Here is a 140,367-nt window from a genome sequence, read left to right as displayed (position 1 = left end):
GAGAGAAAATGAGTATTGCTATTTTAACCTAGGCATCACTACCAGTGGGCAAAGGTATCCTATGTGCAGGTTAATGTCACAGCATACACAGCACTCCTGGGCAAACCCGCAAGCCTGAGCTCATTCCAGTGGACAAAGAAACACACCACATGGTGGGACTTGCCTAAAATAACTCTCTTGGATTTTTTCCTCTTTTTTTTTAAGGTCAAGAGTTAAGATGTACAGGGTGGGCGCTATAGCCTCACTCTGCAAACATTCCGAGAGGGCCAAGTGTCAAAGGCTCACTCTTCCAAGTGGAGCCACAGGGAGGAGGTGGTCGTGCCCAGCGGGAGCTCTTCAGGAACATGCACTTGACTGTAACCTTTTTTCTCTGCCACATGCTCTGCAGCAATGCGCTGCTATACCACAGGCCCTAAAACAACAGCACCGATCACAATGGACTACAACCTCCACAGCAATGAAATAAATCTACTTTTTAAAGATAATTTGGCCAGCATGTATGTCTATGCATCATAGGCATGCCTGATGTCTGCAGAGGCCAGAAGAGGGCATCAGATTCCCTGGAACTGGAGTTATGGATGCTTGTGAGCCACCATGTGGGTGTCAGTAATCGAACCTGGGTCCTCTGCGAGAGGAAAAAGTACCTTGAATGGCTGAGTTCTCTCTCCAGTCCTCTTCTTCTAAAAAGAGCAAATCAAAACAAACCCCGACTTGTTTTTTATTTATATGTATGTGTGTGCATATGCCACATTGTGTGTTGAGTGCCTGTGGAGGCAAGAAGAGGGTGCTGAGTCCTCTGAAGCTGGAGTGACAGGTGGTTCTGAGTATTTGATATGGGTGCTGGGAGCCAAACTCAGATCTTCTAGAAGAACGTCTCTTCAGCCCCCAAACTTGCTTTCTTCATAAATTACTTCGTTTATGTAGTTATGGAAAACTGACTCCCAGTGGGAAGAAGGAGAGAGAAAATCTTAGAAGACAAAAAGAACCAAACACAACACACAGACACACAGTAAAGATCTAAGTGCTGCTTCTGGAAAGCTCGCACAGGACTGGATACTGGATATTAGTCTTTTGTTTTGAGACAGTCTCATGTAATAGCCCAAGCTGACATTAAACTCACTAAGTAGCTAAGGCTGGCCTTGAACTTCTGATCCTTCTGCCTCCACCTCTCATGTGCTGGAATTACAGGCATACACTTCCATTCTCAGAGCAGAATGGCTCAATTTCTGTCCAGACAAAGAACTGTTATGCAGTTGTGGTGTTAGTTTGAATAAGGACCCCGATAGGCTCATGTATTTGAACACTTGGTTTCCAGTCAGTAGAACTAGGAATAATTAGGAGGGGTGGACTTGTTGGAGGAGGTGTCTCACTGCGGGTAGGCCTTGAGGTTTCAAAAGACTCACTATTCCAGTGTCCCCCTCTCTCGGACTCCAACTTGTGGATAAGGATGTGAGCTCTTAGCTGTTCCTGCTGATATGTCATTGCTCTGCCATCACGGTCTCTCGCCCTCTTAAATGGTAAGCCCTAAAATAAACATTTCTTTTATAAGTTGCCATATTGATGATGTCTTACAACAGCAACCAGAAAAGAAACTGAGACAAAAGACATGTATCAATTTAGGACATGGTTCTTTATGGTTTTTTTTTTTTTTTTCGAGACAGGGTTTCTCTGTGGTTTTAGAGCCTGTCCTGGAACTAGCTCTTGTAGACCAGGCTGGTCTCGAACTCACGGAGATCCGCCTGCCTCTGTCTCCCGAGTGCTGGGATTAAAGGCGTGCGCCACCACCTCCCGGCTCGGTTCTTTATGTTTTTGAAGAAGTAGTTCTATAAACACACACAAGTAAGGCCAGTGTCACAACAGGTCAACTGAATCTACTGAGTTGAACCCATTGGTGGCTTGGTTATTCAGGTATATTTATGTATTTAAAAAAAAAAAAGTGTTTTTGTTTTTTACATTTGCAACTTTTGCTAACTGAAACATTGGAAGAGCTAAAAAAAAATTAAAAAAAGAGATTTAATTTCATTTGTTTGAGATAGGGTCTGTCTATATAGTCTTAGTTATCCTGAAATTCTTTATGCAGACCAGGCTGGCCTCAGAAAGCAGAGATCTGCCTGCCTCAGTCCCCTGAGTGCTAGAACTAAAGTGTGCACTACCATACCCAACTTACTGATTTATTTTATGTGCACGAGTATTTGCCTGAATATATGTATGCATGTATGGATACCATATGTGTGCCTGGTTCCTATACTCTGGAACTGAAGCTACAAATGGTTGGAAGCCTCCATGTGGGTGCTCGGAACCTAACCCAGGTCCTCTTTAAGAGCAGTTAAGTGTTTTCAACTGCTGAGCCATCTTTCTAGCCCCACTGGGAGAAATACGAAATAATGGGGGCACTTCACGGACTCACCCTGCAAAGGCACCCACTACCACATTCCCCTCTACAACAACAAATGACTCCATCATGAAAGATGCTGAGGCATGCTGGGAAATGAATATAAATTAGGGGTTTATTACAAAATGAAAAAAATGTTACGTTTCTCATTGTCAGTGATTCAAGAAAACAAAGCCACAAGCTCTTGGTGGAGCTGAGGCCAGGACACCTGTGTGCAGGCTGGTGGTCAAAAGCCTGGCTCATGAGCGGGCTGACAGACACTGATTAACGACCTCTAGTAGGTGGGTATTCTCCAGGGCGGCTGCCACTCGCTCCTTATCTGCAAGCTGTTTGTTCACTAGGTAGGAAAGAGGGGTGGAAAAAGAGGGTTAAAAAGCAACTCTAACCAGACTGCTAGCCTCAGTACAGATTCTACCTCTACCAATAAAGGTCCTGGATCACCTTCGCGGGACTCCAAGCCTTGATCAGGATATCCTTATCACCTGTGCCCACACCCTCTTGTCGGGATACATGCTTGTCCCCATACCTCCAGGGACTGCTCAGTCTGTCTCCAGTACTGCCTGAAGCCTGACACAATGTCCTTGGGGGAATATCAGAGGGAAGTTCATGGGAAGCAGGAGATTTAAGTCAGACCAGTTTGGTCTAGGCTGGATCTGGCAATTTTGTTCACTTAGACCCCTAGTCCTAAGTCCTAACCTTCCTTATAAACTGCTATAGCAAAGGGAAAGTCTCACACAGCTGGAGCTCTAGGGGGAAAGAAAAATCAACTTCCCCACCAGCCCACACTAACCTGCATGCTCCGAGGCGTGGGTCCCGGGTGTAATGTGCACATCCATCTGGGAGAAAGACAACCTGTGACTGAGACTTATGCGTTTGTCCTTATTCAAGGGGGGTGGTCCCTTCCCTGTGGACACCATGTCCCTACCTTCCTTCTTTTTTTTTTTTTAATATTTATTTACTTATTATGTATACAATATTCTGTCTGTGTGTATGTCTGCAGGCCAGAAGAGGGCACCAGACCTCATTCCAGATGGTTGTGAGCCACCATGTGGTTGCCGGGAATTGAACTCAGGACCTTTGGAAGAGCAGGCAATGCTCTTAACCACTGAGCCATCTCTCCAGCCCCCCCTACCTTCCTTCTAATCACTCCTCTTGATCCTGGCCCTTCTGCACCACCCAAGCCCACCTGCAGTCCATCCACTTCTACCCAAGGACCCCGCCAGCTGCTATTGACTTAAAGGTCTGCCAGTGCCTCCAGCAAGCCCATCTACGGCTTCCCTTTCTGCCACACTCCTCACTATTTTCTGGAGTATTTCTTGTCACATCAGCTTGGCGTTTCCTCGCAGTTCATCTCTGCGAGTTGGGATCCTTCCAGTCTCCACTCTGACGTCCCTTCTCCTCAGTAGCTGTTTCACCCTTAGGCTCGACTCCACTGACCTTGAAGCGCTGGGGAAGGGATCGCAGAAGCTTGACTTTGATAGACAGCCCAATAAGCGTCGCCATGCTGCAGTGTGGAATGGTGGGTGTGAAAGCCACGGCCACTGTGCTCTCGGGGTCGCTAACCTGGGTTGACAAGAGAGACTGGAAAGATCACACGACCGCCCCCTAGCACAGAGACCCTCTCTTTAGTTTATTGATTTGGCCAAGTCACCTAACTTTTATGGGCTTCAGTTTTAATCACAGCCATAAAGTGAAAAACAACCTCTTCGCTGTTTGTGGATGGAGAACGCCAGCCTTTAATGTATAATGGAACCTTTTAAAACTATTTGAACAAGCTCCCACACTCTGATGCTGCCGGTGACTCACCTGAATCCGAACTTGCTCTACTACGTTCAACTCCTCTAGTGTCAGCGGATGCTCGGGGTCATTAATGGACCGAATGAGATGTGCCAAGTGAAGGAAAAGGGACTTTAAGTTTTGGCCCAATCAGAACCTCCGCAGATATGCCTAACCGGGACACCCCTCCACCAGCGTGTGTTGCGCATCACTTCTTCCCGGTACCCCAAGCCCCCACCGTCCCGCCAGCGCCCAGCAGCGGCGGATATCGAAGATCTCGCGGGCATCGATGCTGTCGGGCACCTGTTCGTCTTCCTCGCCCGCCGTCACTGGCCGCTCCCCGGAGCGCTCATAGATGAGGGGGTTGGCGTTTTCGAGAAGCCCGCCGCGCCCACCGCCGCCAGAGCCGCCACCGCCGCCCACCATCCCGGAACTGCGGTTCCCACAACCCCCGGGTGGTGTGTACTTCCGCTCTACGGCGGGCGCACTTCCTGGGAATGAGGCGAGGGCGTGGTGTGACTACGGGGTCGCGCAAGGGACCTGCCACGCTCCTGGGACTCGACCGGTAGTTTGCAAAATATTGTCGTGCAGCCTACGCGGAGCCGGGGAATGCTGGTAGCTCTCTCCAGGGGATCAGAAGAGACTCCCGCGGCTCTTGGCCGTGCGATCCTGTTGGGAGCTGGAACGCAGAAGCCAATACCGTTTGACAAGGGCACTAAAAGCCCCTCGAGATTGAACCCAAACCACCCTCTTCAGGAGGTTAGGCCGAAAAGGCATTCGGATGCTCAAACTCGCTCTCCGGCTATCACGGAACCTTAGATCCACAAAAGTCACGCTGTTTTCCCCGAACAGGAATCGGCAGGCACTAATTACATGCTTTTAAAGTAGACGAGCGATTATGAACTTGAGAACGTCATATTTACGTATGAGTTGGGGAGGGCCGACATAACCTCTCAGGCTAGGAACTAAAATAGAAAAGATGATGTATACTTGAAGGTGGAGCCCGTAAACTATGAGTCCTGGAAGCAAAAAGGATTTTTTTTGGGATGAGCCCCTCCCCCCCGCCCCTCTCCACCGAGCTCTCACTGGGTGTGCACGTGCAATTCTCCTTACCCAGATCAAATTCCCTGAAGGTCCGCCCTATTCTCCATCTGGGGCCCGAGAATGTACTACTTACAGCTTCCTGCACTCTTCTTTCCAGGCAAAACCCCACAGTGGGAATGTGATTACAGGGGAAGTTAACACAAGGACTCAAGACTTAGGAAAAAGGTTCCTGATGTCTCAAAGGACCTCTTGGAGGATCTCCCCTGTTTGCTGGTCAGAGGCACACTGCAGCCTGTGACCTTAGCCTATTCAGGAACTCTCCTGCGGGCATAATGATCTTTCCAGGCACAACGTGTGCTCAGCCTACAGTGTCTGGGTCAAGCTTCTGGAGGCGGCCTTGATATTCTGTTGCTTGTCCGTGAGACACAGCATTGCCTAACGACAGTGCAGACACAGACCAAGACGCTGAAGTTAAAGTAATGTGGCAGACAGACTTTCTGCCTGTTTACATGTTGGGGTATGTGGGCCCTTGATTTCTCCTCTTCCCAGTGCAGGAGGAGACCTTTGCAGAGCACAGGGACTTGAATAAGAATTACACAATTGTGTAGAGTCAGAGGCTGAGCCTGAGGGTGAGGATGCACCCCAGAGAGGAGCTTGTGGAGGGTAGATGATTGGGGATAGTGTGTTATCATTCATAAACATAACACAGGTGATCTGAGGCCAGTCCCACGAGGGGTAGTGGTGGGCCACCCAAGGCCTTGGCAGGTCTCCTTGCGGGTGGGAGACCGTGACAGGTGAGAGACAGATAGATTTGCCATTCAGAGAGAGAGAGAGAGAGAGAGAGAGAGAGAGAGAGAGCGCTAGGGTATGGAGTTATTCCCACCCAATGAACTGCCAAAAACGTTCACAGATCCAGGTCTCTTGTGGCATTGGGAGGGTCAGATATTTCTGAGGACATCCAACACAGGATCCAGTCAAGCACAAGGAGCTCTGAGGAGTGTTGAACTTGGAGGTTAGACACCTCTGGGTGGGGGTGGGTGGGTGAGGGTTGGGACATTTTCATTCTCTGTGAGTGGCTGTGGAAGTGGTTGGAGCTGTTACTCACCGTGGGATAATGATGGTAATAACGGCTTCCTTCTGGCATTTGGTTCTGAATGTGCTCTCTGGCACTGACTGACTGATGAAAAGGGCTTCCAGCAAGGTTCCTTGTCCAGGAAGGTACAGAACCTCCTGGCCCCACACCCCATACCTGCACTAGGAGGCCCCTGTGTTCTGTTCCCCATGTGGAACACTTAGACCTGGGGAAAAACAATGCTTGACTTCCAGGGCAAAGGGGATGTGTCAGGCAGTAGCAGCCGAGCCTGGATGGCCCTGTCTCCAGGGTGTGTGTGTGTGTGTGTGTGTGTGTGTGTGTATGCGCAATTCTTTGTGTCTCTCACCACAGGGTATCCTAATGTGTACCCTGGTGACCCCTGCTAGGCCACTTGAATCTGACTTACCCTAAGGAGGCAGCACTTACTTTATCCCTTAGCCCCTCCCTACCAGACTTTCTCTTTTGCCCGCTGCCAACCAGGCTATTGAGGTCACCAGTGCCTTTGGTGGCAGAAACGTCAGCCTGACCCAATCCTGTTCCCTGCTTAGAAAAATCTGTAACTGCCGTGGTCAGAATCATTTACATCCACTAGAGGGCAGGTTTGAGTCCCATCCTCTCCCTTCCTTTCAGGCTTGGTTTCACAGGAACCATCAAACTGGTAGGGTCTTCGGTGAATATACAGGATTTACAAGAGTGAGCTCCTGTGTTTATTTTCCACAGTATGGTCACAAACTTTCTGGAGCTGGACTTTTCGCTCCAAGACAGCTCACTTCACCGCACAGCATGGCACAACTTTCTTATATCATCATAGAGGGTGAAGCATTATTGAGGAGTCTCTAAAGGACCACCTCAGCGAGTTGTCTCTTGCTGTGACAAGTGTCAGCCATAATTGGTGTTTCATAAGTTTCGTGGACAGAGATCCCATCTATACCGTGAAGATGTTTGACTGTGGGTTTCCGAAATGAGGATGGGGGTGTCAGAAAGCCCAGGCATGTCCATCAGAAGAGACTGCTGTCCCTTCCCCGTCTCCCTGAGCACCTATCCATGTATCGAGGGTCCTTATGCTTTTTAAAATTCCCTACACACCCATGGCTCTTATGACACCCCTATTACCCTTGGTCTCCCATGTCATTAATTTCCATTCTTACCTAATTTTCATCCGTAAGCTCTTTTATGTGTCCTCTAAGCAAAGAAAAACGAAACCCCTCCCTTCTACTGTGTCTTCCTATAAGGGTGCCAAATTGGGGTGTATGCCCGTCTTTTCCCAAGACATTTCATCTCTGTCACCACACAGCTAGATCTTCTTCCTATAGGCCTGAGATAGCCATAGCTTTTTGCCTCTGAGAAACTGCCTTTTTGGAATTCTGGTTTTCCCAGGTGCACCAAGTCTGTCTTTTTTCCGTAAACTGCATTGAAAACTGACCACAGAAGTGACGACTCTTGCATTGCTCACCTTGGGCACCAGAGGGCAGACAAAGACAAAGTTTCACAACTGCCGGCTGCTTCTGCCGGAGCCTGAGTCTATTGCTGGTTGCAAGCTTATTTCAGCAGATAGACAGTGTTAGTGGTGGACTTTGTAGATTTCAGCACTTGTCTTATTTTTGTAGGGCTTTTTTTTGATCAAATGATAAGAGTATGCGCTCAAATTCACTCATTTACTCCCACAGCTTAGGATAGTGGGATAAAATATGAGGCATGTAGCCACACCCACTTCGGGTTTGAGACTGTTTTCTGACTAACAACAAGTGTTTCTCTATGCTTCTTTTCATTAACCGTTGACGTGAGCCCTGTTTCCTGGCAACCAACTGACTGCTTCCTGGAGCTGATGTTTGGAAATAGAATACAATTCAGAACCTTCAGAGTCTTGTCTACCCTCTCACGGAGAAGAGTCGTGTGTGAAAGGTTCTGTCATTGAGCATTATGTCGCTGAGATTCAAATGACACTTTCCTTTGATTGTGAGTGAACGTCTTGCACCCACTCACCTGTTGGTGCACATCTGAGTGACTTCTGGTTTGGGCTATTTTAATCAAGCCGTCCTGCACGCCTTCAAACAAGACTTTGAGTTGGGCACAGTGGCACAGGACTTTAATCCAAGCGCTCACTCAGGAGGCAAAGGCAAGTGAATCTGTGAGTCGGAGCTAGCCTGGTCTACAATGTGAGCTCTCAGACAGCCAGAACTATGTAGAGAGCTCTTGTGTCAAAACAAAACAAAATACAAGCAAACAAACAGAACTCATGGCTTGGTGTGAAGACATTCACTTGTTTCTTCAGGCTAAAGTCCTGAAAGTAGAATTGTTGAGTCATAGAACAAATGTGTTTAACATTCAGAGAAAAGGTGAAATTGCCTTCTCAAATCACCATCTAATCACTGTACTTCCCCTCTATCTGTGTGTAGTTGTATCAGTTGCTCCAAGTCTTTGCCAACATTTTTGCTTATGGGTCTTAAGTTTGATTATATTAAATGGGTGTGAAGTGGTGTCTCATTTCAGCTGCTTCCTTGAGCTTTACTCCCTTCCCGCTACACGCACACACACACACACACACACACACACACACACACACACACACACTTACCACTCTTTCACAATTTCCTCATGTACAGACAAATCTAGTGAGACTCTCTGTCCCGCATTCTCTATGGTCTTGGCCTGAATGACAGTGCACTAACTGGCAGAGTGCATGGGACCCTCCTCCAGTTTGCTGCAGAAGCCCAGGATTTGGGAGATTACAATACCGTCCAGTTAACTAGAGGAACTGGTTCTCCGACTCTGAGCTTGGAGGACCTGGAGACCTTCAACCTCCACACCTCAGCTGTTCCTTCAATCAGGGAATTGAGGATACAAGATTTGCCCAGGCAGGAACTGGGATCACAGAATATGCATCTAATTGAGAGCAGGGGGATAGGACAAGTCCTGATTGTACTATACTAGGGAAATGACCAAAACCCAGCCACGGAACAAGTCTGCTGCCCCCCTTCCAGCATTTTCACCAGGTATCCGTGAGTGTGTCACCCCTTAGGACAGAACTGTGGCCTGTTAGCCTTCAAAAGGCACAGAGTTATTGGGACACACAAAAGTTCCTGGTGTCCCACATACCTCAGTTGATCTTAGTGGTCCCTGTGTTTCCTTCACCATACACCTACCCTGGTGCAGGCTTGCAGAGCAAAGGGCATGTGTGCTCTGGGCCTATCAGCAACTCTCAGGCTCTTATCAGAAATTGAACCAGAAAGACCCAGGCTGTGTGTGCAGCACTTACACTCCCCTAGTGTGGACACATTGACCTCCTCCTGGGTCTCTGCACTCTGATAGTGTAAACTTTCTTGTTCTCTTCCTGAGTCTCCCCAGTCAGATCCACTGAACTCACCTCACCTGTGACCCCTGCTGTGGGTCACCAGACTCTGGGAGGTCACCAGGGTTCTCCAAGCAGGAAGGTCTGCCTGACTCAATCATGGCTACTGTTTGGAGTATTCTTTGTCTGGATTCCTGGGCTCAGAGTCAGAGATAACTGTAAAAGGGTATAGAGAGCTGCGTGGAATCACACCTGATGGAGATGTATAATCAACTCCTATGGCTAAAGTCTGACCTATGCTATGATCACGCAATGATTATCAGCTGCCTGCATATGCGTGGGCCTATGGGCAGTGCCCACCTGGCAATCCGGGATTGGCAGCCCATGCCTACTTAGGGGCTGAGAGAGGTTTGCCCGTGGAAAGAGGTCAGAGAGAGGGAAAGAGAGAGAAGAGAGAGGAGAGAAAGACAAAGAGAAAGGAGAGAGGTCAGAGAGAGGGAAAGAGAGAGGTCAAAGAGAGAGGGAGAGAGAGGAAAAAAGGAGAGAGGAGAGAGGAAGGAAAGAGAGGGGAAGAGAGAGAGAAAGTGAATTAAGTCCTGGAATAAACTCCAGCAAGAAGAGCTCCGGTGGTCGCGTCATTCCTTGCGGGACGAGGGTGAACGCGACAAAAGGAATGGAGTGTGCCTGTCCTCTTCCATTCTGGCCTGTGTCATCCATGAGAACATTACATTGGCAGGGGCTTGCAGACGATGCCCAGGATTACTTAGAAGGGTGTATTAGCTGCATGTTTTGTGATACACCTTTAAACCCAGATCCTGAAAGCTGAGAGAGCAGGCCAGCGTGGACTACATATAATACTCTGTCTCAAAAACCAAAACAAAACAAAATGCAGAAAGAGAAGAAATATGTTCATGTAATTTTATTTACTGGATATGGCTTTTTAGCTTCCAGCCAGAAGGACATTTCAGTGTAGATTATGCAAGATTTTATGGCAAGGTTTTCTTTGAAGATAAAGCACTGTGGGTATAGGCAGGCTCTAATCAGGATCATTTCTGTAGGTTTTGTCTGTTGCAATAACTGTCAGTCATCACAGGCAGGAGCCCTCAGTGAGATGCATGGACAAAGATGCTGTCTGGAAGGCCATTGTGTACAGGCAGCAAGTCACAGGACAGGGTGAGCACTTTTCTGAGAAAGATGTTGGAAGTCACTCTTGGGTGGCTGTGAGTGGCTGCTGCCCTGGCCTCATCCACAAAGGTGGCACCAAAGATGCTGATTCCTGCGGGTCAGATGGGGAGGGCTGCAGCAGAAGATTTGCTTGGCCAATTTGGCAATCAGGTCTGCCAGACTCTGCAGTGTTGAAGTTGTGCTGTGGGAGGGGAGGGGCCAGAGAAGTGGAGCTGCAGAGGTGACACACAGCAGGAGGAGGGTCTCCCTGGACCCCTCCCTGCACTCCCAGGCAGAGAGGATCAGGACTGCTTAAGACTGCACAGCACCCAAAGCAGGACATTTTCTGAGGTAAAGAAGAGTCGACAAACCCAGGGTGTCCAAACACTTATCTTCACTCATGCTTAGAGTTTGTAGTTTGTTAGGTCCTTAGGGGAACGTTCCATTATCCCTCATTTCCTGGTCCCCAGCACAGCAGGCCAGCATTTTGCGTGCAGTCACAGTTGTGCGTCTCTCTCAGCTCTCATGCCAGTGCCGCACAGGCAATGCTGTGTGTGTGTGTGTGTGTGTGTGTGTGTGTTGTTTGAGTCTGCCTGAGATGCTATGAGGTTCATGTTCACAGACTCAGGACATCTGTGAATCTGTTTGACTGTGAGGTGTGTCCTGGAAGTGGGAAGGGAGCATCAGAAGGTCCAGAAATGTCCAGGAAATAACACCCTATTGCTGTCACCCTGAGTACCTGTCCATGTATGGAAGGCTATTTCTAACTTTTACAGATTCCCCAAGGACTCTTTGGTTCCTTGTGACTAATCATTCTCATCAGATCCTGTATTAATAATTTATATTCTGACTTTATTGTTGTCCCTAAACTTTTTTAGGCCCTGTATTAAAAACTTTCTCTTATAATATATTCCATTGTACTAAGGTGATAAATGGTGCTCAATCTGTCTCTGTGTTCACCTAAAACATTTTCTCTGTCATTAAAGGGCTCTATCCCCCATCTTCTAGATCCCTATGCTCACAAGACTCCTGCACATGACAAACCCAGGTCATCCTAGGACACTACCTTTTACATTGCCTTGAAGGCTAGCCATAGGACATCATCAAAATGATGATTTTGTAATGCCAATCTTCAACACCAGGAAGCAGAGTTGAAAACGAGCTTCAGTTGGATTCAGGAGCTGGGCAGAGAGAAAAGCTCTTCACTTGAGTGCACATGGGCTGATGCCTTGGTTAGCCACTAAGGCAGTGGTTCTCAACCTGTGGGTCATGACCACTTTAGGATTTGATTGAGCCTTTCACAGGGGTGGTATGTTAGGATTTCTGTACACTAGATTTTGTTTGGAGATACCCACAACATAAGAAACTGTATTAAAGGGTCATAACATTAAGGAGATTAAGGACCATTTCACTAGGGCTTGAAGGTGTTATTGAACTCATAGTCAACACATGCATACACAAACTCACCTCCCCCCCCCCCACATACCCCACACAGACACAGACAGGCAGACAGACAGAGAGAGAGAGAGAGAGAGAGAGAGAGAGACAGAGAGAGAGACAGAGAGAGAGACAGAGAGAGAGACTGATAAAAAGAGAGAGGGGAAGAGGATGAGGTCACACTCAGAGCACCTGCCCTCTCACTTCTCTCCATCTGAGACATCTTTAGTGTGTTCCTACCCACAGAAGCCCCGCGGCTTCTCCTGTCACAGCTTTCTGCTCCCCTGATCTTCTCTCCCACACCACATTGGGTTGGTGAGTAAAAGGGCCAGGGATCCTGGTGACTTCATATTCAAGGACAGGAATTCTGACATTCCAGGACTTCAGATGCCGTGCCATGTCTATCCAAGAGTCCCGGGAAGGAGCAGAACCTGCAGAAGTGTCATCGCCCTGCCTGCTGGCTATTGATTCCCTATTGACTTCTGCCTTATCCGTTCTCCTGCAATAAGAACTTTGCCCCACTCAACCATTTTCCACACCCACATCCTACAAGGTATAAATTTCTGCCTGGGCAAAGCCTACCTGTTCTGTTTCCTGTTGTTGTGAGACTGTCATCTTGTAGGAGCCCAGACTTCTGCCCGGGATTCAACCATGCTACTCGGTAGACTTCCTGGCTGGCTGTTTGCTGTGGCCTGTGGGCTCCTGCTTCTCCTCCTCCATGTGCATGGTGAGACTGTCTCAGTGAGCAGAGGGACCAGGGTCAGAGCTGCCCAGTTCTGCAGAGTCAGAGTCTGAGCTCGTGGGAGGGAAGGCACCAGGGAGGGAGGAGCTGTGGAGACAACAGATGAAAGTGTGGATTTGCGAGCCCTCTAATGCCCACACCAAAGCCCACACGATGGCACATGGAGGGTCAGAGATGTGTAAGGTTACCATGTACTGAGGAGCCAGCAGGGACAGAATGTGGCTGCGGCTGGAGCTCCTAGAGAACGTGCACGGTGACAAGACTTCCGTCATAATGCCAAGCGTCTCTGAACCTGTCACATTGTCAACTAGAGAAGTGACCTGTCAATTTTCTTTCCTTTTTTTCCCCAATTTTATTGATGTTTTTATTGAGCTCTACATTTTTTTTCTGCTCCTCTTCCTGCCTCTCCCCTCCTCTTCAACCCTCTCCCAAGGTCCCAATGCTCCCAATTTACTCAGGAGATCTTGTCTTTTTCTATTTTCCATGTAGATTAGATCTATGTAAGTCTTTCTTAGTGTCCTCATTGTTGTCTAGGTTCTCTGGGATTGTGATTTGTAGGCTGAATTTCTTTGCTGTATGTTTAAAAACCATTTATGAGAGAGTACATGTGATAATTGTCTTTTTTGGGTCTGGGTTACCTCACTCAAAATGATGTTCTCTAGCTCCATCCATTTGCCTGAAAAATTAAGCTGTCGTTATTTTTCCTGCTGTGTAGTACTCCATTGTGTAGGTACCACATTTTCCTTATCCATTCTTTGGTCAGAGGGCATTTAGGTTGTTTCCAGGTTCTGGCTATGACAAACAAAGCTGCTATGAACATAGTTGAGCACATGTCCTTGAGGCACGACTGAGCATCCTTTGGATATATACCCCAAAGTGGTATTGCTGAGTCTTGAGGAAGGTTGTTTCCTAATTTTCTGAAAAATCTCCATACTGACATCCAAAGGGGCTGTACCAGCTTGCATTCCCACCAGCAATGCAGGAGTGTTCCCTTTACCCCAAACTTCTCCAGCATAAGTGGTCATCAGTTTTGTTTTGTTTGTTTGCTTGTTTTTATATTGGCCATTCTTACAGGTGTAAGATGTAATCTCAGAGTTGTTTTGATTTGCATTTCTCTGATGACTAAGGACGTTGAGCATTTCCTTAAGTGTCTTTCAGCCATTTTAGATTTCTCTGTTGAGAGTTCTCTGTTTAGGTCTGTACTCCATTTTTTATTGGATTATTTGTTCTTTTTTTTAAAAAAAATATTTATTTATTTATTTATTTATTTATTATGTATACAATATTCTGTCTGTGTGTATGCCTGCAGGCCAGAAGAGAGCATCAGATCTCATTTCAGATGGTTGTGAGCCACCACATAGCTGCTGGGAATTGAACTCAGGACCTTTGGAAGAGCAGGCAATGCTCTTAACCGCTGAGCCATTTCTTTAGGCCCCGGATTATTTGTTCTTTTGATGTCAAATTTCTTGAGTTCTTTGTGTATTTTAGAGATCAGACCTCTGTCTGATGTGGGGTTAGTGAAGATCTTTTCTCATTCTGTAGGCTGCCGTTTTGTTTTGTTGACCATGTCCTTTACTTTACAGAAGCTTTTCAGTTTCAGGAGGTCCCATTTATTAATTGTTTTCCTCAGTGTCTGTGCTACTGGGGTTGTATTTAGGAAGTGGTTCCCTGTGCCAATGCCTTCAAGTGTACTTCCCACTTTCTCTTCTATAAGGTTCAATGTGGCTGGCTTTATGTTAAGGTCTTAGATCCATTTGGACTTGAGTTTTGTGCATGGTGATAGATATGGGTCTATTTTCATTCTTCTACATGTGGATATCCAATTATGCCAACAGTACTTGTTAAATATGCTTTCTTTCTTCCATTTGATATTTTTTGCTTCCTTGTCAAAAATCAGGTGTTTGAAGGTGTGTGGAATAATATCTGGGTCTTCGATTCGGTTCCATTGGTCCTCCTGTCTGTTTTTATGCCAATACCAGGCTATTTTCAGTAGTGTAGCTCTGTAGTAGAGTTTGAAGTCAGGGATTGTGATGTCTCCAGAAGTTCTTTTATCGTACAGTGTCCTGTCAATTTTCAAGATGGCCAGTGGACAAGGTTTCCAGCCCTAAGTAATACAAAAAGACTCATCTCTACATCCTGCAGCTGAACTGAGGGGACCCAGGTTACCTTCCCCATGTACCACGGAGACAATGAGGTAGGAATTCCCAAGTGTGGTAACGACTGATGGCTTCTCTTCCCCTACAGGACGGGACTCATCCAGCCCCATCAGGAACACACAAACAGGGCAGGTGAGAGGAAGCCTTGTCCCCGTGAAAGATGGCGAACTTGGTGTCTATGCATTCCGGGGAATTCCCTTTGCCAAGCCACCTGTAGGACAACTGCGCTTTGCTCCCCCGGAGCCCCCTGAGCCATGGAGTGGTGTGAGAGATGCAACCTCTGAGCCAGCCATGTAAGTTCTGGGGCCCAGGGACCCTCAGACATGAGCTCTAGCCACACTGCTTGAGCTCTATAGCAGTGTTCTTCTGTCCTGAGGGCATCTCCCATGCAGTTTTCAGAGGAATGTGCTAAGGATTAGAGAGGAACCGCTGTGCCAGGCTCCTGGGTCAGAGCTTGGCACCTGTAGGGACTTAGCTGCAGGTTCTTCAGTGAGGAGCAGAGACTAAGGCCATTCTTCACGGTCACTGTGACCACTCATTGTCCAGGTGCCATTGGCTAAGGACACATGCTTTCCACTGGAGACAATATGGAAGAAGGAGGTACCGTGAGTGTCTGGAGTGAGATGGAGAATGTCTTACTACCCTGTGGGATTGTCTTTTTCATCCTATGGATCCTCTGTGAGCAGATTCTCCACTACCCGAGTACTTGTTTTCTGTTGTGGTGATAGAGGACCCTGACAAAAGAAGTGAAGAGAAGAAAGATTTTAGCACAGGTCACAATTCCAGGAAATAATCAACCATAGGAGGAAACCACAGGGCAGAAATTTCAGGGAGCTGATGACATCAGATCCATAGTCAGGAGCGCAGCCTATGGGTCACATGCATGCCTGCTAATCCTTCACTTACTCTCTCCATTCTTACACAGTTCAGAGACCCCTTCTCAGGGAATGGTGCCTCCTACAACAGGCAGGCGTTTTTAGCTCAATGAATATAACCAAGATAATTTGCCACAGGCACGTCCCACAGGCAAATGATCTAGAACAGCGGTTCGATTTTTGTGGGTTGCTATCCCCCCAGGGGCTGAATATCAGGTATCCTGCATATTATATATTTACATTATAATTCATACCAGTAGCAAAATTACAGTTAAGGAACAGTGTTTTGGTTGAGGGTCACCACACCAGGAGGAACTGTATTAAAGTGTCACAGCGTTAGGAAAATCGAGAACCACTGGTCTAGACACTCCCTCATTTTGATTATTTTTCCAGGTAATTTCGCACTGTGTAAAGTCAACAATCAAAACTAGCCGCACACCAGGATTAGATAATATAGGAGTGATGAACACCAGTACAGGAAGATGCTCATCCTCATAGAGGAAGCCAGCAGTCTCTGGATACTAGCCTATTCAGGATATTACTACCCAACTGGAGGCCCACCTAAAAGTATTGCTTCATCTTCTTCTCTACAAAGCTGGTGGCCTTTACCTTGGCAAGAAGGGACTTTAAAGAGGGGTCAGATGTTATCACGGCATCATGGAAAGTAGTGTCTGGATGTGGCTGAGAGAAAATTCAGACTATAATTTAGGTTTGACCACCACCTATCTTGGGCTATCTGTCTTCCGTTTTCACCAGGTGTCTGCAGACAAATCCACAGGCCTCAAATGAGAGGAAGATGAGCGTGCCTCCCCTCTCTATGTCTGAGGACTGCCTGTATCTCAACATCTACACACCGGTCCATGCCCATGAAGGTTCTAACTTACCTGTGAGTGTCAGGATATCATCAGCTTGGGGAGAGGATGTTTCTTTCTCTGGAAGATTGGAAGGGCTAAAGTAATTCTGAGATCCCTGTAGTTTAGATCCTTATTAGTAGTCTTACCTTATCGGGGTGAAGGAGGTCATCCCAGACATGGGGAGCTGCTTAAGTCTGGGTGTGTGACTCAGAGCTCTGGGACTCTAGATGTAAGAGGTTCAAAGTCTTTGATTAAACCAGGAATTCTTCTATCAACTTGAACCTGGCAGAACTGCCCTGGAGGGTACTCGAGGTCTTCATTATTGTCAATACGAAAATTTATAGCTGCAGGTTATCTGTTGTGCCAATGAGATATGATGTCCCTTCTGATTAGTAATCAGAAAGAAACACACGTGGAGACATTCCTGTTTGTCCCACTTGATGAGAGAGATGTCATCATTTTAGTTCTCGAGGCATTAATTCATGCTGAAGTTTCCTTATGGTAAATTGGGGATAAAAACATGCTTGTAGGCCTAGAGTACCCCATCGGTGGATCATGTCCTAAAATCCTGAGTAGGAGATCTATGTGTATGTCAACTTGCTGGACCTACAAGAAGACAAAGAAGTTGATAATCCAGTAGGCAGTGCAATTGATCTTGGACTGGGTGTGGTCCTCCTGAGTTCTGTGTTGATGTCTCCAGGTAATGGTATGGATTCATGGTGGTGCACTGGTTGTAGGAATGGCTTCCATGAATGATGGATCCATACTGGCTGCTACTGAGAATATAGTAATGGTCTCGATCCAGTATCGCTTGGGTATCCTCGGCTTCTTCAGGTAAGACTGGGACTGGGCTGGACAGTGGGGTCTGAGTAGAGCATAGACAGACCTGTGATTCCTGTTCCTGCCACTTCACAGCACTGGAGACAAACACGCCACAGGCAACTGGGGCTACCTGGACCAAGTGGCTGCCCTACGCTGGGTCCAGCAGAATATTGCCTACTTCGGAGGCAACCCTGGCTTGGTCACCATTTTTGGCTCTTCAGCAGGAGGCACAAGTGTATCTTCACTTGTTGTGTCCCCCATGTCGAAAGGACTCTTCCACAGAGCCATTATGGAGAGTGGAGTGGCCCTGCTGCCTGACCTTATCTCTGACACACCCGAGGTGGTCTACACAGTGAGTGCCCTCATCAATACCCATCCTTACTTTGCTACCTCAGTCCTTGCCTCTGGGACTCCATTAACCTGCTAAGTGAGGAAAACAAGCATATTGGAAATGCCTTCTTCCCAGTAATTTCAATAATTTCTGAAAGGTATAAAATTTAGAATGCATCCCCTGTGCTGAGGGTGTTATACATGACAGCAAAGCTGTGCCCAGTGGCTTCCACCATTAACAAGATTCTTACACATGGTTTCCCAGTTTGCTTCTTATTGCTGTGATAAAGACCATGACTAAAAGCTACTTTCAAAGAAAAAAGGCTTATTTCAGCTTAGGGTTTATTTATAGATAAACTTGACAGGAAGTCAGAGTGAGGGCACGGGCAGGTCACTGGAGGCCAGGACTGAAGCAGAGGCCAAGGAGGAGCACTGCTTACTGCCTTGTTACCCATGGCTTCTTCAGTTTGCTTTCTTATACAGCCCAGGACTTCTGCCCATTGGTGTCACTTCCCTCCAGCATCAGTCACTTATGTAGCATCTTGAGGTGAGATAGGAAAATGCCCCGACTCACCTTTGAGCCAATCTGATAGAGGCATTTTCTCAGTTGAAGTTCCTTTTTCAAGATTCCCCAGGCTTGTGTCAAGGTGACAAAAAAAATCTAACCAGGACACATGGATTCAGGGAAGGGGCCAACTTGTAAAAATACTTGCTGTGCAAGTGTGAGTCCCCACATTCAAATCCCGAGAGTCCACCTCAGGCTAGAGGTGGTACTATGTGTCAGGAAACCCAGTGCTCCTATGCAGAGATGGAAAAGAGAAACAGATCGATCCCCGGAAGGCCATAGATCAGTTAATATAGTATAGACAAATGCGAATTAGAGGTAAGGTGACAGATGACACTGAGGGTGACCTCTGACCTTCTCACGTGAAATATGTCGCATCATACCCATTGTCACACATGAACACACATAAAAACAAACAACAATAAAGCAAATGTTCAGGCCCCTTTCCCAGCTATCACTTCTGGACAACTGAAAATGTGAACAGCTCCACCTAAGTCCTTTCATACACAGCAATGAGCAGGATGTGGTATTTAGGGGCAATGACATCTACTTGGAACCATGAAAACTCTTGGTTTGGAAGGATGAACCAACCAGTGCCTGTTCCATTTACAGATGGTGGCCAACCTATCTGGATGTGATGCCAAGGACTCAGAGACCATGGTGCACTGCCTACGAGAGAAGACTGAGGCAGAGATTCTGGCTATCAACCAGGTCTGGATAATTGTGTGGTTTGGAGGACTTAGACACCAGCATGTGGGATTGCCAGTCCTTACTAGTTGAACCAGTTAATTTGTCTCAGTGGTTAGCTGTCCTTTTAGTACTGTGTGCAGAAATAACAAGACAGGCTAATTTTAATGTCCAGTTTCTTCTGGAGTGAAAGTATCTTGAGATGAGATAGGAAATGGGGAAATCATGTGGGTATTCAGTGGGCATCAGAATATTTAGGTGGTTGATCTTCAGCACTGACTCTTAGTGCCCCTTAGGTCTTCATTATAATCCCTGGTGTGGTGGATGGGACGTTCTTACCTAGGCACCCTCGGGAGCTGTTGGCCTCTGTGGATTTTTGCCCTGTCCCCAGCATCATTGGTGTTGACAGTGATGATTTTGGCTGGTCAGTCCCCTTGGTAAGACCTGGTTCTAAGCCCCTGGGAGCCTAAACTCAAATGGTGGGTTATGGGAACTCAGAGATACTTTGCTCTAGAGACAAACCATCCTATACTTAAGACTCTCCTCTACTTCCCAGTACATGGGCCTTGATCATGTCATAAAGAACATAACCCGAGAGACCCTGCCAGCTGTTCTGAAGAGCAGAGCGGCACACATGGTGAGAGACCTTGGCTCCTGTCCCGATATAATTATTATTAGCATTATTTATTATTGTTAATGATTATTCTTAGAAAGATCACTAATAACAATTATTGTAATTATTTTGATACACTCTTCTCAGCTACCATGCCCAGAAATAAAGGCAATGCATATGTGTGTTTCTGTGTGGATTCAAGCGTTATATGCTTTCTGCATCCCCTGTCTCATCCCAGGCCACGTTCCTTACTAGGAGGTTGCTCCCTACCTATCCAAGTGCTTGCCCAGTAAGCATATCTCTTCCTGATTCCTCCTGGTGTAGATGCTGCCTCCTGAGTGTAGTGACCTGTTGATGGAAGAGTACATGGGGGACGTTGAGGACCCACAGACCCTGCAAGCACAGTTCACAGAGATGATGGAGGACTTCATGTTTGTGGTCCCTGCACTCCAAGTAGCACATTTTCAGCGTGAGTACATCTGTAACAAGACCAAGGGCAGGGGGAGGTCAGAGCTGTGTCCCAGGTGAGCACTGTAGTGTGGAGACCTGACACATGTCTGGATCACATCTCTGTTACCAGGCATCTTAAGCGACTTACTTCAGTAAATCCTTATGTCTAGTGCAAAAGAGAGACATTTTACCCATGTCTAGAGGAGGAAACACGTTAGTTACACTTGGGGGTCTTGTCCAAACCACTCATCTGTTTACAAAAATGTTTTCCCATCATTAATTATCCATCCTGGGGTCACCACTCAGCTGTGATTCTAGATAACTTTAGAGCAAAGTTTCCTATCACCAAGGATTAGGTGGGAAAGCTCCACTGAGAAAACTTTTAAGTCCACATGTGTCCTCACTCCCAGGATCCCATGCTCCTGTCTACTTCTATGAGTTCCAGCACCAGCCCAGCTTCAACAAGTATAAGCACATCCGGCCACCCCATGTGAGGGCTGACCATGGCGATCACGCTGCCTTTGTCTTTGGCTGTGCCCTCTGGGGAATGAAAGGTGAGTTTTTCTTGAGCTGAATGGTGTCCTTGGTGTGTTCCTGAGGGATTACTGAGCTCTCAGTCCAGTCGGGGAAACTGAGGCTCTGGGAGAGAATGGGGTCAAGCGATAACCATTTCTGAGGTACAACAAAACAAAACAAAACAAACCACTACCAGGATTAGAATATGAACCTTTCCTAGTCCAGCTTGTGCTGGAAGGAATGGGAGAACATTGGGGTCAGAGTGAACCAGAGTAGAGACTTGGATGGATGCTGGGTTCTGAGTGGTGAGGGAAGAGAGTATATACCAGGCCTAGGGTTCAGAGTTAAGCTGCGGTTGATATAGTAGAGCATGAGTTGGCACCTGCATGAGGTAGCTACAACTTGGACCCTCATCTCCTGTCTGCAGTTGACTTCACTGAGGAGGAGAAGCTGTTGAACAGGAGGATGATGAAGTACTGGGCAAACTTTGCAAGACATGGGTGAGAACATGCCCCTCCCTCAACCTCCTATACAAGACCATCCAGGGCTCCCAGGTGTGTGTACCTCATTAGCATACATGGGTCTTTATTCACACTCTAGTCTTCTCCATCCCAGGGCACACTTAGGCACACACCTTCTAGCTTTCACTTACTGCTCATCCCACAGAGTCCTGGTGGGTGAGTCACAGTATTGTGGTACTGTTCTTTAGATTTCTTCCTCTGAGAGGGAGACACAAAACTAGACAGCTTCCCTGGTTTCATATCAGACACTGGAGGGTGACCCTTATATTCTATATCAGCACACCAGTCCATCTGTCCCCTTAGGCCCTTGGCCTACCCATCTACTGCTCTGACCCCAATCAAGGCGTCAGGTCTTGGATCAGAGTGACCTCACCCTTCCCTGCTGGTATCATATCCACAGGAACCCCAACAGTGAGGGTCTCCCCTACTGGCCTGAGTTGATCCACGATGAGCAGTACCTGAAGCTGGACATCCAGCCTGCTGTGGGTCGAGCACTGAAGACCAGGAAGCTGCAGTTCTGGACAAAGACTCTGCCTCAGAAGATCCAGGAGCTAAAGGGGGCTCCGGGCAAGCATAAAGAGCTTTAGTGCCAGTTACATGAAAGGTGTGTGGTGTTGAGGATGGATGAGGTCATTCCGAGGTTACAAAGTCCATTTATTTATTTTTATTCATTCCAAACTCACATAAGCCTTTCTAACCTCAGCATTTCCCTTTCACTGTGTATGACAAACCCTCTGTGTGTTACTCCTTATCTTTATGGACACATTTTATTAGAATCGATAAATGGTCCCACAACCATATGGATGTGTGTTCCCCTCATCTTCTTTAACACTTCGCTCTTTTAGACTCTCTCCTTCCTTCCTTCCTCTCATCTTCTCTCTCCTCATCTCCAAGCCTCAGACCCTCTTCAAATGAAGCAGAAACCTCAGGCACTGTTGACGTTAGGAAATCCCTTGTCCCCTCTCAGCTAGTTCATGTTTTCTCGTACTTCTAATTTGCCAATAGCAAATCTGATTTCCCAAAGTTCATTAACTTCATAGGTGCAGAATGTTGCTCCCAAAAGTTAATAAACTACAAAGTGGGCTCTTAGTGTCTGTGACCTCAGATGTTTGGAGACTGAGAACGAAGGGTTGCATAAGCCCAGGGCAAGATAACAAGATCCACATCTCAGAAACAAAACAAAATACATAACCTCAGTAACTTACAACCAGTAACAAATGTACAGTTTATAGTTTTGGAAATCCAGGGTCAGATGCCCATAGATCTGCTGTGTGGTGAGAAACAGTCTCTGGCTAGAGGTTTTCAGGATTTTATCTTGTGCCCTCTGCTGGAAGAATGTGTAAACAATGGCTTTCCTAGGACAACATTAAGTCCCTGCTGACTTGAACTGGGGACAGGGAAGACTGTCCTCTTAGTGAGACTGACCGTGCAGGTTGTTTCCATTCTATTTGTAGAGCATTCATTGACGTTCCTACTACGAGCTTGCCCCCGCTTTTCAGTTCTGCACATACATAGTAAACTTCTAACAGGGAGCCAAAATCTCTTCTAGACTTTTACTAATTATCTTACTTTCAGTGGCTTGAGCGTGGGTTGTTTTTATGAGGCTTGGGAATTGATCTTAGGGACTGTACATGTTAGGAAGCGCTCCACCCCTGAAGTACAGCATTGGATTTTTCAATTTTATGTGTATGGTTAGGAAATCTGAGAAAATTCTCAAGGCACTCAACTTCCACCACATTAGATTAAGAACAGCCCCTTTTCCATCCAAGGCTTTCCTCAGGCCATGTGGTATCATTCCATACCCTTAGCCTGGATTCAACATAACCCTCACATTACATACCTTTAGCCTGGGTTCAACATAATTCTCACATTATTTTATCTTGTTATATCGGGGGCTTGTCTAGAATCTAATATAAACAGAATGTTTTGTGATTGTCTCTGTCACTTAACATAAGGTTTTTGGTTCCTTTCATTGTGGAATGCCACACTACACATTCTATCCACGTATCCAATCTATGTACAGCTGTACCACTTGCTTCTTTGTTCTTCTTTGTTGGGACAAGGTCTCTATGTAGTCCAGGTTGACCCTGAACTCATGATCTCACTGCTTTGGCTTCATGAGTGGCTGAATTGTAGGTGTGGTCCTCCAATTCCGGGTTTGGATTTTAATAAAGCTATATTCTTACACATGATTGCATGTGATCACATGTATTTTTTTGATTTACAACCTAGAGCATAATTGATAAGTAATGAGACACATGTGTTAAACAACTAAAGAAGTTGTAAGAGGTATGTCAGTGGTAGAGAGCTTGCCCTGTATGTACAAAGTTATGGGTGTGTTGCCCAGCAACATAGAAAGTATAATAAAGCCAGATCAGATGACATGGGCTTGTAATCTTAGGTACTTAGAGGACTGAGGCAGGTATCACAAGTTGAGCCCTACCTGAGATATGGAGCAAGGTCCAGGCAAGGAAGGGAAATTTAGTTATGGTCTGTCTCCACATAGGAAGTACAAAATATGTAAAAACTCTAATTTGAATTAGTGGGTTATTAAATAGAGGGGAGGGGAGGAGGAGGAAAAGAAGGAGGAGAAATAAAAAAGAGGGAGAAGAAAAGAACAGAAATAATGAAATTGGAAGGAGAATATGGTAGGGTCTGGGAGTCTTGGGAATGATGGGGGTAAGAATATTTATGACACATTGTACTCATATATGAAATTGAAAAAGAATAAAAAAGTCTCCTGGTACTGGGAAAACAGTTCAGAGATAGACCACTTGTCTGACGTGTGTAAGATCCTAGATACAATTCTCTGGGCTCTCTTTAGAAGCTTTGAGGTAATTGTCTACATGAGCTGATTGGATGTCAAATTTCCATGTCTGTAGTGCCTGCACTATGGGACAGTATGCAAACTGGGAACTAAGCTGGAGACTTAAAAACACACGCACGCACAGACAGAGACATGGGGTCATCCTTCATACAAGAATCCCAACTTTATTATACTCAGGAGAAGCTTATATAGGGATCCTTAACTGATAGTTATGCCCCAGCTCTTGGGATCTTTCAGCGGCAGGCCTCACCAGAACCCACTCCCCTGCCATCAGGGTCTCATGCTCAGAGCAGCTGCAGGCACAGGTAAACACTTTGTTTTGCTCAGTTCACTCTAGGGTCTGAGGCAGGTAGAGAAAGTCAAGGGGCCAGGGGTCTGCAGCCCCCAACCATGTCCTACCAATCACCAAGTTTCTCATATCTCCAAATGACCTATAACACTTCTAATGAGCCTCAACCCTGTCCTCATCAGTTCCAGCTGCTAGCTAACTCAGTCCTGAGATAGATTGTCTGTGGCTTGGTTCCTTGGAAGACTACAGCAGGCGGGTTTGGTGAGCTCAGGCACTAAAGGGCTACCCATTCTATATACATACACTGTATCTCAATAATATATATATGCTATATACATATATATATGCTATATACATGTGTAAACTTGCATATATTACAACATATATGGCTTATAAAGAGTAGAGACATGTTTATACATTGTTGTGCTTTATCAGATAATTATCAGACTGGAATGCTTTTGAGGAAAGTGTTTCTGCAAGACCTCTGGCCTCACTGGTTGTTTGTGCCACATTCTACTCTGCTGCTTATCCGGGTTCCTTATGGGTCCATCAGAAGGATTTGGTGTTTCTGATCATCACCTCTGAGCAACAGGCATGTGTTAACAATTTCTTACTTACTCAGGTCCACAGACAGCACACAACAGGATATGCTATGGTATTTAGTTGGGATTGGGAACTCTACTAACTGCCTTGAAGGATGAGACAGCTCCTGACTGGTCCCTTTACAGATGTTGGCCAACCTATCTGGATGTAAACCTGTGAATTCAGAGGCCTTAATGTACTGCCTATGAGACAAACATGAAGAGGAGATTCTGGCTATTAACAACATGGGAAGAATTATGTGGCTTAGAGGATGGGAGACAGGGAAGTATGGGACAACCAGTTCATACTATTCTAAACAAATTAGTCTACCATTACACCTTGGTGCCTTTTCAGTTCTGGGGGCAAAACAAACAGCAAGATAGGCTAGTCTAGGTGTAAGATCTAGTCTAGGGTGGTGGATAAGTAACCTGAGATAAATTTAGGATATTTGGGCAAAGGTATGTGTAATTCAGAAGGTAAAGGAATATCTATGGGATTGACTTTCAGCATTGACTGACCTTTAATAACCCTCAGGTCTTCAGGACCATCTCTAGTGTGATAGATGGAGAGTTCTTGCCCAGACACCCCTTAGAGTTGTTGGTCTTTGTGGATTTTCACCCTGTCCTCAGCATCTTTTGTGTCAATAGTGATGAGTATGGTTGTATCATTCCCATGATGAAGCACACTTCCAATCTCTGGGAAGACGGGGGCTCATATGCATGTGGTAGGAAATCACATTTGTAGAATCAGGTCCATCCCATCCTACACTTAAGATTGAGTTCCATAGTCCACTTCAACTCTAATCCCACCACGAAGTAAGTATACATAGAGACTATAAAGACTGTTCTGAAGCGTACAGCAGTACAGATGGGGAGGTTTTATGGGTCCTACCCCAATAAAGTGGTGGGTGGGGCAGCTTTCCCTCACTTAGGTCACTGCATGGGACACACGGGGTGTGAGTTCTCCTACTTTCACGCCCTCAGGGCAAAGAGTTACCTGTGCTCCACCAGCAGTGCCAGCCCAGGTGTGGTTCAGGGTGTGTCCTCCCTAGGGCTGTACCTGGTGAGGGACAGGGCCAGATCTCTCACTCCCAAGACCTCAGGGCCAGTTCTTCCACCGACCAAAGGTGGCAAGCAGCAGAGGAGGAGATAGGGCATCTCTCCCTTGCCAACTCGACTTCTGGCAGATGAGGGGTTGAGCAATCACGTCTTACACATGTATTATCAGGGCTGGCTGGATCATCTGTGCTCCCATCAACAGGATCAGCCCTACTGTGCTGCCCAGGTGAGGTTCAGGGATTGGACCACTTTTGTGAGAAGCAGGACTGGGCATGTTCATAGGCTCATCAGATTGAGTCTGTAATTAGGGATGGTGGCCAACATGTCTGGGTGTGTTTCTCAGTGGTCCACCTTCTGAAGTTTGCTTTTGTTTCCAGGGTTTTGGCAGACACTGAAGTCTACACTTGCTTAGGTATATCACATTTGTGAAAGATGCTTGGTTGTCATGGAACAAGATGAGGAAGATAAGAGGTCCAAGCATCTATACCACACACACACACACACACACACACACACACACACACACACACACACAGACAGACACACACACACACACTCAGCTATAGCAGGAAAAAAAAGCTGTGGCTGTTTTATCTTTCTTCTTTTTTTTTAAAGGAAGAAATACTTATGCTTTATTTCCTACAAGGATATACATTCAGAACATTCATTTAATAAATGAACCCAAACCTCTCTGTGTAGAAAAGAAAGATGTCTGGAAACAGAGGGAGGTAAATTACAGACTTTTGTTTCTTTGCAGTATATGTGTGTATCTCAAATATGTAGAGTAGAGTTTTGGCTAACTGGAAGAGGAAAAAGTACAAGCACCATAAACCTAGTAACAAAAATGTTATAAACTTTTATTTTATTTATTTATTAAAGATTTCTGCCTCCTCCCCTCCGGGATCTGGGCTGTGCTGCCAGCGTGACCTCTGGTTCTTTCAGGAGGCCGAGTATTGGATGGGTTTTGTAAGCAGACTGCTATTGCTTGCTTAGTGGTAGCATGGACCTGCTGTGTGCCTAGAGATGGGGCACTGTGCATGTCTCTCAGAGGAGGTGAGCAGCTCTGCCATGCTGGACTGTGCGGAGTGAACAGACAGTACTGTATATACATGATAATGGAGAAGCTTAAGTTTTAGACTGGGTGGGCTAGCAGTAACTTCCATATTTCCCCTAATAACGGTGCAGCTTAAGTTTTAAAAAGCGCTCGTGGACAGTAAAGAATTACAGATATGCAATAAAGACAAATCTAGATGAGTCATAGTGTTGGATAAATGTATGTAGTCTTGAAAGAGAAAAAAAAAGGAGTATAGAGAGCCATAAAATAAAGGCAATGCTATTTAAAAAAGGGTAAAGTCTTTAAAGAAACAGAGTACAGATAGTCATAGATTAAAAGAAGTAAAAAAAAAATAAGCTATGTAAAGATGGAATATACTCAGAGAGCTTGGAATATGTATATTATTGTGTTATCTTTGAATCTTTTGACTGTGAATAAGCTAAGTACAGAAAGACATTTCATTGTTTGGGTTGCTAAGCTAAACCAGATGTATATTATGAAGGTATTATGACTTCCAAATTTGGGTCTAAGGATATGTTACTTTGGAAAAGAGGTTCTTCTCTTATTTTCTCAGGGATGGGAACCTTTGGGATTGCTTCTAGACTGGTGTGATTTGATGGAACAAGATCCCCTGAAGGGTTGTCTTGAACACCCCTCAAAGAATGACTTCACCCAATAAACAGAAGAAGAAGTTTGGAGAAAAGCTATGCTCATATTCCCAAATATTGCTTGTAAATGTTTCTTTACATTTAAAGAGGGATATGCTATAGAGATTTGCATTGGCATGAATCTTGGTTTATTGATGCAAATATAAGGTCAATCTTGTTATATGTATATTTCTGCTCTTGATTAAGGTATTGTGATTGTGTCATTCATTTAAAAATGTAATATATAATTAAAATATAGATCAATAGATAATCATCTATAATAGTGAAGCTTCTAGTCATGTTAGTTAGGTTTTCTAGATATATAGAGATAGATTTCAATTAGATAACTATTCTTCAAATCTTTCAGAGACCTTCAGAATATGGCATTTAAATGTTTTAATAACTTAGAACTTTTCATGACAACGAGACACATCTACTCCTGGCAGTACCAATTACTTCAAGAGGAAGATAGGCATTGAAGAGGCTCCTGATGGAGTCGCTTAGCCATTTGGGCAAGAAACTGCTCTTGCCTGGACTACTTGACTAGATATGCAGGACCACAGAGAAATGACTGCTGAACTTGCCTAAAGGTGAGACGGTCCTTTTGGGTTCCTGCTTCATAAAAGTCTCCACTGACACTCTGCAGCATATAAAAAAAGTGACTGGCAAACTGCCAATATAGGTGGAACTGTCTTTGAAATTTCCTGCTTCATGGAAAAGTCTGCTGGATACTATGGGCCAGTAGGCTGAAGATGAATGCCCCAATGGTACAGAAGAACTTTGGGTGACTGTCCATGCAGTGAGATGTCTCTGTCAATTCTATTTTTAATCTTCATCTTCAACTTTGAAAGTTGCTTTCAATGCACTTTCTGTTAACTTAAGTAATATTATATCCTTCTGGAGTCTTCGATGGAGTTGAAGAATTTATAGTTATAGCTATAGTTTTCCTTAGTTATGGTAAGAGATAAAGTATATATAAATATTGTAATTATAATTCTTGCTTGATACCGGTTATATGTAATTTTACTATGTTGAAGTTAAAACTTTCTCTTTATTTAAACAGAAAAGGGGAGGTGATGTGGGAGTCCCTTCTGTGTGTTGTGATTACCATTAATGAATAAAAAAACTGTTCTGGCCTGTTGATAGGACAGAACTTAGGTAGGTGGGGAGGACTGGACTAAATGCTGGGAGAAAGAAGGGCAGAGTCAGAGATGCCATGGATCCACCACCAGAGACAGACGAGCTGAAACTTTGCTGGTAGGCCACGACCTCGTGGTGATATACATATGAATAGAAATGGGTTAAATTAATATGCAAGAGTTAACAAATAAGAAGCTAGAGCTAATGGGCCAAGCAATGATTTACATAATACAGTTTCTCTGTGATTATTTTGATTCTTGTGACCAGGACGAACAAGTGGGCCCTCTTTGAAACAATTAATAATGTGAAAATGACCATTGTACCAAAACAATCAACAGATTCAGTACAATTACAAAGAAAATTCCAAGATTTTTTTTTAACATATAAAGAAAAAAATCTTAAAATTTTCAAAAAACAAAGACTATGGATAGTCAAAGAATTCTTGAGCAAAAAGAACATGTTTGGAGGTATGACCACACTGTATTTTAAGTTGTATTACAGAATCATAGTAGTAAAAGCAGTATTGCACGGCACAAAACAGACACGTAGGTCAATGGAATATAATATGGGAGCCAGATATCTGTAGCCAGTTTATTTTTTAACAAAGATGCCTGTCACGGCCACCCCCGACCCGCAAGGATGACGCGACCACCAGAGTTCTTCTTACTGCAGTTTATTCCAGGACTTTATTCACTTTCTCTCTCTCTTTCCCTCTCTCTCCTTCCTCTCTCTTCCCTTTTTTCCTCTCTCCCCGGGCAAACCTCTCCCAGCCCTTAAGTAGGCATGGGCTGCCAATCCCGGATTGCCAGGTGGGCACTGCCCATAGGCCCACGCATATGCAGGCAGCTGATAATCATTGCGTGATCATAGCATAAGTCAGACTTTAGCCATAGGAGTTGATTATACATCTCCATCAGGTGTGATTCCACGCAGCTCGCTACAGATGCCAAAAATGTAACTGAAGGAAGAACAGCATCTTCTACAAGTCATACTAGACAAGTTGGGTATAACCCAACCAGTACTGTAGCCCTCATGCCACTACAAGACCGTACACAAGCTGGGAACTAAGCCTGGAGACTTAAAATCATATAGACAAACATAGAGACAGAGACAGACACAGAGAGACACAGGGACATGGGTCATCCTTGATACAAGAATACCAATGTCAAACTTTTTTGTGCTCAGGGGCAGCTTGTATAGTGATTCTTAGCCATGTCCAGCTCTCGGGATCTTTCAGCTTTAGGTCTCATCAGCCTGCCATCAAGGTCTTGTGCTCCGAACATGCAGGCAAAGAGAGTCAAAGTCCAGGGATCGATATCTACCAACAGTTGGATATTAACATTCAAAGTTAATGAAGTTAGTTTCCTGTGTCTTACCTTTGTTTGAAACTCAACTGCAAAGGAATCATAGACTTCAACATAAAACCTGTACTCTACAATGCCAGAGGAAAGGTACAGAGCACACATCTGCAAACAGGCACAGGTTGTGGATTTTCTGAATAGGACTCTAGTGTCCCAATAAATAAGACTAACAGTTAAATTAAAAAGCTTCTGTACATCTAAAAGATGCCTGTCAGTTGAGTACAGAGGCAGTTAACAGAATGGAAGAAAATCTTTGCCAGCTGTGTACCTGACAGAGTATACAAAGATCTCGTTCAAGAGCTGAAGTATCTAAACATCAAGAAAACAAACAATCTAATTAAGAAAGAGGTTATGGGGCTGAAGAGATGGCTCAGTGGTTGGTGGCTCACAACCATCTGTAATGAGATCTGGCACCCCCTTCTGGCCTGAAGGCATACATGTAAACAAAACACTATGCATAATAAATACATCTTAAAAAAAGAAACAGTATGCTTGAGCATCTATTGGGTATATGCCCAAGAGTGGTATTTCTGGGTCTTGAGGTAGGTTGATTCCCAGTTTTCTGAGAAACCGCCATACTGATTTACAGAGTGGTTGTACAAGTTTGCATTCCCACCAGCAATGGAGGAGTGTTCCTCTTGCTCCACATCCTCTTCAGCATAAGCTATCATTGGTATTTTTGATCTTACCCATTGTGATAGGTATAAGATGGTATGTCAGGATCATTTTAATTTGCATTCCCCAATGGCTAAGGATGTTGAATATTTTCTTTTTTTTTTTTTTTTTTTAATAATTTTTTTATTAAGAAAAGAAGAAAAAAAAACATAAACAAAAAACAAGTTTCCACCTCCTCCCAGCCTCCCATCTCCCTCCCCCTCCTCCCACCCTTCTACCCCTCCCCCCACTCCTCTCCCACTCCCTCTACAGTCCACAGAGCAGTCCAGGTTCCCTGCCCTGTGGCAAGTCCTAGGTCCTCCCCCCTCCGTCCATATCTAGGAAGGTGAACATCCAAACTGGCTAGGCTTCCACAAAGCCAGCACATTAAGTAGGATCAAAACCCCGTGCCATTGTCCTTGGCGTCTCATCAGCCCTCATTGTTCGCCATGTTCAGAGAGTCTGGCTTTATCCCATGCTTTTTCAGTCACAGTCCAGCTGGCCTTGGTGAGCTCCCAGTAGATCAGCTCCACTGTCTCAGTGGGTGGGTGCACGCCTCGTGGTCCCGACTTCTTTGCTCATGTTCTCCCTCCTACTGCTCCTCATTGGGACCTTGGGAGCTCAGTCCAGTGCTCCAGTGTGGGTCTCTGTCTCTGTCTCCATCCATCACCAGATGAAGGTTCTATGATGATATGCAAGATATTCGTCAGTATTGCTCTCGGATAGGGTCATTTCAGGTTCCCAATCCTCAGCTACCCAAGGAACTAACTGGGAACCTCATGTTGGGCACTTGGGAGCCCCTCTAGGGTCAAATCTCTTGCTCACCCTAAAGTGGTTCCCTTAACTAAGAATTGTGGTTCCGTGCTCCCCTATCCACCTTTCCTTTATCCCAATTCTCCTGATTCCCCAAGTCCCCCCTCCTTCCCTTCTACCTTTTCTCTCCCCATCTCCCCTTACCCCCATCCCACCCCACCCCCAAAATCCTAATTTTCTCCCCGGCAATTGGGTCTACTTCCCTTAGCCAAGAGGATAACTATATGTTTTTCCTTGGGTTCACCTTCTTACTTAGCTTCTTTAGGTTCACCTATTGTAGACTCCGTGGCCCTAATTTATGGCTAGAAACCAATTATGAGCGAGTACATCCCATGTTCATCTTTTTGGGTCTGGGACACCTCACTCAGGATAGTGTTTTCTATTTCCATCCATTTGCCTGCAAAATTCGAGAAGTCATTGTTTTTTACCGCAGCGTAGTACTCTAGCGTGTATATATTCCATACTTTCTTCATCCATTCTTCCATTGAAGGGCATCTAGGTTGTTTCCAGGTTCTGGCTATTACAAATAATACTGCTATGAACATAGTTGAACAAATGCTTTTGTCATATGATAGAGCATCTCTTGGGTATATTCCCAGGAGTGGTATTGCTGGGTCCAGGGGTAAGTTGATCCCGAATTTCCTGAGAAACCGAAACACTGACTTCCACAGTGGTTGCACAAGATGGCATTCCCACCAGCAATGGATGAGGGTACCCGTTCCTCCACAGCCTCTCCAGCAAAGGTTATCCTTGGTGTTTTTGACTTTAGCCATTCTGACAGGTGTAAGATGATATCTCAAAGTTGTTTTGATTTGCATTTCCCTGATTGCTAAGGAAGTTGAGCACGACTTTAAGTGTCTTTTGGCCATCTGAGATTCTTCTGTTGAGAATTCTTTGTTTAGATCTGTACCACTCTTGGGCATATATCAAAGCAGTTGAGTGCTTTAAGCAGTGCTTAATGATCCATCCTAGTAGGAAATTGGAAGACATTGGTGTTGAATGTGCTTTGTTGAACTGTGGATGTCTGGATCAAGAGGTTTCAGAGAAGAATAATCTTAATTCATAACCTAGAGTTTGTTTTCTTGACATTTTGGTGAAGAAAATGGTTGCTTTTTGCCCTTTTCCTAAGAGCCCTGAGGTTAAAGTGAAGAGGTTTAGGTTAATTCTGTTGTTAGAGAAAATCTCAAAAGAACCTGGAATAGACTCTGTTGTGAGGTTATTAGTGGCTACTCTAATAAAGATTTATAATGAAAAGGAGCAGTTTGAGTAAATAAAGATACAAAATGTACAGGTTGAAATAACAGGCACCAGGAAGTGGAATGAAGTTAAGTCCCGTGTACAAAGAGATAAATTAAGAAATTGAGTAAAGGGAGTGATGACCTCAGGGTAAGATCCTACCCAGCTAACTTTCAAACTTGTGAAAAGCAATTAAAGAAAAGCTTAGAGCTAAATGTCCTGACACACGTCTTTAATCTCAGCACTCAGAAAGCAATGGCTGGTGGATCTCTGAGTTTGAGGCCATCCTGTTCTACAGGGCAAGTTCAAGGACAGCCAACCTTAGTCAGTGAAGGAAAACAGAAAGGTGGTAAAGATATACTTAAGCAAGGGGGCCATGTTTCAGGCACAGTAAGCAGTACAACTTGTCAGCTTGGGTCCACGTGGTTCTAGAGTTATGGATAGGAGAGAGATGTTATGCAATTTGGCTCACTGACTAAAGAAAACTGTTGAGGACAGCACGTTTTAGGGATGTTCATGAAAGACCCAGAGAAGACATTGTGTGAAGCTCTGAAGTTGAAGGCTGGGTTGCTGTGGAGACCACAAGATTTTGAAGTTGATAGAGCCATGTGTCACCTCCTGAGGAAAGTTACTAACAGGGAGCAGAACCAGCCCAATAGAGAGAATTGTGTTGCAGTCAACAAAGCTGAAAGGAGTTGGAGATCTGAAGAGCATTTTGACATCAGACAAGAAGATAGAGAATTTGGAGTTGCCCAGCTAGTTTTTGGTCTTGCCTTGGTTCAGTATTTCCTTGCCATACTCTTTTGCAATATGTTTAGAAACAGTGATGTAATCTATTTTTTGCTTTTGCTTTTATAGGGAATTATAGTTAAGAGATTGCATAAATCTCAATAGAGACTTTGAACTTTGGACTTTTGAACATTTGTTGAGACCGTGATATTCTATGTGGACTTTTGAAGTTGGACTAAATGTATGTTTACATTATGATATGGTTCTAAGCCTTTGGGGGCCAGGAGGGAAATGTGGTATTTTGAAAGAAAATGCCCCCAAAGTGAGTGGCAAGACTGGAAGATGTATCTTTGTTGCAGTAGGTGTGACTTTGAGGTCGCATGTGCCAACCTACACCTAGTAGGTCAATCCACTTCTTGTTATTTTTAATGAAGATGTATCCAGCAACCTGACTGTCTACATACCATCATGCTCCCCACCATGATGACAATGGACTGAACCTCTGAACTGTAAGCAAGCCACTGAATTCAATGTTTTCTCTGTTAGAGTTGCCTTGGTCATGGTGTCTCTTCACAGCAATAGAAACCATAACTAAGATGCCATCCCACCCTAGTCAGGATGGCTATCATCAAGAATACAATTAGCAACAAATAGAGATGCAGGTGTGGGGGAAGAGGAATTCCCTACTCAGTATCATTAGGATTTCTAATTGGTACAGCAATTCTGGAGCTCAGACTGTATGCTCTTTAAAGGACTAAAATATAAGCGACTGTGTGATCTAGATATATCACTCTTGGGCTCTATATCCTTTATAAAGATTCCTGTGTATTCATGTCCAGAAAAAATAAGGAATTGAAGCAGCTCAGATGCCCATCAAATGACGAATGAATAAGGAAAATGTGACGCCTGTATACTGTGTTTCTTTTCCTCCTGACACAGAGTTTCTCTCTGTAGCCCTGGCTGTCTTAGAACTCACTGTGTAGACCAGGCTGGCCTGAAACTCAGAGATCCACCTTCCTCTGCCTCTCAAGTGCTGGGGTTAAAAGCATGCACCATCACCACCTGACCTTCATTGTGGAATTTTATTCAGCTGTAAAGATGACTGCAATTATGAAAGTTTCAGGGAGATGAATTGAATTATACTGAATGAGGTAACCTAGGCTCAGAAAGACAAATACCATATTACTATCTGTTAGGTTAACTCTATCTTTGACTCCTTAGTTCTATTGTTATCATGGAATGCATGTGGAAGACAGAAAACCAGGAGGGGGCATGGGGGGTGTCTTAAGGGAGGGATGACAGAGCAACAGAGGTAAAATAAAAGTAAAGAGGGGGATACTGTGGGTGGTAAGGTTAAAGCAGGGAGGGAGGAGGGAGGATTGAGGAGATAAGAGTTTGGGAAGGGAGGGGGTTAGCTGGAATAAGGGAAAATAAAGAAGTAGTATGGGAGCCACTGTCCTGTAACTTAAATAAAAACAGGAAAGAGGGCCTGAAGGGTGCTGCCCTTTGTGTCTAGAGGGTGACTCCCAGAAACAGTGAATTACAGCACATACTTCCTAGCCCCAAGTATGAGATTCCTTCCCAGAAACAGACCATAGAGGTCCTAGAAGGCCCCCCAAAATATAGTCCCCAGTGGGTTCCTCTTTTCTGTCCCCACCATAGCAGGGCTGTAAGGCCTAAGATCAGAGTGTTGGTTTGTAGCCATTACATTTTCCTAAGCGACTTCACTGTCAGATGGAATGAAGAATGTTCCTCCAGGTAATGACCAAGCCTGGGGGAAGAATCAGTTACAGGTTGGAATGGATAAAGGCAGAATGGGCAAGGGGGGAGCCTAGAGCCTGGAAGATGGCTTAGTTGGAATCAGAACTGTCCCCAGATTCAGACTACAGCTTTGGGATGGTGCGTGTAGAGCACGAGAGGGGAATAAACAGAGTGACTTGGACATAGACCCGCTTTTATTTCTGATTATTGTTGCTCTCCCTGAGCAAAAGGAAGTTCTGAGCAGGAAGGTGATTACACACTGGGTCAGCTATGCATGGCATGGGATTACAGACAGGATTCCCTTAAATTCCCCATGGCTTCCCTAGTCTGTGTTAGCCTCATATGCACACCCCCCCCCCATCTCTATAGTCACATGAAACCATATTCCCCAAGGCCAGATCACATTCGCACAGTGGTTATTTGGGGCTGTCAATCACTAGGCATTTTCCAGTGTTGATGGGTGGGATTCCCAAAGTGCAAATACCCACACTGGTTTTGGGTATGTGAGCCTGACACTGAGAGGACAAGAAGCAGTACAGCTAGTCCTGCCCCTCGCACAGATTGGAATACCAGCCCTGTTACCGGGTTCTAGCGGTTCCCTCTGGGGAAGAGGTGAAAAGGTGCAACATCAGCGGCATAGACACTGCATTCAGGTCCCTCATTGGTTAGGCATGATCAGGACCCCTGACAGTGCCTGTTGCTAGAGTTTCAGGCAGACTCCAGGTTGGCTCATCTCTGGCCTTGTATGCCTTATCTTCCTACACAGCCCTATTTGTCTCCAACTCCTTGGTCTTCTTCACCAATTATAGTGTCCTAAGGCAGGGAACTGGCCAGTGCTGTACGTTACTTGTACACAGTGAAGAGGTATTTCTGTGACTGGTGTAATAAAGAGCTGAATGGTCAGTAGCTAGGCAGGAGAAATAGGTGGGAATTCTGGGCAGAGAGAGGAAGAGACAATCAAGGCATGACATGGAGCAGCAGAACGGGTCGGATACTCAGAATGAAAGAGAGTTAAAAGTCATGTGGAAGAACAGAGATTACTCTGTGCCATTATTTGGGAGCTGTTGGCACAAAGAGAAATCATAACAGAGTCCCGGACACAGCAGTCTTCAGAGTGACCTCCATCATGGGGATGTGTACAAGGTTTTGGGTAATTTCACGCCAAGGAATTCCAAGAAAGGCCAGGCCCACGTCCAGCTTACCTGGGGCAATGTACTGAAGGTTGGAAGATGTTATTTGTAAAGGTGGCCCAAGAATAGATATGAGCTGGACAGAACAGAGGAGAAACAAATGGGTCAATAGCAGGCTAGGGAGGGTTTTCCAGTATCGTGACTATAAATGGGTTCAGCCTAATTTGCCCATGCTTTGAAGACACAAGGCCAACTGTATCTTTCATGTATCCGTGTATCCATTCCTCATCTATCTGTTTAGCAAGGTCTGGTGCCACAGATTGGAGGGGCCCATCTCCAGGAACACACCTTCTCCAACAAAGTCACACCTCTTAAACAGTCCATCAGTTGAGAACCAGACATTCAAATGTATGAGTCTATAGGGGCCATTTACATTCTAACCAGCACAGAACTTGGCTGAGAAAAGTCTGTAACAAGGAGAAGCACCATGAACATCAAGAAACATGAAGACCTTCAATAGAAGAATGGATGAAGAAAGTGTGGAATATCTACACATTAGAGTACTACTCAGCGGTAAAAAACAACGACTTCTCGAATTTTGCATGCAAATGGATGGAAATAGAAAACACTATCCTGAGTGAGGTATCCCAGACCCAAAAAGAGGAACATGGGATGTACTCACTCGTAATTGGTTTCTAGCCTCAAATAATGGTCATTGAGTCTATAATCTGTGATCCTAAAGAAGCTAAATAAGAAGGTGAACCCAAAGAAAAACATAAGTTGTTATCCTGGGTATGGGAAGTAGACAAGATTGCCAGGCAAAAAATTGGGAACTTGGGGGTGGGGTGGGACTGGGGTAAGGGAAGATGGGGAGAGAAAAGTGAGAAGGGTAGAATGGGGAAAACTTGGGGAAACGGGATGATTGGGAAAAAGGAAGTTTGGATAGAGGAGCAGGGAATCACATAACTTAATTAAGGGAGCCATCTTAGGGTTGGCAAGAGACTTGAACCTAGAGGGGCTCCCAGGTGCCCAGGGCGATGTCCCCAGTTAGCTCCTTGGGCAGCTGAGGATAGGGAACCTGAAATGACCCTATCCTATAGCCATACTGATGAATATCTTGCATATCACCATAGAACCTTCATGTGGCGATGAATGGAGATAGAGACAGAGACCCACATTGGAGCATAGGACTGAGCTCCCAAGGTCCCAATGAAGAGCAGAAGGAGGGAGAACATGAGCAAGGAAGTCAGGACCACGAGGAGTGCACCCACCCACTGAGACAGTGGGGCTGATCTATTGGGAGCTCACCAAGGCCAGCTGGACTGTGACTGAAAAAGCATGGGATAAAACCGGACTCTTTGAACATGGTGGACAATGAGGGCTGATGAGAAGCCAAAGACAATAGCACTGGATTTTGATCCTACTTCATGTTCTGGCTTTGTGGGAGCCTAGCCAGTATGGATGTTCACCTTCCTAGACCAGGATGGAGGGGGGAGGACCTTGGACTTTCCACAGGGCAGGGAACCCTGACTGCTCTTCGGACTGGAGAGGGAGGGGGAGAGGAGTGGGGGGAGGAGGAGAATAGTGGGAGGAGGGGGCGGGAAATGGGAGGCGGGGAGGAGGCAAAATTTTTTTTTTCTTTTTTTGTTTTTTGAGACAGGGTTTCTCTGTGGTTTTTGGAGCCTGTCCTGGAACTAGCTCTGTAGACCAGGCTGGTCTCGAACTCACAGAGATCCTCCTGCCTCTGCCTCCCGAGTGCTGGGATTAAAGGCATGCGCCACCACCGCCCGGCGAGGCAGAAATTTTTAATAAAAAAAAAGAAAAAAGAAAAAAAAAGGAACATGAAGAACTTCTCGATCCAATGACACATTAGTTCCTTTGGTCAAGGAATTGAGGGTAGGGAGAGTAACTGACAGTAACAGCTGGAACCATAGACTGGACAGCAGTTCGCTAGAGTCACTACAGCACAGCAACAGGGAATTTTGATTTTGCAGGAGGTTGTGCCATGCTAGCAACAAGAGGAAGTTTTGCAGTGCTAAGCCAGGGTCCATAGAGGCAAAGGTGGGAAAACCTCCCTGACTTGAGGTCAACCTGGTTTACAGAGCAAGTTCCAAGACAGCCAAGGCTATGCAGAGAAACTCTGCCTAGAAAATCAGAACAAAGGAAGGAAGGAAGAATGGGCAGAAGGAAGAAGGAAGGAAGGAAGGAAGGAAGGAAGGAAGGAAGGAATTCCTACCCCCACACCCTCCAGCTGAACCCAGACACCTCAGATTCCCTGCCCCATGCACCCTAGTGAAATGAGTGGAAACAGTGCGATAGATGTAACCCAGATGGTGTCTCTCTACCTGCAGGCCTGGACTAAGTGAGCCCCATCGTGAGCACACACACAGGGCATGAGAAGGGCGCCATGGTTGGTGTCCACACTTCCTGGGAATTCCCTTTGCCCAGCCACCTGTAGGTACATTGTGTTTTGCACCCGTGAGTCCCCTGAACTATGCCGTCGTGTCATACATGGGATTTCCTATCTTGCTGTCTTGTTAAGGGTTTCTATTGCTGTGAAGAGACACCATGACAAAGGCAACCATTGCAAAGACAAACATTTAATTGTGGTGGCTTGATTACCATCCAGAGGTTTTAGTCTATTATCATCATGGAGGCGAGCATGTTAGTTGGGAGTACGGACGTGTGGTGCCGAAGAACTATATGTCTTGATCCAAGGGCAACAGGAAGGAACTGTCTCACTGCGCACGGCTTGACAATACATGAGACTTCAAAGCTTGCCTTCACAATGAAGCACTTCCTCAAACAAGGTCACGCCTCCCATTAGTGCCACTCCCTTTGAAGCCCATTTTCTTTCAAACCATCTTACTGACCACGTAAGTTCTGGGGCCCAGAGGACTTCAGGTCCTGAGGTGAGAATGTGCTCTGAGCTCTGGACCAGAATGGGAGGCTTCCTTCATCCCATCCAAACAAAAGTTTTCCATCTGTGACGGGTAGTCTGCCATGCATTTTCAGATACACGCATACGTAAGATTTCTAAGAGAACAACTTCGCCAGGCTTCTGGGTCAGAGGTCAGTGCCTGCAGGGAGTCTAAAGATCTTTTGTTGTGGTGCGTGTCACCACAGGGTGGGAGAGGGAGGAACGCACAGACTTGTCTAAGCAGAAGACATCCTTGACCCTGGCACCATGACTGATGGTTTCTCAATGTATACAATCATCTTCCTGTTTTCCACAAATCCTGCTGAACAATAGTGTCTCTTCTCCATGTTCCACGTGACTGGCTTTCATTTAATTTCAATTCTTAGATCTATCTTTGTTAGTGTTGTACTTAAACTTCTCACGCCCACCCAAAGTGTCTTTATTTTATCATTTGCAGTGATGCCAAATTGTTCTCAATGTGCCTTTTGTTTCTCTGTTATTTCAGGAGGTGCGTCCTGTGTTCTTTAGACCCTGGGACTTGCACAACCCTCTCCCTCTGACCAGCTGGTCGTCTTTGTTCACCACCTTTCCCAGGGCAAAGACTCCTTGCGTCATTCACTGAACTGAGTACCAGCCATAAAGCACCATGACTTTGCGTGAAAGTCAAGACTCCTGTGTTGTCTGTCCTGGGCACCAGGACACAGATGAGGGTAGTGCTATGGAGTGGCTCCATTGCTGAGCACTTGGATATCACCCCCTCTCAAGAACCCCTCCACGCCCTCATCCACTTCTTTCTTTCGCTGGACTTTCCACCTGCATGTGGCTTAGAATACTGTACCTCTTCCTGCCATGTCCTGTAAGAGGAACCACTGGAGACTAGCTGCCATCTGGGATAACGTTCTTGTGATCCCCTCCTGTCATTGCAGAGTCTCAGCCCAATTTCTGCTCTCAGCAGAGGCAGCCTGCGTCACTTCCATGTTCAGACTCTTCTTTGGTGGGGAGAGGTCTTGCTTCTTGACTCACTACATAGGCCAGGCTGCAGTCACCCTTACCATCTTCCTACATAAGCAGAGGATGACCCAACGCAACCAGACTGTAGATCTGTGAGTCCCAGTGCAGGTGAGGATGTGAAGCAACTGTCGCTGCACACAAGGTTACAGGGGTGAGAAATGACGCGGTCATTTTGGAAGACAGATTGACTTAGTTTTTCTCAGTTAAACATTCTTAGGTTTGTCACAAACTCCACAGTTCCAGGTTTATAATTTCATTCAGAGGAAGCAGAAGCCTGTGGACACACAAAGCTATGCTTGAAGTTAGCCATAAGAGTTTCATTTAAAATTTCAGTGTGCACACCTTTCGTTCCAGCAACCAGGGCCGATTCAGGAATGTTAGAGTCTTAGGCAAGTGTGACTATATTTTGAGACATGGTGTAAAAATAAAGAGATACAGAAACCTACCCGCTTGGCCTTTGAGCTCAACTTGATCTATTTTTGTGAGAAGCAAGATTGTTAACACTCATAGGACTCTGATCTCTGATCTGCTAGTAGATGTGGGATATGAAATTTTTCTTAACACCTAATTGGATGAAGTCAGTTTAGATATATATATATATATATCAATTGGGTGGTGATTTGGAAGGAGTTGGTCTAGGTAAAGGAGTAAACATGATTTGAATACATTGTATCTGTGTTTGAAATTATTAAAGATTAAAATATATAAACATTCTGGATACATAGTTTAGGGACTTGTCCCGCATGGATACGATCCTGGATTCAATATCCTGTCTCCACTTCAGATGTTTGGGGAAACTGACTCACCAGAGGTGATGGGATGTCAAATTCCCATGTCCATCTGCTAACAAGCTCTAAGTATTCTCATCTACATAGGAAACTTATAAAACATGTGGCTTGGCACAGCCCTGGCGTCTTAGAAAGTTTATGTGTTCATAACAAAAATCCCATCATAAGCAGCAAGCTCAAGTCTATGACAGACACACAAGTGATCTGGGTACTTGGAAGACCAAGGCAGGTAGATTTTATGAGCTGGTAACATATACACACACTTCAACTCAATTGCATATATGCATAGACTGATACATGTGACATGCATACATGAATTTGTATATATCATAACCTATGTGACTTATAACCAATAGGAATTTGCTCCCAAGTTTGGAGACCATGAATTCCAAAGTTAAGGTACCATCTGGTGTGTTATATGTTGAGGATTAGCTTTCTCACCAAAGATTGTTCTTTTTGGTCACACTGGGCTGATAGGACAAATAATGATGCCCGTGACCTGAGCGCCTAGCGGCCCAGCTCTCAATATTCTCACTGTAGAGTGCAGGTTTGAGGTGACCTGATAATAGATGTCACAGCGGCAAAGGACAAGGTCAGATAGAGACAGGAAAAGGCTTGAAGGGACACCTGGTAATTCAAGCAGGCTTTACCAATAGTAGGAGATTTGCTGAGTCACAGCACAGGTGTGTTTAACTTTTGCAGAAAAGGTCAACCTGTCTTTCAACATGACTACACCACTTTGCATCCCCTCCAGTCATACATGTCTGACCATGTCAGTGGGTCCATGTTTTGCCAATACTGGTATGTATGTGCATATGCAGTAGTTTCTCCATGAAGAGGATTCTGTAGACTTTAGTCCCTCTTCCCCTTCTTGTCTGTAAATCCAGATCTACCCCTTGCAGCACACACACAGAATTTGAGAGTCTTCCTTATTCTACATGCTTATGACGTTCTCCACCATCATCCGTGAAGGGCCTTTGAATGATGCTGCACTGGGTGACAGAGCACAGGGGAACCTTCCCCCAAGCCATGCTACACAGCAGCCCAGGAATAAGAGGAGTCCAGGTAGAGGACCACCAGGTTGTCCAGATAACACAAAGAAGTTACTTCCATGTCTTTGAGCTTAGAAGAAATGGAGGAGGGTGGGTGGACTCTTCAGCTCCCATAGCCCAGATGTTCTCCAGAAAGGGGGAGAGAGAGAGAGAGAGAGAGAGAGAGAGAGAGAGAGAGAGAGAGAGAGAATATCTGCCTAGACAGGGCCTGAAAGCACAGAGAGTGTGGAGGGAAACACTAAATCTATAGCATTTGTGAATGGGATGATTTTTATGTTCCAAATTGCAAACGCCAGGGGGCAGAAGAGAGACAAGATTGTCTCAGCCTTGGCTGCTTTGAGCACAAGAAGACTGCTTGCTGCCTGGTGCTCTCACTGGGGACTGGAGGCGTTTGTGAGCTCCTGCTGAACATGTGCATCTGTGGAGTCTCCATTTCTGCTGACATACACAGGACACCTCACCAAATGGCCTTTAGAATTTCAGTAGCTGTGTCATTTTTGAAAACATCTGACATCAAATGGTCTCTATGTAACCACAATTGTCCACTTACCAGCATAGATGAATAAATTTTTCATAAAAGTATGAGCTATGCAATTACTTTCAGGGAAATATGAGTCTCCTTCTTTCACTGGAAGAAGTCCCCCTGAGCTCCTCTCAGCCAATCACTGCCTAGTCTCTGCTCCAGGGCAAACACTTTCTAATGCTACCATTTGGAAACTGCAAATGATTTAGAAACATCAGAATCCTAGTTATCCTGTCTCCGAAAAGGATTCCTAGGTCACTGGTCCCATTACTAAGTAAAATGCCGTTAGGATTCAAGTGTGCTACGACCAAGTACAGGGCTGAGCTCAGGGAGTTTTGCTGAAGAAAGAGAGGAGGGATTATAGTACCCAGGGGATCCTGACAGGGATGGGGCACAGAGACAGCTGAGCTGAGCTCATAGGAGCTCAAGGACTCTGGACCAACAGTTAGGGAACCTCCAGGAGACTGACATGTGCCCTCTGCATGTGTGTGACAGTTGTGTAGCTTTGTAAAGTTCCTAGCAGTGAGATCAGGATCCATCCTTGGCACTTAACTGGCTTTTGGGAACCTGCTCCTTGTGCTGGATTACCTTGCCCAGCCTTGACACAAGGGGAGGAGCTCAGTCCTGTCTTAACTTGATGTGCCATGCTTTGTATAAGTCCACAGGAGGCCTGCCCCTTTCTGAGCAGAGATGGAGGAGGAGTGGATAGGTAAGGGGGTAGATGCGAAGTGGGTGGGGGTGGGGCAAAAGGAGAGGAGGGAGAGGAAACTGCAGTCAGTATGTAAAATAAATGGGAAAAATTATTTAAATAAAATAAAATATAAAAAGAGAAAGAAGGAAATTGAAAAGGGAAAAACAGATTCAAGTGTGCTGCATTTAGGTAACGTGTCTCTCCATATGTGCAAACATCTCCTTTTACCTAATCCCTATTGATAAACACCTGAGTAACCTGATTTTGACTACTTTGAAACAAGCTCTTGTGAACTTTGGAAGTATGAGCTTTTGTGATTGGTGTTTTCAGTTTCTTGAAATAAAGACCTTGTGTGTGTACCTACTCACAGAAGCCCTCTGTCTCTCCTGCCGCATCTTGAGTGTGTACCTACTCACAGAAGCTCTCTGGATCTGATGGAGGAGGGTCATCTGTCTATGTGTTACTTTCATTGGTTAATAAAGAAAACTGCTTTGGCCCTTTGATAGGACAGAAAATTAGGTAGGTGGAGTAAACAGAACAGAATGCTGGGAGGAAGAAGACAGTGAGGTCAGTCGCCATAGCTCTCCTCTCCGAGATAGATGTAGGTTAAGATCCTTCCTGGTAAGCCACCACCTCGTGGTGCTACACACATTAATAGAAATGGGTTAATCAAGATGTGAGAGTTAGCCAGTACAAGGCTGGAAACTAATGGGCCAAGAGGTGTTTAAAAGAATACAGTTTCCGTGTAATTATTTTGGGTAAAGCTAGCCAGGTGGCAGGAAGCGGCCCGCCGCTCCTATTTCTACATGGCTTCTCCTGTTACAGCTTTCTGTTAATGTGTGAGGACAGGGCTCCCAGAATAGCTTCAGAATCCACGCTGTGCCTTTCTAGGAGATCAGAGAGAAAATGGAAACAGCAGAGGTGACTTTGCCCTGCCTCCTGGACATTGGCTCCTGTCACTCTGACTAATCAGTTCTCCAACAATGAGAACTTTGCCCCACCACACCAAGGTCCCAGCCCACATCCTTTTGATTTAATTCATAGCTAGGGAAGACCAACAGATTCTGCTTCCTGTTTGTGAAACGTGATCGTCCTACATAGCAGCAACGACTCAGGCCTGAGAGCTGATCATGTCACTGAACCAACTTCATAGCTGGCTGAATGCTGCGGTCTTTGGGCTCCTGCTTCTCCTCCTCCATGTGCAGGGTGAGGCTCACTAAGCTGGCAATGGGAATGACTAGAATCAGAGCTGCCGAATTCTGCAGAATCAGAGGCTGAGCTCGTGGGAGGGAAAGCCAGGGAATGAGGGTGTGAGTGGGGTGATGAAAAGAAGAGACTAAAGTATGGAAAACACGTGTCTCACAATTCTCTGGCCAAAGCACACAGATTTTGTGGGCGCTTAGCACACAGAGGGTCAGAGGTGTTTAAGATCACTCTATAGTAAGGAGACAGTTCAGTGTCAGGAGCTCTGGAAAGATCTAGACAATTCAAGGAAGAGCAAGATGAAGAAAATTTCCCTCCTCAAAGTATGGCTCTTACTGAAGCCACTGCTGAACTTCATATAAGAATGACAATAATCATAATTTCATGTGGTCAAAGAGCTCAGAGTGTGTGAACTCTTTGGCAGAGAAATGCTCTGACGCCCTGCAAAGGGCAATAGGAAAGTTCCTGGCTCTGAGGGATAGGGAAGTTCCCACACTCACACCCCACAGCTGAACTAGGAGGTCCCTTCTTTTGTGCCCTGGTAACAGTGAGATGGGAACTCCTACAATCTGCTGGCAGCTGATTGCATGAAACTAACCCAGATGTCATCTCTCCACCCAGGTCAGGACTCCTCAGAGGCCAGTCCCATCAGAAACACACACACAGGCCAGGTCCGAGGCAGCCTTATCCATGTGACTGATACCAAAGTTGGTGTCCACAGCTTCCTGGGAATTCCCTTTGCCAAGCCACCTGTAGGACCATTGCGTTTTGCACCCCCTGAAGCCCCTGAATTGTGGAGTGGTGTGAGAGATGGAACCTCACATCCAGCCATGTAAGTTCTGTACCCAGAGGACGTCTGGCCCTGGGGTGAACAGTTGCTCTGAGCTCTGAGTCATGCTGAAGTCTTTCCTCCATCTCAGTCCACAGCAGTTTTCTCTCACTGTGGGGAGTCCACCATGCAGTTTTCTGATGCATGTGCTAAGGTTGAGTAGAACAACTGTATCAGCTCCTTGGCACCATTAAGAGTTAGATGCAGGTACTGTAGAGAGGAACAAAAATGAAACTGATCACAACTTCAAATTAAGCCCAGTGTTCTCTGCCACAATGGGAGGAATCTCTAGGCATGAGTTGTGTGACCTATTAAGCAGAGAGCACCCTTGAATCCAATAGAATACACTTCAGGTTCTGAGGTGTGCAGCATGATGGATGCTGGCTAACCCCACCACCACAGTCACTATGAGAACATATTGGGCCGAACATCATTGACCAAGGAACTATATGTAACTAATTCACTCTGAAAACAGCATAGGAAAAAGATGTTCCCCGAGAGTCTGTACTTGGGATGAAGGATGCCTTTCTAATTCAGAAGTCACACATACATATGACTTCCCAACCACCCTGTGCATAGCTGAAAGTCCAGAAGAAAAGGGAGAAGAGATATTTGTCAGCATTTATACACTGTGCTTTTTTAGTTGTTCCAGAATGTTGGTGAAGGCTGCTCTTTTGTTCCCGGCCATCCAGACTCCAAACAACCACACAGAAATTGTATTGATTAAAACATTACTTGGTCAATCACTTAAATGTATTGCTAAGTAGTGCTTATATCTTAAATTAACCCATTTCTATTAATCTGTGCATCACTAAGAGGTTGTGGCCTACCAGCAAGGTTCTAGTCTCCTCTGGCAGCTACATGGCATCTCTGTTACTCCATCTTCTTTCTCCCAGCATTCAGTTTAGTTTTCCTACCCAGCTCTATTCTACCCTGTTGGAGGCCCAAAGTAACTTCTTTATTAACCAGTGGGATACAGAGGGGAATCCCACGTCACCAGAAAACACTGCTTTCTGAACTTACATAACAAATCACATAGAACAGGAACTGGTGAATATGCACTCCCCACACCCATCATTTCATTTTATAAATATAATTTTATTGGAATTCTAAAAAAAGAAAGAAGTTCCCTGAGAGTCTGTACATGGGTGAAGGATTTCTCACTGCCCTTTAGGAACAATGGACTTGACACTCTAATACCTGTGGAGCGCAACACTCCAATATTGCATCTAAGTCTGTTTTCTGTTGCTGCAATAAAGTGCCAACAAAGCAACTTAGTGGAAAAAGCTACTATGGGGAGAAAGCTACTATTAAAGGCTCTGCAGTATAATCCATCATCTTGGGAAGTTACGCTGAAAGAAAATTACAGGAGCTGGTCACATTACACCCACAACCAGGAACAGAGAGGAGAAAGCGCTTGCATGCCTTATATTGCCAAGGTCTAGGTCACTTTTCTATTCAAATACACTTCAGTGAATGTCACCACACACAGCCAATCATTTCCATAGAGACACCGAGATGTCTCTATATACCAGACTCAGAAATAAAACAACATACGGACCCAACCAAACTGGAGGACTCCACTCCAGCTTTCATGGAGCCTGTGGCCATTACCTTGGTGGAAGGGACTTCAGAGGGGGAATATGTGTTAACAGAACATCATGAGGAGTAGCAGCTAAAGGTGGCCAGGAAAAGATTCAGAACCACATTTGGTTTTGAACACCATGTATCCCTTGGAATATTTGTCTTCTATTTCCACCAGGTGTCTACAAAACCTTGAAACCATGAATCCAGAGGGCCTGACGGATATGGACGTGACCATGCCTCCCATTTCTATGTCTGAGGACTGCCTGTATCTCAACATCTACACACCGGCACATGCCCATGAAGGCTCTAACCTGCCTGTGGGTGTCAGGACATGGTCAGCTTGGGGACCAGGCATGCTTTTCAAGATGACTAGAAGGGACAGAAGCAACCTGATCTCCATTGCAGTGTGGGCTCTGCTGAAATGCCTTCCCTAATTTAGGTCAAAGAAGGGTTTTTCAGCTACACTAAGCAGCTGAAACCTGGGTATGAGATATGTATCACTAGAGCGCTGCATTATTAAAAACTCTAGCTCTTTGGTAAAACAAGGATGTATTCTATAACCTGAGTTCTGTAGAACCACTTAGGTTCTAAAGTCTCAACATTGAGGTTACCTATATCTACTTTTGGGTTATCTGTTTTACCAATGAGAGTTGATGATTCCATTTTTAAACTGGGGAGATATCCATGGAGACACGCCTCTTTGTTCTACTACGAAGAGTCTGAATAATGATAACGTTACTGTATACATAGAGCCATTAATTAAAATGCAAATACTTGCTGGGCATAGGGATGAGAATTACACAGATGGGGCTATTAGAGGACCCTGACTGTGACCAAGCCCTGAAGCCCCGAGGGTTGTATGTATTTGTATAGCTGCACAGAAACCCAGCAGTTGATACTCTAGTAAGTAGTCCTGCAGAGGTTGGACTGAGTAGGGGTCTCCTGACATCTCTCTTTGCTCTTCCAGGTGATGGTGTGGATCCATGGTGGTGCTCTGGTTGCAGGAATGGCTTCTGGAACTGATGGCTCCATACTGGCAGCCACTGAGGATGTGGTGGTGGTCACTATCCAGTACCGTCTGGGTGTCCTGGGCTTCTTCAGGTGAGCCTAGGGCTGGTTGGGGCAATGATATCTGATAAGAACCCAGACAGCTCTTTGATCCATGTCCCTTCCTCTTCTCAGCACTGGAGACCAGCACGCCAGAGGCAACTGGGGCTACCTGGACCAAGTGGCTGCTCTACGCTGGGTCCAACAAAATGTTGCCCACTTTGGAGGCAACCCTGGCCAGGTCACCATTTTTGGCGAGTCAGCAGGAGGCACAAGTGTGTCTTCACTTGTTGTGTCCCCCATGTCCCAAGGACTCTTCCAGAGAGCCATCATGCAGAGTGGAGTGGCCCTGCTGCCTGACCTTATCTCTGACACCCATGAAAAGGTCTACACTGTGAGTGCCCTCAACCATCATAGTCCTACTCTGACCCTTCAGCCTTCATCTTCTGGTGCTCTGGTCTTCTGTTGAGAGGGGAGAATAATGATCATGAAAAATATTTCTTTCCAGCAAATTTTGAGAAACTCTGGGGTTAGCGTCTATTCATCTCTATTTTATATGGGTCGAGAATGCTCTCTGACCATCTAACTTCTCCTAGTAGTAATTTCCATCATTGACAGAAATAAATATGTATATGCTTTGGGAGATAGCTCAGTGCATTTTTTGAAAAAAGTGTTTGGAGTGTAAAATCCCCAGAAACCTCAGAAGGCTGAAGAGAGTAGCATGTATCTGTCATTCCAATGTTCCTGTGATGAGGTGGGCGGCAAAGACAAGGGAATCCCTGGATGTTCACAGGGCAGTTCAGCTAGTGTAGGAGCAGAAACCAAGAGGACACCCTGTCTCAAATAAGGGGGCATCTGTGAAGAAAGGAGACCTGGTCCTCTAATACTCACATATAAACACTGGCAGACTTACTCCTTCTCTCACATCTGATATACAGAAGGACGGCTGGGGTTAGCAAAACTACCCTAAGGGAAAAGGTGTGGAGGTTGAGAGGAGACTGCCTGATGTCTGTAACCTTTGAGGAAAAGGACAAAGGGAATAATTTATATTTATAACCATCGACACCAAACATACACTATAGTGTGATATTTAGGATAATATCATCCAGTTGGGATTGTAAAAATCCTTCTCCTTACTTGTTCCCCTTCACAGACAGTGGCCAGCCTATCTGGATGTGAGACTACAAACTCAGAGGCCATGGTGCACTGTCTGAGAGGCAAGAGCGAGGCAGAGATTCTGGTCATTAACAAGGTAAGTAGAATTGTGTGCCTTGGAACATCTAGTCAGACTTTGTGTTCTTTAGTTCTGTGTACAATATGAACACCAAGATAGGCTAATCTAAGTGTAGATTCTCTTCCAGAGTGAGCTGAGAACCCCGAGGATAGTAGGAAATGTGAAAACAGTGGAGATAACTCAGTGAGCATCAACATACATATTTCATTGACTTCAGCATTGACTTTTAATGCCCCTCAGGTCTTCAAGATGATCCCTGCTGTGGTAGATGGGGTATTCCTACCCAAGCATCCCCAAGAGTTGTTGGCTTCTGTGGATTTTCGTCCTGTCCCCAGCATCATTGGTGTCACCAATGATGAATATGGTTGGATCATCCCCATGGTGAGTCTCAGTTCTAATCCTTTGGGAGATTGGAGACTCATATGTTAAGCAGTGAGAACTAAATACACATTGAATCCAAGTTCATCAGATTCCACTGGGTCTTCTATCTTCCAGATCATGGGCTCTGCTCAGGCAATAAAGGAAATAACCAAAGGGAACCTGGAGGCTTTTATGAAGAATACAACAGTACAAATGGTGAGATACCTCTGGTCCTATCCAAATAGAGAGGTCCCTCATATCTTCTCTCAGACAGCATCCCTATTAACAAAAGTAAGCATATATGTGTGATTCTGTGTGGGGTGACCTCAGAGCATGAACCTTTTTTACCTATGCCCTATCTCCACCCAGGCCCCATTCTCTCCATACCAAAGCTGCTGCCCACCTAACCGAGAACATGCCTAACCTCTGATCTCCTTGGTGTAGATGTTGCCTCCTGAGTGTAGCGACCTGCTAATGGAAGAGTACATGGGGGACACTGAGGATCCCCAAACCCTCCAATTACAGTTTACAGAGATGATGGAGGACTTCATGTTTGTGGTCCCTGCACTCCAAGTAGCACAGTTTCAACGTGAGTACATCTGTAACAAGGCTTAAGGGAACAACTCAAAGATTTAGACCATGGGTGAGCACTGTTGAGTAGTGTGCTATGCAGGTCTCATATTGAGTGAAAAAGAGCGACATCCAGGTGCAGATGAGAAAATGGGTTGCTGATAATCTATTAACTTGACATAGCTATCCAGTTGGAAAGGCCATGAGAACTGTTCTGCCCTGAGCTTTTCCACAGCTAGAGCTCCAGCCTGGAACTTTCTCTCCCTTTAACATTTATGATTCTAGGTAACTTTATGTCAAGGTACCTTGTCAGCAAATATGTATCAGAAGAAATCCAGTAAATGGGCTTAGTAAAGTCTCAGTTGTCCTTACTTCCAGGTTCCCATGCCCCTGTCTACTTCTATGAATTCCAACACCAACCCAGCTTCTTAAAGAGTTTCAGACCACCTTCTGTGAAAGCTGACCATGGTGATGAGATTACTTTTGTCTTTGGATACTTCTTCTTTGACATGAAATGTGAGTCTTCCTTATTCTCCTTGGACTGACTGAGTTCCCAGATGACACCCTAGGGACTCCTGAGCTCTCTGTCCATTTGATGAAAACTAGATTCTGACAGAGAATAAATTCAAATATGTACCATATCATAGACTAAAAAAATTATACCAGGATTAGAATCTGAACCTGTCCCAGTCTAGCCTGTGACGGAGATGACAGCACATTGGGGCAGGAATTCCTTTAAAGGATTGCATGGATGTTGAATATTGTATAGTGAAGAAGGGAGATAATAAAACAAATAGGTTAAGGTCTGACAACAGCTGGGATTGTGAGGGTGAAGCACAAATTGATGTTGTGTGAGGTGTCATGGACTTCAACATTTATTTTTCTCATGACTTTAGTCAACCTCACTGAGGAGGAAGAGCTACTGAACAGGAGGATGATGAAGTACTGGGCCAACTTTGCAAGAAATGGGTGAGAACATGCCTTTCTCTCAACCCTCCCTATATGGGTTATAGGGATATGTGGGTGTCTATATAGGTCTTTCTTTTGGGTGGTGGTCTCTTTAGCATTCCTGAATATGACATGATAGATTCTTCTCTATTGCATAGCACATTTATATAGATACTTTGTAGGTTTCAGTTCCTGGTCATCTCGCAGTGACCTGGTTCCTGAGTCACCATGCTATGGTACTGTTCTTTATATCTTGCCTCTTAGATGTAGATATAAAACATGTCAAGGAGTCTTCCTCCACGTGGAGCAGATCTTTATCAGGACAACTGTCCCATCAGCCCCATTAACCACTGGCCTAATTATACCATAGCCATGACCCAAATCAGGGAATCAGATTTGAATCAGAGTGACCTCACTCTTCCATGTTGGCTGTCATATCCATAGAAACCCCAACAGTGAGGATCTACCCTACTGGCCTGTGTTGGACCATGAAGAGCAGTACCTGCAGCTGAACATCCAGCCTGCTGTGGGCCAAGCCCTGAAGGCCAGAAGGCTGCAGTTCTGGAGCCAGACTCTGCCTCAGAAGATCCAGGAACTAAAGAAATCTCAGAACATGCACAAAGAGCTATAGTGCCCTGTGTGAGGAATGGTGTGTAGCATTGGCTGCCAATGGGGTCACCTTGAGGTTCCCAAAATATACTGACTAACTTGGGTTGATCCTAACACTCACATAACCTCTGCACTTGTCTGTTCTTCTACATTTATCAAGAGTTTTCTGCATGTGACTCTATCTTGCTGGGTCATCTTTTGTTAGATTCACTCAATAAATGCTCCTATAACAATGTGGATTTTGTGAGCCACCCAAGGCAGGCTCATCTCCTTTCAGACTCCTCTGGTACTAGACCCCTTCTATCCTTCCTTCTTAAATTTTTCTCTTCACTTTCATCTTCTCTAAAACTAAAATGCTCTTTAAAATAAAACAGAAGTTTGAAAAACCATGATGTGGGTTCTTCAAAGACCCCATATCATATTGGTGAGGTCTGTCAAAATCACATGCCCTATCTCATTAGGTTCGTTTTGGAGACCATGAAGTTCAACATTAGGATACGAATCTGTTTGCTGTGTTGTGATGACTAGCTCTCTGACCCAAAGTTGATGAGTAAATGGGATATTTAATAGTTCTCAGGACCCAGACCTCTACTAGGCCTCGGTCTTAATAACATCTCATCAGAACCTAAATATCAATATAGAAATATGACTCTATGATTATTTCTTTTTTTAAAATTTGTTTTTAATGAGCTATATATTTTTCTCTCTGCTCACCTCCTTTCCTCTTCGCTCCACTTCTACCCTATTCCATGGTACCCATGCTCCCAATTTACTCAGGAGATCTTATCTTTTTCTACTTTCCAGGTAGATTAGATCTATGTATATCTCTCTTAGGGTCCTCATTGTTGTCTAGGTTCTCTGGGATTGTGAATTATAGGCTGGTTTTTTACTTTGCTTTATGTCTAAAAGCCACTATGAGTGAATACATATTATATTTGTCTTTCTGGGTCTGGGTTATGTCACTCAGGATGATGTTTTCTAGACACAATCATTTTCCCGCAAATTTCAAGATATCTTTATTTCTTTCTGCTGTGTAGTACTCCATTGTATAAATGTATCACATTTTCCTTATCCATCCTTTGGTCCAGGGGCATTTAGGTTGTTTCCAGGTTCTAGCTATGACAAACAATGCTGCTATGAACATAGTTGAGCACATGTCCTTGTGGTACAATTGAGCATCCTTTGGATATATACCAAAAGTGGTATTACTATGCCTTAAGAAAATTGTTTTCTAATTTCCTGAGAAATCACCACACTGACATCCCAAGGGGCTGTACCAGCTTGCACTCCCACCAGTAATGAAGGAGTGTTCCCTTTACCCCACAACCTCTCCATCATATGCTATAGAGATGGATACTTTACATTGGTATGGATCTTGGTTTATTGATACAAATTTAAGGTCAATCCTGTTATATGTATATTTCTGCTCTTGATTAAGGTATTGTGTTTGTGCAGTTCATTTAAAAATGTAATGTATAATTAAGAAATATAAGTTAATAGATAATCATCTATAATAGTCAACCTTGTAGTCATGTTAGATAGATTTTCTAAATATACAGAGTTGTATTTCATATAGACAAATATTCTTCAAATCTTTCAAAGACCTTCAGAATGTGGCATTTAAATGTTTTAAGAAATTAGGACTTTTCATGACAGTGAGACACATCTGCTCCTGGCAGCACCAATTTGTAGTAATAAGGGCGGTGGGGCTGCGTCCCCAGCACCCCGGCTGCCTGGCTAGCTTATGCCCGAAATAACAGCACACAAACTGTATTCATTTAATCATTGCTTGGCCCATTTCTATCTAGCCTCTTCTAGGCTAATTCTCACATATTAATTTAGCCCATTTCTAATCATCTGTGTAGCGCCCCTAGGTGCGCTTACCGGGAAGATTCTAGTCTATGTCTATCCTGGGTCGGAGCTTCATCGTGTGCGTCTGCCTGGGAGCTGGAAGCATGGCGTCCCTCTGAGGCGTCTGCTCCCGAGAGGAGAGCTGTGGAGTCTGAGCTCACTTCCTCTTCCTCCCAGTGTTCTGTTCTGTTTACTCCTCCCACCTATCTTCTAACCAATGAGGGCCAAGCAGTTTCTTTTTATTTAACCTATGACCTTCCTCCATCACCAATCTACTCCAAGAGGATGATGGGCATTGAAGAGGCTCCTTATGGAGTTGGTTAGCCATTTGGGCAAGAAACTGCTTTTGCCTGGACTGCTTGACTAGATATGCAGGACCCACAGAGAAATGACTGCTGAACTTGCCTAAAGGTGAGACGGTCTTTTGGGGTTCCTGCTTCATGAAAGAGTCTGCTAGACATTCTGCTTCTTCTTCTCATTCAGGGGAGACTCTTAAGTGGATCCTTACTTAAACTGGCAAGTTCTGCAGAGTTAGAGGCTGAGACTACAGAGAGGGAGTAACTCTCAGATGCATCAGAAAAATTTGTAGGAAATGTGTCTCCAAATTCCCTTACCAGGGCCTGTGAAATGACTCAGCAGAAAAAGGTGCCTGTATCTAAGCCGGGCCAGAGTTCAACCACGGAGCCCACATTGTGGAAGGAGAGAACTGACTCCCAATGCCCCTCCCAATGCCACAGAGTAGCCTTCTCCCTCATAAGCATCACTGATACTGGAGGAGGTCATACATACTGAGGAGCCAGCTCAGTAGTAGGGGATCTAAGCTGTGCTGGATCTGCAGGTCAGTGGATAAAGCAGCAGGTGGGTCTTTTCCCTCAGTTCTTTTGTAGCTGCTCCTGGACGTCTGGGTAATAATACTATATATTTATGCTGTCATATATCTGTGAGTGTGTCACCCCATAGGACAGAACAGTGGCCTGAAAACCTTTGAAAGGAACAGAGTTAGTTGACATAGAGACATTCCTGGGGCCCCACGGGCCTCAGTGTACCTTAGTGGTCCCTGGGTTTTCTTCACTGTGCACCTTCCTTGGTGCAAGGGCAGGTTGGATTCCAGAGCAAAGGGCGTGTGTGCTCTGGGCCTATCAGCAAATTTCAGGATCTTATCAGAACTTAAGCCAGAATGGATTGTTCCCCAGGGTGTGTGTGTGCAGCCCACACACTCTCCTAGTGCGGACCAATTGACCTCCTCCTGGGCCTCTGCACTCTGATAGTGTACACTTGATTGATCTGTTCCTGAGCTTCCCCAGTCAGAGCCACTGAACTCACCTCACCTGTGACCCCTGCTGTGGGTCACCAGGCTCTGGGAGGTCACCAGAGTTCTCCAGGCAGGAAGGTATGCCTGACTCACTCATGGCTGCTGTTTGGAGTATTCTTTCTCTAGATTCCTGGGCTCAGAGTCAGAGATAACTGTAAAAGGGATGGAGTGTGCCTGTCCTCTTCTCTCTCATCCTGGCCTGTGCCATCCATGGGAACATTAAAAGAGCAGGGTCTTATAGACGATGCCCAGGATTACTTAGAAGGGATGTATTAGCTGCATGTTTTGTGACACACCTTTAACACAGAAACTGGGATAGCAGACCTGTCTGGACTACATACAATGCTCTGTCTCAAAAACCAGAAGAAATCCAAAGAGCAGTAAGAAAAGGAATTTGTTCACCTAATTTGATTTTCACCAATGACTCCTCGTCTGGGTATGGCTTTCCAGCTTCCAGGGAGAAGGACATTTGAGTTGATTACACAGGGTTTCATGGAGATTTTCTTTAAAGATAAAGCACTGTGGGTGTGGGCAGGCTCTAATCAGGACCGTTTCCATAGGTTTTGTCTGTTGCAATAACTGTCAGTCATCACAGGCAGGAGCCTTCAGTGAGAATCATGGACAAAGATGCTGTCTGGAAGGCCATTGTGTGCAGGCAGCAAGTCACAGGACAGGGTGAGCACTTGACTGAGAAAGATGTTGGAAGTCACTCTTGGGTGGCTGTGAGTGGCTGCTGCCCTGGCCTCATCCACAAAGGTGGCACCAAAGATGCTGATTCCTGCGGGTCAGATGGGGAGGGCTGCAGGAGAAGATTTGCTTGGCCAATTTGGCAATCAGGTCTGCCAGACTCTGCAGTGTTGAATGTGATGCTGTGGGAGGGGAGGGGCCAGGGAGGTGGAGCTGCAGAGGTGACACACAGCAGGAGGAGGGTCTCCCTGGACCCCTCCCTGCACTCCCAGGCAGAGAGGATCAGGACTGCTTAAGACTGCACAGCACCCAAAGCAGGACATTTTCTGAGGTAAAGAAGAGTCGACAAACCCATGGTGTCCAAACACTTATCTTCACCCAATGTCCAGACCGAGAGCCTGGGGTCATTTAGGTCCTTAGATGACTTCTGTCATGCCCTCGTTTTCCTCATTTTCAGATCCACACCAGAGCAGGCTGGAATTTTGTGTGTAGTTCACAGTTGTGTTACTCTCTCATGTCAGAGCCGGCACAGACAATGCTGTGTCAGTGTGTGTGTGTGTGTGTGTGTGTGTGTGTGTGTGATTGTGTATTCTTCGGATCAGCCAAAGTTTCTCCTCACCTCCTCTACAGAGCCTGGAGATGCTATGAGGTTCATGTTCACAGACTCAGGACATCTGTGAATATGACCTTGAGGTGTGTCCTGGAAGTTGGATGGGAGCATCAGAGGCCTGGAAATGTCCGGGAGAAGAGCATCCTATCACTGTCTTCCTGAGTACCACCAGTCCATGTATGGAAGGCTATTTCTAACTTTCTCTTATCCCCAAGAACTGTTTGGTTCCTTGTGACCAATCATTCTCATCAGATCCCGTATTATCAATTTATATTCTGACTTCACATTGTTGTCCCTAAAATTTTTAGGCCCTGTATTAAAAACTTCTCTTATAATATATTCCATTGTACAAAGGTGACAAATGGTGCTCAGTCTGTCTCTGTGTTCACCTAAAGCATTTTCTCTGTGATTAAAGGGCTCTATCCCCCTTCTTCTAGATCCCAATGCTCACAAGACTCCTGCACATGACAAACCCAGGCCATTCTAGGATCTTCTCAGGTTTCATTCATTGTCTTGTAAGCCAACCATAGGATATCACCAAAATGATGACTTCTGAAATGCCAATCTTAAACACCAGGAAGCAGAGAGTTGAAGATGAGCTTCAGCTGGGCTCAGGAGCTGGGCAGGGAGAAAGGTCCTTCCTTTGAATGCAGGAGGGACGATGCCTGAGAAAGCCACTAGGGCAGTGGTTCTCAACCTGGGGGTCGCATATCAGATATCCCTCATATTAAATACTTACATTGTAATTCATAATAATAGCAAAGTTACAGCTGCAAAGTAACACCAAAAATAATTTTATGTTTGGGGATCCCAAACATAAGAACTGTATTAAAGGGTCGTAGCATTTGGGATGTTGAAGACCATTGCACTAGGGACTAAAATTTTATTGAACTTCTGCTGGACATGCACACACACACACACACACATACACACACACACACACACACACACACACACAGAGAGAGAGAGAGAGAGGCAGAAGAGCCAGAATTTCATTGTCTTTCAAAGAAACTGCCATGACCTAACAGGAAGTAAACAGGAAGTGATCCTAAGATCACCATATGGGTAAGGGACCCTGAGGGTGGACTCACTGCTCTATGAGTATTGACAACATAGAGGTGTCATGAGGATGAGGTCACACTTAGAGCTCCTGCCCTCTCACTTCTCTCCATCTGTGGCATCTTGAATGTGTTCCTACCCACAGAAGCCCCGTGGCTTCTCCTGTTACAGCTTTCTGCTCCCTATTTTTTTGCTCATATACCTACATTGGGTTGGTGAGGAAAAGGGCCAGGGATCATGTTCAAGGACAGGGATCCTGGCATTCCAGAAGGATTTCAGATGCTATGTCATGCCTATCCAAGAGGTCATGGAAGGAGCAGAAACTGCACGGTTGCTTTTGTCCTGCCTGCTGGCTATTGGTTCTCTGTTGACTTCTGCCTTATCAGTTGGGCCGCAATAAGAACTTTGCCCCACTCAACCAAATTTCCACACCCACGTCCTGAAAGGTATAAACTCCTGCCTGGGCAAAGCCTACCTGTTCTGTTTCCTGTTGTTGTGAGACTGTCATCTTGTAGCAGCACAGAGTTAGCTCTGGGATTCAACCATGCCACTCGGTAGACTTCCTGGATGGCTGTTTGCTGTGGCCTGTGGGCTCCTGCTTCTCCTCCTCCACGTGCACGGTGAGCAGAGGGACCAGGGTCAGAGCTGCCCAGTTCTGCAGAGTCAGAGTCTGCGCTTGTGGGAGGGAAATACCAGGGAGGGAGGAGCTGGTGAAGACGACAGATCAAAGTGTGGATTTGTGCACCCTCTAATGCCCACACCAAAGCCCACAGGATGGGCCATGTGGCACAGGAGGGTCAGAGATGTGTAAAGTTACCATGTACTTAGGAGCCAGCAGGGACGGAAGAGCAGGAGGGACGTGTCCCTCCTCCGTGTATGGTTGTAGATAGAGCTCCTAGTGATTGTGTGGGTAATGATAATAATTCCTTCATAATGCCAAGTGGCTCTGAACCTGTCACCTTCTTGACTAGAGAAGTGCTCTATCAATTTTCAAGAGGGCCAATGGACAAGGTTTCTGGCCCTAGGTAATTCAGAAAGCCTCATCTCCACATGCCACAGCTGAACTGAGAGGACCCACATTACCTTCCCCGTGTACCACGGAGACAATGAGGTAGGAATTCCCAAGTGTGGTTGCAACTGATGGCTTCTCTTCCCCTACAGGCCAGGACTCAGCCAGCCCCATCAGGAACACACACACAGGGCAGGTGAGAGGAAGCCTCGTCCATGTGAAAGACGGTGAACTTGGTGTCTATACCTTCCTGGGGATTCCCTTTGCCAAGCCACCTGTGGGACCACTGCGCTTTGCTCCCCCTGAACCCCCTGAACCATGGAGTGGTGTGAGAGATGCAACCTCTGAGCCAGCCATGTAAGTTTTGGGGCCCAGGGGACTTCAGGCCTGAGATCTAGGCCACACTGCTGTGCTTCCTCCGTCTCAGCTCTATAGCAGTGTTCTGTCTGTCCTGAGGGCATCTCCCATGCAGTTTTTCAATGAATGTGCTAAGGATTAGAGAGGAACAACGGTGCCAGGCTCTTAAGTCAGAGCTTGGCACCTGTAGGGACTTAGCTGCAGGTTCTGCAGTGAAGAGCAGAGACTAAGGCCATTCTTCACGGTCAATGTGACCATCCACTGTCCAGGTGCCATTGGCTAAAGAACAGGTATACATGTTTTCCACTGGAGAATATGTCCATTCATCCCTATAGATACTATGTGGTCACAGCTCCAATACCCAAGTATCTTAGTTTGTTTTCTGATGCTGTGCTAGAGGACCCTGACATAAACAATGCAGTGAGGAAATATTTTACAATGGGTCACAAGTCCAGGTTATAATCAACCATAAGTGGGCAACCACAGGTGCAGAAGTTTAAGGCCGCTGTTCATATCATGCTCATAATCTGGAATAGAACCTAAATGTCACATGCATGCCTGCTAATGCTTCTCTTACTCTCTCCATTCTTACGCAGTTCAGAAAATCTTCCTAGGGAATGGTCCCTCCTATAATAGGCAAGTGTTGACAGGGTAACAACTGGGAGGGCCACGGGAGAAAGGAAGTATTCTCTTTAGTGTTCAGCTCTGAAGTAAGAACAGTAGGGATAATATGGCCCCGCCTACTTCATGGGATTATAAGGACTGGGTGAGCACTAGACGCCAAGGTCTGAACAAAAAGTAGATAAACTATGTATTGACATAAAACAATCCGTGTGTGACTCAGTTGCTCCCTAGATATTTTGAGGGACAGCCGACTCACTGCTATGTTCAGGCCTCACTAGGACTGATGGTTACACTAGTAACACAGTAAGCAGAGGGCTCTCCAGCTGCTGGCATGGCCTGGGTGACCTAATATGTCACAGCCACTGTGATACTTGGCTATGTATGTCAACTTGGGTCCACCATAGCACTGACAGCTGGGAAAGTATTAGAACAGACATTATTAAAAAGGTATTTTAAAACTCTGCTTAATATTTAAATCAATAAAATTTGAGTAAATAGGTAGCGTGGCTGGGTGGGCCTTGCCCAATTTGTTAGAAGCCTCAATAGAAGAAAAACTAAATTTCCCCCAAGAAGGATGGAATTCTGCCTCCGTACTTAACCTACGTCATCAGCTCTTCCCCGGGCCTCCATCCTGGTCCACCCCATAGACTTTCTAGCCCCAGCAATGTGTGAGCCAGTTAAAATAAACCCTTTCTAAATCTCTCTCTCTCTCTCTCTCTCTCTCTCTCTCTCTCTCTCACACACACACACACACACACACACACACACACACGGTTCCCAACTTTCAGGGAAGCCATACTTCAAATTTTGAATTTTCTTGTCTTGAGCCATTGAGCCAGCAGTATGAAGCACAGTGCTGACCCGCGGTGCCCACTAGGGACAGACTGATGCAGCGTTCAGAGTACCTTTCAGGCTGGTGAGGTTCAGCTATGTTGGTCAGCAAGTTGTCTGTATTACATATATTTGTAAATTAAGGTTCCTTTTTTCAGTCCGAATCTCTTCATTTTTTTATTTATTAGATTGTTACCCTGTCCCCACTTCCAGAACCTGTTCAAGCATAATTATCTCTCCCCGGACGGGTGACACATTTCCCCCAGCCTGATGCAAAACTCTCTGTGTATTATCAGGTCAGAGAAACAATAGCATGATAAGCACTGGGTGTGCTTGATTGGAGGATCCCCGTGAACGCTGACCTTTGAGTCTCTGTCAGTTACATGGGTTTTTGTGAGTGTATCTTGGCGAACCAAATTCACCCATTAAAATATTATCTTTTAAGAAAAAACAGACTCCACACTTCAAGAAGTAAACATGCGCATGAACTTTCGGAATATGGCTCTGTTTATAAAAGATTTCCTGTGAACGGGCACAGCAGGGAGACAGTAAGAATTTGTCCTCCCATTCACTGTGTGCTGGGGCTGCTCTGTTTTATTTTACTTTTAAAACTTTATTTTTTATTTAATATGTGCCTACGTGTCTGTATGTGTTCCATGGGTGTACAGGTACCCAAAGAGGCCAGAAGAGAAAATCAGCTCCCCAAGAGCTGTAGCTATAAAAGGTTGTGAGGCACCCCGTGGGGGTGCAAACTGAATGTAGGTCCTCTGCAAGAACAGCACACATTGTTAACCATCAAACCAGCCCTCTTTCTGTTTCCCCTCAAATGCTTTTACATAATTGTTTATACGAGATAAATGCACAGATATAAAACCCAAGAAAAAATAGGCAAGTGTTCCGGTCTCAATGAACATAATTAAGACAATTTTCTACATGTATGCCCAGAGGCCCGCAAGATCTAGAGCAGCGGTTCTCAACTTGGGAGTTGCTATTCCCACAGGTGTTGAACATCAGATATCGTGCATATCATATATTTGCATTACAATTCATAACAGTAGCAAAATTGCGGTAAAGAAGTAGCAACAAAGTCATTATTTGGTTGGGGAATCTCCACAACATGTGGGACTGTATTATAGTGTTAAAGCATTAGGAAAATTGAGAACCGCTGGTCTAAACATTCTCTCATTAATATCCTTTCCCAGTATATTCCACCTTGTGTCAGTCAGCAATCAAACTAACCACCACACCAGGATTAAATAGTACAAGAAGACAATTGTTTTCATAGAGGATGGCAACAGTCTCCATATACTAGCCTGATTCAGGATATTACTTTTCAACCAGACGCCTGCCCTAAAAGTATTGCTCCCTTTTCATATCTATAGAGCTGGTGGCCTTTACCTTGGCAGGAAAGGACTTTAGAGAGGGGTCATACATTATCAGGGCCATCATGGAAAGTAGTATCTGAAGATGACTGAGAGAAAATTCAGACTATGATTTAGGTTTGACCACCACGGATCTTGGGCTATCTGTCTTCCATTTTCATCAGGTGTCTGCAGATTGATACCACGAGTTCACAGTTTACAAAGGAGAGGAAGATGATCGTACCTCCCTCGTCTATGTCTGAGGACTGCCTGTATCTCAACATCTACACACCGACTCATGCCAATGAAGATTCTAACTTACCTGTGAGTGCCAGGCTGTGGGCAGCTGGGGAAGAAGATGTTTCTTTCTCTGGAAAATTGGAAGGGACAAAGTAATTCTGAGATCCTCTGTAGTTTAGATCCTGCTTAGTAGTTTTACCTTATTGGGGTGAAGAAGGTCATCCCAGACATGGGGAGCTGCTTAAACCTGGGTGTGTGACTCAGAGTTCTGGGATTCTAGAGATAAGAGGCTCTAGGTCTTTAATTAAACCAGGAATTCTTCTACCAACTTGAACCTGGCAGACCCACTCTGGAGGGTACCTGGGGGCTGCAATTTAACACATTTAAATATGTGTTGTGCCAATGGGATCTGATGTCTCTTCTGATTTGCTATCAGGAAAGACACATGTGGAGACACTCCTGTTTGCTCCACTTTGATGGGTCTGAGAGTGATAATGACATTACTTGTGATGTAGAACCATTAATCTATGCTGAGATTTCCTGGTGGGGATATGGGAAGGAAATATGTTTCGAGGCCTAGAGTACTCAATCAGTGGGTCATGTCCTGAAATCCTGTAAAGATTGGTATGCATGTCAGCCTGCACAGAGGCAAAGCAGTTGATAATCCAGTAGGCACTACAGTTGACCTTGGGCTGGGTGTGGGCCTCCTGGCATCTCTGTTGATTTCTCCAGGTGATGGTATGGATTCATGGTGGTGCACTGGTTGAAGGAATGGCTTCCATGAATGATGGATCCATACTGGCTGCTACTGAGGATGTAGTAATTGTCTCGATCCAGTATCGCTTGGGTATCCTCGGCTTCTTCAGGTAAGACTGGAACTGGGCTGGACAATGGGGTCTGAGTAGAGCATAGACAGACCTGTGATTCCTGTTCCTGCCACTTCACAGCACTGGAGACAAACATGCCACAGGCAACTGGGGTTACCTGGACCAAGTGACTGCCCTGCGTTGGGTCCAGCAGAATATCGCCTACTTTGGAGGCAACCCTGGCCAGGTCACCATTTTTGGTGTTTCAGCAGGAGGCACAAGTGTGTCTTCACTTGTTGTGTCCCCCATGTCCAAAGGACTCTTCCACAGAGCCATCATGGAGAGTGGAGTGGCCCTGCTGCCTGACCTTATCTCTGACACATCTGAGGTGGTCCACACAGTGAGTGTCCTCATCAATTCTAGCCCATACTTTGCTTCTTCAGTTCTTGGCTTTGGTACTCTGGCATTCTGTTAAGTGGGAAAAGCTAGGATTATGGGAAATAGTTTCTTTCCAGTATTTTCTGAGAGGCATAAAGTTTATAATATTCCCCTCTGCTTTATGTGTGCTGAGTGTGATATATGACAAGGAAAGCTGTACCCACTGTCTTCAACCATTGGCAAAACACCTACGCATTGTTTTTCCTAGTTTTCTTCTTATTGTTGTGATAAAGACCATGGCCAAAGGCTGTTTGGGGAGAAAAGGGTTTATTTCAACTAATGGTTTATAATCCAACTTGAAGAGAAGTCGGAGTGGGCATACGGGCAGGGACCTGGAACCACAATGGAGTTTAGGAGGAAACTGCTTATTGCCTTGTTACCCATGGCTTCCTCAGTTTGCTTTCCTTTTTTATTCTTTTTATTGTGCTATACATTTTTCTCTGTTCTCCTCCCTTCATCCCTTTTTCTTTTCTACCCTCTCCTGTGACCCCCATACTCTCAATTTACTCAGGAGAACTTGTCCTTTTCTCTTTCCTATGTAGACCCATGTATATCTCTCTTAGGGTCCTCTTTGCTGTCTAGGTTCTCTGGGGTTGTGCACTGTAGGCTGTTTTTTTTTTTTTTTGCTTTATGTCTAAAAGCCACTTATGAGTGAGTATATATGACATTTGTCTTTCTTTATCTGGTTTACCTCACTCAATATGTTTTTTTCTAGATCCATCCTTTGCCTGCAAATTTCAAGACGTCATTATTTTTTTTTACCGCGGAATAGTACTGCATTGCGAAAATATACCACATTTTCCTTATCCATTCTTTGATTGCAGGGCATTTAGGTTGTTTCCAGGTGTTAGCTATGACACTCAATGCTGCTTTGAACGTAGTTGATTGGTATGATTGAGCATCCTTTGGATGTATACACAAAAGTGGTATTGCTGGGTCTTGAGGTAGATTGTTTCCTAATTTTTTGAGAAATCACCATACTCATTTTCAAAGTGGCTGTACAAGTTTGCACTTCCACCAGCAATGCATGGGTGTTCCTCTTACCTCACATTCTCTCCAGCATAAGTTATCATCAGTGTTTTTGATCTTGGACATTCTGACAGGTGTAAGATGGAATCTCAGAGTTGTTCAGAGTTGCATTTTTCTCATGGCTCTCATGATGTTGAGCATTTTCTTAAGTGTCTTTCAGGCATTTGATATTTGTTTGTTGAGAGTTCTCTGTTTAGGTCTGCACCCCATTTTTAGCAAATTATTTGTTCTTTTGATTTCAAGTTTCTTGAGTTCTTTGAATATTTTGGAGATCAGTCCTCTGTCTGATGTGGGGCTGGTGAAGACTTTCCACATTCTGTAGACTGCAGTTGTGTCTTGTTGATTGCAGATGAATGCAAATAGATCCACATCTATCGCCATGCACGAAACTCAAGTCCAAATGGATCAAAGATCTCAACATAAAACCAACCACACTGAACCTCATAGAAGAGAAAGTGGGAAATACACTTTAATGCATTGGCACTCGAGACCTTTTCCTAAATATAAGCCCAGTAGCACAGACACTAAGAGCAACAATTAATAAATGGGACCTGAAACTGAGAAGCTTCTGTAAAGCTAATGATAGTTTGCTTTCTTATATAGTCCTGGACATTTGTCCATAGGTGTCACTGCCCATAGTGATGTGGGCCCTCCTGCACCAGTCATTTAATAGCAAATTTCCCAGACACGATTAGGAGCCAACCTGAGGGAGGCATTTTCTCAGTTGAAGTTCCCTTTTCAAGATTACCCTGGCTCATGTAAAGTTGACAAATTAATACCTAAGCAGGACACAAGGATTGAGGGAGAGGGTCAGCTGGTAAAAATATTCACTGTGCAAGAGTGAGTCCCCAAGTGCAAACATCCAGAGCCCACATAAGGCTAGAGGAAGTAGTATGAGTCAGTAAACCCAGTGTTTCTACGGAGGGATAGGACACAGAGACAGAAGAATCCCTGGAAGGGCGTAGCCCAGCTAAACTGGTGTAGACAAAAGGAAACATGGGGAAGGATGACAAGTGACACTCGAGGGTGTTCTCTGACATTCATAGGCAAAATATGACACGTCATACCTATTGCCACATATGAACACCACACACAAAACAAAACTACAACAAAATGAATATGCAGACAGAATGCCCTTTCCAAGTTGACATCTCTGAGAAACAGAAAATGTGAACAATTTCACTTAAGTCCTTTCATACACAACACACAGTAGGATGTGGTAATCAGGGGTAAACGACATCTACTTGGATTTAAGGAAACTCTACCTCATGCTAGGATGAATGAGCCAACTACTGCCTGTTCCGTTTACAGACGGTGGCCAACCTATCTGGATGTGAGGCCAAGGACTCAGAGGCCCTGGTGCACTGTCTCCGAGACAAGAGTAAAGCAGAGATTCTGGCTATTAACCAGGTTGGGAGAATTGTGTGGCTTGGAGGTGCTAGTCACGAGGCTATGGGATTGCCAGTTCTTACTACTTAAACCAGATAATTTATTTGTCTCCATGGTTAGCTGTCCTTTTAGTACTGTGGGTAGAAATATCAAAATAGAAAAGGACAAGATCTTCTGAGTAAATTGGGAACATGGGGATTTTGGGAGAGGGTTGAGGGGAGGGGAGAGATAGGGAGGGGAGCAGAGAAAAATGTAGAACTCAATAAAAATTGATAAAAAAGAAATATCAAGATAGGGTAATTTTGATGTCCAGTTTCTTCTGGAGTGAGCATATCATCCTGAAATGAGATAGGAAAGGGGGAATTGGTGGGTATTCAGTGGGCATCAGAATATTTAGGTGATTGATCTTCAGCACTGACTCTTAATGCCCCTTAGGTCTTCACTATGATCCCTGGTGTGGTGGATGGGACGTTCCTACCTAGGCACCCTCGGGAGCTGCTGGCCTCTGTGGATTTTCGCCCTGTCCCCAGCATCATTGGTGTTGACAGTGACGAGTGTGGTTGGGGGATCCCCTTGGTGAGACCTTGTTATAAGTCCCTGGGAGCCTAAAATCAAATGGTGGGTTATGGGAACTCAGAGATACTTTGATCTAAAGACAACCCATCCTATACTTAAGACTCTCCTCTACTTCCCAGTACATGGGCCTTGATCATGTCATAAAGAACATAACCCGAGAGACCCTGCCAGCTGTTCTGAAGAGCAGAGCGGCACACATGGTGAGAGACCTGTCCCGATAAAATTATTAGTATCTATTAATATTACTCTAAGAAAAATTATTAATAATAATTACTATAATTATTCTGATATACTCTTCTCAGATACCATACCCAGAAATGAAGGCAATTTTTGTGTGTGTTTCTGTGTGGACTCACCCAAAGCTTGTACCTTTCGTCCTATCCCCTGTCTCTCCCATGGCAACGTTCATTATTAGGAGGTTGCTGCCTATCTAATCCAAGAGCTTTCCCTACATCATCCTTCCTGATTTCTCCTGGTGTAGATGCTGCCTCCTGAATGTAGTGACCTGTTGATGGAAGAGTACATGGGGGACGTTGAGGACCCACAGACTCTTCAAGCACAGTTCAGAGAGATGATGGAGGACTTCATGTTTGTGGTCCCTGCACTCCAAGTAGCACATTTTCAGCGTGAGTACATCTGTAACAAGGTTGAGGGAGGAAACTCAGAGCTGTGGGTCCCAGGTGAACACTGTAGTGTCCGGGTATGGCGCATGTTGATCATGTCTCTGATACCAGGCACCTGAAGACACTTATCTCAGTAAATCCTTATGGCTAGAGTAAACGAGTGATGTTTTATCCATGTCTAGAGGGGGAAACATGTCAGTTACACTCAGTATCTTATAAAAACTCCCCATCTGGAAGAGTCAGGGTTACTGCTTAACAAAAGGTTTCCCATAACCGATGCCCCAGTCTGAGGCTCACCACTCAACTGTCATTCCAGATAACTTTAGAGCAAGGTTTCTTGTCACCGAAGTTCGGTGAGAAAACCCCATGTGAGAAACCATTATGCCAACATGTGCCCTCACTCCCAGGGTCCCACGCTCCTGTCTACTTCTATGAGTTCCAGCACCAGCCCAGCTTCATCAAACATGCCAGGCCATCCCACGTGAGGGCTGACCATGGTGATCACGCTGCCTTTGTCTTTGGCTCTGACTTCTGGGGCTTGAAACGTGAGTCTTCCTTGTTTTCCTTGAGCTGAATGGAGCCCTTGATTGTTTCCTGTGGAATTACTGAGCTCTTAGGACAGTTGAGGAAACTGAGGCTCTGGGAGAGAATGTAGTCGAGTGAGAACCATTTCTGAACTAAGGGAGAAGAAAAGAAAACTTTAGCAGGGTTAGAACATGAACCTTTCCTAGTCCAGCTTGTGTTAGCAGGAATGAGCACAAACTGGGGTAGGAGTGAACCTGAGTAGAGACTTGGATGGGTGGTGGGTTCTGAGTGCCGAGTAAAGAGAGCATACACCAGGTCTAGAATTCAGACCCAGGCTACAGTTGAAGCCTAAGATGCAGGGCTAGGCTGTGGTTGCTATAGTAGAAAATTGGCACCTACATAAGGCAGCTAGGACTTTTACCCTTTTCTTCCTTTGTCTGCAGTTGACCTCACTGAGGAGGAGAAGCTGCTGAACAGGAGGATGATGAAGTACTGGGCAAACTTTGCAAGACATGGGTGAGAACACACCCCTCCCTCAACCTCCTTATGGTTGGGTCTCCATCCAGGGTACCAATGTAGGTGTACCTCATTAGCATGCATGGGTCTTTAATTACACTCCAGTCTTCTCCATCCCAGGGCACACTTAGGTAGACACCTTCTCGCTTTCAGTTACTGCTAATTCCACAGAGACTGGGTGGGTGAGTCACAGTGTTTTGGTACTGTTCTTTAGATTTTTCCCTCTGAGAGAGACACACAAAACTAGACAGCTTCCCTTGTTTCATATCAGACACTGGTGGGTGACACTTGTGTTCTACATCTGTACACCAGTCCTCCTGCACCCTCTGGCCCTTGGCCTACTCATCCACTGCTCTGGCCCAAATCAAGGGATCATGTCTTGGATGAGAGTGACCTCACCCTTCCCTGCTGGTATCATATCCACAGGAACCCCAACAGTGAGGGTCTCCCCTACTGGCCTGAGTTGATCCACGATGAGCAGTACCTGAAGCTGGACATCTATCCTGCTGTGGGTCGAGCCCTGAAGGCCAGGAAGCTGCAGTTCTGGACAAAGACTCTGCCCCAGAAGATCCAGAAGCTAAAGGGGGCTCGGGACAAGCATGAAGAGCTTTAGTGCCAGTTACAGGAAAGGTGTGTGGTGTTGGGGATGGATGAGGTCATCCCGAGGTTACAAAGTCCATTTATTTATTTTTATTCATTCCAAACTCACATAAGCCTTTCTAACCTCAGCATTTCCCTTTCACTGTGTATGACAAACCCTCTGTATGCTACTCCTTATCCTTCTGGACACATTTTATTAGACTCAATAAATGGTCCCACAACCATATGAATGGATCTTCTTTAACACTTCGCTCTTTTAGACTCTCTCCTTCCTCTCATCTTTTCTCCTCATCTTCTCTCTCCTCATCTCCAAGCCTCAGACCCTCTTCAAATGAAGCAGAAACCTCAGGCACTGTTGACTTCAGGAAATCCCTTGTCCCCTCTCAGCTAGTTCATGTTTTCTCATACTTCTAATTTGCCAGTAGCAAATCTTATTTCACAAAATTCATTAACTTCATAAGTGCAGAATGTTGTTCCCCAAAGTTAATAAACTACAAAGTGGGCTCCTAACATCTGTGACCTCAGATGTTTGGAGACTGAGAACGAAGGGTTGCATAAGCCCAGGGCAAGATAACAAGATCCACATCTCAGAAACAAAACAAAATACATAACCTCAGTAACTTACAACCAGTAGCAAATGTACAAGACCCAGAGGGTTACAGTGTAGAATTCTACAAGATTTTCTAAGAAGAATTTATACCAATGCTCTTCAAATTGTTTCATGCAATAGAAACTGACAGAACATTACCAAATTCTTTTTACAAGACTACAATTACCCTGATACCCAAACCACACAAAGACAATACTATGAAAGAGAAATACAGACCAATCTCACTCATTAATATTGATGCAAAAATACTCAGTAAAATACTGGCAAACTGAATCCAAGAACACATCAGAAAAATCATCCACCATGACCAAGTAGGCTTCATCCCAGAGGTGCAGGGATGGTAAAACATACAAAAATTTGTCAGTGTATTCTACCATATAAACAAACTGAAAAAGAAACCACATGATCATCTCATTAGCTGCTGAAAAGTCTTTGACTAAATACAACATCCCTTCATGATAAAAGTCACAGAGAGAGCAGGGATACAAGGAACATGCCTAAACACAATAGAGGTAATATACAGCAAGCCAACATCAACCTAAATGGAGAGAAACACAAAGTGATCCCAATGAAATCAGGAACAAGTCAAGCTTGTCCATTCTCTCCATATCTATTCAATATAGTTTTTGAGGTCCTAGCTAGAGCAATAAGACAACAAAAAGAGATCAATGGATACAAATCAGAAAATAAGAAGTGAAACTCTCTCTATTTGCTGATAATATATAGTTTATATAAGTGACCCCAAAAATTCTGCCAAGGAACTTCTACAACTTATAAACATCTTTCAGTAATGTAGTAGGAAACAAGATCAACTAAAAAACAATTAGTAGCCCTCCTTTATACAGATGATAAGTGGGCTGAAAACAAAATCAGAGAAACATCACCCTTTACAACAGCCACAAATAACATAAGATATCTTTGAGTAGCTCTAGCCAAACAAGTGGAAGACCTACATGACAAAAACTTTAAATCTTTGAATAAAGAAATTGAAGAAGACACCAGAAAATGGTGGGTAGAAATAGCATAGTAAAAATCACAATCTTACCAAAAGTGATTTTCAGATTCAATGCAATTCCCATCAAAATGCCAGTAAAATTCTTCACAGACCTCAAAAGAACAATGCTCAACTTCATATGGAAAAACTAAAAACCCAGGATAGCCAAAACAATCCTATACAATAAAGAAACTTCTGGAGACATTATAATCCCTGACTTCTAACTCTACTACAGAGATACAGTACTGAAAAAAGCCTGTTATTGGAATAAAAACAGACAGGACGACAAATAGATCTGAATCAAAGACCCAGATATCAGTCCACACACCTAAGTACACCTGATTTTTGACAAAGAAGCAAAAAATATAAAATGGAAAAAAGAAAGCATATTCAAGAAATGGTGCTGACATAAATGGATATCAACATGTAGAAGAATGAAAATAGATCCATATGTATTGCCATTTACAAAACTCAAGTCCAAATGGATCAAAGACCTCAACATAAAATTAACCACACAAACCCTCATAGAAGAGAAAGTGGGAAGTATACTTGAATGCATTGGTACAGGAGATCATTTCCTAAATATAACCCCAGTAGCAGAGATACTGATAGAAACAACTAATAAATGGGACCTCCTGAAATGGAGAAGCTTCTGCAAAGCAAAGGACATGGTCATCAAGACAAAATAGCAGCCTACAGAATGGGAAAACATCTTCAACAACTCCATGTTGGACAGAAGGCTGACCTCCAAAATGTACAAAGAAATCAGGAAACTGGTTATCAATAGGACAAATAATCCAATAAAAATGGCATACAGTCTTAAACAGAGAACTCTCAACACGTGAATCTAAAATGGCTGAAAGACACTTAAGGAAATGCTCAACATACTAGGCCAAAAGAGAAATGCAAATCAAAACATCTCTGAGATTTCATCTTACACCTGTCAGAATTTCCAGGATTAAAAACACTGATGACAGCTTATGCTGGAGAGGACATGGGATAAAGAGAACACTCTTCCATTGCTGGTGGGAGTGCAAACTGGTACAGCCACTTTCGAAATCAATATGGCAATTTCTCAGAAAATTGGGAAACAACCTACCCCAAGACCCAGTTGTTGTAGGAATTCCTTTATCTAGTAGCCTTTAAGATGCCAGACCACTTGGGCATGGCCTCTTATACTATAAATGATGATGTAATGAGCATGCTTGCTCTCTCTTCCAGTTGCTGGATTTGGTTCCTGTACTGTGATCATACAAAGGACTGTGATCTGTTAGTCTACCCCTAATAAGTAACACTATTAGGGGCTAGTGCGGGATTTCTTTTTAGAGTCTATCTTCATCTGGTTCCCCCATGGATTCCCAACTCCTACAGGGTAGACTGACCTAAAATGTCCATGACACAGAAGGTCTTCCACCTCTCTCCTTCTGGCTTAATTTCACCATACTAAGCATTTTTTTTTTTGCAAAAACCCTGCCACAGTGGAGCTAAGTGCATGGTGACTTTGAAATTTCCCAAGCTCATGCACACCCCCCCCCACATTGCTTTCTCTGCCACATGGTGACTAGTGAGGTGATGGTGCAGCTTCTGGTTTATGTTCCCTGCTCACGAGTTCTGGGCTCCGTGATCTAATTGATTTAATTGCTATTAAGCAAAGCATATTTTTCAGCATTTTACCAGGCACCAATGTTCAGAACCAAAGCAACATGGGACTGATTGTGCCACCACCAATCAAGTCTTGTTGCTACAGTTGATGACCAATAAAAATTATTACATCTTCAATAATTTACCAAAATCTCATGACAAAGGTAACCATTTGATTAATAAATAAAACAATAAACTTGAAAGTTATATAATGCAGACTATATTACCATCCAGCAATCTAATAACCTTTTTGTTTATTCTATGGATAGTATTCTTCAAGGCTTGTATGGTTTTTCTGATGCACCCTTTTATTGGATATTGGGACTTAGTTTTCTTTTTCATATTATACCTTTAAAAAATGATTTGATAACAGAGTAAAGAATCAGGCACTTTTAGAAATGATAGTCTTTACAGACTGATAATGAACAGCTAGCCAACAGAATTAATACCATGGAAAATGAAAAGTTAGCTGAAAAATTAATACTATTGGAAAGGATAACATTAATTTGACAGACAAAATTCAATCCATGTGAAAGGGTACTAAGAAATTATCTGAAAGAATTAATACTATTGAATTTGACAATCAAAATCTGCTAAAAATTTATGATAGGTTAGCAGTTAGAGTATCTCTCCAGGAAGGCAATCTACATGCTTTCCAATGATGAGGATGAGATGTTTTCTTTAAAGAAAAACTTTGTACCTTGGAATAGCATGTGAAGAATGAGGACCAGAGGCTGGGTACATCAATGAAATCACTAGGAATATACAGGGTAAGAGATTCAGGCATTACAAAAGACAGTAGTAAAAAGATTTGAAATGATTGAAGAAATTATCAGAGCTGAGGATCAGGGCAAGAAGATACAAGGACAGGATTTAACATCGCCAGTACCTGTCAGAGTCAGAGATGACTTACCCAGGGTTTTAGCTTCCTAGCCTGTACAACTCTGAAAAAGTATCAAGTTCTAAATGCCCAAAAGGATCCAAAGATTATAGATGGATACCTATAGGTATGAGTGATCTAACAGAAAGTAAGCAAGCAGTAGTATCTTATGGCTTGCATTCATCATTTGTTAGACAAGGGCTTCTAGCAATACGACTACCCCACATGATAAGCTTCAGTTAGTTTCAAAAGTACTGGAAGATAGGCCACAACTACTGTGGAAATGCTATTGGTGGGAAAAAGTAAAAAGTTTATAACAGAGAAATGCAACAGGACTTGAGGCTACCCAAATTCATGGCAAGGGCACTTATGCTGACCCATAGGATCAGGTCTTTATAATGAACAAATCTTGCTCATATGGCACAAAGAAGCCTTAAATGCTTGGGGCAGGATTCAAGAATTAGGAAAATAAATTGAATCATATACCAGGGTTAAACAGAGCAAGAGAGAATCCTTTAGTTACTTTTAACAAAGATTAACTAAGGCTATACAAATAGGAGTAACAGACCCAGAAGCTAGATGAGTACTTATTGAATCTCTGGCTTTTGAAAATGCCAACTTAGAATGCAAAAAGATACTTGGGCCTTTAAAGTTTAGATCAGCACCAATGGATAAATAGATCCTGCATAATTTTACATTGAGAAATTTGACTATAATACTGAGGCTTGGGTAGGAAAAGCAATTTCCAAAGGTATAAGGAGATGTCAAAATGCCAAATGTTTTAATTGTGGTAGAATAAGACATCTGAGAAGGAATTGTAGATAAGGAATTAATAGAAATAATATCCCCCTGGAAATGGCAAAAATAAAAGTTATCAGTATTCTGGATTATGTAGGAGGTGTTATAAAGGCTGACATTGGACCAATAAATACAGATCAACAAAAGACAGGAAAGGCAACCCAGTAACATCAGGAATCTCCTTGGGGGGCCTCTCATAAGCCTCCAAGTCAAAAGTGGTCTAGTCATTCCCAGTCATTGTGGAGGACAAGTCTCACCAGGAAAATTAAAAAAAAAATTCATTGCCTGCTGTAAAAAACCATACTGTTCTGGATGATGGAATAAACATGGAGGATGAATCAAAAATTCCAATAAGAAATAGGAAGCATATATTTTGGAAGACTTCTATAAATCTTCAAAGACCAAAGCTAAGAGTGTATAGGAGTAACATTGTAATGGAGGGAATACTAGATATGGGTGCAGACATGAGCACCATTACTCCAGAATCTTGACATCCGAATTGGCATATTCAAGAGGCAGATGTTCAATTTCTAGGAATTGGAACCCTATCTCAAGTGAAACAAAGCATGAGATGGGTTGAATGCATAGGGCCAGGAGGACAGAGAAAAAGGCTGAGGGCAAATGTGGCTAATATCATAGTGAATTTATGGGGTTGTGACCTGCTGCAGCAATGGAATACCCAAATCAATATTCCTGTGGTCCCAGAAACTCATGTTTTTGGAAAGGATATTATAAGGTACTATGCACAAAGGTTACTAGCCATTCAGGCTGTACAAGTACACAAAGCAACTAGCAAACCTTCAGAGGTACTAACGGCCCTGCCAATATGGGTTAGACAATAGTCTCTAACTGAAGAAAAGCTGCAGGACTTAGAATAGCAGGTACAGGAACAACTAGGTGTTCACCATATTGGAGAATCAACCAGCCCCCAGAATGTTCCTATATTTGTTGTTAAAAAGAAATCTGGAAAATGGAGAATGGTGACAGATCTAAGAGCTATTAACAATGTTATTCAACCTATGGACCCTCTACAATCTGGAATTCCTCTTCCTTCTCTGTTACCAAAAAGATGGCCTCTCATAGTTATTGATCTCAAAGATTGTTTCTTCATTATAACTTTACAAGAAAAAGACAGAAAAATTTACCTTCACAGTGCCTTCTTATAATAATTCTCAGCCTATTGGGAGATACCAGTGGATAATCCTCCCACAGGGAATGCTCACTATCCCCACCCTGTACCAATAGTTTGTAAGTCAGCCACTGGAAATAATACATAAGCTGTTTTCTAAATCTATAATTCACCATTACATGGATGTCATTTTTCTATCTGATTCAAATGCAGATAGTTTAGAAAGAATGTTTGAAGGAGTAAAGAAAGTTTTGTCTAGATGGGAATTACAAATTGCTCCTTAAAAACCACAAAGAGGAGATTCTGTCAATTACCTAGGTTACAAAATAAGTTTATGGAAAATTAGAACACAAAAGGTACAAATTAGGAGAGACTGACTGCAAACTCTTAATGAATTTCAAGGATTGTTAGGAGACATTTCCAGTCTATGACTGGTTGTTGGGATAACACCTGATCTAATAATTCATTTAAACAGAACCTTAGATGATGAAAAAATTTAAAAAATTCTCAGGGAATTAACAGCTGAAGCTGAAAAGGAATTGACTATCATTAGAGAGAAATTACAGGAGGCACATGTAGATAGGGTGAATCCAAATCCTAATTGCATTCCAGTCATATTGCCTTCCAGAATTTTCCCTACAAGAATTTTAATGCAGAGGGAAGATATTATCTTGAAGGGATCTTTTTACCATACAAACCAAGTAAAAAATTAAAATTTTATGTGGAAAATGTCTCTGAATTAATTATAAAAGGAAAATTCAGACTTTGTCAATTAGCAGGAATAGACCAGCAGAGATTATAGTGACTTTTACTACTAATGAAATTTAAAAAATGATGGGAAGATAATGAAGCATGGTGAGGAGCTTGGTCTAATTTTTTTTAGGAGAGATTAACAGCAATTATCCCAAAAGTGATACAATTAACCTTATAAAGAAAACTTCATGTATCCTTCCCAGCATTCTTCGTGACACACCAATACCTGGAATCCATACATTCTATACTGATTCACATAAATTAGAAAAGGCAAGATACAATTCAGAAGATTTAAGTAAGGTGGAACAGAGCCTTTAAAATTCTGTTTAAAAGCAGAGCTATATGCTGTTTTCATGATACTAAGGGATTTTAAAGGACCTCTCAATATAGTTACTGATTTGCAATTTGCAGAAAGAGTTATCTTGCATATTGAAACCACCAAATTTATATCAGATAATACAGAATTGAGGATATTATTCATACTCTTTCAAGATACATTCAGGAATAGGCTTTGTTCCTTATACATAACATATATACGATCCCATACTTGTCTGCCAGGTCTTGTAGCACAAGGTAATGCAGAAATTTAGTGATTATTTATTGTAAATATGCTCAGAATTTCTCAAAAAACATCATGTCAATAGCGAAGGTTTATAGAAAGAGTTTCCTATTACATAGCAACAAGCTAAGGAGATTATAAAGAGATATCCTACTTCCTCTTTCTATAATCAAACACCACTACCTGCAGGGAGTAATCCAAAAGGTACTCAAAGGAATGAAATCTGGTTGATGGATGTGTTCTACTTTGCACATTTTGGGAAATTAAAATATGCACATCACACCACTGACACTGATTCAGATTTTCAATGAGCAACTGCTTTGAGATCAGAAAAGGTTGATTCAGTAATCACACATTTATTAGAGGTTATGGCCATCATGTGTATATCTGGACAATAAAGACAGACAATGGTCAAGAATATGTGTCTGTGAAACAGTTTTTTGCTTATTATAATATACAGCATACTACAGGTATACCAAATATTCCTACAGATTAGGCAGTTATAGAAAGTTTAAATCAAACTATAAAGGATATGTTAAACAAGCAGAAAGGGATGGAAAATACCCCCAGAAATGATTGCATAATGCTTTATTAATCTTGAATTTTCTTAGCACTAATGAGAAAGGAACAGCAGCAGAGAGAAAATAAGCAGTTGCCCATAGTTAGGGTAAGCAGATAGAATGTGTCGTGTGCACAGTTGGATGGAGTTCCACAATAAAAGGAAACAAAAACATTATGTAAAGTGACATAGCCAGTCACACAACTTTCTACTTCTATTTCATTGGTGACAAGCCCCAATATAGCAAGATAAAGCAATGTCTTGGTTACAGTGGTCAAAGGTAGTGAATGATAGCAAGGCACCCAAGGAAAGCTTTTGATGGGGGCATTAGGGCTGTTCTGAATATGATGTGGTGGCACTTGCAAGCCTTGAGACTATTTTCAGACTAACTAAGAGACATCTAAGAGACTGATTGCATTTACACAGTCCACAGTGGTCTGATGCTATAGTCCATGGATAGAGCACTTACCTAATGTGCACAAGCCCTAAAATTAAGTCCTAACCCCATGAAAAAATCTACACTCAAGCCACTAAAATGAGATAAATATCAAAAGTCTAGAACAGATTCTGGCTCCCTGTTGGAAGTTTATTGTGTGTGTGCAGAACTGAAAAGCAGAAACAACGTTGTAATAAGAACTTTAATAAATTCTCTACACAAAGAATGGAAACAACCTGCATGGTCAGTCTCACAGGAAAATCTTCCCTGTCCCCAGTTCAAGTCAACAGAGACTTAACATTGTCCTTGGAATGTCATTGTTTACAAATTCTACCAGCAGAGGACAGAAGATATAATCATGGAGACCTCTAGCCAGAGACCTGTATCTCACCACCCAGCAAATTTGTGGAGGTCTGAGCCCTGGATTTCTCAGTCTACAAAAGGTTTATTTGTTACCATTTGTAAATTACTGAGATTTGTTGTCTGAGGTTTCTGTCCTGCCCAGTTCCCACAATTGTTAAATCCCAAAGAAATCACACAGAGTTCTACATTAGTTATAAACTGATTGGTCCATTAGCTCAGGCTTCTTATTAACTCTTATAATTTATATTAGCCCATTATTCTTGTCTATGTTAGCCATGTGGCTCAGTACCTTATTCAGTAGGGCAGTCACATCTTACTTTTTCTGTGGCTGGGTCAGGACTGCAGACTAGGCTTTCCTCTTCCCAGAATTCTTCTGTTCTCATTGACCCACCTATACTTTCTGCCTGGCTACTGGTCAATCAGTGTTTATTTAAAATATAGTTGACAGAATATAGACAATTGTCCCACACCAGAGATTATAATTTTTTTGCTTTGTTTCTGAGATGTGAGTCTTGTTATCTTGGCATGGGCTCATATAATTCTCCATTCTCAGTGTGCAGACATCTGAGGTCACAGACGCTAAGAGCTGAATTTATAGTTTATGATTTTTTAGGAACAGCACTACACACTAATGAAGTTGATGGATTTTGGGAAATCAGATTTTCTATTGGCAACTTAGAAGTATGAGAAAACATGAACTAGCTGAGAGAGGACAAGGGATTTCCTGAAGTCAACAGTGCCTGAAGCTTCTGTTTTATTTGAAGAGGGTCTGAGTCTTGGAGATGAGGAGAATGAAAATGAGGGGAAGATGATGGGAAGGAGGGAGCCTAAAAGAGTGAAGTGTTAAAGAAGATGAGGGGAACACACATCCATATGGTTGTGAGATCATTTATTGAGTCTAATAAAATGTGTCCAGAAGTATGAGTACCATACAGAGGGTTTGTCATACTCAATGAAAGAGCAAATACTGAGGTTAAAAATGCTTGTGTGAGTGTCGGAACAAATAAAGAAAAATAAACACGCTTTTTAATCTCAGGATGTCCATATCTTCCCTCAACTCCACCCATCTTTTCTGTAACTGGCACTAAAGCTCTACATGGTTGGCCTGAGCCCCCTTTAGCTCCTGGATCTTCTGAGGCAGAGTCTTTGTCCAGAACTGCAGCTTCCTGGCCTTCAGGGCTTGACCCACAGCAGGATAGATGTCCAGCTTCAGGTACTGCTCATTGTGGATCAACTCAGGCCAGTAGGGGAGACCCTCACTGTTGGGGTTCCTGTGGGTATGTCACCGATAGGGAAGGGTGAGGTCTCTCTCATTCAAGGTGTGATCATCCCTTGATTTGGGTCAGAGCAGTGGGTCAGAGCCAAGGGCCAGAGGGTGCAGGAGGACTGGTGTACAGATGTAGAACACAAAGGACACTCACTAGCGTCTCATCCATATAAACCAAGGGAAGCTATCTAGTTTTGTATCTTTCTCTGAGAGGGAAAATCTAAAGAACAGTACTACAATACTGTGACTCACACAGCAGGTCTCTGTGGGATGAGAAGAAACTAAATCTGGACAGTATCTGCCTTAGTGTGCCCCAAGCTGGAGAAGAATATGGCGTAATTAAGATCCTACATATGCTAATGAGACACATCTACATAGGAGCCCTGGATGGAGACCCAACCACAAAGAGGTTGAGGGAGGGGTGTGTTCTCACCCATGTCTTGCAAAGTTTGCCCAGTACTTCATCATCCTCCTGTTCAGCAGCTTCTCCTCCTCAGTGAGGTCAACTGCAGACAAAGGAAGAAAAGGGTAAAAGTCCTAGCTGCCTTATGTAGGTGCCAATTTTCTACTATAGCAACCACAGCCTAGCCCTGCATCTTAGGCTTCAACTGTAGCCTGGGTCTGAATTCTAGACCTGGTGTATGCTCTCTTTACTCGGCACTCAGAACCCAGCACCCACCCAAGTCTCTACTCAGGTTCACTTCTACCCCAGTTTGTGCTCATTCCTGCTAACACAAGCTGGACTAGGAAAGGTTCATGTTCTAACCCTGCTAAAGTTTTCTTTTCTTCTCCCTTAGTTCAGAAATGGTTCTCACTCGACTACATTCTCTCCCAGAGCCTCAGTTTCCTCAACTGTCCTAAGAGCTCAGTAATTCCACAGGAAACAATCAAGGGCTCCATTCAGCTCAAGGAAAACAAGGAAGACTCACGTTTCAAGCCCCAGAAGTCAGAGCCAAAGACAAAGGCAGCGTGATCACCATGGTCAGCCCTCACGTGGGATGGCCTGGCATGTTTGATGAAGCTGGGCTGATGATTGAATTCATAGAAGTAGACAGGAGCATGGGAACCTGGGAGTGAGGACATATGCTGACATAATGATTTCACACATGAAGCTTTTCTACCCAACCTTTGGTGACAAGAAACCTTGCTCTAAAGTTATCTGGAATCACAGTTGAGTGTCAAACTCCAGGCTAGGGCATTGGCTATGGGAAACTTGTTAAACAGTAATGCTGGCACTCCCAGATGAGCAGTTTTGACAAGACACCAAGAGTAACAATCATGTTTTTCCCCATCTAGTCCCAAATAAGGCATCACTCTTTTAAACTAGACATAAGGAATTACTGAGGTAAGTGTCCTCAGGTGCCTGGTATCAGATAGCTGATGAAGATGTGGGTCAGTCCTGTACACAAGGGATGTCATCTGGTGCTCACAGCTCTGACCTCCCCCTGCCCTTGGTCTTGTTACAGATGTACTCACGCTGAAAATTTGCTACTTGGAGTGCAGGGATCACAAACATGAAGTCCTCCATCAATTCTCTGAACTGTGCTTGCAGGGTCTGGGGGTCCTCAACATCCCCCATGTATTCTTTCATCAGAAGGTTACTAAATTCAGGAGGCAGCATCTACATCAGAAGGTATTAGGGAGGGTAATGTAGGACAGGCTCTTGGATAGATAGACAGAAGCCTCTGACTAAGGAATGTGGCCAGGGATGAAACAGGGTATGGGGGAAAGATATGAGCCTTGGGGTTGAATCCACACAGAAACACACACATACAGTAACTTTTATTTGTGGCATCAGAGAAAAATTTATGGGAACCCTCTTTATCAGGACAAGAGCCAAGGTCTCTTACCATGTGTGCTGCTCTGCTCTTCAGAACAGCTGGCAGGGTCTTTCTGGTTATGTTCTTTATGACATGATCAAGGCCCATGAACTGGGAAGTAGAGGAGAGTCTTAAGTATAGGATGGGTTGTCTCTAGAGAGTTCCCACCACCCTCCACTTGAGTTTAGGTCCCCAGGGGCTTAGAACCAGGTCTCACCAAGGGTATTCCCCAGCCACACTCATCACTGTCAACACCAATGATGCTGGGGATAGGGTGAAAATCCCCAGAGGCCAACAGCTCTCGAGGGTGCCTAGGTAGGAACGTTCCATCCACCACACCAGGGATCATAGTGAAGACCTATGGGGCATTAAGGGTCAGTGCTGAAGATCAATCACATAAATTTTCTGATGCCCACTGAATACCCACATGATTTCCCCCATTTCCTGTCTCATCCAAGAATGCTATGCTCACTCCAGAAGAAAGTGAACCTCAAAATTAGCCTATTTGTTTTTTTCTGCTCACAGTATTTAGTTAACAAGAGACAAGTTAACTGGTCCAACTAGTAAGGACTAGCCATCCCACATGCTGGTGACCAGATCCTCCAAGTCACACAATTCTTCCAACCTGGTTGATAGTCAAAATCTCTTCTACAGTCTTCTCTCGTAGGCAGTGCACCAGAGCCTCTGAGTCCTTGGCCTCACATCCTGAAAGGTTGGTTACTGTCTGTAAACGAAAAAGACACAGGTTGGTTCATCTCTACCAGCAGGGAGCAGAGTTTCCTTGATTCCAAGTAATTATCTTTGCCCCTAAATACCACATCCTGCTGTTTGCTGTGTATGAAAGGACTTAAGTGGAATTGTTCACATTATTTTTTTTGCTCAGAGTTGACAGTTGGGAAAAGGGATCATTCTACTCGTGTATTTGTTTTCTTGCTGTTGTTTCGTGTGTGTGTGTGTGTGTGTGTGTGTGTGTGTGTGTGTGTGTGTGTGTGTTGTTCATGTGTGACAATAGGTATGGTGTATCGCATTTTGCTAGTGAAGTTCAGAGAACACCCTCAGGTGTCACTTGTCACCTTACCTCCTGTGTGCATTTGTCTATAAGAGCTTAGCTGAACTATGACCTTCCAGGGACTCTACTCTCTCGACTTCCCTTCTCTGCATAGGAGCACTGGGTTTACCAACACCACCTCTAGTCTTCTGTGGGCTCCGGGGATTTGAACTCGGGGCCTCATATTTGCACAGCAAGCCTGGTTAGATTTTTTTCTTTGCCAACTTGACACAAGCCAGGGTAGTCTTGAAAGAGAACATCAACGGAGAAAAGACCTCTATCAGATTGGCCCATAGGCAAGTCCAGGCATTTCCTGATAATTGACTGATGGAGGAGGCTCCATCATATTGTGGTCAGTGCCACCCACGGACAGGTGTCCTGAGCTACTTAAGAACTGAGGAAGCCATGGGTAACAAGTCAGTAAATAGGGCTCCTCTCTGGCTTCTGCTTCAGTTCTAGGCTCTAACAACCTGCTTGAATGTCTACTCTGACTTCCCTTCAAGATGGACTATAAACTGTAAGCTGAAGTTAACCTTTTCCTCCTCAAGTATCTATTATTGGTCATGGTCTTTCTCACAGTAATAAGAAACAAGCATATCTGTTTTTGCCACTGGTGGAAGCCACTGTGCACAGTTTTTATGTCACATAACATGCCCATCACGCATAAAGCAGAGGGGAGGTGGAGTCTAAGTTTTACACCTTTCAGAAATTAATGGGAAGAAATTATTTCTCATAATCCTTGCTTATCCCACTTAAGAGATTAACAGAATACTACAGGCAAGGACTGAGGTAGCAAAGTAAGGACTGGTATTGATGAGGACACTCACTGTGTGGACCAACTCAGATGTGTCAGAGATAAGGTCAGGCAGCAGGGCCACTCCACTCTGCATGATGGCTCTGTGGAAGAGTCCTTTGGACATAGGGGACACAACAAGTGAAGACACACTTGTTCCTCCTGCTGAAGCACCAAAAATGGTGACCTGGCCAGGGTTGCCTCCAAAGTAGGCGATATTCTGCTGGACCCAGCGTAGGGCAGCCACTTGGTCCAGGTAGCCCCAGTTGCCTGTAGCGTGTTTGTCTCCAGTGCTGAGAAGTGACAGGAACAGGAATTACAGGTCTGTCTATGCTCTACTCAGGCTCTATTGTCCAGCCCAGTCCCAGGCTTACCTGAAGAAGCCAAGGACACCCAAGCGATATTGGATAGCAACAATTACTATATCCTCAGTAGCAGCCAGTATGGATCCATCATTCATGGAAGCCATTCCTACAACCAGTCCACCACCATGAATCCATACCATCACCTGGAGAAATCAACAGAGATGCCAGGAGGCCCACACCCAGCCCAAGCTCCACTGGACTGCCTACTAGATGATCATCTGCTTTGCCTCTGTGCAAATCAATACACACAGATCTCCTCAGAATTTCAGGACATGGTCTACAAATGAGGTACTCTAGGACTATAAACATATTTCCATTTCCACTTCCTCATCAGGAAATCTCAGCCTAGATTAATGGTTCTACATCACAAGTCATGACATCATCACTCTCAGACTCATCAAAGTGGAGCAAACAGGAGTGTCTCCATGTGCGTCTTTCCTGATTGCTAATCAGAAGAGACATCAGATCCCATTGGCACAACAGATAACCTGCAGCTAGGAATTTTGATGATGTCAATATGCAGCCCTTGAGCACCCTCCTGAGTGGGTCTACCAGGTTCAAATTGATAGAAGATTTTCTGGTTTAATCAAAGACATAGAGCCTCTTAACTCTCAGAGCTCCATAGCTCTGAGTCCCACACACAGGTTTAAGCAGCTCAATATGGCTGGGATCACCTTCTTGACCCCATTAAGGAAAGACTACTAATCAGGGTCTAAACTACAGAAGATCTCAGAATTACTTTTTCCTTTCCAATATTCCAGAGAAAGAAACATCTTCTCTCCCAGCTAACACTCACAGGCAGGTTAGATCCTTCATGGGCATGCGCTGGTGTGTAGATGTTGAGATACAGGCAGTCCTCAGACATAGACATAGGAGGCACGATCAGATTCATCTTCTCTGCAATGTCTGATTTCATTACATCAATCTGTGGACACCTGGAGAACATGGAAGCCCGTTAGTCCAAGATACGTGATAATCAATCCTAAATCTTAGTCTGAATTTTCTCTCAGCCACCTTCAGCTACTGCTTTCCATGATTTCCTCCTGCTAACATCTGACCCTTCTCTGAAGACCCTTCCTACCAAGGTAAAGGCCACCAGCTCTGAGGAAATGGGGATGGAGCAGTACTTTTAGGGAGGCCTCTGGTTGGGTAGTAGCGCCCTGAGGGCTAGAATATGGGGAATATGGGGACTACTGCCATCTTCTATGAGATGGTCGCCTTCCTGTACTGACTTTCATCCTTTCTGTGCTATTTAAATCCCGGCGTGGGGGTTGGTTTTGACTGTTGACTGACACAATGTGGAATCACCTGGGAAAAGAATCAAAATGAGGGATGGTCTAGATCAGCCTTATGTTGTAGTGACGGTCAACCCTAACTGTTCCTTCATAACTATAATTTTGCTACTGTTACTAATAGTAATGCAAATATCGGCTATGCAAGATATCTGTTATGTGACCCCTCGAGGGTTATGACCCAGGTTGAGCACTATTGACCTAGATCTTGTGAGCTTGCCTGTAGCCCATTATCTTGATAATCATGGAGAGAAATTCCTGCCTGTTGTATGAAGCACCATTCCCTGGAAGGGGCTTCTGAACTGTGTAAGAATGGACAGAGTGAGTAGCGCATTAGCAGGCAGGCATGTGTCTGTAGTGATATGTAAGCGAACCTTTATGATTCGCTTTAAGTGACACGTATAGTAAAGCCTCTGTGTCTGGCATTGAGAGAAACGAGTCAGCAAATCCCTTTGCTGTGTTTGGGTTAGTCAGCAGAGGCTGAGAAATTGTTTGGAGACTGTTTAAACCTTGAAGAAATGATGTTTCTCTGGATAGTCTGCACTTGGTTCTACTTGACAGTTTGCAGCTGCACTGACCTTCATCCTAAGACACTGGCAGACCTGGAGTTCTTGCTTTTGATTATGACTTGCTATAATCAAAAGGGACTGAGATTTGTGTGCACTGTCTGGTCTCATGGGCAGCAAGTGCAAGATGACTCAAAGTTTGCCAGCTCCAATTAACCTTACACACACACACACACACACACACACACACACACACACACACACAGTAACTGGAGTGAGCTAGCTGAGGACCAGCCAGTTCCTCCAGTGTCTTGGTGAGCTTCCTCTCTGCCGCAGCACCTGTGAGCCAACATCAAACAAGATGTACCCCCTTAGGCCCTGTTCCTGTTTAGGGATGGAATCACCTCCCTTAAACTTCAGTCTCTGTAATTTTCCTGGAATTGTGACCCATAGTAAAATCTCTCTTCACTACATTGCTTTTGTCAGGGTCCTCTATCACAGCAAAAGAAAACAAGCAAATGTACTCGGGTATTGGGGAATCCGTGCTCACATAGCATCCATAGGATGAAAAAGAAAATCCCACAGGGTAGTGAGACATTCTTCATCTCACTCCAGACTCTCACAGTACCTCCTTCTTCCACATTGTCTCCAGTGGAAAGCAGGTGCACCTGTTCCTTAGACAATAACACCTGGACGGTGGATGGTCACAGTGACCGTGAAGAATGGCTTTAGTCTCTGCTCTTCATTGCAGAACCTGCAGCTAAGTCCCTATAGGCATCAAGCTCTGACCCAGGATCCTGGCACAGTTGTTCCTCTCGAATCCTTAGCACATTCCTCTGAAAACTGCATGGGAGATGCCCTCAGGACAGACAGAACACTGCTATAGAGCTGAGACGGAGGAAGCACAGGAGTGTGGCCTAGAGCTCAGGCCTGAAGTCCCCTGGACCCCAAAACTTACATGGCTGGATGGGAGGTCCCATCTCTCACACCACTCCATGGCTCAGGGGGCTCCGGGGGTGCAAAACGCAGTGGTCCCACAGGTGGCTTGGCAAAGGGAATCCCCAGGAAGGTATAGACACCAAGTTCACCGTCTTTCACATGGACGAGGCTTCCTCTCACCTGCCCTGTGTGTGTGTTCCTGATGGGGCTGGCTGAGTCCTGGCCTGTGGCTGGAGAGAAGTCATCAGTTGTCACCACACTCGGGAATTCCTACCTTGTTGTCACAGAGTTACACGGGGAAGGTAACTTGGGTCCTCTCAGTTTGCCTGTGGGACGTGGAGATGAGTACCTGGGACTGGAAACCTTGCCCACTGACCCTCTTGAAGACTGACAGGGTACTTCTGTAGTCAACAAAATGACAGGTTCAGAGCCACTTGAAATTAGGAAGGAATTGTTGTCACTATCCAAGGTCAGTTGGAGCTCTAGCCACAACCACGTACAGAGGAGGGACATGTCCCTCCTGTTCTTCTGTCCCTTCTGGCTCCTTAAGTACAAGGTAACCTTAGACATCCCCGACACTCCTGTGCTACGCACAGCCCATCCTGTGGGCTTTAGAGTGGGCATTAGAGGGCTCACAAATCCACACTTTCATCTGTCACCTCCACAGCTCCTCCGTCCCTGGTATTTCCCTCCCACAAGCTCAGCCTCCGACTCTGCAGAACTGGGCAGCTCTGGCCCTGGTCCCTCTGCTCACCATGCACGTGGAGAAGGAGAAGCAGGAGCCCACAGGCCACAGCAAACAGCCAGCCAGGAATTCTACCGAGTGGCATATTGAATGCCAGGGCTAACTCTGTGCTACTACAAGATGACAGTCTCATTACAGCAGGAAGCAGAGAAGGTAGGACTTGCCCAGGCAGGAAATTTATACCTTTCTTGGGGCAGGTGCAAAGTTCTTATTGCAGCACAGCTGATAGGGTAGAAACCACTGGAAGCCAATAGCCAGCAGGCAGGGCAAAGTCACTCTGCAGTTTCTCCTCCTTCTCTGGACTCAGAGAGACAGAGCATAGCATCTGAAGTCCTTCTGGAATCAGGATCCCTGACATGAACTTGGAGTCACTATGATCTCTGGCCCTTTAACCCAATGTGGTATGGGAGTGAAGATCAGGGAGCAGAAAGTTAATAGAAGCCACAGGGCTTCTATGAGAAGGAACACACTCAAGATGTCGCATGTGGAGAGAAGTGAAAGGGCAGGAACTCTAAGTGTGACCTCATCCTCATGACACCTCTGTGCTGCCAAGACTCATAGAGTAGTGACAGCACCCTCAGGGTCCCTTGTCCCTTAGGGTGGTCTTAGGATATGAAGGTCCCCTTCATGTTAGGTCATGCTGGTTTCTTTGAAAGACACTGAAATTCTTGCTCCTCTCTCTCTCTCTCTCTCTCTCTCTCTCTCTCTCTCTCTCTCTCTCTGTGTGTGTGTGTGTGTGTGTGTGTGTGTGTGTGTGTAGCAACACTTCAATAACACTGTCAGGCCATAATGCAGTGATTCTAACCTTTCTGATGCTGTGACCCTTTAATACAGTTCCGTGTGCTGTGGTGAGCCCCAAAACATAAAATTATTAGTTACTACTTCATAACTGTAATTTTTCTGTTATGAACCATAATGTAAATATCTGATATGCGACCCCAAAAGTTGTCCTGACACACAGGTTGAGTAGCACTGCTCTACTGGAAATCCCAGGCCTTACGCCTCCCACACTCAAATGAAGGGCCCTTCTCTTTGCCCAGCTTCTGAGCCCAGTTGAAGCTTATCCTCAACTCTCTCTCTGCCTTCTGGTGTTGAAGATTGGCTTTACAAATTCATCATTTTGGTGATGTCCTATGGCTGGCCTTCAAGGCAATGTAAAAGGTAGTATCCTAGGATGGCCTGGGTTTGTCATATGCAGGGGCCTTGTGAGCATCAGGATCTAGACAATGGGGGATAGAGCCCTTTAATGATAGAGAAAATGCTTTAGGTGAACACAGAGACAGATTGAGCACCATTTGTCATCTTTGTACAATGGAATATATTATAAGAGAAAGTTTTATTACAGGGCCTAAAAAGCTTAGGGACAACAATAAAGTTACAATATAAATCAATAATGTGGGAGATGAAGTAGAATAATTGTGTCACGATGAATCAAAGAGTTCTTGGGATCCATAAAAATTAGAAATAGCCTTCCTTATATGGACAGGGAGATGGAAATAAGATGCTCTTCTCCTGGACATTTCTGGACCTTCTGATGCTCCCATTCCACTTCCAGGACACACCTGGCAGTCAAACAGATTCACAGGTGTCCTGAGCATGAAACTTGAATCTCATAGCATCTCCAGGTCCTGGGGGATGGGGGAAAAACTTCAACATCCTCCATCACACACACACACACACACACACACACACACACACACACACACACACAATGACACAATATCATCTGTGCCAGCACTGACATGAGAGCTGCTGGGAGAAGCACAGCCGCGACTGCACACAAAGTCCTGGCCTGCTGTGCTGGGGACCAGGAAATGAGGGCATGACAGACAGTCACCTAAGGACCTAAAAGACCCGCAGGCTCTCAGTCTGGACATTGGGTGAAGATAAGTGTTTGGACACCATGGGTTTGTTGATCCTTATTTACCTCAGAAAATGTCTTGCTTTGGATGCTGTGCAGACCTGATCCTCTCTGCCTGGGAGTGCAGGGAGGGGTCCAGGGAGACCCTCCTCCTGCTGTGTGTCACCTCTACAGCTCCACCTCCCTGGCCCCTCCCCTCCCACAGCACCACATTCAACACTGCAGAGTCTGGCAGACCTGATTGCCAAATTGGCCAAGCAAATCTTCTGCTGCAGCCCTCCCCATCTGACCCGCAGGAATCAGCATCTTTGGTGCCACCTTTGTGGATGAGGCCAGGGCAGCAGCCACTCACAGCCACCCAAGAGTGACTTCCAACATCTTTCTCAGTCAAGTGTCACCCTGTCCTGTGACTTGCTGCCTGCACACAATGGCCTTCCAGACAGCATCTTTGTCCATGCATCTCACTGAGGGCTCCTGCCTGTGATGACTGACAGTTATTGCAACAGATAAAACCTACAGAAATGGTCCTGATTAGAGCCTGCCTACACCCACAATGCTTTATCTTCAAAGAAAACCTTGCCATGAAACAAGGTGTAATGGAGTGAAAATGTCCTTGTAATTGGAAGCTAAAAAGCCATACGCCAGACCAGGAGTCACTGTTGAAAATGAAATTAAAGTGAACAAATTTCTTCTTTTGTGATTTTTGTTTTTGTTTTGATTTTTGAGACAGAGCATTGTATGTAGTCCAGACTGGCCTGCTCTCTCAGCTTCTTTGTTTCTAGGTGTGTCACCTATAAAATTTACATCTAACACATCCCTTCTTAGTAACCCTGAGCATCATCTGTAAGCCTCCATCACTTTGATGTTCTCATGGATTTCACAGGCCAGGATGGAACAGAAGAGGACAGGCACACTCCATCCCTTTTACAGTTATCTCTGACTCTGAGCCCAGGAATCTAGAGAAAGAATACTCCAAACAGCAGCTATGAGTGAGTCAGGCAGACCTTCCTGCTTGGAGAACCCTGGAGACCTCCCAGAGCCTGATGGCCCACAGCAGGGGTCACAGGTGAAGTGAATTCAGTGGCTCTGACTGGGGAGACTTAGGAAGAGATCAAGGAAGTTTACACTATCTGAGTGCAGAGGCCCAGGAGGAGGTCAATGGGGTCCACACTAGGAGTGTGTAAATACTGCACACACACTGGGCATGAAGCCCTTTCTGGTTCAACTTCTGATAAGAGCCTGAGAGTTGCTGATAGGCCCAGAGCACACACGCCCTTTGCTCTGCAAGCCTGCACCAGGGTAGGTGTATGGTGAAGGAAACCCAGGGACCACTAAGGTCCACTGAGGCCTGTGGTACTCCAGGAACTTCTATATGCCTAACAAGTGTACCTTTTAAAGGGTGCCAAACCACTGTCCTCTCCTAGGGGTAACACACTCACAGATATCTGCAGCATGAATTTATTATATTATTATTATTCCAAAAGTCCAGGAGCAGCTGCAGCTACAAAGCACTGAGGAAAAGATCCCTCTGCTCCTTTATCCACTGACCTGCAGGTCCAGCACAACCCAGACCCCATACTTCTGGGCTGACTCCTCAGTATGGATGATCTCCTCCTGAACCAGTGTTGCTTCGCTTCGGAGAAGGCTACTCTGTGGGCTTTGGGAGGGGTATTTGGAATTAGTCTCTAATTTCGCAATGTGGTTTCTGGGGTTGAACTCTGGCCCAGCTTAGATACAGACACCTTTCCCTGCTGAGTCATTTCCCAGGCCCTGGTAAGGGAATTTAGAGTCACATTTCCTACAGTTTGTTCTGGCATGTCTATGAGTTACTCCCTCTCTGTAGTCTCAGTCTCTGACTGTGTAGAACTTTCCAGTTCAATCTAAGGTTCCCTATGTCCCCTTAAGATTCTCCCCTGGGAATTCTGCAGCAAAGGGGGATTAAGAATTGTAGCATCCAGAGGAGTCAAGGACATCATAAGAAAAACCACAGAATCATCTAACCTGGGTTCACAGGGGCCCACAGAGACTAAACCAACAACCAGCGAGCTGGCACAGGGCTGACCTAGGCCCTCTGCATATATGTGACAATTGTGTAGCTTGGTCTTCTCATGTAACTCCTAACAGTGGGAGCAGGGGCTGTCTCTGACTCTTTTGCAAATTTTGGGAGCCCACAACTCATACAGTCACCTTGCTCAGCCTTAGTACATGGGGAGATGCTTAGTCTTACTGAAGCTTATTATGCCCTGTCTTGTTGATATCTGTGGGTGGACTGCCCTTTTCTGAATGGAAACACGGAGGAGGAGGAGATTGTGTAGGGAAGAGGGGAGATGTGGGGGAGGGATTGGGAGGAGAGAAGCGGCAGGAAACTGATGTCAGAATGTAAATTAATTCATTAATTAAAAATTCTTGAAAGTAGTAGGAATAATAATAAAATAAATTTAAAAAGAACCTTGCCCTACGTGAGAAGATGGAGAAGTAGGAGGTCCTAGACCACAACATTTAACCTGTAAGGAAGTCAGTCCGGTGGCATGATGAACTCCCAGGCCTGAGTTTGTGCTACCTGTGTGGGGTGCACAGTGTGTCACTGACAGGAAACAGAATATGGGAACCTGTCTCAGACAGGAATTTGGATCCAAGTAGAGTAGGAGGAAAGTTTGCTGGGACAGGGAAAGGTCTGAACTGAACTGACAAAGTAGAGGTGACAAGAGTCAGTGGCAGCAGATAGGGCCAAGCCAGGTCCACCATTCCTGCTTCACTGTTAGCCTCTGTGGAAGATACAGCAAGGCTCCCAAGGTCCTTCTAGGACACCAGCACCCCTCTCTTTAACCTGGAGTCACCGCATTCACAGTCCTTCCAGCAACAAGGCCTGGGGCAGGTGTTGGGGTGGAGGGGAGGCTGCAGAGAGCTGTAACTGGAAATATCAGGAGGGCGTCTCTAGTAGACAATGCTGAGGACGTCACATGCGGAGGATGGGGTGCAGCTCTGAGAAAGGGGACATGGATCAAAGAGAACTGCATGAGCATGCCCGCCACCCCTGCTGTAATATGAGCGGTGGGGCTGTGTCCCCAGCACCCCGGCTGCCTGCTTGCTTATACCCCGAAATAACAACACACTAATTGTATTCATTTAAACACTGCTTGACCCATTAACTCTAGCCCTTACAGGCTAATTCTCATATCCTGATCAACCCATCTCTAATAATATGTGTAGCGTCAGTCTTACTGGGAAAGATTCTAGCCTACGTCCATCCTGGGCCTGAGCTTCATGTGTCTGCCTCAGAGAGCAGAGCTATCGCGTCTGCCCGGGAGAGGGGAGCATGGCGTCTCTGAGCTCACTTCCTCTCCCTCCCAGCATTCTGTTCTGTTTACTCCACCCACCTATGTTCTAACCAATAAAATGGGCCAAGGCAGTTTCTTTATTTTTTAACCAATGACCTTCCTCCATCACACCCCGAAAACTGCTCCCTGCTTCCAGGACCTACAGTTAATCTGTGTTATTAATTGCTGTAACAAATCACACCCCCATAAATTCATTGCTATGTTAACCACATATGGTTTAATTTTTCTATTTGTCCTTCTGGCCATATAAGTTGTACATTTACCTCCTGAGGGGCCAATCTAGATGCCAAGATTTTGGTGAAGTTATTGTCACATCAGCAGCTGTGTCCATCAAGCTCTCAATTTTAATGCCATTTCTATGCATTTTTTGCTTTGATATCTGATCATTTATAGCAGTTCACCCAAATACTTGTTTTCTAATCTCTATTGAACTTTTTGTTGTATCTATAGAAGATTTTTCTGTCTTTGGTCACATCTAGAGCAGTGTGATTTTTAACAGCTGTTATTAAGTCTTTTAATTGCTCTCTGGACAAGTTTCTCTAATGCTGAGAAGAAATGATTGAGCCAAATTTGATGCTGAGGCCTGCAGGGGCCCCTAAGGGCATTTCCTGATGGCCAAGGGTTACCTTGTCTGTAACTTGCTGATCTGCGTTCGTTAGTCCAATCCCAGTCTTTGCCACACCTTTTGCATACTTCAGAAGGATGGGACATTCTGTTTGGATTATCTCTAGAAAAATCATTGTTTCTAAGAACATTTTTGCCAACAAATCCCTTTCATATGTCTTTGTTTACCACAATTGAAACATCAGACATTTTGATTTTTCTTCAAATTTCTAGAAATTACTTCTTTTGCCAAAGCAGCACCAAAAGTATTAGATTCAATATTAGCCATATTTCCAATCCGTTCACCTATGAGTGCTGCTCTTGCATTTCAAGACATAATTACCCTTTTCCATTCTGAATAAGCATTTTCAACAGTGAAAGACTCGATTAATGCTTGGCTAACTTATGGATCTGATATTCTTCTATTTGCAGCTGAAGTTAATCAGTGAAGGCTTTTTTGGGACTTGTATAATTTTAGTAAATGACTCAGACCTCTTTATTGATTCCTCAACCCTGTCCTAATAATTCAAAACTGCTATATTATAATGAATCAAATGTGATCACCAAATGTAAACCTTCTGTCCAAATTAGCATACTGGCATTCACCAAAAAGATAATCTTGGGAAATTTCCATACCTCTACTCCTACCTGTTGTTCTATGACCTTATCTTCCTCTTTACCGCTGTTGTCTATTGTAGCTGAGGACTAGCTTCCAATACTGCTTTAGTTAAATCTTTCCAATCTTGTGGAATAATTAATTCTGTTCCAAATTGCCCATGAATTTAATATCTAATTCACATAGAGTGAATGCATCACATATGAAATGACTGCTTCTTATCCAGATCTCCAGGATTACAATCACCTTCTGCATAGCCTTAGGGATGATGCCCATCACCTGGTGGTTGTTCTATACAGTAACTGGATAAACTAAAGTGCAGAGGGCCATGGAACTGTGCAGCAGTGACAACTAATATTTAACAAGTTGACCCACTAGATGTAGTTGGAGAGTCTTACTTGGCAAACTCAACACACCAGGTGTTATTGGGGACCCCTTCTTGGCAAAGCTGGGAGGATATTGATTGTGAACAGCTGGTTGTTTTCTGTCTGTAGCTTTCTGAGATACCACTGCTATGCCTCCCTAATAAGAACAGCTGTGGCATTCTTTCCATGGCCCTTTCGTGGTGTGTTTTACACTTATTGGGCACACATATAGCCGTAGATGATCTAGAGGATGATTCGGTTTAAGTTATATAATATTGATGAATAGAAATAATAATTCTCAGCCACAAAGACAGTTTCAAAGCAGGCTGGTTGCCCCTAGAGACTATAAATGGTTGCCTCTAGAGACAAACACACACAGTCATTTTCCCAGGTGTTACTATGTTGATTTAAAGCTAAAACTTGAAACAACTTTAGTCTGCACATAGTCCCAGTCTCAGTCTCAAGGCCCAGCTAATTAATTGTTATTGTTAAGTCTTGATATCCAATCATTTTCATTTAAAAATATTTTATTAGTGTTTATTTCTATCTACTTTTGTTATTCTTTAGGTTTCCCTTGGAGAGGGGATGCTACAAGCCTGAGGAGCAGATATGTAGAAACTAGGGAATGAGTGAGATTGGGATGCATGGTTTGGGGTCCCAAAGAACCAATTAAAAACAAAAGAAAAAGAAAAAATAAGAAAAAGGAAAATGGAGAAATGCTTATGTGAGAGTTGGAACAAATAAAAATTAATAAATAGGTCATGTACCATCCAGATGACCCCATATGCTCTCAATCCCACATCTTTCCTGACACAGGGCACTAAAGCTCTGTGTGCTTCCCCTGAGCCCCCTTTAGCTCCTGGATCTTCTGTGGCAGAGTCTTTGTTCAGAACTGCAGCTTTCTGGCCTTCAGGGCTCGGCCCACAGCAGGCTGGATATCCAGCTGCACATACTGCTCATCATAACCCAACTCAGGCTAGTAGGGGAGACCCTCACTGTTGGGGTTCCTGTGGAGATGACACCAGCAAGGGAGGGTGAGGTCACTACGATCCAAAGCCTGGTTCCCCAATTTGTGTCAGGGTAGTGGATGAGCAGTCTGAGGATCTGAGGTGACACATGGACTAGTGGTGTACTGATATAGAATATAAGGGTCACCCACCAGTGTCTGGTCCATTTGAAGCCAGGGAAGTTGTCTAGTTTTGTGTTCCTTCTCAAATGGAAAATCTAGAGAACAGTACCAGAATACTGTAACTCACCCACCAGGCCTCTGTGAGATGAGTAGTGACTGAAAACTAGAAGGTGTCTGCCTAAGTGTGCCCTGGGTTGGAGAGGACTATGACAGAAATAATGACCCATGCATTTTGATGAGGTACATCCACCTGGATGGACACACAGCCATAAGGACGTTGAGCAAGGGACACGTTCTCACCCATGTCTTGCAAAGTTGGTCCAGTACTTCATCATCCTCCTGTTCAGCAACTTCTCCTCCTCAGTGAAGTCAACTGCAGAGAGAAGGAAACAAGGATCCAAGTTCTATCTACCTCATGCAGGTGCTAACTCAGGCTCTACTATGTCCGTCACAGCCTGACACTGAACCCTAAGCCTGGTGTATACTCTTTTCCCTCAGCACTCAGAACTCAGCATCCTTCCAAGCCTCTGCTTGAATTCTCTCAGGTTCACTCCTTCACTCCTACCCCAGTGTGCTCTCATTCCTTCTAGCACAAGCTAGACTAGGAAAGGCTCATATTCTAATCTTGGTATAGGTTGTTGTTTTCAGCTCAGAAAAAGGTGAACACTCGATCCCATTCTCTCCCAGAGCCTCAGTTTCCCCAGTTTAGCAATCCCTCCAAAAGTTGTCAGGGGCTCCATTCAGTTCAAGGAAAACAAGGAAGATTTACCTTTCAAGCCCCAGAAGTAGGAGCCAAAGATAAAGGCAACATGATCACCATGGTCAGCCCTCACGTGGGATGGCCTGACGTCCTTATGCTTGATGTAGCTGGGCTGATGCTGGAACTCATAGAAGTAGACAGGAGCATGGGGACCTGGGAGTGAGGACACATGCTGACATAATGATTTCTCACACCGAGCTTTTCTGCCTAAACTTTGGTGACAAGAAACCTTGTTCTAAATTTATCTGGAATCACAGTTGAGCTGTGATTTCTATGCTGAAGCTTTGGCTATGGGATACATTTTGCTCAACAGTGACCCCAGAATTCTTAGATGAGTAGTTTTGACAAGACACCAAGTGTAACTGACATGTTTTTGTTCCTCTCTGGACCTGGATAAAGAGTCACTCCTTTAATTAGGCATAAGGATTTACTGAGGTAAGCGTCTTCAAGTGCCTGGTATCAGAGACTTGGTGAAGACATGAGCCAGGTCTGGGAACTACATAGCCTACATGGGACTCACAGTTCTAGAGCTCCCTGTGTCTTGGTCTTGTTACAGATGTACTCACGCTGAAAATGTGCTACTTGGAGTTCAGGGATCACAAACATGACATCTTCCATCAACTCTCTGAATTGTGCTTGCAGAGTCTGGGGGTCCTCCACATCCCCCATGTACTCTTCCATTAGCAGGTCACTCCATTCAGGAGACAGCATCTACACCAGGAGGAATCAGAAAGAGTATTGAAGGGCAGGCCCTTGGATAGATAGGCTGTAGCCTCTTAGTAAGGAATGTGGCCTGGTTTGAGACAGGAAGTATGGAGAAAGATACAAAGCTTTGGGTGAGTAACATAGAAACATACATAGACATTAGCCTTTATTTCTGGGTGTGGCATCTGAGAAGAATATATAGGACCCCCCTTAATCTAGACAGGAGTCAAAGTCTCTCACCATCTGTGTTGCTGTGCTCTTCAGAACAGCTGCTAGGTTCTCTTTGGTTATGTTCTTTATGACATGATCAAGGCCCTTCATCTGAAAGGCAGAGGAGAGTCTTAAGAATAGGATGGGTTGGACTGAGATTAGAGTATTTCTGAATTACCAACACCCTCCACTTGAGTTTAGGTCCCCAGGGGCTTAGAACCAGGTCTCACCAAGGGTATTCCCCAGCCACACTCATCACTGTCAACACCAATGATGCTGGGGATAGGGTGAAAATCCCCAGAGGCCAACAGCTCTCGAGGGTGCCTAGGTAGGAACGTTCCATCCACCACACCAGGGATCAACCTGAAGACCTATGGGGCATTAAGGGTCAGTGCTGAAGATCAATCACATAAATATTCTGATGCCCACTAAATAGTCACATTATTTCCCCATTTCGTGTCTCAACTCAGGATGCTATGCTCACTCCAGAAGAAACTAGACATCAAAATTAGCCTGTTTGTTATTTCTACACACAGTACTCAAAGGACAGCTAACCATGGAGACAAGTTAACTGGTTCCAGTAGTAACAACTGGCTATCCCACATGCTGGTGACCCAGTCCTCCAAGCCACACAACTCTCTCAACCTGGTTGATAGCCAGAATCTCTGCTTCAGTCTTCTCTCGTAGGCAATGCACCATGGCCTCTGAGTCCTTGGCCTCACATCCTGATAAGTTGGCTACCGTCTGTTAAGAAAAAAATTTAGTGGTTGGTTCATCCGTCCCAGCATTGAGCAGAGTTTCTTGATTTCAAGTATCTGTCATTGCCCTTAAATACCACATCCTCCTGTTTATTGTGTATGAAAGGACTTAAGTAGAATTATTCACTTTTTTTTGCTCAAAGGTTATAAACAGGGATTATTCTACCATATTTATTTTCTAATTGTTGTATTGTTTGTTTTTGTGTGTGGTATTCATGTGTGATAATAGGTATGGAATGCCATGTTTTGCCTATGAAGGTCAGAGGTCACACTTGGATATCACTTGTCACCTTACCTCCTGTTTGCATTTTCCAGTTTAGCTGGACAATGACCTTCCACGGATTCTACTGTCTCTTTTTCCCATCTCTGCATAGGAGCACTGGGTTACCTGTCACATAGTACCACCTCTAGCTTTCTGTGGGCTCCGAGAATTTGAACCTAGGGACTCACACTTGCATAGCAAGCATTTTTACCAGCTGGCCCTTCCTTACCTTCCTTACATGTGTCTTGGATAATTCTTTTTGTCAAGTTGACACGAGTCAGGATCATCTCAAAAGAGGAACTTCAACTGAGAAAAATGCCTCTATCAGATGGGTCCCAAGGCAAGTTCAGGCACTTTTTAGATAAGTGACTGATGGAGGAGGGCCCATCACTTGGTGGGGAGCACTCCCCATGGGCAGGAGTCTTGGGTTGTGTAAGAAAGCAAACCGAGGAAGTCATGGGTAACAAGGCAGTAAGCAGTGTTCCTCCCTGGTCTGTGTTTCAGTTCTGGCTTCCATTGACCTGCCTGAGTGTCTACTCTGATGTCCCTTCAAGATGGACGGACTATAAACTGGAATATGAAATTAATCTTTTCCTTTGCAAGTAGCTTTTGGTCATGGTATTCATCACAGCAATAGGAAGCAATGTAGGAAACCATGAATATGTGGTTTTGCCAATGATGGAAGCCACTGGGCACAGCTTTTCTATCATATGTCATACTCAGCACACACGAAGCAGAGGGTATGGATTGTAAATTTTATGTCTCTCAGAAATTATTGGAAAGAAGCTATTTCCCATAATCCCTCTTTCCCCACTTAACAGAATATTAGAGAAGAGAGGCAAGGGCTGAAGCAGCAAAGAAAGGACTGAGATTGTAGAGGGCACTCACTGTGTAGACCTCCTCGGGTGTGTCAGAGATAAGGTCAGGCAGCAGGGCCACTCCACTCTGCATGATAGCTCTGTGGAAGAGTCCTTTGGACACTGGGGACACCACATGTGAAGATACACTTGTTCCTCCTGCTGAAGCACCAAAAATAGTGACCTGGCCAGGGTTGCCTCCAAAGTAGGCGATATTCTGCTGGACCCAGCGTAGGGCAGCCACTTGGTCCAGGTAACCCTAGTTGCCTGTGGCGTGTCTGTCTCCAGTGCTGTGAAGTGGCAGGGACAGAAATTACAGGTCTGTCCATGCTCTACTCAGACCCCATTGTCCAGCCCAGTCCCAGGCTTACCTGAAGAAGCTGAGGACACCCAAGCGATACTGGATCGAGACCATTACTATATTCTCAGTAGCTGTTAGTTTGGATCCATCGTTCATGGAAGCCATTCCTACAACCAGTCCACCACCATGAATCCATACCATCACCTAGAGAAATCAACATGGATGCCAGGAGGCCCACACCCAACCCAAGCTCCACTGGACTGCCTACTAGATGATCATCTGGTTTGCCTCTGTGCAGATCAATTTACATATTGATCTCCTCAGGATTCCTGGACATGGTCCACTGATGGAACACTCCAGGCCTATAAACATATTTGTATTCCTACTTCCCCATCAGGAAATCTCAGCATAGATTAACGACCCTATATCTAATGCAATGTCATCATCATTCTCAGATCCATCAAAGTGGAGCAAACAGGAGTGTCTCCATGTGCGTCTTTCCTGATTGCTAATTAGAAGAGGCATCAGTCCCATTGGGGCAACAGATAACCTGCAGCTGAAAATTTTGGTGATGTCAATATGCAGCCCTTGGGCACCCTCCTGAGTGGGTCTTCCAGGTTCAAGTTGGTAGAAGAATTCCTGGTTCAATCAAAGACCTAGAGTCACTTACCTCTAGAGCCCCAGAGCTCTGAGTCACACACCCAGGTTTAAGCAGCTCAACATGGATGGGATGACCTCCTTCTTGATCCCAATAAATTAAGATTACTAACCAGGATCTAAACTATAGGGGAGCTCAGAATTACTTTTTCCCTTCCAATCTTCCAGAGAAAGAAACATCTTCTCTCCCAGCTGACACAGTCTGACACTCACAGGTAAGTTAGATCCTTCACGGGCATGCGCTGGTGTGTAGATGTTGAGATACAGGCAGTCCTCAGACATAGATGTAGGAGGCACGATCAGATTCATCTCCTTCGCACCCATCAAACTCATTATATCAGTCTGTGGACACCTGGAGAACATGGAAGCCCGTTAGTCCCAGACATGGGATGATCAAACCTAAATCTTAGTCTGAATTGTCTCTCAGCCACCTTTAGCTACTGCTTTCCATGATTTCCTGCTAACATCTGGCCCCTCTCTGAAGTCCCTTCCTACCAAGGTAAAGGCCACCAGCCCTGTGGAAATAGGAATGGAGCAGTACTTTTAGGGAGGCCTCTGGTTGGGTAGTAGCGCCATGAGGGCTAGAGCATGGGGAATATGGGGACTGCTGCCATGCTCTATGAGATGGTCGCCTTCCTGTACTGACAATCATTCTTTCAGTGCTATTTAAATCCTCATGTGGAGGTTGGTTTTGACTGTTGACTGACACAATATGGAATTAGCTGGGAAATGAATCATAAAGAGGGATGGTCTAGATCAGTGGTTTTCAACCTTCCTAATGACACACTAGTAGAATTTCTCATGGTGTAGTGACCCCCAACCATGAAATTATATTGTTGATAGTTCACAAGTGTAATTTCGCTACTGTTATGAATAATAATGATATACAAGGTATCTAATGTGGGCTCTGGGGCTTTGGATCCACAGGTTGAAAACCACTAGTCTACAGCCTGTTTGCCTTTAGGCAGGCCTGTGGCAAATTATCTTGATTACCTTCATTGAGATAGGAATACCTGCCTATTGTAGGAGGCACCGTTCCCTGGGAAAGGGTCTCTGAACTGCCATTTCTCACAACGCTCCATAGCTAAGGGGCCTCAGGGGGAGTAAATCGCAGTGACCTACAGGTGGCTTAGTAATGGGAATTCCCAGGAAGGTGTGGACACCAACTTCACTGTCTTTCACATGGACAAAGCTTTCTCTCACCCGCCCCGTGTGTTTGTGTTCCTGATGAGGCTGGCTGAGTCCTGACCTGTAGGTGGAGAGATGCCACATGGGGAAGATAATCTGGGTGCTCTCAGTTCAGCTTTGGGATGTGGAGATGAGGCCTTCTCAGTTACCTGGGGCTGGAAACCTTGTGCACTGACCCTCTTGAAAACTGACAGGACACTTTTCTAGTCAACAAGGTGATAGGCTGAGAGCCACAACAACAGGAAACAGAACACATCGGCCTTGCTCAGGCCGGATTGTGTGCCTTCAGGGGTGTAGGCATGGAAATTTGGTTGGGTGGGGCAAATCTCTTATTGCAGGAGATATGAGGGGAGCCAATAACCAATAAGCTGGGCACACCATTGCTGCAGGTTCTGCTCCTCCCCTGCCTTCTTGGAAGGCACAACAGGGCTCCCAAGGTCTTCAAGGACACCAGCACCCCTCCCTTTAACCTGGAGCCACCGCATTCACAGTCCTTCCAGCAACAAGGCCTGGGGCAGGTGTTGGGGTGGAGGGGAGGCTGCAGAGAGCTGTAACTGGAAATATCAGGAGGGCGTCTCTAGTAGACGATGCTGAGGACGTCACAGGCGGAGGATGGGGTGCAGCTCTGAGAAAGGGGACTTGGATCAAAGAGAACTGCATGAGCATGCCTGCCACCCCAAAAACTGCTCCCTGCTTCCAGGACTTACAGTTTCCTGAGTCCACATTTAGGGTCCTTCATCCCTTGCAGTCATGATTATAAGTCTAACATCACCCTCCCTGCTCCATAGCTGTTTCATTGAAACACACTGCCAACCTGGCACCTCTGAAGGACCTACCCCCTACCCACTCCACCTCCATACTGCATTACCCTCATGGCCAGCTCTACAGTGATCAAGTTCATGGTTCTCACCTTCTCAGCAAATGTTTGATGTGGACATTGCGGTTGTGATATCTGAGACTAGCTAGGCTTTCAGAGCTTACAATACACGTCTATGAGCAGGAGTTTCAGAATCACCAAGTGTCCTGACAGGTTACGTCCAAGAGCACAGGATCAGGAGCAGCTTCCCATCAGTCCAGCTGGTTTTCTGGAGCGTGTGGTGAGGAGATCAGTGTCAGTCTGGAGAGCAATCAGAGGAGTGTTCGTGCCTCCATGTCTCCAGTCTCTAATAGCCTTGGGCACCCACAGCCTGACACTGCAGAACTTCCTCCTTACTCCTCGCATGGCCTAACCATGGCTTCTCTGCCTCCTCCAATCAGCAAGGTTGCTGTCATTTCACTGTAGTCCCTTCATCTGTGGCCCCAGGCCTTGGTGGTAGAAGTTCTCTTTACTCACATTTTTCTGACCCAGGACCTGGGCGGGCTGTGGGACTGAAAGATGCTGCAATCTCTTGGTGAAGGCACCAACTCCTCCATTTTCTATGTATCCTGGTGCTTCTTTCAAAGCTGGACTCTGGCACCATGTCTAACTGAAATGTCACCCACCACTTACAGAACAACATTCATTGATTATTTTCCAAGAAATTCCTTATCTCCTCAATCCTCCCTCCTCCCTCCCTGCTTTAACCTTACCACCCACAGTATTCCCTTCTTTACTTTTATTTTACCTCTGTTGCTCTATCACCCCTTCCTTAAGACACCTCCATACCCCCTCCTGGTTTTCTGTCTTCCAGATGTCTTCCATGATAACAATAGAACTAGGAGACAAAGATAGAACTGACATATCAGAGAGTAATATATTGTTTGTCTTTCTGAGCCTGGGTTATCTCATTCAGTAAAATTCTTTCCCAGGTCAATCCATCTCCCTGAAACTTTCATAATTGCAATCATCTTTACAGCTGAATAAAATTCCACTGGTCAGGTCAGGTGATGGTAATGCATGCCTTTAATCCCAGCCCTTGGGAGGTAGAGGCGGGTAGATTTCTGAGTTTGAGACTAGCCTGGTCTACACAGTTAGTTCCAAGACAGCCAGGACTACACAGAGAAACCCTGTGTTATCAGGAAAAAACACAGTATACAGGGATCACATTTTTATTATCCATTCATCAGCTGATGGACATCTGAGCTGCTTCAGTTCCTTAGCTTTTCTGGACATGAATACACAAGAATCTTTATAGAGGACAAAGGGCCCAAGAATGGCACGTCTAGATCACACAGTAGTTTATAATTTAGACCTTTGAAAACTATCCAGATCAAACTCCAGAATTGCTGTACCACTTTGCAATCCTGCCGATACTGAATAGAGAGTCCTCTTGCCCCACATTTGCGTCTGTATTTGTTGCTAATTGCATTCTTTTTTTTTAAATTTTAGTTTATGTGTTACATTTGTCTGTGTGAGGATGTCAGATCCCCTGGAACTGGGATTATAGACAGTTGTTAGCTGCCATGTGGGTGCTGGGAATTGAACCCAGGTCCTCTGGAAGAACAGCCAGTGCTCTTTTTTTTTTTAATTAAGTCAATGCTTTTTATTATCTGTTACATGTTTTATAGAAAGAGGTGTGGAAAACAGGCCAGGGTTGTAAAAAAAAGTTACTTTCTACACATTGTTCTATTTACACGCAGATGAGGGGAAATCCCACTTCAGGCGCAGCAGCTGCACTTGTCTGAAGCTTCTTTACCGATGCAGCCCTGAGAGCACTTCGCGCAGCCCACGGGGCAACAGGAGCAGCAGCTTTTCTTGCAGGTGGTGCATTTGCACTGTTTGCATTTGCAAGACCCGGCGCAGGAGCAGGATCCATCTGTGGCACAGGAGCAGTTGGGGTCCATGATGAGTAGAGGCGGCGGCTGAAAACCGTGAGAGAACGAAGTTGGAGAGCTAGGAGGAGGCGTGATGTAACCACCAATCCCTCTCTCCAGCCCCGCTAATTGTATTCTTGATGATACCCATCCTGACCAGGGTGAGATGGCATCTTAGTTATGTTCTATTGCTGTGAAGAGACACCATGACCAAGGCAACTCTTACAAAGAAAACATTGAACTCTGTGGATTGTACAGTTTGGAAGTTCAGTCCATTATCACCATAGGGGAGAGTATGACACCCAGCTAGCTCACTCCAGTTACTTATTCAAACACATACAAGGTTAATTGGGGCTGGGAAAGGTTACAACTACCAAAGTCGTCTTGCTATTGCTGCCCATGAGAGCAGACAACTCACACACACCTTTTGATTATAGAAAGCCACAATTAAAAACAAGAACTCCAGGCCGGCCAGGGGTATCTTAGGACGAAAGTCAGTACAGCTGCAAGCTCTCATGAGGCACCAAATGCACACTCTCCAGAGAAACAACATATCTTCAAGGTTTAAACAGTCTCAAAACGATTTCTCAGCCTCCACTGACTAATCCAAACATAGCAAAGACTTTGCCGAAACATTTCTCTCAAGGCCAGACACAAAGGCTTTACTGTAAATTTCACTTAAAGGTAGTCATAAAGGCTTTACGACAGATCACTATATTTTCAAAAAGGCTGTACCCCTCTGTTCCCTCGGAAAACGAAGGCTTAGCATCTTGATGAGCTTCTCTTGCTACTGCAGCACCTATAGTTCAACATCAAACAATATCTGGTGTCCAATGTCATGGAACAGAAGGGAAAGAAGTTCAGACTCACTAGGGCTGGAGGTGGAAAAAGTGGCTCTTACAAGAATGTAAGTGTTTCTCCGGGATTTTGGCAGAGATGGTGGGAAATTTACCAGCCAGTCTGGGTGATTTCCCATCTTAGGAGCAGAAGCATGTGCAGTTAATTCATTCTTTATTTGAAAGGAGGCAGAGTGAAAGTGAACGAAAGATAGACGGTTGAGCTCTTTGCATTAAATTTTAAAGCATTGCCTATAATTTAAATTAACTTCAAATATTCAATTAGCGTTGCTGGTTTAGAAACAAGTAATAAGGGCTGTTAGATAGCCCACCAGAGAGGAGAGGAAATGCCCACAAAAGTTTGGTCTTTATGCAATATAATTTCAAATGTCCTAGAACCATTACAGAGTGAACAGTCAGAAAGATATGGATTTAATTGCAGCAGGATAATCTGCCAACAAATGAGGAGGTTACCTCAGAAGAAACTGGAAATGAGACAAGTGAGGAGGACGGAGAGGATTTCCTCCCCCTTCTTCAGTTGAGATAGACTCACATAAACCTTGAGTTTACTGAACAGCTTCAAATATTACATATTCAAGTAAAAGACAAAAGCTCTTGAGATGAAAATGCTACTTCCCAAAACAAGAGGAATGGCATAAAAATAAAAAAGTTACTTCCTGAGGAAGGGTATGAGAGACAATTTTTTTTTAAAAAAAGTGTTTAGACAAGAATTAAACCCAGTAGAATCCTTCTCATTAAAAAGAGATGTGTTTAATCATAGATCTTTGCTGCTATCTTGTAATGGCATAGAGGAATTATTGCCTGGGTCTAAAAAAAATCACCTCCTCAGGTGTTTCCAATAACAATACATCAAATGCCAATAGATAGTCAGCATCCTCGAGGTTATGTTCAGATTGGTTGGAAACCTGCAGATACAAGAGATCTCAGAAGATTAAAGGAATCAGTGGTGGCTTATTGAATGGATTCTCCTTTATGAGACAGATAATAAACAACTGGGCTACACAGAATAAAATTATACCACAAGACTGGAAGGACTTAATGACTGCTATATATGAAGCTGGTCCTCAATTGCAATGGTTTATGTGGTGGAGAGAGGAATCAGTGACCAGGGAACAATGTAATCATGCTATAGGAATATAACAGGGGATCCCTTGTTAGATGAGCATCAGTTTGCTGACTGGCATAGGCAGGTACAACTTGATGCTACTATAGCACAATGGCATTTAGTGGTTTGAAATAAAACAGCCCCCGAAGGGAGTGGCACTATTGGGTGGTATGGCCTTGTTTGAGAAGGGGGTAGCCTTGTTTCAGGAAGTATGTTTCTGAATGGCAATGTATATCATGTGCCATTATATGTTGATGTTTCTGAATGGTAATGTATATCATGTGCCATTATATGTTGGAACTATGTGATCTTCTTTGTGACTTTGATTTTACAGGTGATTACAGTTAAGAGATTGCATGAATCTCAGAAGAGATTTAGAACTTTGGGCTTTAAAACATTGTTGGGATTGTGACAGACTTTTGAAGTTGGACTGAATGCATTTTTTTTTTTGCATTATAATATGGCTATAAGACTTTTGGGGACCAGGGAATAGAGTGATGGCTTGAAGAAAAAAAAAAACTTCAAAGGGTTCGGCTCTATTCGGAGGTGTGGCCATGTTGGAGAAAGTATGCCCTTGTTGGAGGAAGTGTGTCACTGTGGAGGCAGGCTTTTAGGTCTCAAATATGCTGAAGGCACGCTAAGTGTCCTAGTCCACTTCTTGTTGCCTTCTGATCAATCTGTAGCCAGCACCATGTCTGCCTGCACGCCGCCATGCTACCCACCAAGATAATGATGGACTAGACCTCTGAAAGAGTGTAATTGTAGTTTGACTCCACAACCAAACGCTTTCCTTTGTAAGGGTTGCCGTGGTCATTCTGTCTTTTTGCAGTTAACTAAGAAAGATGGTCAGGGCTCTGATTTATTTTATTTTATTTTTATTAAATTTATTTATTTATTAAGGATTTCTGCCTCCTCCCCACAACCGCCTCCCATTTCCCTCCCCCCCCCATCAAGTCCCCCTCCCTCATCAGCTCGAAGAGCAATCAGGGTTCCCTGACCTGTGGGAAGCCCAAGGACTGCCCACCTCCATCCAGGTCTAGTAAGGTGAGTGTCCAAACTGCCTAGGCTCCCCCAAAGCCAATACGTGCAGTAGGATCAGAAACATGGATGTACTCACATATTTGTAGGAACATGGGATGTACTCACTCATATTTGGTTTCTAGCCGTAAATAAAGGACATTGAACTTATAAAAGGGCTCTGATTTTTTAAATTCTACAGAATGTCCAAACTGTTTCTCCTGAAAGGAGTCAAAAGTTTGCAGAAAACAGAGACTAGGCAATGATTAACATAAAGGACCATGAACTAATTTTTTCCAATGAAAGAATTATTCTCATACTTGACATATATGTTGTTTCTTATCTCATATTCTTCTGCTAGTTTACTAAGATATGTAGGTAAAAGATAAATTTGATTGCATAGAAATTATTTGACAATAAAACTTTCCAATGTTAAGAGAGTTACTTAGTATCTAAAAATCACTCAGTGAATTGTTCTGCACATCAGCAGAAATCATTCCTCACAGAGCTGTGTCTACAGCAGGAGCTCGGTGATGCCTTCAGGCTCCTGTGGCACAGCTCATCTGTATTCAGAGGAAGGGCTCTTCTCTCTTCCCAGCTGTCCAGGCTAGAGTATTCTCATTTCTCTCCTGCCCCCTCGTGTTCAGAGAGAGCACTGCAAGAATCATCACTGATGATGTTCAATTAGCTTAAAACTGCAAAGAGAGGACTAGGCACTAGTTTTCCACGTCAGAGAGTAGTTACACACCCCTTTAATCTCAGGACACTAGGCAGAAAGACTGTGTTGGGTTTCAGGCTATGTTGGTTGTGATGTGAATTTTATTACAGTCTGTCCATCACAGTGAGACCCCTTCTCAAAGTAAATTAATCATTAAATACATAAACAAGTAAACACATGATAGAAAGAAAGATAGATAGATAGATAGATAGATAGATAGATAGATAATGTAAAGCATTCCTCTCTGCCCCATAATTGGTACCATACTCACTTAGGGGTTCAGGAGGAGGGAGCACAGGATGGGTCGATGGAACTTTAATTCTAGCCCCACAGTAGCTTTTGAGATGTAAACCAGTACATACATGACGCTGTCCTTCCTGGAAATACTCTTCATACCTGGGCAAATGCTTCTTGCAGAGCAGGGATCAGAAATGTGGAATCTGTCATCATCTCTTGGAATTGTAGTTAAAGGGACAGCGGGTTTTCAGTGCCTCTTGTGGCCTCCTTTATCAGCAAGTCACCAAACTCAGATGATTTTGAAGACCTGAGGGCCATTCAAGATGAGGGGATAAAATCAGGTCCCAGACCTAACTTTTGGATATTTTAATCTACAAAAAGGTAATTTTCCCAAATACTTATTAATTCTTATTGTGATGCTCACACCCATCTCAAAAGATGTCAAACAGTGTAGCTCATTTTGGTTTCTAATTTGCTTTGATGACTCTGAGGTCTAAAGGTCATAGAGATGAGGGAATTTGTTCAGAGTAGTAAGGCCTTTGTACTCCATACTCATTGGTCACTTTTCCACACAAAACCACTATTCAATAAAATGCAGAATCTCCTCTTCACTCTTGCCTCCCAGGTAGTAACCAGAGCATCCGTGTCTGTCTGCTTACATGCAGACATGTTGGACAGCAAATGTACAAGAGTTAGGCAGGGAGGGACAGGCTCATTCTTCCAGTAAGGGAGAAGAAAGTTTTCATCATGCCCAACTGAGTGTGTATGCCCTGAAAATTGCACAGTGGCCAGTCTGAAACTGTTCCCACTTCCCATCCTGAAAAGCGACAGCCAGAGGAGCTATCCCACCTCTTCATATGATTGTAAAGACAATGGGGACCATTAGGTACAATTGTGTTCACCAAAGAGAACACTGGACCCGTGTGAGGCAGAGGCATATGGATTGTGTCCCCTGAGACCGTCAGTAGTTCATTAAAAGACTCTAAAGGGTATCCTGGACCAAAACAGAATTAGAACCCTCCAGCCTCACACCACCCAGCTGAAATGAGAGGACAGGATCCATCAACGTGTCTGACCTTGGGCAAAGGTACAAGGTGGATTCAAGGGCAAGGAGCACGTGGTCTAGGCCTGCCTCCTAGGCTTCAGGCCTTTACAGAAGCTGAGCCAAGAGAGTACTGGGGCAGGGTGTGTGTGCAAACCTTGATGCCTCTTATCTCCAGACGTTCTCCTGTGAACTCTGAGAAATTCCTGCCACTCCTACCAGTTGGACCACTCTAAGGAAGCCACACTAAGGCTCACTCTGGGGTGCCTGGGTAATTCTCTGACCTAAGTGGTGAGTCATATGATACCAATGATGTCATGACAGTGTTAATAGTTTCATTGCTATGCTAGGGTCCTCAGCAGCAGCAGCCACAGTCTAACCGCAGATACACATAGAGAAGGGAAATGTCCCATCTGTCCCTCTGCTCCTGACCATCTGCCTGGTCATCTGGCCTCTAGGCCTAGAACTCATCAGAGCCCCTCATATGTTGTTCCTTAGTGTTCAGTGTCCTGTCCTCGGGTGTCACTGCCCCTGTGTGTGCTATAGGGCCACCCTGTTTGCTTTAGCAGAGGCATTGTCCCTCACTGCTGTCTGTCATTCTCCATCAGCTCCTCCCTCCCTGATCCACTGCCTCCTGCCTCTCAGTCTCTGACTCTGCAGATATCGGCAGCTCTGACCCTGTTTCCATCTTCCCAGTTCAGACTCTCACACCAAACACGGGAGGAGGAGCAGAAGCCCACAGGCCACAGTTTACAGGAAGTTGATCCAGTGGCATGATCAGCTTCTGGGCCTGAGTTTGTGCTTCTATGGGATGCACTGTGTTTCCCAACAGGAAGCAGCTGTGGGCCTCACCCAGGTGAGGAGAGCCCAGTGCTTATCAGGCTGGCAAAGACACCTATCTGTTTTGCCTTTTTTATTGCACCCCCTCTGGAAGACACACATGGACTCTGAAGTCATTCTGGATTATCAGTAACCCTTACCCCAAACCTCACCCCAAATCAGGGTGACTTCCTTGTCACAGACCCAGCCCGGGGGACGGGTGGGAAGCAGGACGCAGAAGGCTGCACTTGAGAATCCAAATCTCTAAGCAGGTGTGTGCAGAGGATCCCACAGATGGAGAAACCACAGAGGGAGAAGGACAAGGACATTTAAAATTCATACCTAGGGACTTAGGCCAGCAAATGCTACCCAACTGCCTATGGGCTGACTGCACATCTCCCACAGGATTTTGTATGTTGGCTTTTACTTTTCATTTGCTTCATTTTCATTTGATTCTTGGAATTTTACTTTTCCTATTTGATTTCTTCCATGACAATTCATCATTCAAAGGCGCATTGGCCATGAGACTTTGTGCGCTCTATAGCATGTTTTGCTGTGGGTAGGGAGTTTTATTCCATTGTAATAAAATTTGAGAAATTATTTCCATGTTTCTACGTTTGTCAAAACATGTTTTGTATCCAAACACAAAACCTATTTTATAGAAAGTCCCATGGGCTTCTGGGGGAAAAGGTGTATTCTGAAGTGTTTGGGTAGAATTTTATGTAGGTAGCTGTTAAGTTCATTTGCTTGATATCATTTTCATCGTATTTTTAATGTATTTTTGTGTGTTTTCCTTAAATGCCTAGCTCTTATCCATCCCTCTTCCATTCTGTACCCATACTATTGGCAAACTCGCACTGAGATCAAACTAGAGACACTTCTATCCACCTGACAAACATTTTCAGGCCCTGTTGTTTCCCACACTGGGACTCTCTGGGCTCCCAGAGCCTGTGATAAAATGAGATACTGGCCCATGAACAGGGGATTCAGAATCCCAGGGATCCTGCCAGGATACAAAGAGAGCACAGGGTAAAGATTCTGCAACAGCTCAGTGTGAATCCCTGGATGAGGGGGTAAGCAACCTCAGACTTTAGGGACACCTGAGGACTGGCTAACCTTGGCTTCTCTGTCCATCCCCAAGTCCAGGGCACACATGGGCCAGAACAGTAGGCTTTTCTTATTAGTGGATTCAGTGTTCTCATTGGCAAGGTCATAGCAGCCATGACTTCACCTGCCTCCTCCAATCAGAAAGAATCTATAGATCCAGGGTCTCCACCCTATACTCTCTGTGTTCCAGAGAATATTGTGTTCCCAGCCCCTACAAGGAAAAGATATTCCTCCCTCCAAACTAAGGAATGTCAGGGCTATGGAAGATCCCTCAAGTTCAAAATTATGGAAGTAGTTTCTCTATGTTATCTGGACAACCTGATGTATCCTTTGAACCCTAGACTGCTGTGTAGTGTGACTTACAGGAAGGTCCCCATGTGCTCTGTCATGCTTTGCACCATCATTCAAAGACCTTTCAGTGTAGACCATAGAGAACATGTAGAATGAAAAAGAGTCTCAAATCTGTGTGTATGGGGCAGTTGTGAAGGCATTCATATGTGGTGTGTGTGTGTGTGTGTGTGTGTGTGTGTGTGTGTGTGTGTGAGAGAGAGAGGGGGGGGGGGAAGAGAAAGAGAGAGAGAGAGAGTTCACAGACACAGTCTAATTAGGGAAGCATGTAGTCTGATTGAAGATCTTCATTTCTCCCTCTGCTCCTACAAATCCAGTACCCCAGTCTCATTCCCAGGTCTGTACCATGTTGGCCGAGGTCCCACAAGGTCCTTCAGTCTTTCAGTCCCATAGAAACACACAGAGGTCTACATTAATTATAAACTGGTTGGCTTAGTAGCTCAGGCTTTCCTTATTAACTAATGTTTACATCTCATATTAGCCCATTATCCTCGTCTGTGTTAGCCACGTGACTCTGTACCTTATTTGGTGAGGCAGTCACATCTTGTTTCCTCTGCATCTGGGTGATGGCTACAGACTGAGTCCTCATCCCAGAATTCTCCTGTTCTCATTGCCTCACCTCTACTTTCTGCCTGGTCGTCCCACCTATACGTCCTTCCTGGCTACTGGCCAATCAACATTTTATTAAACAAGTACAAGAAACAAATCCTTACAGGGTAAAACCATTGTCCCACAGCACACACACCCCTTTATTAAAAAACACACACACAAGAACTCTGAATTGTATCTCTTTTGGTTAGCTTTTCTCCTGACCATTATCCATAACAACTTATAACCAATATTCTAAACAAAGGCAAACGTCCATAATCTATTTTTTGGGAATGTGGGCATAGTTTTATAGGCTACTTCCTGATGGTTAGGGGCACTGATAATCTTATGGGGACCTAAAGAAAATTTTGAATTAGAGTCGTGTCTTGAATGCAATATTTTGTAAGGCTTGATCATCTCAGCCAGCAGTCTTGAAACTGTTCTGGATGCAGAACTCAGAGGAAACTCCAACAGAGGTCCTCTGAAATGTTGAATCATCTGGACTATCTGCTCCTATTGGAGATTCTTCAGGGGGTCTTTCTTTGATCAAACCTGATTTTTCTTAGCACTGAATGAATTCACAGCCTCTCATTTCCTCTGGAAGCAAAAGCAAAACCTCTTCTCCAAAGTTTGACTTAAATTTTGAATTCAAAGCATTTTCAAAATATATATGTTGGATTAATCCAGCAGCATTTATAATCAAATATCTTTTAGCAGCTTTTGCTCCATCCTCAGCCATCAAACAATTTAAAAACAACATAATAACACACAGTATCCAGGTGCACTGTGTATTTCTCATCATTATGTGACTTTATATTAAACTACATTTATTTTCTTTTTACTTTTACTTTTTGGCTTTTTGAGACAGGGTTTCTTTTGGCTGTCCTGGAACAAGCTCTGAAAACTAGGCTGTCCTTGAACTCACAGAGATATGCCTCCCAAGTGCTGGGATTAAAGATGTGTGCCACCACACCTTGAACTCACAGAGCTCTGTCTGCCTCTGTCTGTCAAGTGTTGGGATTAAAAGTGTGTGCTATCATACCTAACTACTCTGTTTCTTTTTTTATTTTAAGGACTTTATCCTTTTTTCTCCCAAGCCCACATATATTTTTAAACACAGTGTAAACCATTTAGAGATTTTCTTAGTCTTTGAATCTGTCTTTACTGTATATCTCTTTTTATTGACCACACGAGTCTTTAATTTGCTAAGCGATATGGCTAAGATTAAAGCTGTGGCTTTGATGGCTGGATCCAGCCCATTGCTTACCTTTTGAGATTCCAGCCTCATGGTGGAGGTACCAGCTGGAGCCATGTTTATTGCCACAACTCTATGGTGTTTCAAGGTCCCTGCCACCACCTTTTCATCAACACCATTTAGTGTTTTGTGACAGGACCTCTTAAAAGAGCTGCAAGGTTTTGAAGCTAAAGCTGAGCCAGGAAGCCTCTCTTAAATGAGAGCACTTGCCTCTAGCAAGTAGAGTCCACCCAAGAAAGTGCTGCTGTCAATAATCCATGCTTTACTCTATTCTTTTCTGTCTAGAATTACTTTCCCAAGCTGTCTCAGGCTTCATGTGGATGCAGTTGTCCACGTGGGTGCCATTTTGTTGCAAGGGGCTGCTTGTTTGTTTCCGGCTGCTTAGCCCCAAAATAACCACACAGAAATTGTATTAATTAAACCACTGCTTGGCCCATTAGCTCTAGCTTCTTTTTAGCTAACTCTTACTTCTTAATTTAACCCATCTCCATTAATCTGTGCATCATCATGAGGTCATGGCCTACCAGCAAAGTTTCAGCATGTCTATCTCCAGTGGCTCCATGGCGTCTCTCCAACTCTGCCTTCTTTCTCACAAAGATATGTTGACTAACATAAGTAATCTTGCAGCTTGGGAGGTTGAGGCAGGTGGTTCCTGAGTTTGGTTACAACATAGGTTATACAGGAAGACTGTGTGTCCACCAACAAAATCCAAATGAGCAAATTATAGCAGTAATAATAATGACATCAACAATAATACAAATAAATTAAAGGTTCAGGAAATATCAGCAATGCAATAAAGGTGCACACCTGCCCCTGTAATTCTCCCAGTTATCCCTATCTATCGCTTAAAGGACCCACAGCCTTCAAAATAGTCCTCTAGCTATGGGAAAGCACTCAAGACACGAGCTTGTGGGTCACTAGCCCATGATAACTACTGAAAGTCTAAAAAGTACCCCAAGATTGCTGTTGGTGAACTGTCCTGTGTATTCAGAGAAATGAGAGCCACATGGCAGAGGGTTTACAGTAGTGAGGCTCAGTGCTGACCTTCCCTGCAACACAGTCTCCTCAGAACACTTGAAGGCTTGGTACTGGGGGAAAGGTGCTGAGCAATCGGTCACATGAGCTCCCCATACCAGAAGCCAGTGCTGGTTCATGTCTCACAAATGTGGCAAATGGAGACCACAGACACCAAGAGAGGGTGAAAGTTTCAGAGTTTATCTTCAGGGAAAGGCGAGCGCCTGAGAGCGAGGGGGGTGCAAGGGCACAATGACTCCGAGCAAGATCATCAGTCACCAGGATCCCACCTGACAGAGGGACCCAAAGATTGGTTTACATGGTCCTGCTTTTGCTTAGGGGATAAAATGACTTTGCAAAGAGGAGGGGAATGTGGGGGCAGCAGCATGAGCTGCTCTGATTTTCCTTCCAGGAGCCAGAAAAGTCATCAGCTGCGGTGGGCAGTGGTTGTCAGCAGACAGCAAGATTACAGCAATGAAAGCTTTCAGGGTTGAATCCCCAACCTGACTGTCTGGTGAGGTGCAGTCAACTACTGGTCTCACCAGGAGCTCAACAATGCATTAAGGCCCCAGTGAGAGCACCCCTCTGCTCAGTTTCTTAATCAAGGCTCAAAATCAGCTTCATTTATTTCCTGAGTAGGCCACATGAAATCTTTGTTTTCAACCCAAAGGTCATGGTTCATTATGATTTGTATTCAGTGCAGTGGTTGGGAAAGGGGACTGTGCTCTGGAGAACTGGCCCAAGTAGGGAGAGATGGTGAGAGGTAGAGGAATAGGGAGGTCCTAGGGCCTGCAGGACACAAGGCACCACCACTCCTTAATCACAGAGAAAGTGCTCGGCGAGCAAAAGTACTGACAGAGCAGAATTTGGCACCTTTGTAAGGGTCAAAGTGCAAGAGACTTTGTACTGCTGGGGTTGAAACATTTATGGAAATCAATCACACGGACTATCAAGAAGATTAGGGGATGACCAAGGAGTCAAGAGTCTTCTGGAGGGTTTATGATGGGCAGGAAGACAACTCCATACAAGAAGAAGCTTGCTCAGGGTGCCAGGGACAAGGGTCTCTTCTGACACTGCCCCATTTTCAGGACACACCCAATGGACAAACATTTTCACAGAGGTGATAGCCTCAAGCAAGGGTGGACTCCATACTGACTGCCTAACTCCTGATCCAAAGAGCAAACTTTAGAAAATGGGGCACTGAGAAACCCATGTAGTTCTGATCAACTCCCTAACTCCCGACCCAGATTGAAAATCCCATGAATTTATCTAGTTCTGCTTTTGCAGGCATTTGTAAAATTTCATATACGGGGAAAATGCATAGAGTTTTTTCTCATCAGTTGGTGATGTGGGAGTGTCATATATCAATCTGTTGATTTCATTGGTTAAGCAATAAAGAAACTGCTTTGGCCCTCATAGGTTAAAACATAGGTGGGAGGAGTAAACAGAATAGAATGCTGGGAGAAAGAAGCTGAGTCAGGGAGTCGCCATGATTCTCCCACTCCAGACAGTGGGAGATCTTTCCTGGTAAGTCAGCTCGTGGGCTACAAAGATTAATAGAAATGGGTTAGATTAATATGTAAGAGCTAGCCAAAAAGAAACTGGAACTAATGGGTCAAGCAATGTTTAAAAGAATACAGTTTCGGATGCACAGAGGCGGCGTGGCGGACAGACGCACAGAGGCGGCGCAGCGGACAGACGCACAGAGGCGGCGGCGCGGCGGACAGATGCGGCAGCGCAACACTGCATTCAGGAAGAGGCTTTGGGGGACCAGCGCGGTGGCAGACCCAAGCGGCAGGGACAGGCGTGCAATAAGGAGAGCAGATTGCCCTACTACAATTAAATCAAAGAGGTAGGTTTGGTTGGCCAGGTCACTGACACACGGGGAGCCTGGTCCTGTCCTGAAGACCCTTCAGAGGGGTTAGAGGGATCTTGGCCTGTGGCAGGAACCAGGAAACAGAGTGAGGGCATTTTGTAAGTGGAGCCCTTGGCCAGCAGGGAAACCTGATCCGGTTTTTAAAAGACCCATTAGATAGGATCAATAGGAGGAGATGGGCAGGTGCCAAGGCAAGAATTCACCCAATAATCTGAAAAACAACATGAAAACACCAGAACCCAATGATCTTACAACAGAAGTATTTGAACAACCTAACACAGAAGAAGTGGAAAAAATTGACTTTATGAAGGCAATAGACTTCCTTAAACAACATGTAAAAAATGCCCTTATAGAAATGGATGAGAAGTATAACAAAAAGTTTGAAGAAATGAGTAAATACGTACATGATACCCTGGGAAACCAAGAAAAAACGATCAAACAGGTAATGGAAACAGTTCAAGAATTGAAAACTGAAATGAAGGCAAGGAAGAAAATACAAACTGAGGACCAGCTGGATATGGAAAATCTAGGTCAACGAGCAGAGTCTACAGAAACAAGCATAATCAATAGAATACAAGAGCTAGAAGAAAGAATCTCAGATGCTGAGGACACCATAGAGAAGATAAACGAACAGATCAAAGAAAACAGCAAAGCCAACAAATTCTTAACACAAAACATTCATGAAATATGGGACACAATAAAAAAAAACAAACACAAGAATAATAGGAATAGAAGAAGGAGAAGAGTCACAGCTCAAAGGCCCAGAAAATATTTTCAACAAAATTATGGAAGAAAACTTTCCCAACTTAAAGAAAGATATTCACTTAATTATTCAAGAAGCATACAGAACACCAAACAGACTGGATCAAAGAAAAACATCTCCTCGCCATATAATAATCAAAACACAAAATATACAGGTCAAAGAAAGAATATTAAGAGCTGCAAAGGAAAAAGGGCAAGTAACTTATAAAGGTAAACCGATCAGACTTACACCTGACTTCTCTATGGAAACTATGAAAGCCAGAAGGTCCTGGATAGATGTACTGCAGAAGCTAAGAGACCATGGTTGCAAACCCAAACTACTATACCCAGCCAAGCTATCGTTCATTATCAATGGAGAAAACAAGACATTCCAGGATAAGAACAAATTTAAACAATACATAGCCACAAATCCAGTCCTACAGAAAGTAATAGAAGGAAAATTGCAACCCAAGGAATCCAACACTGCCAACACTGCCTACAATAACCCAGGCATCTAGTGACCCTTCACCAGCACATCTCAAAGAAGGGAGACACACAATCTCTACTACCAAAAGCAATAAGAATAACTGGAGTAAACAACCACTGGTCATTAATATCACTTAATATTAATGGGCTCAATTCACCTATAAAAAGGCACAGGCTAAAAGACTGGATACGAAAACAGGATCCAACATTCTGCTGTTTGCAAGAAACACATCTCAACCACAAAGACAGGCACCTACTCAGAGTAAAGGGTTGGGAAAAGGTGTTTCAAGCAAATGGTCCTAAGAAAAAAGCAGGTGTGGCCATACTAATTTCTAACAAAACTGACGTCAAACTAAAATCAATCAGAAGAGACTGAGATGGTCACTTTATATTCATAACAGGAACAATTCATCAGGATGACGTCTCAATCTTGAATATCTACGCCCCCAATATAAAAGCACCTACTTATGTAAAAGAAATTTTACTAGAACTCAAGACAGACATCAAACCACACACACTAGTAGTAGGAGACTTCAACACACCTCTCTCTCCAAGGAACAGGTCAATCAGACAGAAACCTAATAGAGAATTAAAAGAACTATTGGAGGTAATGAAGCAAATGGACTTAACAGACATCTATAGAACATTCCACCCAAATAGGAAAGAATATACCTTCTTCTCTGCAGCTCATGGAACCTTCTCAAAAATTGACCACATACTCGGAAACAAAGGAAACCTCCACAGATACAAAAAAATATCACTGTCCACCTGTGTCTTATCAGATCACCACGGATTAAAGTTAGAATTCAACAACAATCCTACCTCCAGAAAGCCGACAAACTCATGGAAACTGAACAGTCAACTACTGAACCACACCTGGGTCAAGGAAGAAATCAAGAAAGAAATTAAAGTCTTCCTTGAATTTAATGAAAATAAAGGGACAACATACTCAAACCTATGGGACACTATGAAAGCAGTGCTAAGAGGAAAGTTCATAGCACTAAGTGCCCACTTAAAGAAAACGGAGAATGCATACATTGGGGAATTAACAACACACCTGAAAGCTCTAGAAAAAAAGGAAGCAGACGCGCCCAGGAGAAGTAGAACACTGGAAATAATCAAACTGAGGGCTGAAATCAACAAAATAGAAACCCAGAAAACAATACAAAGAATCAATGAAACAAAAAGTTGGTTCTTGGAGAAAATCAACAAGATCGACAAACCCCTATCCAAACTAATTAAACGACAGAGAGAGAACACGCAAATAAATAAGATCAGAAATGAAAAGGGGGACATAACCACAGACACAGAGGAAATTCAGAGAATCATTAGATCTTACTACAAAAGCCTGTATGCCACAAAACTGGAAAATACAAAAGAAATGGACATTTTTTTAAATAAGTACCATATACCAAAGCTAAACCAAGACCAGGTGAATGATCTAAATAGACCGGTTACTCGCGAAGAATTAGAAACGGTTATCAAAAATCTCCCTTCGAAAAAAAGCCCAGGACCAGATGGTTTCAATGCAGAATTCTACCAAAACTTCCAAGAAGAACTAATACCTATACTCCTTAATGTATTTCACAATATAGAAACAGAAGAGTCATTGCCAAATTCCTTTTATGAAGCTACAGTTACCCTGATACCAAAACCACACAAAGACCCAACCAAGAAAGAGAATCACAGACCTATCTCACTCATGAACATCGACGCAAAAATTCTCAATAAAATACTGGCAAACCGAATCCAAGAACACATTAGAAAAATTATCCATTATGATCAAGTAGGCTTCATCCCAGAGATGCAGGGGTGGTTCAACATACACAAATCTATCAATGTAATCCACCATATAAATAAACTGAAAGAAAAAAACCATATGATCATTTCATTAGATGCTGAAAAAGCATTCGACAAAATTCAACACCCCTTTATGATAAAGGTCTTGTAGAGATTAGGGATACAAGGGTCCTACCTAAATATAATAAAAGCTATTTACAGCAAGCCAACAGCTAACATTAAATTAAACGGAGAAAAACTCAAAGCCATCCCACTAAAATCAGGAACAAGACAAGGATGTCCACTCTCTCCATACCTCTTCAATATAGTGCTTGAAGTTCTAGCAATAGCAATAAGACAACATAAGGAGATCAAGGGGATTCGTATTGGAAAGGAAGAAGTTAAGCTTTCGTTATTTGCAGATGATATGATAGTATACATAAGTGACCCCAAAAATTCTACCAAAGAACTCCTACAGCTGATAAACACCTTTAGTAATGTGGCAGGATACAAGATCAACTCCAAAAAAATCAGTTGCCTTCCTATACACTAATGATAAGGAAGCAGAGAGGGAAATCAGAGAAATATCACCTTTCACGATAGCCACAAGTAGCATAAAATATCTTGGGGTAACTCTGACCAAGGAAGTGAAAGATCTATTTGACAAGAACTTTAAGTCTTTGAAGAAAGAAATTGAAGAAGACACCAGAAAATGGAAGGACCTCCCTTGCTCTTGGATTGGGAGGATCAACATAGTAAAAATGGCAATTCTACCAAAAGCAATCTATAGATTCAATGCAATCCCCATCAAAATCCCATCAAAATTCTTCACAGATCTGGAGAAGACAATAATCAACTTTATATGGAAAAACAAAAAACCCAGGATAGCCAAAACAATCTTATACAATAAAGGATCTTCTGGAGGCATTACCATCCCTGACTTCAAACTCTACTACAGAACTACAGTATTGAAAACAGCTTGGTATTGGCATAAAAACAGAGAAGTCGACCAATGGAATCGAATAGAAGACCCTGACATTAACCCACAAACCTATGAACACCTGATTTTCGATAAAGGAGCTAAAAGGATACAGTGGAAAAAAGAGAGCATCTTCAACAAATTGTGCTGGCAAAACTGGATGTCAATCTGTAGAAGAATGAAAATAGATCCATATCTATCACCATGCACAAAACTCAAGTCCAAATGGATTAAAGACCTCAATATCAGTCCGAACACACTGAACCTGATAGAAGAGAAAGTGGGAAGTACTCTACAGCACATGGGCACAGGAGACCACTTCCTACATATAACCCCAGCAGCACAGACACTAAGGGCATCATTGAATAAATGGGACCTCCTGAGGCTGAGAAGCTTCTGTAAAGCAAAGGACACTGTCACTAAGACAAAAAGGCAACCCACTTACTGGGAGAAGATTTTCAACAACCCCGCAACTGACAAAGGTCTGATCTCCAAAATATATAAAGAAATCAAGAAACTAGACCGTAAAAGGCTAATCAACCCAATTATAAAATGGGGCACTGAGCTAAACAGAGAATTCTCAACAGAAGAACTTCAAATGGCCAAAAGACACTTAAGGTCATGCTCAACTTCCTTAGCCATCAGGGAAATGCAAATCAAGACAACTTTAAGATACCATCTTACACCTGTCAGAATGGCTAAAATAAAAAACACCAATGATAGCCTTTGTTGGAGAGGTTGTGGAGAAAGGGGTACACTCACCCATTGCTGGTGGGAATGCAAACTGGTGCAACCACTCTGGAAAGCAGTGTTTCGGTTTCTCAGGAAATTCGGGATCAACTTACCCCTGGATCCAGCAATACCACTCTTGGGAATATACCCAAGAGAGGCCCTATCATACAACAAAAGTATATGCTCAACTATGTTCATGGCAGCATTGTTTGTAATAGCCAGAACCTGGAAACAACTTAGATGCCCTTCAATGGAAGAATGGATGAAGAAAGTATGGAATATATACATATTAGAGTATTACTCAGCAGTAAAAAACAAGGACTTCTTGAATTTTGCATACAAATGGATGGAAATAGAAAACACTATCCTGAGTGAGGTAAGCCAGACCCAAAAAGAGGAACATGGGATGTACTCACTCATATTTGGTTTCTAGCCATAAATAAAGGACATTGAGCTTATAATTCATGTTCCTAGAGAAGCTAAATAAGAAGGTGAATCCAAAAGCAAAACACATAGGCATCCTCATGAATATTAACCTTCATCAGGCGTTGAAAGGAGACAGAGACAGAGACCCACATGGGAGCACCGGACAGAAATCTCAAGGTCCAAATCAGGAGCAGAAGGAGACGGAACACGAGCAAGGAACTCAGGACCACGAGGGGACGCAGCCCCTCCGCTCCTACTACTACAAGTTGGCATCATTTGTGACTGATGTCAGAGACCTTTATGAGATATGGTCTGAAAGCCACACACTGAGACAATGGGGATGTTCTATCGGGAACTCACCAAGGCCAGGTCTGAAAAAGCATGGGATAAATCCGGACTAGCTGAACATAGCGGACAATGAGGAATACTGAGAACTCAAGAACAATCGCAGTGGGTTTTTGATCCTACTGCACATATTGGCTTTGGGGGAGCCTAGGCAGTTTGGATGCTCACCTTAGGAGACCTGGATAGAGGTGGGCGGTCCTTGGACTTCCCACAGGTCAGGGAACCCGGATTGCTCTTCGAGCAGATGAGGGAGGGGGACTTGATCGGGGGAGGGGGAGGGAAATGGGAAGCGGTTGCGGGGAGGAGGCAGAAATCCTTAATAAATAAATAAATTTTAAAAAAAAGAATACAGTTTCCGTGTAATTATTTCGGGTAAAGCTAGCTGCCTTGCGGGCGGCCGGGCGCCGGGGACGCAGCCCCTCCGCTCCTACTACTACAAGTTGGCATCATTTGTGACTGATGTCAGAGACCTTTATGAGATATGGTCTGAAAGCCATGGGATCAAATTTATTTGCTGAAATCTAATTTCTGATCCAATGTTATTAAGAGTTATGGCTCTGGGAAGATCCAAGAGTATCGTTTTCTCATTCTATTCAACGAGGATGCAATGTGAAATCTTTTGAGCCAAAGGCCTAACTCTCACCACAAAGCAAATTTGATGGCATTTGACTGTGGATTTCTTGGTTTATAAGCATTTATACAATTTCTTGCTATTTGTATGGTATCCAGATTATAATTTGTTTAGAGATGTTGGTCTTACTATGTTGCTCAGGCTGACCCGAAATTGCGGGAATCATATAATCTTTCTGCCTATGTCTCTGATTGCAGGATCCACAGATACCTATTACAGAGCTCAGCTTGCAATTTGTGAATTTTTGGAACAACAACCTGACTGAACACATGAAAACAATAGGTAGGACTTTGGCTATTAGGTTTCTTTATTGGCCACTTACAAATAAGAAGACATGAGACTTGCTGAGAGAACATAGGATTTTGACAGTCCACTCCCATATAATAAAGATTTCCAAAGCTTCTGTTTCATCTGAAGACTGTCTGGGGCTTGGAGAAGAGGAGAGAGGATGAGAGCAGATGAAGAAAGGAAGGAAAGGGCGTTGTCCCAGGGGACACTGAAAGAAGATTGGGGCCCTTAGGGGTCACACATCTACAGTCATGGGAGCATTCACGGAGTCTCATAAAAGGTGTCCCAGCATGCTGAGGACCGAGGGACACACCAAGGGTTTGTCGTACATGCAGACCAAATGGACAATTGCAGAGGTAAGGGAAGGTGATGTGACTGTTAGACTCTAACCGGGATTCTCTAAGAATGTTCGGCTGACCCCATGCATATTCAGTCCTCAACACCATTCCTCTCACGGGGTACTACTCTTTGTAATTATCCTGAGACCCCTTTAGCTCCTGGATCTTCTGGGGCAGAGTCTGAGTCCAGAACTGCCGTCTTCTGGCCTTCAGGGCTTGGTCCACAGCAGGCTGGATGTCCAGCTGTAGGTACTTCTCATTATCATCCATCACGGGCCAGTCAGGTAGACCCTCGCTGTTGGGGTTCCTGCGGATATGCCAGCCATCAGGAAATGGTAAGATCATGCTCACCATTGTGCTCTCCCAATTTGTCAGGGTAGTAGACTAATTGGGCCAATAGTTGAGGGAACGGATGAGGCACGTGTCCTCACCTACGAGTGTCTGTTCCATGTGGGGCAAGACTACCTGGATAATTTTGGGTCTCCCACTCAAAGGCAAAAATCTAAAGAACTATACCATAGCTCATTGCCTTGTGAACAGTAACCAAGATGTACAATGTACCTAAGTGTGCCCTGGGGTGAGGAGGACTCTATCATGTGATGAGTTATCCATGCATGCTAATGAAGTTATCAACCACCAATGGAGCCCTAGATAGGGACCCACCACTGGAGGGAGGTTGAGGGAGGGGGGTGCTCTCACCCATGCCTTGCAAAGTTGGTCCAGTACTTCATCATCCTCCTGCTCAGCAGCTCCTCCTCCTCAGTGAAGACAGCTGTAGCTGTGGGGAAGACAGAGGTTCAGGTCCCAGCCACCTAATGCAACTGCCTATTCCCGCTCTGCAATCACCATCCTTCCTGTAGCCTGACCTTGAACTCTAGCCCTCTTTTCCTCCTTCACCACCAAGGATCCTGGAGCCACCCACACCTCTAATTGATGCCTCCAGGTTCAGCTCTGCTCAGTGTGTCCTCATTCCATCTAACATAGGTGTGGTGGCTCAAATGATATGAATCCTATAGACTCACATATTTGAATGTGTGGTCCCCAGTTAGTGGAACTGTTTGGGAAGAATTAGGAGGTATGGCCTTTTTGGAGGAGGTGTATCACCGGAAATTGGCTTTGAGGTTTAAAAGTCCAGTCTAGTCCAGTTAGCTCTCACTGCCTTGTGTTTGTAGATCAGAATGTAAGCTTTTAGTTAGCTACTGTTCCAATGCCTTGCCTGCCTGCATGCTGCTATTCTCCCATCCTTGATTGTCATAGACTCTAACTAACCCTTTGATACTCTAAGTCCCAATAAACTCTTTCTTCTATAAGCCAACTTGATCATAGTATCTCATCGCAACAATAGAAAAGTAACTAAGGCAATAGATTATATTTGGAAGGGTCCAGATTCTAATCTGGGTATTGTTTTTTGAGTGTGGAAAGGGTGCTTACTTGATTATGTCCTCTCCCATAGCCTTGATTTATTTCAACTGGACGGAGCTCAGTTGCCCATCAGGTACCCACCTGTGACCCCATCCAGCTCATGAAACACAAGAAAGACTCACGTTTCATGTCCAAGGGTGAGGACCCAAAAACAAAGGCCATCTCATCGCCATGGTCAACTTTCACATGGGGTGGCCTCACATCTTTGACGTAGCTGGGCACATGACAGAATTCATAAAAGTAGACAAACGCATGGGAACCTAGAAGTTCGGACACATGGTTACATAGTATTCCCTCACCTTAACTTTCCTTCCTAACCCTTAGTGATAAGTTATGTCGGTATACAGTTATCTGGTGTTATAATTGTCAAGTGAGTGGCCCCAGGCTGGATCACTAGTTATGGGAAAGCCTTTGGCTAAACAGTGATCCTGGCCTTCCCAGCTTAGTAGTTTTGCCAAATTAATGGAGTATCAGCAACCTGTTTCCTTGTCTGTATCTTGATGTCACTCCCCTCTCTCTTACACTAGAATAAAGAAATGCTGATGAAATGGTCCCGGGAGTTTGGTACCAGAGATGTGACCCAGACATGAGCGCGGGCCTGGACACTATTAAGCTTATATGGGACCCATTGCTCTGAGCTCGTCCCCACTAGGCCTCATCACAGATGCACTCACGTTGAAACTTTGCTACTTGGAGTGCAGGAATCACGAACAAATAGTCTGCCATCATTTCCTTGTACTGTATTTGGAGGGTCTGAGCATCTTCAGTGTTGTTCATATACTCTTCCATTAGCAGGTCACTACACTCAGGAGGTAACATCTACAGCAGGGAATCAGGAAGAATGAGTTTTGGCAGGTTCTTGTTTTGATAGGCAGCAGCCTCAGTGTGGAGAATGTGGCCAGGGATAAGATATGGTATAGAGGGTATAAGTTCTGAGGTGAGCCCTCAACATACCATACACACACAAATCTTTGTTTGTAGGCATGCTGTCTGAGAAGGATACATAGTGGCTCTTTCTATTAGAGGCAGTACTCAAGGTGTCTCACCATCTGTGTTGTTGTTGTGTAATTCAGAATAGCTGGTAGGGTCTTTCTGGTTATCTCCTTTATTATTTGATCAACCCCCAACATCTGCAAGAAAGAGAGGACAGTTTTCAGTATATTGTCAGCTGGATATGGATTAAGTTTTCACTGCTCATCTTATGAGTCCCCAGACTTTCAGAGAATTGGAACTGTGCCTCACCATAGGGAGACCCCAGCCAAACTCATCATTGTTGACACCAATGATGCTGGGGACAGGGTGAAAATCCGCAGAAGTCAACAACTCTTGGGGATGCCTGGGTAGGAACTCTCCATCCACCACAGCAGGGATATGAGTGAAGACCTGAGGGACATCCAAGGTCAGTGATGGAGGTCAATTCTGATGTCCACTGAGAAACCCTGACCATTACCCCTACCCCTATTTAATTGTCTCAGGATGTTTCTCCACCCTTGACAGAGATTCTACATATATTAGGATATTTGGTATTTATTTTGCACACGTGATTAAGAGGATGCCAAACCATGGAGCAGAGGTAATTTGTTTAGAGTAGTAAGGACTGACTCTCCCACATCCCACTGACCAGGTCCTCCAAGTCACACAACTCTCCCAACCTTGTTAATAGCCAGAATCTCCTCTTCACTCTTGTTTCTCAGACAGTGCACCAGGGTCCCTGAGTCCACAGTCTCACAACCAGATAAGCTGGCCACTTTCTGTAAAGGGATCAGGCAGGAGTTGATCCATCCTTTCAGGCAAGTAGAGGCGTTTTCCCAACCCCAGTTGATTGGCATAGTGCCCAAATATCACATCACACTTTTTGTGCTGGTGAAATAGAGTAAGTATGAAATTCCCATTTTCTTGTTGCTCAGATGTGACAGCCAGAAGGGTCATTCTACCTAAAGACTTTAAAGCGTAAGCTATGTGTGTTTGTCCACGAGTGCGTGTGACTTCAGGAATGCCTGTACCATGGTTTCCATGCAAAGATTCAAGGACACCATCTGGTTGCTAGTCCTCACTTCCCATCTTATTTGAGAAATGATCTTTTCTTATTTCTTCCTGCCTACAAGAGTCTCTTATTTGTGACCTTTCAGGGATTTTCTGGTCTCTGCCTCTTACCTCATCCTATGAATACCAGGATCACACACTTGTTTCTCCATGCAGCTTTTTCTGGTTTCTGAGGGAATTTGGACTCAGGTCCTTATGTTTTTACCTATTGAGCCATATCTTCAACCCATATGTATTTGTTTCTGAATATGATGGACACTACAAGGTACTTATACATGATTATTACACCCAGCCTGTATAGAGAGAAATGGATTCCTACCCTTGAATCTCTCAGAAAGTACTGAAAGAAACTATTTCCCACACCCCTTGTTTTCCCAATTGAGAAAACTCCCAGAGTATCAGAGGGTGGAGGCTGAGGCTGCAGGGTCATCAATGGCTGAAGTGACTCACTGTGTAGACCACCTCAGAGGTGTTAGAGATCAGGTCAGGCAGCAGGGCTACTCCACTCTCCATGATGGCTCTGTGGAAGAGTCCCTTTGACATGGGGGACACAACCTGTGAAGACACACTTGTGCCACCTGCAGACTCGCCAAAGATGGTGACAAGGTCAGGGTTGCCTCCAAAGTGGGCGATGTTCTTCCTGACCCAGCGCAGCGCGGCCACTTGGTCCAGGTAGCCCCAGTTCCCTCTGGCGTGCTCATCTCCAGTGCTATGAAGACACAGAGAAGGAATCACAGGGCTGTCTTATTTTCTTTCATCCTCTACCTTACAGTGCAGGGTAGCCCCAGACTCACCTGAAGAAGCCCAGAACACCCAGGCGGTACTGGATAGTGACCACCACAACATCCTCCCTGGCTGCCATCAAGGATCCATCGTACGCAGAAGCCATACCCCCAACCAGTGCACCCCCATGGATCCACACCATTACCTGTGGAAATCAAGTCAGATGCCAGGAGGTTCCCACCCAGCTCAAGCTCCACCTGGGATGTCTCTACTTTACCTAATGCTTTGGCTCAGTGTACTTAGACACACAGACAAAACTCCTCAGGACATCCTCACCTGGACCACAGATAGGGCTCTAGTACCATCAGGATACTTGCTAGTCTCTCTGCTTCTCTAAGGACCCAAGCCTGAATTAATGGCTCTAAATCTGGAGTAATAACACCCCTGCTCTCAGACCCTATTAAATGGAATGAAAACAGGTATATTCATCAGTGATTCTCCTGATTATTAACAAAAAATCATTGGCACATAGCTGGTCATGGTGATGTATACCTTTAATACCAGAGCTCTGGGACCAGGTAGGCTGCCTGTGGACCTTCCCCACTCTCTGTTCCCCCAGACCCAATTCTCAGGGTCACCCCTAGCACTGCAATAGAACCTCTCCTCTCCTCCCAGCATTCTCAGGGAACACACTGACCGAGCAGGCAACATACTTTCTAAAAATCCAGAGAGGAAACAGAAATTAAGTAACTAAACTCACAAAAACAAAGAGAAACCCAGAAAACAACACCTAGACCTATAGTCACCCCCAACTCAGATGGCTAGATACCAGCATAAGAACACAGTAAATAACAGGCAAGGCAATATGTCTCCAACAGAGCCCAGCTATCCTACCACAGCAGGTTTTAAATATTCCCACATAACTGAAAAAGACTTTAATATGAAGATGAAAGAGGTCCTTAAAGAGCAAATTAATAAATCCCTTAAAGAAAATAAAAATAGTTGAAGGAAAGAAATAAAACTGTTCAAGACACTAAAATGGTTATAGAAACAATAAAGAAAACACAAACCAAGGGAATCCTGGGAGTGAGAAGTGAGCAGGAACTACAGAGGCAAACTTCACCAACAGAACACAAGAGATGGAAGAGAAAATTTCAGACTTTGAAGATACAATAGAAGAAATAAATACATTGGCCATAGAAAATGTAGATCTGAAAAAAATTTTGACACAAAACATCCAAGAAATCTGGACACTGTGAAAAGAACAAATCTATGAATAATAGGAATAGAGGAAGGAGAAGAATAGAAATAGTTCAAAGGTCTAGAAAATATCTTCAACTAAACCATAGAAGAAAATTTTCCTAACTTAAAGAGGGAAATGCATATACAGGTACAAAAGGCAAACCGAACACCAAATAGATTGGACCAGAAAAGTCCCCTCAGCACATAATAATCAAAACACTAGACATATGGAACAAAGGAAGAATATTAACAACTTTAAGGGAGAAAGATCAAGTAACATATAAGGCGGAACTATTAGATTTACACCTGACTTCTCAATGGAGACTCTAAAAGACAGAAAGTCTTGGACAGATGTGCAGGAGATTCTAAGAGACCACAGGTGCCAGCCAAGATTACTATACCCAGCAAAACTTTCAATCATCTTAAGACATTCCATTATAAAATTAAATTTAAACAATATCTAGATGCAAATCAGCCATAAAGAAGGTACTAGAAGGAAAACTCTAAACTAAGGTTAATTACACACATGGAAACATAAGCAATAAATACACTCACACTAGTAACACTAAAAGAATGGAACATACACACCAGCATCAGCAGCAGCAACAACAACAACAATAAAGTAACAGGAATTAACAATCATTGATCATTAATATCTCTTGATATCAGTGGACTCAATTCCCCAATACAGATTACCAGAATGGTTACAAACACAGGATCCATCCTTCTGCTGCATACAAGAAATACACCTCAATATCAGGAGTAGACATTAGCTCAGGGTAAAAGGTTGAAAAAGGATATTCTAAGTAAACAAACCCAAGAAGCAATCTTGTGTAGTCATTTTCATATTTAATAAAATTAATCAAAAGTATTAGGAAAAGATACTACATATTCATCACAAGAAAAAATACACCAAGATGACATTTCAATTCTTAACATCTATCCCAAACACAGGAGTACCCATTTTTGTAAAAGAAACACTATTAGACCTTAAATCACATATTGACCCTGACACAATAATAGTGGGAGACTTCAATACCCTATTCTCACCAATGGACAGGTCATCCAGGCAGAAACTAAACAGAGAAATACTAGAGCTAATTGATTTTATCAGCCAAATTAATATAACTGATATTCGGCAGCAATCTCAATGGAACTCTGAAACACAGCTTGCTCCAATACTGAGGAGACCTAAGAGGTGAGTGAACGGCTACATGGCAAGATACCCCACTCACTAGGACCTTCCCAGAAGGACAATGCCCCAGCCCCCTTCCCCAACTCCCTTGGCTTTTTTAGCCAGCCAGTACAAAGTTTCCTGTGGTTAGGATCCCCCAAAGCCCAAAGCCATCCACTGGAGCCCCACCTAAGAGCTAAGAGCTTGCTATGATACTGAGGGGATCAAGAGCATGCCACAACACTGATGGGATTAAGAGAGCACCAAGAGAGCAAACTAGGAGAGAAGACCAAGAGATCTGGTGTATAGAGACCTCAGAGGCTTTCTGAAACAGACATTGACAATGCAGAGTAGACCAAGAAAAACTCCCAAATATTCAGACAGCCACTGCAAGGATTGGGCCAAGACACAAAGAGACTGCTGGCCTCATTTGAAGGAACTAAGTGCCCACATAAAGAAAACAGAAAAGGCTCACTTAAGTGACTTAACAGCACACCTGAAAGCTCTTGAACAAAAAGAAGCAGACTCTTATATTTTTGGTTGTGAGCCTAGCCTTTAACGGCTGAGCCATCCCTCCAGGCCAGGGGAGAAAATTGGGATCTTGGGGTGGGGTGGGTTGGGGGTAAGGGGAGATGGGGAGAGAAAAGTTAGAAGGGAAGGAGGTCGGGACTTGGGAAAGCAGGAGGATTGGGATAAAGGAAGGTTGGACAGGGGAGCACGGAACCACAATTCTTAGTTAAGGGAACCACTTTAGGGTTGGCAAGAGACCTGACCCTAGAGGGGCTCCCAGGTGCCCAAGCTGAGGTCCCCAGTTAGTTCCTTGGGCAGTTGAGAATAGGGAACCTGAAATGACCCTATCCTTGAGCAATACTGACGAATATCTTGCATATCATCATAGAATCTTCATCTGGTGATGGATGGAGATAGAGACAGAGACCCACACTGGAGCACTGGACAGAGCTCCCAAAGTCCCAATGAGGAGCAGAAGGAGGGAGAACATGAGCAAAGAAGTCGGGACCACGAGGGATGCACCCACCCACTGAGACAGTGGAGCTGATCTATTGAGAGCTCACCAAGACCAGCTGGACTGTGACTGAAAAAGCATGGGATAAAACTGGACTCTCTGAACATGGCGAACAATGAGGGCTGATGAAACGCAAAGGACAATGGCATGGGGGTTTGATCCTATGTAATGTGATGGCTTTGTGGGAGCCCAGCCAGTTTGGATGTTCACCTTCCTAGTTATGGATGGAGGTGGGAGGTCCTAGGTCTTACCACAGGGCAGAAAACCCTGACTGCTCTTTGGACTGGAGAGGGAGGGGGAAAGGAGTGGGGGAGGGGGAGAAGGGTGGGAGGAGGGGGCTTAGGGGGGGAGGAGGGGAGGGAAATGGGAGGCTGGGAGGAGGTGGAAACTTGTTTTTTTTTTCTCCTTTTCTCAATAAAAAAAGAAAAAAAAAAGAAGAAGCAGACTCACCCAGGAGGAGTAGAAGACAGGAAATAATCAAATTGAGGGCTAACATCAACAAAATAAAAACAAAGAATCAATGAAACAAAGAGTTGGTTCTTTGAGAAAACCAACAAGATTGACAAACCCTTAACCAAACTAATCAAAAGGCAGAGAGAGAGAGAGAGAGAGAGAGAGAGAGAGAGAGAGAATCCAAATTAACAAAATCAGAAATGAAAAGGGGGACATAACAACAGACACTGAGGAAATTCAGAGAATCATCAGGTCTTACTACAAAAACTTGCACTACACAAATTGGAAAGTGTAAAAAAAATGGACAATTTTTCAGATAGATACCATAAACCAAAATTAAATCAAGATCAGGTTAGCAATTTAAATAGACCTATAAGCTGTGAGGAACTAAAAGCTGTCATCAAAAGCCGCCCCCCCCAAAAAAAAGCCCAGAGCTGGATGACATTAGTACAGAATTCTACCAGAATTTCCAAGAAAAGCTAATACCTATAATCCTCCAAGTGTTCCACATAATAGAAGAAGAAGGGACATTGCCAAACTCGTTTTATGAGGCTCTAGTTACCCTGATACTGAAACCGCACAAAGACACAACCAAGAAAGAGAATTACAAACCAATCTCACCCATGAACATCGATGCAAAAATTCTCAACAAAATACTGGCACACCAAATCCAAAAACACATAAAAAAAATCATCCGTCATGATCAAGCAGGCTTCATCCCAGAGATGCAGGACTGGTTCAACAACCAAAATCTATCCGTGTAATTCATTATATAAATAAACATACAAAGAAAAAAACCATAAAATCAGAATAATCAAATTAATAAAATTTGAAAGGGGGCCATAACAACAGACACCAAAGAAATCTATAAGACATGCTTTCAAAACCTATACTTCACCACATTAGAAAATCTAAATGAAATGGATAATTTTCTCAATAGGTATCACTTACCAAAGTTAAATCACAATCGGAAAAACAATTTAAATATACCTATAACCCCCAGTGAAATAGTAGTCATTAAAATTTTCCCAACTAAAAAAAAAAATAAAAACCACAGGGGCAGATGGCTTTTATCGAAGAATTATACCAGACTTTCAAAGAAGAGTTAATATATGATAGAGGATCTATTATCAACTAAAGAATTACCATATCTCTGGAGGCAGAGATCAAAGATTGAGACCAGCCTTGTCTACATAATGAGTCAGCCAGGGTTATATAGAGAGACCCTTTCTCAAAACAAGAGAAAAAAAATCATTGACACAATGGATAGTCCATGCCAATAAATTTGCAAGAGCTTAGGATTTAGCTCTCAGGCCTCTGGTAGGTAGTGTGAAACCTGAGTTGATCAAGGAGCCATAGCCACTGACTTCCCAGAGTATTTAGGTCTCTGTGTCCCATACCTAGGGTTTAGCTGCATGGCAGAGAAGGCCTTCCTGGATACCTGATAGGGAGGGTTTCTCATCAGAGTCTCACATTGATTTTGCCCCCTTTTAATCATCCCGAAGAAATGCCCACCCCCAGATCTGAGTATGGCTTCCACTCACAGGCAGTTTGGAGCCCTCACGGGCATGAGCTGGTGTGTAGATGTTGAGATACAGGCAGTCCTCAGATGTCGAGATGGAAGGTATGCTCCGTTTTATCATTGCCAGATTTTCTGAAACCACTGTCCCAGAATTTTGTAGACACCTGAGGACAATGACAGTTATTCTAAGAGATGTGCGGTAGTTAAAATTAAAAGCAGACGCCTAGCACATATTTTATCTCAGCCACAAAAACCCCTCTTTCTGGCCCCATGATGTCCTGATAACATGAGGTCCTACTCCAAAAGCTCTTCCAAATCAGGTAAATGTCACAGACTTTGGGAAAACTTCTAGGGAGACTGCCAGATGGGTCTTTGGATCGCACTCTTCCTGATGATGGGATATTGATGAACTTCTGTGAAAACTATTGGTGTGTGTAATGACACCATTTCTTTTTGTACTCTCCAAAGTCTGGGTATTGTGTCCTGTACCCATATAGGTGCTGCATTGATAAACATGGTTGGTGGGACATCCTTCACCTCACATCCAGACTCTCAAGGATCTGTCTTCTCTTGAAGAATCTCTAGTTGGAAGACATATACTTGTCTCTTGGCCAATGGTACCTGGACTCCTATAGGTTGGTACAGTGATTGTGGAGGGTGATTTTGCTAAGGAACCATTATCACTTTGGCCTTTCTCTGGCATCTGCAGCATATCCCATCACAGAGAGAATGCAATGGAGGGCTGGAGATGGAGAAAGCACTACAGTCTGGTCAGGTTCTGAGCTCCTGCCCATTTCAGGACCTGACATTTTCTGGGTCTCAGGAGGACTTACCTGGCCGGGTAGGTGGTCCCATCCCTCACACCACTCCATGATTCAGGAGGCTCAGGAGGTGCAAATCTCAGCTCTCCTAGAGGTGGCTTGGCAAAGGGAATTCCCAGGAAGATGTAGACACCCTCTTTGGTGTCATTCAAATGGATAAGACTTCCCTGCACCTGTCCCGTGTGGGTAGTCCTGATGGGGTTGGCTGAGTCTTCACCTGTAAGTGACATGCGATATCAAGGTTGGGTTTGCCCAACCATCTCCCTTCACACTATGGATGTTACTTCTTTCTTGCTTTCTTCAGTTCAGCCTTCTCCACGTACCCACCTCCCTGGCAACTTGTCTCCACAGCACCATGTTCCAGTGTGGAAGAATTTGGCAGACCTGTCTGATGTGGGATTCCCCTCAGTATGCTATGAATACCACCGGTTAATAAAGGACTGTCTTTGGCATGTGCAGGGCAGAATAGAGGTAGGTGGGGAAAGCTGAACTGAATGCTGGGAGAAAGAGGATAGTGTCAAGGAGACACCATGGAGCCACCAGAGGGGAAAGACATGAGCTGCCAGTTGGAACCTTGGTGGTAAGACATCGCCACTGGTGATTCACAGAGTAATAGAAATGGGTTAGTTTAGGATATGAGTTAGCTAAAAATGTGCTTAAGCTACTGGACAAATACTATTGCAAATAATATGGTCTCTTTATGTGGTTGTTTCAGGGCTGAGCATCCAGGAATGAACAAGTGGTCTCTTACTACACCTGTTTTATTTCCATAAAGAGTAAAAATCTTCCACACCTGATAAACATGGATGGCATGTTTGGTGCTACTTGATGTGGTAACAAGTAGCCAAGGCAACAAGCACTCTCAGGGGCCAGAAGGCCATTTGCCAAAATCTTTCCAGTGGTGAAAACTCACTCCTATCTCCAGGGACACACTGTCTGCAGGACAGTATGCCACAAACCATATCTGCTTATATAGATCACTGATGACATGGGTCACTAGAATCTGTCACTGCTACAGCAACAGGCAAAACCTGCTGAAATGGGTTTGCTAAGAGTCAGGCTACAGCCAGGATGCTTCACCCCCAAGAAAAGCTCACCATGGAATCCCACATATTGGAGTGCGTGTACTTTCAGTCAGGAGGCAGGAAAATAGCCCAGAAAGGGACGGTTTGTGGTAAATTTGTTTAAAAAGAAAACTATGCATACATTTTCCTTTTTATTTAAAAATGAAGCATTGAAGTTTATTAAGGAGAGATTCTTTTTTTTATCTTTTTTTCCCCTGGTTTTTCTAAACAAGGTTTTTCTGTGTAAAATCTCTGACAGTCTGAAAACTTGCTTTGTAGAGTAGGCTGGCCTTGAACTCACAAAGATTCACCTGCCTCTGCCTCCCAAGTGCTGAGATTATAAGGATGCACCACCACCACCCAGCTAAGTAGAGATTCTGATTTTGAGTGGCATGTGGGGAAAGGATAACACATCTCTAATTACACGTGTCACCTTCTCAAGAGTTACTGTGTCTTTATAACGGCTGTACGTGGAAAAAGGAGGCCTATGAAAAGTTTAAAAAAAGTTACAAAAATTTTCCTGTAATTAAATAAACTAATGTCATCTATGTCATACTTAAAACCAAGTCACCATTGATGAGACTGCCGTTTAACCGTTTATGTGATACTTTAAATGCCTGATTTTGCTATGGTAAGCATTGCTGGCCAAGTTTACTTCCAGATATCCACCTCATCTTAATTATTACCGATGCTGAAATTGCTGTGGTATTCTGTTTTAACATTTCTACATTTACCACCCCACCAGACAAGTTCTTGCAGTGTAGCCCAGGCTGGCTTGCAGCTGAAAAGCCTTCCACTTTCTCTGTCTCATCTAGAACACCATTTACAGGTGTGTGCCATTACACCAGCTCACTCCCATCTTATCTTGATGTCCCATGGATGAGCCTGGCCTTGGTGGTGCACAACTCTGTGCCCTCTTATAGTTATCAGTGATTCTGAACCCAGGATCCAAAGAAGAATGTTCAAATAAGCCAAGAGTGAGTTGGGCAGATCTTCCCGTCCAGGAGTCCTGGTGATATCTCAGAATCTGGACAACAGCAGGGAAGAGTCACAGTGAGGTCTTTATGGCCTCCTTAGGGTAAATCTGATTGAGGAGGCCTAGCAGGAGGTCAGCATGACTCAGGCTTGAATGCTTTTTGGCAGGAGGCCTCAGGGCTGCACACTGATGCCAGGCACAGTACCCTCCTGGCTCACCTATTCATAAACCTGAAGACAGAGCACATTCCCTTTGCCTCGGACTCCAAATTGTACCTTTTCCAAAGGTCAGAGAATGGGAAGGGAATATGAGCCTCTCAGTTGGGCAACTCTTGTAGGGCTGGAGAACTGTATGACTGAGGGCCAGGAAAATTTCCTAGGATTGTTTGGAGAATATCGTGATGCTTCTCTGTCCGAGAGGGTGACCCATTTGGAGTTCAATGCTAGTAGGAAGGTGTAATTTATTTTATTATTACCAATGGGTCAGTAAGAGCTCCAGCCACAGGCACAACCCTATACAGAAAGGGGACATGGCCCATCTGGCTCTCTGTCCCCAACACTCTTCCTTCTGACTTTCAAGCCCAGGCTTGGCAGAGTAGCCCTCTGTTCTATTGAGTGTCCTCAGACATCACTGACTCTCTGGGCTATAGGGGCCACTTTTCCACTCTGTCGTCTCTACCTACTCCTCCGCCCTTGCTACCTTTCCTACCACAGCCTCAGCCTCTGCCTCTGCCAAAATTGGCAACTCTGGCCCCCACCACCCACGTAAGGAGTCTCACCGTGCGCGCGGAGAAGAAACACAAGCCCACAGGCTACAGCAATTAACAGAAGTGCACAGGCTCCAGCAATCAGCCAACCACGAAGTTTGCAGGACGGCATGATCAGCTCTGAGGCCTGAGTCTGTGCTGTTATGGGATGCACTGTGTGCAGGAAGTAGAATATGTGGGCTCTGCCTGGACAATTATTTGAACCCTAAGATTTATAGGCGGGAGCTTGTTGGGCGGGGCAAAGTTGCAGGAGAGCTGCAACTAAGCAGAACTGGTAGGAACCAGGGTTCAGCAGGTGGGGCAAATGCTTTTCTGCGATGTGACTTCCTTTTATAATTTCATTGCAAGGCACAACATAGCTTCAGAAGCTAATTATTCTGATACCAGCAACCGTCACCTCAAACCTGGGGTCACCATGTGTACTGTCTTTGGAGTCACAGGTCCTGTGTAGGTGTGGGACAGAGAGCAAAAAACAGAAAGCTATGGAAGTTATGGTTTCTTTTCTAAGGAGGTTTGTACTGTGATATTCCCATAGATGAGTGGAATGAATACTTGGGAATTGTCCTCTTGATAAAGGAAGAGCAGGAGCAAGCCCAGGGTGCCCTCGACACACCCTGTTCTTCTAAACTTCTTGCTTTCTTGAGTCATAATTCACAGAGTCTGCATTCAGGTCTCTCCTCCCTTACAGTGATCATCTATTTTTATGGTTTTTATTGAGCTATATATTATTTTCCACTCTCCTCTCTTCCTATATATATTCATGTATGTCTCTCTTAGGGTCCTCTTTGTTGTCTAGTCTCTCTGGGGTTGTGGTCTGTAGGCTGGTTTTTTCGTTGCTTGATGTCTAAGAGTCACTTATGAGTGAATACATGATATATTTGTCTTTCTGGGTTTGGTTTACATCACTCAACATGTTTTTTTCTAGATCCATCCATTTGCAAACAAATTTCAAGATGTAATTTTTTTTCACCACTGTGTAGTATTCTATTGTGTAATTGTACCACATTTTCTTTATCCATTCTTTAGTTGAGGGACATCTAGGTTGTTTGCAGGTTCTGGTTATTACAATGAATGCTACTATGAACATAGATGAGCACATGTCCTTGTGGAATGATTGTCTTTTAGGTATATACCCCAAAGCAGTATTGCTGGGTCTTGAGGTAGTTGGTTCCTAATCTTTGGAGAAATTGCCATACTGATTTCCAAAGCAGATATATAATTGTGCACTCCCACCAGCAACGGAGGAGCGTTCACCTTACCCACAACCTCTCCACCATAAGTTGTCATCAGTGTTTTTGATATTGGCCATTCTGACAGTGTAAGATGGAATCTCAGAGTTGTTTTGATTTGCATTTCTCTGATGGCTAAGGGTGTTGGCCATTTTCTTAAGTGTCTTTTAGCCCATTGAGATTTTGCTGTTGACAGTTCTCTGTTTATGTCTGTACCCCATTTTTATTGTATTATTTGTTCTTTCTGTGTCAAATTTCTTGAGTTCTTTGTGTAGGGATAAGTCCCGCCCCTTAGGGAGCGTGTTCACCTCGGGCTAATGTCTGCCTATAAATTTGGCGAGCGTGCTCCGAGCTGTCTCTTCTGCTTTCCTGGTCTCCGCGGGAACGGTGGTTCTGTAAGTCTATTTCTACATTAAAACTATATATATTTTTACAAAAAAAAAGAGGGAATGATGGGATAATAGATTTATAATTGTGAGTTACTGCTTTTAGACAAATATATTGGTATAGATTCTTGTATATTGATACAAAGTTAAATTATATTGACTATTGTATGCATGAATGTTTCTATCTCTGTTTAAAACATTTTTTATGTATTGACATATATTGTATTGATAAATATATATTGTATATATTTACCATATTGCAGTGTACATTTCTACCTCTGATTAAGATACTTATATAATGTTTGTGTATTGATATATATTTACCATATTGCAATGTATATTTGTACAGTGTTTATATTTGGAGGTCATTATCCCCATTTGTTACACAGTTGTTTATTGTCTTAGTCTTTAAGTTAGATAGATATTGAGAATTATATAGATAAATAGTCATCTAAGTTTGTCTTTTATAATTAGACTAATCAGGTTCTTTAGATATATAGAGATTATACTCAGTATAGATAGATAATCTTCAACCTCTTCAAAGAGCTGTAGAAAATGGCCTTTAATCTAACTCAGAGTTTCGTGATAGTGAGACACAATTGCTCCTGGCAACACCGCTCTATTCCCGAGAAAATGTTGAGCACCAAAGACACTCCATCTGGAGCCTTTCTATTTGGCAGAACTGGCCTTTGGACAAAGAAATGCCCATACCTCAACCACTGACAGAGATACAGAGCGTGCATCAATGGATAAAACAGGACTGTCATATCCTGCCAAGACAGGGTAAGATAGTTTTGAAAAGTTCCTTGCCTTTAATAATGGTATGTCAGTTATGTTAGGCCTTAGCCAAAATTGGTTGACTCAACATTGCAAACGAGACTTTGGGTGATTGCCCAGGTAGTCAGTTGTCTCTGTCAATTGTTGCACATTTTGGATATATCTCGTTTGTTGAGTAGTGTTTATTCCCTTCTCAGATCTTTGACGGAGTTGAAGATTATATAATTGTAGTTACTCTTTACATTATTTGAACTCCTTGAGATAGAATGTTTAGCAAAGCTTTTGTTCTCAATATTGTTTGTTATATTTATTATTTGTTGTTATTGTATGTAGTTGTATTTGGTTTAGTTCTGTCTTATTTAGACAAAAAGGGGAGATGTAGGGATAAGTCCCGCCCCTTAGGGGGCGTGTTCGCCTGGGGCTAATGTCTGCCTATAAATTTGGCTAGCGTGCTCCCAGCTGTCTCTTCTGCTTTCCTGGTCTCCGCAGGAACGGTGGTTCTGTAAGTCTATTTCTACATTAAAACTATATATATTTTTACAATCTGTCTGCATTCGTTTACGCCGCTACATCTTTGTATATTCTGGAGATCAGTCCTATGCAGATGTTGGGTTGATGAAGATCTTTTCCCAGTCTGTAGTCTGCCATTTTGTCTTGTTGACTGTGTTCTTTGCTTTACAGAAGCTTTTCAGTTTCCAGAGTCTCCATTTATGAATTGTTGCTTCCAGTAACTGTGCTTACTGGGATTATATTTAGGAAGTGGTCTCCTATGCCAATGCGTTCAAGTGCACTTCTCACTTTCTCTTCTGTGAGGTTCAATGTGGTTGGTCTTATGTTGAGGCCTTTGATCCATTTGGACTTTGAGTTTTGTATGGCTATAAAGACGAATCTATTTGAATTCTCCTGCATGTTGATATCCGGTTATACCAGCACAATTTTTTTTAATATCTTTTCTATTTTCCATTTTCTGTTGTTAGTTTCTTTGTCAAAATCAACATTTTGTAGGTAGGTGGATTGAAATCCAGTTCTTGGATTATATTCCATTTGTACTTCTGTCTGTTTTCATTACCGAAGCTTTATAGTTTGAAGTTCGGGACTATGATGCCTCCATAAGTTCTTTTGTTGTACAGGACTGTTTTGGTTATCCTGAGGTTTTTGTTTCCCATATGAAGTTTAGTATTATTCTTCCAAGATCTGTGAAGAATTTTGATAGAATTTTGATGGGCATTGCATTGAATCTATTCAATGCAAAAGAATGCTTTTGGTAAGATTGCCATTTTTAATATGTTAATTCTACCTACTCAAGAGCATGGGAGATCTTTCCATTTTCTGCTGTCTTCTTTAATTTCTTTCTCCAAAGTTTTAAAGTTCTTGTCATATAGGTCTTTGATTTGTTTGGATAGCATTACCCCAAGGTATTTTATGTTATTTGTGGCTATTGTGAAGGGTGATGTTTCTCTGATTTCTTTTTTGGCCCGTTTATCCTCTGTTACATTGGTGACCTTAAGTCTATACATACCTATCCCGGTGAAGCCATGACTGTTTCAGTTAGACTCACTGCAACTCTGACCACTTATTTGTTTTTTATTATAGTTTTTTATGGTTATTGATGAGATTTTATATGCCATAAAATTAATGATCTCACAAATCGCTTTTCTGTTCATAAACAGATATCATAAAAGTATATAGCACTAAGCATCTTTGTAGTCAGTCAAAGTATTAACTTTTTATGGTTCTATAAAATCATGACCAAATTGTCTAATAACACATGATTACACTGTGTATGAATAGGCCCATGTGCTTTCCTCATTCCCCTTCTTCATAAAAATAAATATGACTCACTAATGTTTCATTATGACACTTTGTACATGTCTGTCATGTTTATAATCACATTCTCCCCCAATATCTTCTCTTGTCTTTTTTCTACTCACATCAATGATCCCTTCCCTCCCAATAGTCTGCTTTCCATTTTTAAATGTTTTCATTTTAATTTTTAAATTTTATCTCTAAGGTTTTACCTACATGCATGTATGATGCACTTTGTGTGTTCCTGGTACCCACAGAGGCCAAAAAAGTGTTGGATCCCCTGGAACTAAAGTTATGGTTTTGAGCTGCCATGAAGTCGAATGGAACTCAGGTTCTCTGCGAGAGCCGCAAGTGCTGTTAATCACTGAGCCACCTCTCCAGCCCCTATTTCATCTCTATGTTCTCTCTCTCTCTCTCTCTCTCTCTCTCTCTCTCTCTCTTTCTTCCTCCCATCTTACCCCTGTCCCTGGTTCATTTATTTAGGCTGATGTGACATACTTTGTTCATCAGCACATGAACCACAGGCAGATGCTAGTAGGTACCCAGGCAAATGGTGGCACATTTGGGGCTCCAGAAGCAGGCAGACAGGCTTACAGACAGGTAACACATACAGTTGGGTCGGTGAAGACATAGGCACCCAGATATGGCTTCAATTCATCAGCAAATCAGCCTCTTTAGATATTCATGGAAAAGCCTCTACCCATCTCAATAATGTCTCTACCATAACCAGTAAATATTTGGTCTTTTTTATGGGTGTCTTGTGGGTGAAATTAGTCCCCCAGTCCTGTCCAGTCTAACCTTAAAAGGCAGTGTTCTGATGCCCTGGGGCATGTCAGGCAGGACTGGGTAACCTCATGGAGATTTCTGAGAAGGGACAAATTTTCAATTAATTGTGAGAGAAGATTAGAGTCAATAGCCCCTATGGAATTGGTTACGGAGGGTTGTTAAAATTATTTTCCACACTTAACAAACCAACCTTGATATGAGGTTACTCCCTCTCTGAAAATTTTTTCTTTTTTTCTCATAAAAGAAAGGAGGAGGGTAAATGGGCAAGGCAAAAAGGGCAAAGGAGAGGTTTATGACTGGGAATTTAGTTCCCCTGTCAACCTTAGGATTTTCTAGACTAATAATGACAGAATTAAATTCTTGGTGCCCCAGCAATGGAAGACATCTGCCCACTGGGAATAAAAGGTAGCCTGCAACAATTTCAAAAGATGGGTGGTGGTAGTACATACCTCTAATCCTGGCACTTGGGAAGCAGAGGCAGATGGCCCTTTGTGAATTTGAGGGCAGCCTAGTCTACAGAGAAAGTTCCGGGACAGTCAGGGATATACAATGAGACCTGTCTCTGAAAAAAAGAAAGAAAAAAGGAAGAAAGAAAGAAAAAAGAAAAAAAGAAAAAAATCAAGGTGCAATTAATTCTAGACAAGTCCTTGGAAGTTAGGACTCCTCTCCTTCCATATGGAAATACATGATATGGAAGATGTGTTTGGCACCTGAATAGATATATCTAACAGATCCTTAGTCAAGGTTAGTGTGCTCTAGCTAATACAGTAAGTTCCTCTTGTTATGACATGATCCCTGGGAGGAGGGCCCTATCCAGTAGCTTGGTCAGAGGTGGCTGTTGTCCCGTTTGTGTGACTTCCTGAGTTTCAGCTGTACTCCTGTCTATACATCACATGAAGGATTGAAGGGGCAAGGGATAATCAGAGCTGCTAGGGAAGGAGTAAGAGAGTGATTTACTGTCCAGGACAGAGGGAAGAGGAGGATTTTCTGGGTTTGGGGGAGCAAGGAGAGAGTGATTCGGCTTAACTGAACAAAGCCATGCCAGGGGTTTGAGGTAGAGTGGCGTGGAGAGCTTGGCAATGGGTGGGGAAAATGACTTCAAAGCGACTGTCTTAGTTAGGGTTTCTAATGCTGTGGGAAGACACCACCATCACTGCAGTTCT

General features: G+C 44.1%; 7 protein-coding genes, 1 long non-coding RNA gene and 1 pseudogene across 8 annotated transcripts; 3 read left to right on the top strand and 6 right to left on the bottom strand.

The window, feature by feature from the left end:
• Positions 1 to 2,489: 2,489 nt before the first annotated feature.
• Positions 2,490 to 4,989, bottom strand: Ciao2b (cytosolic iron-sulfur assembly component 2B). Its single transcript, XM_041650342.1, has 5 exons — positions 4,438 to 4,989; positions 4,199 to 4,278; positions 3,830 to 3,955; positions 3,183 to 3,228; positions 2,490 to 2,729 (listed from the first exon to the last, which is right to left on the bottom strand). The coding sequence occupies exons 1-5, from the start codon at positions 4,592 to 4,594 to the stop codon at positions 2,632 to 2,634; spliced, it is 507 nt and encodes a 168-aa protein (XP_041506276.1). The 5' UTR covers positions 4,595 to 4,989; the 3' UTR covers positions 2,490 to 2,631.
• Positions 4,990 to 12,790: 7,801 nt separating this feature from the next.
• On the top strand, positions 12,791 to 23,518 carry LOC121446761 (liver carboxylesterase-like). Its single transcript, XM_041649534.1, has 12 exons — positions 12,791 to 12,922; positions 15,182 to 15,386; positions 16,725 to 16,854; positions 17,523 to 17,656; positions 17,738 to 17,996; positions 19,152 to 19,250; positions 19,523 to 19,663; positions 19,783 to 19,863; positions 20,164 to 20,308; positions 20,700 to 20,843; positions 21,233 to 21,305; positions 21,727 to 23,518. The coding sequence occupies exons 1-12, from the start codon at positions 12,847 to 12,849 to the stop codon at positions 21,911 to 21,913; spliced, it is 1,674 nt and encodes a 557-aa protein (XP_041505468.1). The 5' UTR covers positions 12,791 to 12,846; the 3' UTR covers positions 21,914 to 23,518.
• A 21,143-nt stretch (positions 23,519 to 44,661) lies between these two features.
• On the top strand, positions 44,662 to 52,840 carry LOC121446759 (acylcarnitine hydrolase-like). Its single transcript, XM_041649531.1, has 12 exons — positions 44,662 to 44,798; positions 45,417 to 45,627; positions 47,387 to 47,528; positions 48,179 to 48,312; positions 48,394 to 48,652; positions 49,412 to 49,510; positions 49,733 to 49,873; positions 49,988 to 50,068; positions 50,297 to 50,441; positions 50,801 to 50,938; positions 51,319 to 51,391; positions 51,815 to 52,840. Exons 1-12 carry the CDS (start codon positions 44,723 to 44,725, stop codon positions 51,999 to 52,001), a joined length of 1,686 nt encoding a protein of 561 aa, XP_041505465.1. The 5' UTR covers positions 44,662 to 44,722; the 3' UTR covers positions 52,002 to 52,840.
• LOC121446766 lies at positions 49,765 to 58,033 on the bottom strand. The gene is made up of 3 exons (XR_005974125.1): positions 57,974 to 58,033; positions 50,078 to 50,131; positions 49,765 to 49,995 (listed from the first exon to the last, which is right to left on the bottom strand). It is a non-coding gene; the product is annotated as an uncharacterized LOC121446766 (long non-coding RNA).
• Positions 57,944 to 68,648, top strand: LOC121446760 (liver carboxylesterase). Its single transcript, XM_041649532.1, has 12 exons — positions 57,944 to 58,118; positions 58,660 to 58,864; positions 61,866 to 62,004; positions 62,653 to 62,786; positions 62,868 to 63,126; positions 65,505 to 65,603; positions 66,018 to 66,158; positions 66,278 to 66,358; positions 66,640 to 66,784; positions 67,189 to 67,326; positions 67,750 to 67,822; positions 68,249 to 68,648. The coding sequence occupies exons 1-12, from the start codon at positions 58,043 to 58,045 to the stop codon at positions 68,433 to 68,435; spliced, it is 1,677 nt and encodes a 558-aa protein (XP_041505466.1). The 5' UTR covers positions 57,944 to 58,042; the 3' UTR covers positions 68,436 to 68,648.
• Positions 68,649 to 78,016: 9,368 nt separating this feature from the next.
• LOC121446758 (liver carboxylesterase-like) lies at positions 78,017 to 86,077 on the bottom strand. Its single transcript, XM_041649530.1, has 12 exons — positions 85,929 to 86,077; positions 85,194 to 85,404; positions 83,234 to 83,372; positions 82,447 to 82,580; positions 82,107 to 82,365; positions 80,857 to 80,955; positions 80,449 to 80,589; positions 80,262 to 80,342; positions 79,888 to 80,032; positions 79,341 to 79,478; positions 78,845 to 78,917; positions 78,017 to 78,415 (listed from the first exon to the last, which is right to left on the bottom strand). The coding sequence occupies exons 1-12, from the start codon at positions 86,050 to 86,052 to the stop codon at positions 78,229 to 78,231; spliced, it is 1,731 nt and encodes a 576-aa protein (XP_041505464.1). The 5' UTR covers positions 86,053 to 86,077; the 3' UTR covers positions 78,017 to 78,228.
• A 7,445-nt stretch (positions 86,078 to 93,522) lies between these two features.
• On the bottom strand, positions 93,523 to 108,013 carry LOC121447342 (annotated as a pseudogene).
• Positions 101,977 to 102,356, bottom strand: LOC121446762 (metallothionein-2-like). Its single transcript, XM_041649535.1, has one exon. It carries the CDS (start codon positions 102,290 to 102,292, stop codon positions 102,107 to 102,109), a length of 186 nt encoding a protein of 61 aa, XP_041505469.1. The 5' UTR covers positions 102,293 to 102,356; the 3' UTR covers positions 101,977 to 102,106.
• A 13,100-nt stretch (positions 108,014 to 121,113) lies between the features above and the next one.
• Positions 121,114 to 134,332, bottom strand: LOC121446763 (acylcarnitine hydrolase-like). Its single transcript, XM_041649536.1, has 12 exons — positions 134,233 to 134,332; positions 131,427 to 131,631; positions 130,616 to 130,757; positions 125,250 to 125,383; positions 124,902 to 125,164; positions 124,065 to 124,159; positions 123,655 to 123,795; positions 123,459 to 123,542; positions 123,087 to 123,231; positions 122,535 to 122,672; positions 121,690 to 121,762; positions 121,114 to 121,297 (listed from the first exon to the last, which is right to left on the bottom strand). The coding sequence occupies exons 1-12, from the start codon at positions 134,330 to 134,332 to the stop codon at positions 121,114 to 121,116; spliced, it is 1,704 nt and encodes a 567-aa protein (XP_041505470.1).
• Between the last annotated feature and the right edge of the window lie 6,035 nt (positions 134,333 to 140,367).

Source organism: Microtus oregoni, unplaced genomic scaffold (genome assembly GCF_018167655.1).
Source record: "Microtus oregoni isolate MIOR12 unplaced genomic scaffold, Mior012 000004F_ref0000308, whole genome shotgun sequence".
Taxonomy (NCBI): domain Eukaryota; kingdom Metazoa; phylum Chordata; class Mammalia; order Rodentia; family Cricetidae; genus Microtus; species Microtus oregoni.
The sequence above is the reverse complement of the archived record's forward strand: the minus strand, read 5'-3'. Positions and strand labels throughout refer to the sequence as shown.

What these genes read in the sequence shown, in the direction of transcription:
- LOC121446762 (XM_041649535.1), bottom strand. Translation starts at nt 102,292, where the DNA reads ATGGACCCCAACTGCTCCTGTGCCACAGATGGATCCTGCTCCTGCGCC.
- LOC121446758 (XM_041649530.1), bottom strand. Translation starts at nt 86,052, where the DNA reads ATGAGACTGTCATCTTGTAGTAGCACAGAGTTAGCCCTGGCATTCAAT. An exon ending in TCTCCTTCTCCACGTGCATG is followed by an intron (nt 85,405 to 85,928) that starts GTGAGCAGAGGG and finishes ACTTCTCTCCAG; the next exon opens with CCACAGGCCAGGACTCAGCC. An exon ending in TGACTTCTGGGGCTTGAAAC is followed by an intron (nt 78,918 to 79,340) that starts GTGAGTCTTCCT and finishes CTTTGTCTGCAG; the next exon opens with TTGACCTCACTGAGGAGGAG.
- LOC121446763 (XM_041649536.1), bottom strand. Translation starts at nt 134,332, where the DNA reads ATGCCGTCCTGCAAACTTCGTGGTTGGCTGATTGCTGGAGCCTGTGCA. An exon ending in GTGAGGGCTCCAAACTGCCT is followed by an intron (nt 125,384 to 130,615) that starts GTGAGTGGAAGC and finishes TGATTTCCACAG; the next exon opens with GTAATGGTGTGGATCCATGG. An exon ending in AGATTCTGGCTATTAACAAG is followed by an intron (nt 123,796 to 124,064) that starts GTTGGGAGAGTT and finishes GATGTCCCTCAG; the next exon opens with GTCTTCACTCATATCCCTGC.
- Ciao2b (XM_041650342.1), bottom strand. Translation starts at nt 4,594, where the DNA reads ATGGTGGGCGGCGGTGGCGGCTCTGGCGGCGGTGGGCGCGGCGGGCTT. An exon ending in TAGAGCAAGTTCGGATTCAG is followed by an intron (nt 3,956 to 4,198) that starts GTGAGTCACCGG and finishes TTGTCAACCCAG; the next exon opens with GTTAGCGACCCCGAGAGCAC. An exon ending in CCACGCCTCGGAGCATGCAG is followed by an intron (nt 2,730 to 3,182) that starts GTTAGTGTGGGC and finishes TTTCCTACCTAG; the next exon opens with TGAACAAACAGCTTGCAGAT.
- LOC121446761 (XM_041649534.1), top strand. Translation starts at nt 12,847, where the DNA reads ATGCTACTCGGTAGACTTCCTGGCTGGCTGTTTGCTGTGGCCTGTGGG. An exon ending in GGTATCCTCGGCTTCTTCAG is followed by an intron (nt 17,657 to 17,737) that starts GTAAGACTGGGA and finishes GCCACTTCACAG; the next exon opens with CACTGGAGACAAACACGCCA. An exon ending in CCAAGTAGCACATTTTCAGC is followed by an intron (nt 20,309 to 20,699) that starts GTGAGTACATCT and finishes CCTCACTCCCAG; the next exon opens with GATCCCATGCTCCTGTCTAC.
- LOC121446759 (XM_041649531.1), top strand. Translation starts at nt 44,723, where the DNA reads ATGTCACTGAACCAACTTCATAGCTGGCTGAATGCTGCGGTCTTTGGG. An exon ending in TCTCCTCCTCCATGTGCAGG is followed by an intron (nt 44,799 to 45,416) that starts GTGAGGCTCACT and finishes CTCTCCACCCAG; the next exon opens with GTCAGGACTCCTCAGAGGCC. An exon ending in AGAATACAACAGTACAAATG is followed by an intron (nt 50,069 to 50,296) that starts GTGAGATACCTC and finishes TCCTTGGTGTAG; the next exon opens with ATGTTGCCTCCTGAGTGTAG.
- LOC121446760 (XM_041649532.1), top strand. Translation starts at nt 58,043, where the DNA reads ATGCCACTCGGTAGACTTCCTGGATGGCTGTTTGCTGTGGCCTGTGGG. An exon ending in ATGAAGATTCTAACTTACCT is followed by an intron (nt 62,005 to 62,652) that starts GTGAGTGCCAGG and finishes TGATTTCTCCAG; the next exon opens with GTGATGGTATGGATTCATGG. An exon ending in CCAAGTAGCACATTTTCAGC is followed by an intron (nt 66,785 to 67,188) that starts GTGAGTACATCT and finishes CCTCACTCCCAG; the next exon opens with GGTCCCACGCTCCTGTCTAC.